Consider the following 144,179-nt stretch of genomic DNA (forward strand, 5'->3'; position numbering starts at 1 on the left):
TTGTTTATTAAGGACAGGAACATGACAAATATACTCAAGAAACACAGGAATATAGGTTTCATAAAACATGCAGCTAAGATTTCAAGAGTGAGATTATGTTTCAAATGACTATAACTAAAATAGAAAAATGTTCCTATCCCAATGTGGACATGCTGACTGATGAGGAGAAAAGTGATCATTAATCAGAAGAGCAAATCAAGATCCTGAGAGAATAAATGTGAAAGTCGATGGTAGAATGCTACAGCATATCTGTGATACGCCCCCTTCAGAATCATTTATACCATTATAGTACAGGTATTTGTCATGTTCTTCAATTTGTCCTGTAATTTAGGAAGTACACAGTTGTGATGACAGTGCATGTGAAGGTATCATTCATTCTCATCAGAGACAGTGTTCTGAAATGATCAGCTTGGATAGACACTTGTGGCACACTAGTTAATATTATGAAAATATTCATGTTTCCCCATACCCATGTGGACTACTGGTACGCCCCTACATTTCTTCTATTTTCCAGTGTAGCCCTCTTTTTTTAGATGAAGAAATAATTTCTTAATATAGTAAGAGTCCGTGCAAATAATTAAGAAAAGGAATAACTATACAAATTCAATATACATGAGAAGCTGTTTAATTTCTCACTAATTAAAGAAATAAAATATAAAACAAGAATATATGAGTTTTCACTGAACAAAGATGAAATACCAAAATAGATGGGTAGAGTTGTAATATATTTCCTTGGCTGGCAGTTAGGCAATGCCTATTACTTGCCACAGTAATTTCAGCTCTAGACATTTCTATTGCTACGCTTCTTCTGTCCTAGAAACCATAAATTCTACAGTGGCTTAGTGATGATTCTATAATTAAATGGATTCAATGCTTACTATCAGTTTCTTTTTTAATTTCTGGTATAGCCATCTTAAAGTTTCTTGATCCACTCATGCAAGAAGGTATATGAAGCACAGCTAAAAATAGTGCATAAGCTTTGAATACTGAAATATTTATCCAAAAGGAACAATTGAATTGCCACAGAATTATTAGATATTATTAATAACAACCTTCTTATTTCTAAACTGGTACAATATTTATTGAAACTAACAATTTCAGTATTCAAAGAATAAACTCCACAAATTTTTTTTCTAAAATTATTTTGGTATGGTATATTATGTTAGTCTCCACAGAGGATTTTTAAGAAACAGCTATTTTATTAAAAAATTAGCTTTCTTTAAAAAAAAAAAAAAAACCCCAATGCTTCTATACTCAAATTACTCTCATTTGATTAACTAATACAAATGCAACTTGTATCTTAAATGCCTGAGCGTTATGGAGAGAAGACAGGAGGCGCTGTAGCGTACCTCAACTCTAGCGCTCCTCCCCACTTCCAGTCATCCTGGGAGCAGCAATCATCTCATCTTCTGTGTGAGTGCAAATACACGGGAGCCATCGGAAGTGAGTTCTCTCAAGTGCCCTTGTCGTTAACTCCAGAGTTGCCCAGCTGACTTCTTTCTTTCCTCCCTCGTGCCCAGCACAATCCTTTTTCCTTTGCAACAGCAATCTCTGCATCTGCGCTCTTGATTCTCCCCTTCTACATTCTTTTGATGGATTAGTCCCATCACTTCTTCCTGCTGTATTTTGCAGCAGTATCTTACATCTACAATTTCTCTTTCTTTCTCTTTGCTCTCCCCAGAAATTATGATCCTCTTATGTGTCTGGAACTCTTATCCAATGGCTCTTCTTCCAGATTTCTCTACAGGGAAGTCTATACCCTTGCTTCTCAGAGCATGTCTAAGGATGCAGCATTGGCATCACCTGAGAACTTACTAGAAATGCAGAATCTGAGAGCTGCTGAGCTTTTTTAACAAGGTCCCCAGGTAATTTATTAACGTTTGAGAAGCTCTGGTCTATACTGAGCGTGCTTCCGCATTTCTTTACCCGAACTTAGCCTCTTGGAATCTAGTCTCAAGTTCCTTCCTATCACATTCCCCAAACTGAATCTGCATTCTAAGTCATAAAGTTTCTAATGGACTTCTTATGACACTATAGCTTCCCCGATCTCTTCATAATTAACCCCACTCCCTTCTTCTTTCCAGTTCCCTCACTTTGGTCTATAGGAGACTCTCCTACGATGTCAAAACATTCTGCATGACATTAAATTATACACATGTATGCCTGACCGTACATGCTTATATTCCCGTGTGGCAGAGAAAACACAGACCTGCACAATCAGGTGCCTCAGTAATGCCTTCCCAACAGAGAGGGAGACAGGAAGAGTAGGGAAATTCTCTACGTCTCTGACATGTTTTGGTACTGGAAGTTCACTTTATACACTTCCCACTTTTCTAATACCCCACTCCTCTTTTTTCTAAAGAAGTATTTTATTTGACCACCCTCCATTATATACACCTGCTTCTTTTCCCTTTATGTACTTCCTGTACTCTGCCTTCCTCATTCTTCATTCCCTTTTACTCCTTTCCTCTTTCTTATTTCCTGACCTTCCTCAGGTCTTCGAGTATCTTGAAATGGAACTAATGATGCAGCTTCTTCAGTGGCTCTCTCAATATACTCTGCTGCTGACACTTGATAAGACAGACAACTTATCACCCTTTCACTTCTCTTTTTTCTTACTATGCATTATTTAATAGATGACTTTCTCTGGATATTAGAATATATCAGTGCTCATGTTTTTAAATATTCTATGAAATGACTTTTTTAAAAAATAAAATACAGTTCTCACCTTCTACCTCTTCATTTACTGTATTTTCTCCTTCTTGATCTGCATCCTCAACGAAAGGAACAACAGGTGTTGGTGGCAGATGCTCGGAGAGATTCTGTTCGATTTAATATCAATAATGAGTTTCAATTAGTAGTAATAATGAGTTGCATCAAGATTTCCTTATCACTTATTTAAAAATCTCCATTTCCTACCATAAAAACAATAAGACTTAAAAATAAGAGAAGCATGTATTGACAACCAAAACGTTACTGACAAACCTCGCATATGCTCTCTAGATCAAGCTTATCTTTCATCTGTAGATGGCTACTGATGTTGTAAACAGGCATGGAATGCCAAAGGACACATACTTAGACACAACATTAGCTACGGGCATATTTCAACAAAGATCTAACTTCAAAATACCTAACTCTACTTTGCATTCCTCACCAGAAATCAGAAGGCAATTATTAAAAAATACAATATACTTGCCATAATACAGCATTAACCATTTAAAAAATTTCTAACTGTAGACATGTTTTAGTGTAAAAGTAAGACACTGGATATGATAAGACACTTTGGAGTGTGTCATGTTTAGTGTTAACAGAACAGTGTAGCAGCTCTTTCATTTAGGTCAACATGGGCTTGAAATAAAGCTAAGTACTTTTTGATAAAATTTTTACTGACAGGAAAAATGGTTGAATAAAATGACAGGGTGGTAAGAAAAACTTCTCTTTATGTAATGTTTAAATAAAAGCAAGCAAATTCTAGATGTAGTGTGTAACTCTTTCCCAATTAAGAAATGACTTCAAAATAGTATAGCAAGCCTTAATAAAGAGGGAAGAATAAGAAAACTGATTTGTGTAGCATCAAAAATGTGCCAGGCACTTATTTGCACATTTTCTTCTCTACACAGTATAATAATAAAAATGATTATGATGATAATGATGCTGTTTACCTCACTTACTGCTTCCCGGTCATCCCAGGATGTTAAGAGTAAGGTGATGAACAAATATGATTCCTTGTTCTCTCTGTCCAGTATGTCATCCTCCTAGACTCTCGCATGGCTGACTCCTTCCCATCCTTCAGTATCGGCTTAAATGTCCCCCTCAGAAGGATTTCCTCTGACTGTAGAATTCCACTCCCCCTCCCCATCCTAACTACAAACTTCCTCAATAGTCTCTAACGGAACGTTGTCTGTTTTCTTTATATGTAGCACTTCGAGTGACTTATAGGTTGTTGTTTATTTCTTTTCTGCTCCTTCTACTACAGTGTAAGGCTTCATCTTGTATAATCAGTGTATAACTAACTGTCTAGCACCTAGTTGCTACTCAGTTACAGACATTTATTCAAGGTCAAAGATTTAAAATCTCATCAGGAAGGTCTCTAGTGCCAAATCACTATATCCCTATAGCCCATCTCCAGTATTAGTCTGCTGAAATTTAACGTACCGCAAATTAAAAATAAACTTACCCATTCTAACTTTCCCATTCTTTTCTGGACACTTCTGCCTTCATTTTACAAAAAGGACCCTCCACATTGATTAAGTCCCTGAATACAACTGTGATCATTTTGTCTTGCATTTGCATATTTACTTCCCAGTTGACAAAATGTTTCCACCTTTCTTACCACATTTTTTTTTATCATCACACATACCTAAGAGGTAGATATTAGCACTATTTTTATGAATGAGGCCACTGACATTTGAATGGGTTTAATAATTTCTTCCAAAATTTCACAGCTCTAGTAAATGATGGAACCAGGATAGCAACATGTCTTTTGATTTCCACTTGGTGCTCGTAACACTATGTAGCAGCTGCTTCTGTTGAAGAGATCAAGCCCTTCCCATCTCTTCCCACAGTTGTCCCCTCAGAATCTGTCCTCATTATGTTATACTTCTGTTACTATAAACATGGCTTATTGAATACCACAGAGGTACTCAATGTGTTCTATATTTGAAAATGATTTCTACTTATTATATTAAAACACCACTAAACCTAATTATTTTTAGGATAGTCCTGCACATTTCCTATTGCCCATGCTTTTCCTTCTCCTGAAATGTTCCTTGCAGATCTACACTGGACAATCCGAATACATTAATTCTTTCAAGTCCCAAGCATTAGTCTTTCAAGTTCTATGTTGTAAAACCTGTTTCTCTCTGAATCTCATTAGGACTTTTACACATCCATATAGACCACAGAATCATACATTTGGCCACAGGAAGAATTCTTTAGTTTTTAGACAAACTTAACTTCACAACCCAAACTGATTCCTTGTCACTTTTAAGTCTTAATCCTTTTGCACTGGCTTCTTAAATGAATCCCACAAATTGGCAGAATTTACTATGCAGTGGTAATACAGTTAGCCCATATTGACCTGATTAATGATTGGCTGAAAAATGTAAGAAAATAATTCCTTACAGGCATATGCAGAGCAGAGAAAGTACAGAACCCCCTTTTGTGCTTTAACATCACTCAATGCTTATATTTTAAAATAATAACAATGATAGATAGTACCTCAGGTTCCAACGGAAATTTTATATTTTCCTCTTCTTCTGATATATCTATAGAAGGTTATTCACAGACACATTTATGAGACATTTATTATTATGAATTTTAAACATATATACAAGTCTGTCTCCACTCATGAAGATTTTAATGAAATAAAGTTAATAGCAAAAAAGAATTTTCAGAGGGTTGAAGCAGTTTCAGGAAGAAGTCAGTAGTATATAGAAAGATAGTAAAAGAGAAATATTTAAAATAAATGGATATTATATTTAGTCTACACACATGAATTGATTTTTTTATAACAGCATTTAAGCATAGAAAGAAATATTTTCAGAGATAATCACTAACTTACCACCTCCATTAGTTTTTTACACGAAAATAAAACTGTCATTATTTATTTGCTCTCAAGGAGCACTTTCAATAATACCAATACCATATTACTTTTTTTCCAGGTGTTGGCTTTTTTCATCCTTCCTATAAAAAAAAAAAAAGAACCAACTTCAGAAAACATCTTATTTATTCACTCGCTCACCCACTAAACCAGTCACTAAGCAAACAAACATTGACTGCTTCTATCAAATCATAACCACTATCCTGGGAGAAGCTCAAAACAGTAACAGAAGACAGACTGTGCCCTATATTCAAGTGGGGGTAGAGATGTACGAAAACAAATAGGAATAGAAAAGGAAAATTCACTAGCTCTACGACTGAAGTGAACACAGGACAGTAAGGGCATGAAGGAGAGAACAGTCAATTCCACCTGGGAAGCTCAGGACATGCTGCAAAGACAGGGCCATACTGTGATAGATAAAGTATAGAGCAAGGGTGAGAAGGGTTTCTAGACAGGGCAGCATGAGCAAAACAATGAGGCATGAAACAACATGACAAGTGAGAGGCACCAAAGTAACGTGGTCAAACTGCAACATGGTTAGAGGGACTCGATAGAGAGAGAACGTGGAGAATCAGTCCAAACCACACAACACATGTGTCATCTACAACGTGAACTGTCCCCCTCGTGTAGTGGGATCCTTCAATAGGCAGATGACTTAGATCATCACAGATACATTTACCAAGAGTCACCCTAGCAGCAATGTAAAGATAGATGAACATGGGGGGTGGGGGGATGGAAAACAGTATTTCAAACTCATAGGTCAGAGAGTGAATTATGGTAACAAGATATGAAAAATGGTAAGGAGGCAGAAAATACAGAACTTGGCGAGTGATTGGATTGGTGATCTGAGGGAGGGCTGAAGTGAGTGCAGGATTTTTCAATGTTTCGGTGCTATTTATCATATGGTGCTATTTACTAGGATGGGGAAGCCAGATGACAGAGGAGATTACAGAGTCAGGAAAAGGTTTTCAGTTTAGGGCATATGAAATTTGAGGCACACAGGGGACTTAGAAGAGAGATCTGGATACATATATTTGGAGTACAAGTAGATGACCTAACTCAGGAAAAGCATATGGGGTTACGAAGATAAACATAGTAATCTGGTAGAATTAAATAGTGCAAACCTACACAAAACTCTGAAATTTTGAAAATGACAAGGAGAGGAAGGAAACAAAACCATGGGATTCAGTTTTTCAATTACGTGTTTCAACATTTGTTTTGAGGATATAAAATATGCTTTTATATGCAGGTATTTATTTCTAGAATATTATGGCAATGTGAATTTTTTAATTTAACGAAAAGATTTAATTTTAAAACACCAATTCAAGATGCTGCAAGAAGACTCCTTTTTAAAAATTCATCTTACAACCAGGCACAGTGGTTCATGCCTGTAATCCCCACGCTTGGGAGGCTGAGGAGGGAAGATTGGTTGAGGCCAGGATTTCAAGACTAGCCCAGCAACATAATGAGACCTGTCTCTACAAAAAAATTTTTAAAAACTAGGCATTGTGGTGCATTCCTGTGGCCCTAGCTACTCTGAAGGATTGCTGGAGCCCAGGAGTTCAAGGTTATAGTGACCTTTGATCCTGCCACTGTACTCCAGCCTGGGTGACAGAGCAAGAGCCTGTCTCTTAAAAAAATAAAAGTAAAAATAAAAATAAAAGTGAGGAAAAATTCATCTTAAAAGTTTTAAATGGGGCCGGGCGCGGTGGCTCACGCCTGTAATCCTAGCACTCTGGGAGGCCGAGGCGGGTGGATTGCTCAAGGTCAGGAGTTCGAGACCAGCCTGAGCGAGACCCCGTCTCTACTAAAAATAGAAAGACATTATATGGACAACTAAAAATCTATATAGAAAAAATTAGCCGGGCATGGTGGCGCATGCCTGTAGTCCCAGCTACTCGGGAGGCTGAGGCAGCAGGATCGCTTAAGCCCAGGAGTTTGAGGTTGCTGTGAGCTAGACTGACGCCACGGCACTCACTCTAGCCCGGGCAACAGAGTTAGACTCTGTCTCAACAAAAAAAAAAAAAAAAAAAAAAGTTTTAAATGGTAGAAGAGAAATGCTTATGTGGTTATAGAATTATGGGGCATTTTTAAGTACTATTATGATGTAGAAAGAAATGTAACCCCCTAGTTTAAAATTCATGTGGTTTTCTTATTACAACATCACACTAAAAGCTCTAATTTTCTATTTACACCAGTTTTTAACTGGAGAAAGGATCTCGTATAAAAAAATGCAGCTGGTTAGGCATGGTGGCTCATGCCTGTAGTCCTAGCACTCTGGGAGGCCGAGGCATCCAGGAGGGAGGATTGCTTGAGCTCAATATTTTGAGACCAGCCTGAGCAAGAGTGAGATCGTTGTCTCTACTAAAAGTAGAAAAATTAGCTGGGTGTGATGGGATACGCCTATAGTCCCAGCTACTGGGGAGGCTGAGGCAGGAGGATCGTTTAGTCCGGGAGTTTGAGGTTTTAGTGAGCTGTGATGATGCCACTGCATTCTGCCCAGGGCAACAGAGCCAGACGCCATCCATCTCACACACACACACACACACACACACACACACACAAAAGCTAATTGTCAAGTTGAAGATTTCAAAGTTTTCAAATACACCTATGATTGTCAGCAGGACTGAATATTCACATAAGGAGAGAAGTAAAGGACTAAAAACTCAAATCAACAGGATTCCTAAGTTTTAGAGATGAAAGAATTTATGTCAACGTTTAACACTATGAATACTAAAGTTAATAAAGATCTCTGAGAATACAAAATTTCCTCATTGCTGGAGGTGTTTATAAAAGTAAAAAATCATCTTCCCAAGATACTTTTGTGTACTCTGTTGGCAATCCTATGATTTGAAGACAACAGGTTGTTTATTTGAGAAAAATTCATAGATTTTGATTGCATTCCATAATGGCAAACCTAAGAATTGCTGACCATCACCAACTTTTTTCAATCTCAATCCCGCACATCTCTCTCTCTCTTGTGATCACACTTGTTTTCTATTATGATCTTGATGACGTCCATTTCTTTCCAGGATCCTTGTCATCATTGTGAGGATCATGGGGATGGTATGTGGGAAAAGCATGGGGGGAAAAGGTTTTGGAAAAAAACAACTTACCTTTGTAAGACCAGGGTTTGCTGAAGACTTGAGAGAAGGTTTCAGAAGAGGGTCAGGTGATGGAAAGGCAGGATGAAAAAAGCCCTGGACTTTGCCTGATGTTGTGGGAAGGCTTTCAACCACAGCTTCCTACTAACTCTCAGAATTCCTGTTCTCAAGGTTCTAATAGATAACACATCAATAGGCAATCTTCAAATAGCTTACAATTTTTCCCTTTCAGAAAAGCAATATATAGCTCCTTTAAGTTTTGTATTGAGTTAACCTGGAAAAAAAAATACAGCTTTAAGCATAACAAGTATCAAATTGGATAAAATAATTATAATATTTACCATTACTCTATGATCTAAAACAAAGAGCACAGGTTTTGGAGCCATTCAGATATAGATTCAAACCTCAACTCTGCCATTTACTAACCTACGTCTTGTCATGGGGTGAGGATTATGAGAACTGATACAGATTTCCTCAGAATGTTAACCCCTTCACTCCTACTTGGCTATCATACAAACACTATGATATCCATTAGATTATTTTCTCAACCAAAATAACCTAAAAGAAAAATGTAGCCCTAGATACTTTAGAGTATTATTGAAAAAACTAACATGAAGAAGTGTAAATTAATTATGTGTTAGATTTTGAAATGTGTTTGCTTGATTTCTATTTGCATGAATGATCTCTTGTGGGGGAACAGGTGAGAGTTTAGTTTTTAGCAGTATCTTATTGAAATGGCTTGGCATTACAAACAGAATAAGTTTCTTCTATTCTGTTTGTCAAAAATCTAAATATAAATAATTGTATAAAATCAGCTCCTTCCAAGAGAAAAGCAAGAATAAACCTTGTGGGGCAACGATTGATGAATGGAAGCCACACACAGCTGCTGAAGAGAAAGCCCTAACTAAATGTGCTGACAATGGAGACAGAGATGGACTGAAAAAACAGACAATGAAGAAATGTGTTCTGGAAAGAAAAAATGTAGGCTTGGGTAAATCATTTTTAAAAAGTGGGGAAGAAGGGAAAAACAAACAAAAAAGAGAGACATGATCAGTCTATCAAGTATGAAGGAAGAAAAGGAAAAATGTTCAGTGCAATAAGGTACATGGAAAAATACAGACATAGAACAGAGACTTTTGTACATAATAGATCCCTAATGACACTGATTACTCTTTATCCTACAATTAGTTTTTTGTAAATAATTCTGTAATAAAGAGTTTAATCTTATTACTGTAAAATAAGATGTTCAATTATTAATAGTTAAACGTGGTCATCTACCAGTACCCGAATGCTGTAACATTGTAACTACAGAGAGAGAAAAATGGAAAAAGAAATGTTTCATCACCTTTCTACTTGGAGAAAGAATTGGTAATCAGGACTAGAAAGAGTAATGTATGGCTTGAAAAGGTGTATCTAATAGAACATGGGGTTGGGGCTAAAAAATGTTTAAGAAATTTTAATCTAAAATCCTAATCTAAGCTTCCAGTTGGCAGATACCAGAAAATATTCTATAGCTCTCTTTCCTACTTACATATTTCTCATTTATTTACTTCTTATTTGGGATACATTTTCTCAACATAAGTCACCTGAACTTACACATATTAAGCATTCAAAGGGAATATAAATTTAAGCCACATTTTAGAACTGCATTAAACTATTAGATATATTATAAATACTACTTGTAACATTCCAGTATATACAAATCCATTTCTCTGTTCATTTATTCACATTAAAAAAGTATTAAAATGCTTCTTAGGTGCAAGACTTTATTCTAGGCACTCCAGGATTCTTAACCTCTAGTAGCTCATAGTAATGCAGGATCTTTAAAACGATTATTGAAATAACTAAATACAAAAATTTCTGGAATTTGAAATTTTAGAACGTAATACAAGGTCTTTGAGTGGCTATTTTTAAAAACTACAATGCAAAAACTTCTGAAATGAAAGTCTTCCCATAAGGTTGTTAAGAGTCTCTGCTTCTAGAACTGGTTATTATTTGGGGCAAAACATGTATTCTTCAATTAGATGAAGAGTTTTGAATATACTTCTAATGGAATGAATTAGAAAACACACTGGAATCCCTTGTAATACCGATTTTTCAAAAGAGAATTTAAATTTCTACATGACCCCAATTTTTTTGTTGTTGTTGCTTTTAAAAGAGATGGAGTCTTGCTGCATTGCCCAGCCTAGTCTTGAGGTCCTGGGCTCAAGAAATCCTCTTGCCTCAGCTTCCCAAGTAGCTGCGACTACAGGCATGCATCACCATGCCCAGCTAAATTTCCACAATTTCTAACATTATTTTAGACTAATTACAGAACCAAGAATAGAAATAAGAGAAAAATCTCTGCTAAAAACTATATGATACCAAGATAATAAGTGTCCAAGAGAAAAGAAATTATATGCTATGTGCTGTACATTTTTGGACCTAAAAGGTACCAGAGAGATTCCATAATTATTATAATAAGCAATTGCATCCAAAGATTTATTTATATATAAGTACTATAAAAGTCATGTCAGTAGGATTTAAAAATCACAGTAAAAATACTTTCCAAATAAACCTGTACCAAATTTCATATTTCCTCTATTGTGGGAAAACTTTTGCTAATATAATTTCTCTGTCAGTCTGTATTTTCCAGCCCATTCTTTTTGCAGCCCCCACTCCCTCAAAGGATTTATCAACCCTTGACCACTGTTAAATTTCATGAGGAAATACTATAAAAAACTAGGTTCAGAGCAGAAAAATTAATTTCACAAGAGAACACTTTACCTTGGGCTCAGGACCAAGGGGGTTTTCATCATCTGACGAGTGCCATGATTGAGGGACATCAACTCCCAGTTCACTGAAAATATTTCAGAACAAAAATATACAACAAAAATGAGTGCTTTCTTTCTTTCTTTCTTTTTTTTTTTTTAAAGTTCTGGTTCATATCCAGGTGCTCTCTCCAAACAACAAAAACAAAATCCAGGGAAAGGTCAGCTATCTGCATATTAAATGTTTCTTGGCAGAATTAAAATATGTCCTCTGTTTTGAAAAAATATTTTAGTTACCTATTTCTGCCTCCACCTCTCCCAACCTAAGATTCAAGGAAGATTCACCCTTAGTATCATAACAATTAGTGGCAACCAATATACTGGCAGAGCCTCAGAATAATTTGACTACTCAAATTGTCTGTCCTGAAGGCTGAACTGAAAATCCAATTCATGGCTGACATAACTCTTGTGACTTGAACTGAAACAACCTAATAACCTCATAAAAGGTAGAAAGATACACTGTCCCCTCTTTATTTTCTATCTCTAGTTCAAAAACTAATCTCTGTCACTGAAATATGGCAGTCCTGTTCCTTCAGCAGGGAAACCACTTAAGGCTCCACTGCTTCCCTTTACCCTAAAACAGTACAGGAAGTCCTTGGAAATGTTTGAAAGCTACTAAGTCAAAGAACAAAGGCACATGTGGTTACTCGGAATACTCTTCCCAGAAAGAGTGAAACATTAAAAATTATAAAATCCGATTATTTTCCCTACATAGGTCCTACTATTCAGGTCCACATAAACTGGGAAGCCAGCCATTAAAAACCTTCATAGGCACCCACATGACCGAGGAGAGAGAGACTGCTGGAGAAACAGAGTCCTGGTAGTTATACCTCTCTTTCCCTAAGTACTAAGTATCTTCCTTTCTGTGGGCTCCCACTTTCAGATCCCTCTTCCGCAGGCCTCAGTGACAATCTCCGACCTTTCAATCTTAAGCCTATGAAAGCACACATTCTTGAAAGCTTGGGCTCAAATGACCAAGAGTAAGAGATCTCTATATTCTCATTCCCAGAAAACAAGCTAAATGGTGTCTCCATCATCTACCTGCAGCACAGGCATGTTACCAACCACCCAGTGAAGCTCCATGACTGATTTGCCAGCCAATCCTACCCCGTCCTTACCCTACATGTACGTGGGAAGGGTATCAGCAAATTGGGAAAGAGGCAGAGGGGAGGGGACACTTGTCCTGGGCCACAGATCTGTGTAGTTCAGCAACCTCCAGCCCCCTACTACTCGAGGGGCTCTAAGTCACCCCTCTGTAAGTTGGGGTAGAAGTAGATGATGCCCCATTCCTATCTGCTGTAGAAACTCTTCCCAGTGGCTAAAATTCTTTCAACGTCTTTCAATAGAAGCCTTCAAGTTTGTCAGTTCCTCCCAGTAAACAAAATAACCAGCAGCCTGTTTAGGACTCCCTTGGACCCCTTATTTTAATGTGCCTTTCTAGATCACTCCCAACATCCTGTGTCCTTCATTCCCATGATATTTCTTTATCAAATTTGTCATGAACCCCAATATTCTGGTCTCTTTTCTAAAATCCTTATTCCTATCTAACACAGTGTTGTTTTTCTTCAAACTTGGCCTTCTCCTGCTCATTAGATTCTTCTCTACTGCCATTCGGTTCACCAGCAAATTCCACTCTCATCCTATTCCACTGGGTTCACTAGACCCACTATCCATTTCTATTACCAAAACACTCACCTACAGGATGATAAAGAAGGAAGAGTCCTGGGCTTTGAATTAAGGACCCTGAGTTCAAATCTCATTTCTGCCACTTACTATCTCCAAATGAGTCACTTTAATCTCTCTGAGTTCGGGCTCTCCATTTGAACAATCACTTGACCAGCATCTTAAGCACAGGTCAAAGTACTAGAGGGCACTTTGGTTAGTTACTAAGATCCCTTAAAATCCTGAAATTCTGTGTTCTTTTGATTCTATCTACAGAAAAATGGGAAATGCTTACCTGGCAGAAATGGAAAAAATTATATAACAAAAGAAACATTAAAAAAAGAGCACAGATATATATATATATATGTGTATATATATATATATATCTCAATACAAGATTTTAGAAAAGTGATAGAAGGGGGAAAAAAGGCTGTAGGAAAAAAACCAACAACAACATAGAACTAGGCAGGAGTACTAGTCTAAAGGGAAACTCAAACTGGAAAGTGAGTAAGTAGAGAAATCAATTAGAAATAGCCACTAAATAAATGCTAAACATACTTAATAAAATGATCTGTAGATAAATATCCTTCATTTATAGTAAAACAATTCCTCTCTAGGCCTTGCCTGGTCTCGCTTATGTAAAAGCTTATGGCCAGAGGTACGTGAGATCTGGCCTACAACCTTTGATGGCACACACAAGGTACTGGGTACCACTGACATTGTCAAATATATTAGGACAAACTCTTGGACTAGTCAGGCTTCTAAGAAAAACTCTCAATGAAAGATAACAGAACTAAATTTGTCTTTCTGAATTGCTCCGATTTGGACCTGTACCTTCTTCCCAATGCTACACAGGTCTCTGTGGATCTATGCTGAGGGGCAAGTGAAGGGATTTGGGAGCCAGGTAGGCTGATGGTAAAATCATCGGTCAGCTACTTCTTAACTGTGGGCTCACGTGCCAATTAATCAACCTCTCTGAACCACAGTTTCCTAATTAGTAAAAGTTGGTTATCATAGCACAGATCCTTGCAAAGCTGCTAGGATGACTATATGAGATGATGCACATAATATGGTCTCTAGCCCAGAGTAGAAAACTCAACAAATATTAGCTTTTTCTCTGTATTTGATTAGTAAACATTTAATTTTTTAAAATCTGTAAAATCTTACCTGCTAGAAGAGTCTTCAGATCTCTTATCATCATCCTCTGTTAAAGAAAAAATAAGGTACATTTTAAATCAACAATAGAAAAATGTAAACTATTAAAAACAGAAGAGGGCACAGTGGTATGTGCCTGTAATCCCAACTACTTCAGAGGCTGAGGAGGCAGGAGTACTTCAGGAGCCCAGGAGTTCAACACAGTAAGAGTCCATGTTTATAAAAAGAAAAAATGCATGCACAGTTTTGGGCATGCTTTAGACCTTATTAAAACAAAAGCATAAGACTCCAAAACTTTGTTACAAAGTATTCCTTTAGTACCATACCTGGAGACTATACTAGAATTAATATTAATTATACTATTGATAGGCAATTAATGCATTAAGAACTCTTACTTCCCCCCTTTGTATTTATCAAATGCAAGGAAGATTGGGAGTTATCAAAATTTGATACCCACAAGTGAACTGCTGTGAACAATAATCAGAACGATCATATTCCTCACTGAACCCTACAGACTGACAGAAAGGGTATCATCAGCAGAATCGGTATCATGAGCGAACAGTGTCAAACTTAAAGAGCGTGATTTCTGGACCAATGGACCCAGAGCAGTATACAGTAGTCCCCCCCAACCACTATATTTGTGGAAAAAAGCACACACAATGTGTTTTTCCTCTGCTATCACACCACAAGAACAATCAACACAGATGACTTCCATGACCAAATGTGTGGGGTTTTCCCTACCAATAAGCAAGCAATCAACTCTGCTGCAGACACCATCTGGGTTCCCTCTAATTCAATTCTGACACCATCTACCTGGAGATGGCATCAGAACCCACAGGCTGAGGGCTCAGTCCCCAAGGCTCCTCACCCACAGCAGTGGCAAATCTCGGCCTCCAGAACTTCTCACCGACTGGCTTTAAGTTGGGGTTCCCATGATCCCCTGTTTGGGTTCAATTAATTTGCAAGAACAGTTCACAGAACTCAGGGAAACATTTACTTACATTCACCAGCTTATTAGAAAGGATATAACAAAGGGTACAGATGAAGAGATGCAGAGGGTGAGGTACGGGGAAGCTGTGTGGATCTTCCATGCCCCTCCTGGGTCCGCCACCCTCCAGGAAGCTCCAAATGTTCAGTCATCTGCAAGCTCTCCGAACCCAGTCCTGCACTTTTATGAAACCTTCCCTACATAGGCATGACTGATTGTTTCACTGGCCTTTGGTGATCAATATCACCCTCAGCTCCTCTCCCCTCCCAGGAGTTTGGGGGTAGGCCTGGGAATCCCAACCCTCTAATCCAGCCTTGGTCTTTCTGGTGACCAGCCCCCAACCTAAAGCTACCTAGGGGCTGCCAGCCAGCAGTCCATCATTAGCATACAAAAAGACATCACTTGGGAGATTCTAAGGATTTTAGAAGTCATATGCCAGGAAACAGGGTTGAAGATCAAATATATGTATCACAATATCACATCCATGGTTTTGAGTTTTGCAATTTCAGTTACCCATCATCAACCATGGTCCAAAGTATTAATTAGAAAATCCAGAAATAAGCAATTCATGAGTTTTAAATTGTGTACCAGTCTGAGGAGTGTGATGCAATCTGGAGCCATCCCGCTCCGTTGTGCCCAGGACATGAATCATCTTTGTCCTGTGTGTCCACACTGGATATGCTATCCACCTGCAGCCATCGACACGGTCTGTTCCTTACATCCAATTGTCAACATCACCATGGCTCCATGATCCAGGATCACCTGAGGCAATGCTCTTCCTTCTGACATCCAGTCAGAAGGTCAACAGTAGCCTAACACTACATCACAACACCCATGACATTCACTTCATTTCTTCCCATCACATAGGCACTGTGTCACCTCATATCACCACAAGAAGGGTGAGCACAGTACAGGAAGATATTTTGAGGGACCACTTTCACATAACTTTTATTACAGTATATTATTATAATTGTTCTATTTCATTACTATTAATAGTTGTTAATCACACACTGTGCCTAATTTATAAATTAAACTTTATCATAGATATGTATGTATAGAAAAAACATTGTATAGATAGGGCTCAGTACTATCAGTAGTTCCAGGCATTCACCAGGGTGGGTCTTGGAATGTGTCCCCCACAGACAAGGAGGAACCACTGTACTTAGTTTGCTGTGACACAACACAGCTTCCCCAGCTCTGTTCAGTGTAGGATAAAACATGCTATTACAAGGAAGCTAAGCTTATGGGCACTGTGCTGTGTTTGCCTGGCAAGACACAGGAAACAGGCCAGGGACAAGGATCCTTGCAAAGACTTCCTGGCTGCCAGCAGAGAAGACCTCAGGAGACATCAATATACTTCCTCTTGCTATCCTCTTCTGGAGAAGATGGTGGTAAGCGTACTTAGTTCTAGTGATTTTCTCTGCCCTATGCATGGCGCAAACAAGGCTCAAATTCACCTGCCATTTTATTAATACCTCCACAGAACCACGGGAATGATCACTCCCTTAAGGGCTTATCCCTACCTCATATTCAGAGAAACTTAAGAAGAAATCCTGGGGAGGTATGGCGAGTTGCCAGGGAGTAGTAGCTGATATGAAAAAATATATATCAATAAAACTCTCAATTTACTCAAGTTCCAAGAATGTGCCAACAGTTTTTCCTCTCCCTAGTGGGAGGAAAAAAATTCTCTTCATTTTATGTAGAGGAAAACATGTGACCCTCGTGGCATTCCTTATGACAGACAGACAATCCAGTTGTAGGGGAGCCATGCTGCAATAACACAGACTGTTGTCAAACTCATCCCTCAGAGGAAGAGCATCAGTGAGGAACATAGTCATTCACCTGTAGTATTCACCATCTGGTCTTATTTCCAATGGCAAAGTAAGTATAAAACACTTTGTAATCCCAATTTGATGAAGTACAACATCTTGAGATTGTCCCCTTCCATTACTACGGTCCATCTGGACCCACCTCATACAGCAGATATGTGCTGTGTAGAACTGCATGACGTCATTTTTCTCCACCCTCCCCATTATATGGCAAATGTCTACAGAAATCATGCTTTTTCAGCATGTAGAGCGTATGTCAACAGATCCTACGCCGATGAACAAGAAAAAAAGGAAGACAAAAGCAAGGACAAAGAATACCTTAAATGGTTATATGGAATTACTTGGATCTTTAATTTTTTAAATATTCAAAAAGATACCGACTGTATTATTCCATCTATATGTAGCTATTCTGGAAAAAGTGGAAATACGGATACAGCAAAAACATCAGTGGTTGCCAGGGGTGAGTGGGGAGGCAGAGAGGCATGAAAAGGTAGGTACAGAGGATTTCTCAGGGCAATGAAACTCTTCTGTAGATGATACCACAACAGTAGATACATGTCATTATACATTTGTCCAACACCACAGAATGCACAACATCACGAGTGAACCCTACTGTAAACTATGGACTTTGGGTGACAATGATGTGTCGATGTAGGTTCATCAATAGTAACAAACGTACCACTCTGGTGGGAGATCTCATGACAGGAAAGGCTAAGCCTGTGTGGGAGGCATCATGTGTATGGGAAATCTCTGTACCTTACTCTCAATTTTACCATGAACTTAAAACTGCATTAGAAAATAACGTTATTAATTTTTTTAAAAAAGAGATTCACTGAGCTTGTTATTACCGTATGTTATAACAAGAGACAGTCAGCTTGAACATTGGAGATAATTAAAGATTAAAGTAACAGAGTATGGACATTATCTCTCAAATTGAAGTATATACAACACATAAAGCAAATAATTTTAATTGCACACTTAGGCAAGAAGGTAATAGGTAAAATGACTATGTTATCTTATTTTGCAATTACAAACAGGAAACAGGAATTTAACACAATATGAATCTAAACTGGACCATCCCAATAAATTAAAATAAGACATTTTGACTCTAATTTCAAATCACAAATCATTATGCTTATTTTATCCAACAATTTTACTGAAAGGTTTATCAAAAAGGACAGATTACAATTACCTAACATTGCCATAATATCTTATATACAAATACCTGTTAAATATTCACCAAAAGTCAAAAAAAGTAACCAGCATTGCAACTTATTATGGATAATGCAACTGAAACCAGTCCCATGTTATATCATTATATTTATTATTTGCTATTAATATAAAACTTTAAGGCAACACCAAAATGGAAGTCAGGGCTACAACTGCTGTGCAGAAAAGACTTCATTGAGCAGGCAGGAGAATGCCATCCTTAGGAAGACCCGCTTGCAAGGCTGACCCTTGGCTGGCATTAGGGCACTTCCCTAAGTGGTAAGAGTGGCTCAGGGTGCCTAAACTGTTTGTACAACCAACGTGGTATACTCTGAATAGCTGCTTTCCTTTTGGGAGTCTGGAGTTTTGGTGCATGCAGGGGAGAGGATGTCTACGTGACTAGCCTCCACAGAAGACGTGGCCACTGAGTCTCTAATGAGACTCTGGTACTGGTAGACAACACTGCACATGTGTTGTCAAAATTTGATGCCAGGTGTATTGGGCACATCCTGGTAACTCTATAGGGAGAGTAACTTCTTAAATAATTCTGAATTCTAAACCAAAGAAGTTAATTTAAAGAAAGAAATTGTAATAAAAATATGCAATTTACACATTGTTTTTTTAAACTGCATTTTTGGGATCAAAACTTCCTTAATCTTATTTTTTTACCTAGGGTAGGACCATCGAGACAAAGTCACTATCAGAATTCTTACCTGGGTTGCTCTTTTGAGAAGGATGCTTAGAAGAATTTTGGCTGCTCTCACTGCCACTTCCTGCTTCCTCTATTATAACCTGTTTGTGAAGGCTATGTATACAAAACAGAATAAATAAAATTACTATGCGAATACTGATAAGAAAAACGGTTACCAAAAACATTAAATTCTTAGCATATTTCAGACAATATCAGAGCTAAGATCAGAACTTTAATTATGCCATACACTTCAAATTTGTACGCTCTACAAACTTATTAAGCTTCTAACTAAAGAAGGAAAAAAGTAAGTTGAAGTAGTGATGAATTCAGACCAGTATAGCTCAGTAAATTAAATAGAGTTAGCTTGATATAATGCAAAGTGTCCTAGCTCTGTAAGCAATAGCTATTTGTTCTTGGACAAGCTGCTTTTCTTAGGCTCACTGTCTTCTTCTAAAAAAATAAGGATTATACTGCCTTAATTCATTAGGTTGTTTTGAACATTTAACAAGATAACTTTTTTTTTTTTTTTGGACAGAGTCTCGCTTTGTTGCCCGGGCCAGAGTGAGTGCCGTGGCGTCAGCCTAGCTCACAGCAACCTCAAACTCCTGGGCTTAAGCGATCCTACTGCCTCAGCCTCCCGAGTAGCTGGGACTACAGGCATGCACTACCATGCCCAGCTAATTTTTTCTATATATATTTTAGTTGGCCAGATAATTTCTTTCTATTTTTAGTAGAGACAGGGTCTCGCTCTTGCTCAGGCTGGTCTTGAACTCCTGACCTTGAGCGATCCACCCGCCTCGGCCTCCCAGAGTGCTAGGATTACAGGCGTGAGCCACCACGCCCGGCCAAGATAACATTTTTAAAGTGCTCAGAGAAAGCAATGGAATAATTTGCTTTTGAACTTAATTGCTGACACTATTTTGGAATCCCAAATAAAACCCAATGTGCATTTCTTCATAGGTTCTAATAGTCACATGCTGCAGTTTTCAGAAAATGTTATTAAGTCCTCATTGTAGATGGTAGTTGTTCTATTCTTTGTGGCTTGTAATTGAGAGTATCTCAGCTATTATATAATTTGCAACAAAATTTATTTAAGAATAGATTTATCATTAAATTAGATAACATAATTTTGTTGTTGTTGTCACTGTTGTTGTTGAGATGGGGTCTCACTCTGTCACCCACTGTGGAATGCAATGGCATGGTCAGAGTTCACTGCAGCCTCAGACTCCTGGGCTCAAGCAATCCTCCCTCCTCAGCCTCAGGAGTAGCTGAGATTACAGGTGGGAGGCACCAACCTGGCGAGTTAGATAACATAACTGTCCCCTCTTACTAAGCTGATCAATTGCACCAAGGGCAGAAACAAATAAATGTCAAGATTTGGCTTGGACTACTACTATTCCTTCTCTACCTAACCAAACTCTGAACCACCAGATCTTTGTTAGAATGATGCTTCAACTGCATGTTTATCTCCAACTGACATGGAAGACAAAACCCTAGTTTTCTTTTTTGCCATGTTCCATGAAGGAGATGCCAATTGACATTTTTCTCATTTCCGAGATACATACTGACAAAATATTTGCACGCAACATCTCACAGGTTACTCATCTCTGTTCTCATCTCATAGGTATCGTACGTGGATATTTTCATAGTGAAAATCCTCATTTCAATATTGAAGGCCACCCACTTTGCTTTGACTCACACAGTATCCTTGGAGCTAGTCAGCAAGTAGTCAAATGACCTTCCACAAAATATGGGATACTTCACAGATTGGAGTGTCATCCTTGGGCAGGGGCCATGCTCATCTTCTCGGTACTCTCCTAATTTTGATATATGTGTTGCCCACACAAGCCCTACTCTTCTACACGGATGCTGATGAGTCATAGATAGGGCTTAGCCATGTTTGTTCCAACTCACCTCCTTTAGATTCAGACAGTTCTGCTGAAGGGCTTCCTTGTCAGGTAGAATTTAAAAATATTTTAAAACTTGAGGTAGAGATACACATAGCTTGGGAGATTTTCATGATTATGGAAACCAATCACTTGAGGGGCCAACCACAAGCTGGTGCCCACTACTCTGGGGAAGGAGGATATGGGACTTTCCACTACCTAAGAAAAGGTGCCACACAAGATAGAAAGGGGCCTTGGGGTACAAATCTGGTAACAAAGAAGAAAGGAAGTTTCGATCTCTTCCTGCAACATTACCTGAACAGAACAATCACGTATGCTATTTGCTAAGGAAAACCCATAAAAGAACCTCAAAGAATCACTTACAGAAGGACTAGGCTAACACGGGGACTCCAAATAAGGTTTTGAATGTGGGGGGAAGGGTCAATTTGCTCACTATGTGTGTGGCTAAAGCTGGGAGGCCCAGCTACCAGAGCACGATGCTGGTGCTTTGGGAGCAATGCCTGAGCATACAAGAATATGTATGTGAACTAAAATATGTTGTAATTTTGAAGCCTAAGGATGCATTGCCATGAAGACTGAGGGATGTGAATCAGTCAGGGCATCCTGGTAGCAAAGGTCAATCACATCAGATTGGCCGGGCGTGGTGGCTCACGCCTGTAATCCTAGTACTCTGGGAAGCTGAGGCGGGAGGATAGTTTGAGCTCAGGAGTTCGAGATCAACCTGAGCAAGAGCGAGACCCCCATCTCTAATAAAAAGAGAAAGGAATTATATGGACAACTAAAAATATATATAGAAACATTAGCTGGGCATGATGGCACATGCCTGTAGTCCCAGCTACTTGGGAGGCTGAGGCAGGAGGATTTGTTTGAGCCCAGGAGTTTGAGGTTGCTGTGAGTTAGGCTGACACCATGGCACTCTAGCCTGGGCAACAGAGGGACATTCTGTCTCAAAAAAAAAAAAAAAAAAAAAAAAATCACATCACATTGTAGGACCAGTTTCAATGGCAACAATACAGCAACAGAATCAACGGAATCAAGAGAATGATTAGAATGTCTTTATTCCTCCTCCTTCTTACTTGCAAAAGAAGATTATCTTCCTTGGACTTAGAGAACACCTTAGGTTCTTGAAAAATTCAAGGAGTGGGTAGACAGGAGATAGTCCCCAGGGGACAGTACAAAGATTTTCTGCTAAACTGGACATTCCGAGACCCAACTAATTAGAAAAACCAAAGATGTGACACTATTTTTATCCCACACAGAGGGGTTATACTTGGAATGAGATGTACAACGCTGGGATCCCTAAGGGTAAATGTCTTAAAAGTCCTGAGATAAAGAACCCTATGCCCCTTACTACTTCTAACTAGTCTAGTCTTTGGCTTGACTTCTAGCTGATGAAGTGGATCAACTCACTACCATTCCAAAACTACCTGAACAAAACTATGAAATCTCACCTGATGTGTAAGATGCTATAGTTATAATAATTATTTTAAACCTCAGTATGGTGTTAAACTTGCCTTTTAAAGTAAACACTTACATTTTTAAATCATTGGCAGCAGCAAGATCTTCTGCAGTCCATCCACTCACATCTTTAAGAGAGACATCAATGCCGCCGTGAAGCAGAAGAAGACTGGCTATATCTAATGATTTCCCACGTAAGGCAAGCATGAAGGCGGTTCTAAAATAACAGACAGATGATTTCACCCTGAGGAACTTTGATGAAGTTATTTAAACAGCTCATTTTATAAACTTTATCAATGTTGTATCTTGCCTGTCAGTGTAGATTTCACCATTTATATGTACTAATAGACATAAGCATCTTGGGTGTTTAAGTGTTCGTCTTTGTAAATTACCACCAAGGCTAAAAGGAAGGAACAGAAAGGAAGCCTCTTGCCCCACTGGGGTATTACATAGTAAAGTGGCTAACTTAAACTCCTTTCATGAGCAAGAAACTATGCTGATGTCAATTATGGACAGTAGGCAAAGATTTCAGGGAAGATTTCACCATGACTTCCCTAGTCTGATGTCATAGATTATAATTCAGTCAGCTAGGGCTCAGACAAATAAGAGGTCTCTGTAGGCTTAAAACACTATTAATACTAATGGTATTAGCAGTAGTCCTAGTAATTTCAGTTCAGGATGCTTACAAGCATGTGCTAGGCACTGAATTAAATGTTCTCTCTATATAATCTGATTTGTACACAACTACTCTTGAAGGATATATCATCATCTTCCTTTTCATATCAGAAAAATATGTTCGGTGTTAAGTAGTATTCCCAGGGTCACACACCTAACAAGTGGCAAAACTAGGAATTAAACCTCGTCCCGTGAACGTCAAGCCTATCTCTTTTCTCTTTATCACCCACCCATGGCTTGTCTTCATTAAAGAAAAAGTTTATCCAATTTAAGCTATCTTTTTTTTTCCCTTGGCCCATATTAATTAAAAAGAAAAACATCAAAATACACTAGAAATGAAAAAGGAAAGAAACTGATGAACTTACAGGCCCTGGTAATAGCAATTAAGAGTAACTTAGGGATCACCTAACATCAATATTCGAAGGAAGCAACTTACAGAAAAGAGTCATTGAAAAGACTAAATGACCTATAACTCCTACGGAGGTTTGACGTAGCATTTTTAAAAGAAAAGTATATAAGGGGAGGTTAGAAAAACACTAGAAGAGAATTAAGAAGTTCAATGTTGAGGCATAAAGTAAACTGAAAGTTAAAGTCCACATGTCATTAAAAACAAAATGAATACAAAACCCCCTTAGCTAATAATATAAGATCATAGGACCAAAAACATCAGATTACAGATAACACGCATCAGTCAATACAATAAGAGAAGATGAATCCCACTATATACTGTCCTTTATCTTGCCCAGTCCAAATATAATTGCTTTTCTACCTCATGATCTGTGTTGATATTTTGTACTATATCCCAATGATTACAAGTTAATCTTATTAATTTAATATCTCTGATGTGTGATTACCACTCCAGAACACCACTCAGGTTAAAAAAAAAAAAAGAACTACTGTACCTTTTCCACTTATCAACTGCATTTACATTTGCATTTTTCTTTAGTAAAAACTCCACCATCGCCGGGCTTTTCTTATTCACAGCAAGTAAAAGTGGCGTCATGTCAGTCTGTGAAACAGCAAAAAAATTGATAATTCACAAAATTATTTCTCAACTGAACTCAAAACCTTATAGAAGACCCTATCAACCTACACATATAGTGTAGAAAGTAAATAAAAAGTAGTCCCTTCCCGCTCACCCCTCTGTGCTTTCCCATACGCTGCTCCTTCCCTTGCCAACTCCCATCCTCTGTCTCACCACATTAACTCCTGGCATCTCCACAACTCACTTCAAACAGTTACCAGTTCCAACAATCTTTGCCTCTCTCACTCCATTTAGCATGGTGTATTGCAATTAGTTTATTCTTTCTGATTTAAACCAAGAGCTTCTTGAGGGCAGGGACTGTATCTTTTCTCTATATTCCCAAACCCTAGGACACAGTTGTAAATCCTTTAAGTATTTTTATTAAATTGATAATCTAAATTATTATCTCTAGAGAAGTGTTTCTTAAACTATTAATATATTCCAAAGAATATTTACTAGACCTTCCAACAGAAATATTCCATGATCTGTTTGAGAAATATTATAAAACTGTGCATTCTATGTCCATTAGCCAAGAAATCTCTTCGACTTTGCCTAATCCCTATTTGACAAAACTTTTTGTGGCAGATATTAACATTTGAGTTATGAGAATTTCAGGGATACAGTTATGAGAGCTTTCCAATAAAAGTGGAGGTCTCCTCCAAGTGACAGAAACTCGCTTGATTCTTTTCTATCAATGGTGTCAGCATCCCAGATGCCAATGTCAGGCACTCCTGCTCCGGGTCACTAAGGAAATGGACTCTGAGTTAAAAGACATAGGCTACAAGTTAACCTTTGTTGCTTATTATGAAATCGTCCATGGGGTTTCTCCTATTACAAGTGACCGATTTTTATCTTAGCTGTTAGAAAGCTCTGCATCAAATTTAACTCTCAATAATAATGATAATCCCAGGACCCTAGTGCATACCGACTTTTTAAAAAATCCATCGTTCTGGTTTCCACTTTAATTGCTACCTAAAATTATTTTTTATTTTAGGCAAAATAGAAATCAGAAATATAAATACAATGGCTTATCTATAAAAGTTCTAACACTGATCTAGAAGGAGTATTTTTACCATGATGAATTCTACTAAAGGTATGAAACTATCAGAATTCTAGAAGGAAATGTTGGAAAAACTCTTACAGACATTGGCCTAGGCATAGAATTTATGAAGACCCCGAAAGGAATCAGAGCAACAACAAAAGTAAATAAATGGGACCCGATCAAATTGAAAAGCTTCTGCTCATCCAAAGAAACAATCATTACAGTTGGTTCCTAAATACAAAGCCTACAGAATGGGAGAAAATATTTGCATGCTATACATTTGATAAAGGGCTGATAACTAAAATCTCAAGTAAATCAGCGAAAAATATCTAACAACCTCATCAAAAAGAGAACAAAAGACAGGAACATAAATTTTTCCAAAGATAGACTGATGGCCAACAAACATATGAAAAAATGCTCAACATCTCTAGTCACCAGTGAGAAGGGCTTTTATCACAAAGTCCCAAAACAACAGCTGTTGACATGGATATGGAGAGACAGGAACACTCATACACTGTTGGTGGGACTGCAAACTAGTACGACCTCTATGGATAGGACTATGGAGATAGCTCAAAGAACTAAAGGTAGAACTACCATTTGATCCAGCAATCCCACTACTGGGTATTCACCCAAAGGAATAAAAAGACAATCTATAAAAAACACACCTGAACTCAAATATTTATAGCAGCACAATTCATAATTGAAAAGATGTGGAAACAACCCAAGTGCCCATCAATACATGAGTGGATTAGCAAAATGTGGTATATGTATACCATGGAGTATTACTCAGCCATAAAAAAGTAGTGAACTAATACCTCTTGTATTAACCTGGATGGAACTGGAGACCATTCTTCTAAGTGAAGTATCACAAGAATAGAAAAACAAACACCACGTGTACTCACTATTAAATTGAAGCTAATTGAACACCACTTGTGTGCACATCTGGAAATAACACTCATTGGAAATCAAGCGGGAGGGAGTGGGGAGGACGGGACGAGTAAATTCACACCTAACGGGTCCAATGCACACTATCTAGGGGATGGGCACACTCCTAACTTTGACTCAGAGGGTACAAAAGTAATTTATGTAACCAAAACGTTTGTGCCCTGTAATAATCTGAAGTAAAATAAAATAAAAATAAACATAAATAAAATCAGTTGCATTTTTAAAGGGACAGTGCTGAGGAGACAGATACAGTGTTATCTGTAATATGCATATCCTATCCAACTATAACCGGGATTAGCCTAAAAAGATATATAGGCATTCTAATGGGAGAATCATTGTTTATGGTATATAAAAAGAAAAAGAATTTTTCAAAAAAACAGAACCTCTAAATTCTAAAATTCAACCCCATTACTGAGGGATTAATACAAAATATAGACTATATACTGGGAACAAGAATAAACTATCTTGAAAACCTTGAAAGCTTTATCAAAATAGGGAGGCAAAGTAGGTGACCTAAGCATGTAAAGTACCCAGGCGGGCAGGGGAGCAAACTGGAGAACATACACCTCGTGTAAAGGGGCAGCACGGGAACTGCATACCAAACGGTAAGATGGGCTCAAGGCACACCAGATTTGATTCTTTAAGAGAAGCCTGAAATCCATATTTCTCTGCATGTCTCCCAAATTTTACATGTTGACTCCATTTATGGAGCCAAACCAAACATACCTATGGCCCACATTTAGGCAATGGCCCTTGTGTTTTTATATTTGCTACAGATGTGTTTCCACATGGTTGTATATAAAACAAGTATTTGCATGTAAAATTTTTCCTTTATTTAGTATCATGTGTTTTACTAAAAAAATCAAGCCCTGCCACGTAATACAAATTGCTATTAAGATTCATAGTACCCATGTCAAGAATTTTTACAACATTTATTCATTTACAATCTATTTGTATTTAATTTTCCCAAATTGTTGACCAAATGGATAATGAGCTCATAGGACTGCTGAAACTAAATTATTAAAAGAATTCTTATGTATTCCTACTAACTACATGGTTTTCAGTGTTTAAAAATGCCATCCTGATTATGCCAAAGCTATACGAACTTAACAGACATACTGAGATAGTCCATCATACAGCTTCAACTGAAAAATGGGTCAGGGTTTGCTCCTATCCTAATTGAGAAAATCCCACTTGCAATAAACATTTATTGATCTAATCACCCAAATCACAACAGACATGAAATCCTGAAAGTGCTTGCCCCTACTTATTTTTTTTTTTTTTTATTTTTATTTCATCTTACTGTTACGGGGGATACAGAATTGCAGGTTACATACGTTGTCCATGTACCGCCTTTCCTCCCAAGTCAGACCTCCAGGCGTGTCTGATCCCCAGATAGTGCGCGTTGCACCCATCATGTAGGTATATATCCCTCCCTTCCCCACCCCCCCCTTCCCGAGTCAGCACTTTCAAGCGTTACCATTCCCCAAACGGTGCGCAATGCACTCATTGTGTAGGCATACACCCATCCCCTCCCCAACCCCCCACCTCAGTCTGATATCCGATTGGTGTCGTTCCCAGATGTGTATTTAGGTGATGATCAGGGAGACCAATTTTCTGGTGAGTACATGTGATGCTTGTTTTTCCATTCTTGGGATACTTCACTTAATATAATGGGTTCCACCTCTCTCCAGGAGAACCACAGAGATGTCGTATCTTCATTATTTCTTATAACTGAGTAATACATGGTATACATATACCACAGCTTACTAATCCAATCATGTATTGATGGGCATTTGGGTTGTTTCCACATCTTTGCTATTGTGAATTGTGCTGCTATAAACATTTGGGTACATGTGTCTTTGTTACAGAATGACCTTTTTTCCTTTGGGTATATGCCCAATAATGGGATTGCTGGATCAAATGGCAGGTCTACTTGAATCTGTTTAAGATATCTCCATAATGCTTTCCACAGGGGTTGCACTAGTTTGCAGTCCCACCAGCAGTGTATGAGTGTTCCTGTCTCTCCACATCCACGCCAACATGTGTTGTTTTGGGTTTTTTGATAAAGGCCATTCTCACTGGGGTTAAGTGATACCTCATTGTGGTTTTGATTTGCATTTCTCTGATGATTAGGAATGTTGAGCATTTTTTCATATGTTTGTTAGCCATTCTTATATCTTCTTTTGAGAAGTTTGTATTCATGTCATTTGCCCACTTTTTGATAGGGTTGTTTGATTTTTTCTTGCTGATTTTCCTGAGTTCTAAATAGATTCTTGTTATCAGTCCTTTATCTGATGTGTAGTATGCAAATATTTTTTCCCATTCTGTAGGTGGTCTGTTTATTCTCATGACTGTTTCTTTGGCTGTGCAAAAGCTTTTTAATTTAATCATGTCCCATTCATTAATTTTTGTTGCTGCTGTGATTGCCTTGGGGGTCTTCTTCATAAATTCTTTACCTAGGCCAATGTCTATAAGAGTCTTTCCTACATTTTCTTCTAGAATTCTGATTGTATCACGCCTAAGGTTTAAGTCTGTTATCCACCGTGATTTGATTTTTTGTGAGAGGTGAAAGCTGGGGGTCCTGTTTCAGTCTTCTACAAGTGGCTAACCAATTCTCCCAGCACCATTTATTGAATAGGGATTCTTGTCCCCAGAGTATATTCTTCCCTGCTTTGTCAAAAATTAGGTGACTATATGAGGATGGTTCTATATTTGGATTTTCTGTTGTGTTCCACTGGTCTGTGTCCCTGTACTTGTGCCAGTACCAGGCTGTTTTAAGAACCATGGCCTTGTAGTATAGTTTGAGGTCTGGCAAATTAATACCTCCCATTTTGTTTTTGTTGCTTAAAATTGCTTTTGCTATACGGGGTCTTCTTTGATTCCATACAAAGTGTATAATTATTTTCTCTACGTCTGTAAAGAATGATGTTGGTAATTTAATAGGGATTGCATTGAATCTGTAGATCACTTTGGGTAGTATAGACATTTTAACAATGTTGATTCTTCCGATTCACGAGCATGGTATATTTTTACATCTATTTGCAAGTTCTGCTATTTCTTTTCTCAGTGTTTCATAGTTTTCCTTATAGAGGTCCTTTACCTCTTTAGTTAGGTATATACCTAGATATTTTATTTTCTTTGTTGCTATTTTGAAGGGTATTGAGTCTTTAATTTGGTTTTCCGATTGACTGTTATCGGCATATATAAATGCCTCTGATTTGTGTATATTAATTTTGTAGCCAGAGACTTTGCTATATTCGTTAATCAATTTCAGGCGTCTCATGGTTGAATCCTGGGGGTTTTCCAGATATAGCATCATATCATCAGCAAAAAGTGAGAGTTTGATCTCTTCCTTCCCTATTTGGACTCCCTTGATTTTGCTCTCTTGCCTGATAGCTCTCGCAAGGACTTCCAATACTATGTTGAAAAGTAATGGGGACAGTGGGCAGCCCTGTCTGGTTCCAGTTCTAAGTGGGAGTGCTTTCAATTTTTCCCCATTCAGAATGATGTTGGCTGTGGGTTTGTCATATATGGCTGCCGCTACTTATTGAAAAACTACCCATAACGAAATTCCTAAAGACCCTCTGAATGGCAGTGAACGATGGTTGGAAGGAAAAAGGTGTTATTCTGTAAGCTGATCAATGCTGCCAATAATACTCCTTTTAACTGTCCAACCCAAGATAGAGAAAGATCAAACTCAGGCTAATATTATGTGATCAGAAAGGAGAGGTTTGAAGGAAGTAGTACCTATCAAACTCCAACTTGTCTAGAGATTTCTGAGGTTTTTGAGACGTGTGAATATATATATATGACATTTATGCAGTGGTTCTTAACCAGAAGTGTATCAGAATCTCAAGGATATTTTTCGTTTTTTGTTAGAGACAGAGTTCTCACTATGTTGCCCAGGAGAAACTCCTGGGTGCAAGCGATCCTCTTGCCACAAGCCTCCTGAGTAGCTGGGACTACAGGCACATACCACCACGCCTGGCTTCAAGGAATTATTTTTATATATACATTTCTAGGTTTTATTAGACTTCCTAAGTCAAAATCTTCAGGGGAGAGTCCAGACTTGCAGATTTTTAAAAAATTTCCCCAGCTCACTGTGATGCACAACTCTAGGTGAGGACTAGTGCAGTAGACAATCAACTCAGCCTCATCTGTCGCCCACAAGGCCAATCCTTTTATCATTTGGGGATTTGGCAAGAAGAGGAAAGAGTGAGAGAAAGAGTCATTTACTAAAAACTCCTTGATTCTCCTGGGTCGAACAGGGACTAGTAAACTCAAAATGCAATTTGACTTTGCTATTTATAAGCTCCTTCTCCCCCACCTTCCCATCAAGACATTCTAGATCTGAGAGCAGAGTTTAGACTCTTATCTAAGTGGCCATTTCTACCAGAGTAGGACAATCAGTTAATTATTTTGTTCTTCCCTCTGCTGAAGTGTTTCTCACTTCATCACCACCTGTTTCAGACGAATCTGGTTTCCTCAGAGTCCTCCTAAAACTGATCTCTAGTCAAGTTTACAACTCATTACCTCTCTCTTCCAAACTGAAAATTGTTATCCCCCAAACTGAAGAACACCTTGTCTAAACAAAAAAAAAAAAAAACACCAAAAAACAAAACCTAGAAAAGCCAACCGAACAAACAAAAAAGGCCAAAAAAAAAAAAAATCAAAAAACATTTTTTTGATATTTTCCCTCAGTTACGTAATTTCCAAATTGGCCTGCAGGTTTCTGATGCTCTCTTTTTCCCTTTCCACTTATCCCTTTTCAGCCTTGCCACTGAGAGATATCTCTCTTTCACATACATTAATTTCTAAGGAACTTGTTAATAGCAGCAAGATTTCCATTTATAGTAAAATGCATTGGTTTTGCTGGAGGTGTAAGATAAAATCTATTTTGTGGGCAAATTTTACTTTCCTGTGTTGTTTACACTGATCAGAAAAAAAATTGGGGTGGGAAAAAATACTTGGGAAAAAAGTTTTACCTTTAAGAAATTCAGTGCATTCACAAATATTTACCACAAATGCATAAAAGAAAGCTGCACACTCTAATGCCTCTTTAAAAATATCAATAATTAAAGAAAAATCTTAGACAATTAAGTCATTCCAAAATATTTTCATTCAGGGAATGTTTGAGCTTCCAAATATGGACAGCTAAACTTTGCATATGTCAATGTTAAAACAAATACATTCCAAATAGTTTGAAAATAAAGCTGGTTGATCTATACCTTGTTTTTGGCTTCAATATCTGCATGGTGTGAAAGTAGTTCTTCCGTTAGTAACTCATTCTCATTGTACACGGCATAGTGGAGAGCAGTGTTGCCGTAGACATCCTGAAGATTTGGATCAGCACCTTGTTCCAACAGAAAAACCGCACATTCCACTTCCTGGCACTGGACGGCCTATCAGTATTAGACCAAGAAATAGATCGTAAATTCCAGGAATTTCAAAATAAACATTCCACAGGTTTTGCCAACTAGTTATATTTAAATGAGATAAACTCATTTTGATTCTATGTATTTACATCAAATGCATCTCATGCTGAGTTGGCTACCACATACCTTCATCAGAGCTGTCCTCTCTTTGTCGTCACGGATGTTAAGCTCACACTGTTTCTGCACCAGAAAAGTTACCACTTTTGACCGGCCAGAGGAACAGGCCAGATGTAGCGCGGTCCTACATAAGGAAGAGGATTTTTAGGAAATTGTAGTGCACTATCTCAAAACATACAACGATTCATGCAATTGTAAACATTAAATAGCATGTTATTCCCCTGCCTTCAAAACTAATATTTAACTTTCTTGGGAAGAAAATACAGAATTTATTAGCTCTTATGGCTTACTACATTATGTGAAAGAGCAGCCTGTTTGAAAAGAAGAGCTTGGCCTCTGGTCAAGTTCAAATTGGCCTTGAATCCTACCTGAAGCACTGTCACTTACCAGCTATGGCTTAGGCTTTCTGTGCCTCAGCTTCCTTATCAATAAAAAGGGGATGACGATAGTAGCCATCTCACAGGACAATACTATCATGCTTAAATGACAATCTATGCAAAGTATTTAGACCAGTTCCTACCACATATAACAGCTCAATGATTGTTAGACACTGTAAGAATTACCATTACTACTACTTACCAAAGAGAACATTTTAAGTAAGTAAAATGTTACAATTGTATCTACTTGCAGTAGGTTTTAAACATTCAAGATAATACTGTATTTCAATGATTCTCAGATGCTCATTTTCTCACACTGTAACATCTATGACATTGGACTGCCACTTATTCAGGATATCCTACAACTATAATTGGCAACATTTTAAAAATTCTCTGACTGATACAGAAAATAATGGGGCATCCCACAATCCATGGTGCCTTACATTGGTGTCGTACATATAACAGGTCTTTGGAAGTTCTATATGACTGGAATTTAAATAAATTGTAGTCTTTAAAAGGACTATTGGGTCAGAGAGTTGAAACAACAAATTTTTTCAAAAACTAATTCTTAACTTTAGTTTTCAGCACACTTTAAGCCAAAGCAAACTCAGGATTCAAATGACTGGGTATGGCTTACTTTATCTAATAGTTAGATGTACAAACTGTATGTCCAATCAGATATTTCCTATGATTAATATTAGTATTTCAGACTCTTACACATTTTCAAAAGGGCAGGTTATCTTTTATAGTTTTCTACCTTCAGAAATGCTTTTCTCTGAGAGAGGAAAAGGCTTCAATTGAGATTGAGTCCTACTACTCCAATTTTGACTCTCTCAACTTGCTAAGGCTGGGCAAGTAAACATGAAATGTTGAAGGGTCCTGAGAGATAGCAGAATATGTCTGCTAAATAATAGGTATGCAGGTTATGTTTGATGAATAAATAGACTGAAAGAATAGATAAATAAAGTTGGGAGTTCAATATTTTTAAAGAAACCTCTTGGAAAGTTTCCTAGAAAGCTCCTAGAAAAGGTTCCCTTTACTCGTGAGGAAGCTAAAAGTTCACAGAAGATACCAATCCAAGAAAAAAATTTTAAAAAAAGAATTATTTTTTCTGTGCAAGATCATATTCCTGTTCTCCCCAAGGATTATCTCATTAATAATAAACTTTTACCAGACATTTTATACATGCTTATTGCAGAAATCACAGGTAAGGAAAAGAAAAAAATTCACTTATGATACAAAGGACCAGAAATAACAAAATTTTATCTCATTTTGTACATATTTTCAGCTAACACCAGACCACAGTCTGTTTGTGTGTACATATAATCCAATGGATTTTTTTATTGATATACCAAAATACATCTTCACATGCCAATATCCTTCTGTATTCATAGACACCTTCAATGGTCACATGTTATTCCATCCTATGGATGCACTGAAATTTAGTTACAAAAGCCATTGTATGGGTTCTTAATGCACTGCTACCTTAAGCAGTGCTGTGAAAAACAAATTGCATGTATCTCTAGTTCCTAAAGAGATTTTAGTATAATGGAATGGATGGGTAAAAAGCTTATATATTCTTTAAAATGTGGTGCTCATCACCAAATTGTCTATGTGAAAAGGCATCAGCAACTTAAACTTGAATCGGTAGTCTTAGTATCACTGCTCTTCATCCTCACAAAATTTGTGGTTAGAAAACAGTATTTCATTCCACTTAACTTAAATTCCTCCTTACCAGAAACACTAATTTTTGTTTCTCTGTGCACAGGTCACCTGTAGATCAGCAAAAAAGTACTTTGCCATATTTTAGAGTTCTCTTGTTGATTTCAAAGAATCCACTGTTATATGAAGATATATTTTTTCATCTGATATATGTAAGCATATGTGCATATATAAATGTCAATGTTGCAAATATTTTGTAACTATGTTGTTAATTTTTCTCTATGCACAGGGTGTTTTAATTTTTCTCTTCCTAGATGAACCTTTGCAGGTTATGTGTGCTTGTGAGGTCATTCTTAGGAAGGTCTTTGTCAACATAAAAAGGTACCTAGATAAACAGGCATTTGTGTTTTCTTCCGGCACAGTGTCATTTTGTATGTTCAAAAGGATTGAGCTATATTCCATCGGGAACTTATTTTTGCGACACAAAAATCTAGCAGGTTTTCTCCAGTTAACAGGCATTTCATTTATAAATAATTCATCTTTTCCTACTAACATGAAATGTCATCATCAAGTTCTCAATTCTTACATGTATCTGGGTGTTTCTGGATTTTCTATTCTTTTCCATTCATTTATTTGCCCCTTGGTTTGTTAGTAAATGATTACTTTGTGGAAGTGAATAGCACATTTTGATGTCTAGAAGGGCATGTCTTTGTTCACTCCATGGCAAAAAACTATCTTATTGACCTCACAATACGAAAAGAGAGTGCAACTTAAAAATATTAAAACCTTGAAATCTTTCTTTGGTTTATGTAAAATTGATACACAGAGAGAAAAAAGTTCACATTTTGAGAAAAATGAGTCTTCCTACTCAAGAACATGAAACCATCTCCCCACTTCAGAGTTTCCTAAGGTCCCTCACTAAAGAGCTTATATACATAGATGCACGTCAATATAAAATGGATACTGAATTTTAGCCAAAGACGTTTTAGCCCTGAAGTTGATACAGAATGGGAATCATTTCTCTTCTTATGCTTCCTTCTATAACATATACAATACTGTGTTTGAAAATGTGTACATTAAAAATAAAACACTGCATATACTTAATTTAGTTAGTTAAATCACTTTGGAATTGCCAATACAGCGGTCTAAAAAGGGAATTATGAGTGGATCAGAAACCAGCTCAAGTTTGGTTTCTGTGTTGCTGCTCATGGAAATGGCCTGGACCCCTCCACGTCCACGAGGCTGCGAGGCCTGGGGAGGGAGGACAGCCCAGCCCCCTGGGGGACATGAGGGGTGGCCTGGGAAGGAGCTTCCCCCACACCCACAGCCCCACCTCCCACAGGCCCAGCCACCCAGTTCCTAGTACCTCTTCTTCTTGTCTCTGGCATTGACGCCACATTCCATGTTCCACACCACGTGCTCCAACAGGAGCAGGTCACCCGAGTAGGCAGCTTGGTGCAGAGCTCCCAGATGTTTACGGTGGACGTGGTAAAGCGCCCTGGAGAACCCGCAGTGACGGAAGGGGTCCGAGGCCGAGGGGCCCTTCTTCCTGGCTGAGCCAAAAAGCTTCTTAAAGGAAGAAGCCGTTGTCTTCGGAGTCACCTCGGCTCCTTCTTGTCTGGAGGCCGCCAGCGGGTGGGTCTGGCTGGCCCGGCCAAAAAGCTTCTTTGACGGAGAAGCCGTCGGTGTCTTCGGAGCCACCTCGGCTCCTTCTTCCTGTCCCAAGGCCGGCGGGTGGGTCTGGCTGGCCGAGCCAAGAGGCTTCTTTGAGGGAGAAGCCATCAGTTCCTTCGGAGCCACCTCGGCTCCTTCCACTTGTCCCGCGGCCGCCGGCGGGTGTGTCTGGCTGGCGCAGCAGAAACACTTCTTCCAGCAAGAAGCCATGTGTTTTGGAGCCGCCTGAGCTCCCACTGGCTTGTCACCTCCTTCCCTCCTCACCGTTCACCAACTCCGGAGTCCAGCAGTAGAAGACCAGCCTGGTCTGTCCAGAAGCGCGGACCAAGAAACTTCTCCTCCTCCTCCCTCGGACCAGGTAAGGCCAACAAACCCGTTGGGCTCGAGGTGCCCACGCGCACCGGAGCCGGCGTCCCTACCCGGGCGCCGACAGGCCGAGGACACCCGCCGTTTGAAAGTGTTGCCGCGCGTGCACGTGGCAGCGGCAGCTCGGGTGCCCGCGCAGGCTGAGTGGTTCTCCCCGGGGGTCCTCGGGCCTTCTGAGGGCGCCGCCCGCCCGGCCTGAGAACTGGTTGACCGCGCCGGCTGGCACTGGCTTCTCTGTGGCGCTCCGAGCGCAGCGGCTGCCGGTGCAGAGCCCTCACTGCACAGCGGGGACCCGGGTGACTCACTGACCGGCTCGCGCCCGGTGGCCGCCCTGGCGTCCGGCCGCGGGTGGGCGCTGCTGGGGGCGGGGGCGCGGGGCGCGGGGCGCGGGGCGCGGGGCTGGCAGGGCTCGACCCCGGCTGCCTCCAGGTCCCCCGCGCGCCGCCCCGTGGCCCAGCGCCCCCCTGACAGCACTGGCGCGGAGCGGGAAGGGGGCCGCCCGCGCCGGTCACTCAGCGGCCACGGACACGGGGCTGAGCGGCCGGTTCCCGCCCCTGCGCTGCTGCCCACGACGGCCTTGGCCCATCAGTGTCATTATGCCCGGTGCTCACTCTGTCGGCCTGAGTACTCTCCCCTCACATGGTTCCAGGACACTGAACTGTCTTGATTTCCCTCCTACTGCAGGGGTCTCTGCTTTGTTTCCCTCTTCCTCTTCCCCCAGACGGTTTAGGATTGGAGTCAGTCTGTGGTCCTCTTGTCGTCTACTCTCACTCCCTTGCACCTGCACCCCAATCATGTGACTTTAAAAACATCAACTGTGTGTCTGGACTACCTTTGTTCCTCCAGGCCAGAGGGGCAGAGTGGATGTGAGAGAGCTGCGGGAGATGTGCTTGGGGAGGGGGTAGATGTAGGGGGCGCCTAACAAGCCATTTTCTCAATTTGGCTTTTACTCTGAATCAGATGGGAAAACACTGAGGCATTCTGAGCAGAGGAGAGACAGGAAATTCCAACTGGGTGTCGGACAGAGGTGGGGGTGGGGGGAGGGGATGGGTGCATATCTATATGATGAGTGCGATGTGCACTGCCTGGGGAATGGACACGCTTGAAGTTCTGACTGGGGGGAATGGGGGTGGGGGGAGGGGATGGGTGCATATCTACATGATGAATGCGATGTGCACTGTCTAGGGAATGGACACGCTTGAAGCTCAGACTCGGGGGGATGGGGAGCCATGGGCAATATATATAACCTGAACTTTTGTACCCCCATAATAAACTGAAATAAAAACAAACAAACAAACAACAAACAAACCCCAAAAACCCCCTCCAAAAAAGTCACCTTGGCAGTATTAGAGTTCTTCAGAGAAACGGAACCAGAACCAGTAGGACGTGTGTGTGTACAGTCAGCTCCCTGTACCTGCAGGCTCTGCATCTGAGGATTCGACCAACCACAGATCGGAAATAATGAGAAAAAAAGAATAATAAAAATAACAGAACAGCAATAAAAATAATACAAGTTTTTAAAAAATACATCGTGACAACTTTTTACTTAGCATTTATTAATACTTTGTATTAGGTATTCTAAGTAATCTAGAGATGATTTAAAGTATAGGGGAGGATGGGTGTAGATTTTATGCAAATATTACACCATTTGTTATAATATAACTATTATAATATAATAATATAATATAAATGACATGCACATCTATGGATTTTGGTATCTATGGGGGTCCTGGAACCAAGCCCCTGGAGCCAATACACACACACACACACACACACACACAACACAGATTTTTAAAGTACAACTTGCTGTATTTATTATTAAACATTTCATAATAACCACATGGATAAAGGAAACACACCATTAACAGGAACTCAAAGTAATCCATATATCTCTGCCCAGTCTTACTCCTCTTTCAACCTATTCTGACTTCTGTGTAATCAGAGAGACTTATTTTAAGGAATCGGTTCATGTGATATGGAGGCTGGCAAGTCCAAACTCTGCAGAGTGAGCCAGCAGGCTGGGGACCCAGTGAAGAGCCACCATTGCAGTTAAAGTTCAAAGGCTGCTGGCAGAATTCTCTCTTGCTCTAGCAAGGTCATTTTGTTCTCTTCAGACCTTCAACTGATTGAATGAGCCTACCTACATTGGAGAAAGCAACATGCTTTACTCAAAGTCCATCTATTTAAATGTAAATCTCATCCAAAAACACACTCACAGAAGCATCAGAAAAATGTCTGACCAAATATCTGGGCACCGTGGCCCATTAAAGTTGACACACAAAACTAATCCTAACAACTTCTACACTGAGAAGAAACTGTGGTGGGGGAAAGGACAGAAGGGAGACCAGACAGGAGGAAACTGCAATGATTCTGGTGAGAGATGGGGGTAGCGTGGGTCAAAGCATTGGTAACAGAGGAGGTGAGAGTTGGTCAAATTTTGAATAGTTTGAAGATTGAGCTGACAGAATTGCAGATGGGTTGCATGTAGGAAGTGAGAGAAAGAGGAATCAAGATGACTCCAAAGTTTCTGGCCTGACCAACTGGAAGAATGATGTTACCATTTGCTGATAGGGAGGAATGGAGACAACTGAGCTTAGGGCATGAGCCTCGATGACCAAGTGGATAGAGGAGAGATGGTCTGGTGGCACAGTAGGCAGCAGGCAGGACACGGCCAGCCACTGCTCTTGGCCTTGGAGACTGTGGGATATAAAGAAATGAGCTGGGAGTTCCAGAGGGCGCAAGGAGAGGACTGGGTGGTAGAGCAGGAGAGGGAGATTTCATCCCGGTGCAGTAACTCAGGGAGAGAAATGACTGGAAGATCTTACTGGAATGATGACTAAGGAATCGTTTTATCATTGTGGTAGATTTAGTCTCAGGAGCACTGGGCCTCACAGAATTCGTCTGTGGTCTGGAAGTCAAGCCAAGTGTTTAGTTAATAAACATTTGTTGAGCACCTATTCAATGCTAAACACTGTTCTCAGTTCTGGGGAGAGAGAAATATTACTGGTCCCCTTAACCTAACACCTTAAGTGGCTTCCAATCACCTTTAGCATCAAGGCCAATATCTTTTCCAGGCCTTTGACATCATCTCTATCCACATCTTGTGCCTTTTTCCTCCCACTTTTTACACTTACTCTATGTTCACATTCCTTTAACTTCCCGCCCACCCCCTTCTCTCTTTCCCTGTTGCTTTCATACATACACATGGTTAAGGTCTTTTGTGACGCACTCCTCTGGCTCCCTGAATTTCTCTTTTATAGTAAATGATATTCACATTTGCCAATTCTTGTTCTAGGTCTGTTTTCCCCATGAGATCACAAGCTCTATAAGGGCAGATACCACACTTATCTCATTCAGTACTATATCCTCAGTGTATGGCAAAGTACTTGACATACAGTAGGCACTTACTATACATTTGTTGAATGTTTTAATGGATGGATGGCAGGCTTTCTGGCTAGTGAATGAATGAATGAATGAATGACTAAGACTCCAAGAACCAAACCTCTTAATCATTAATATTCATGCCCTCTACTCAAGGCGATGCCCTCACTCATGGCCTACTGATCCTTAACTTGATGCATATTCCCAACCACCTCACTTACTTAGCTTTCAAGTAGCTCTCCTCCCAATAAAAGACAGGAGAAAAGGAGAAAAAGGGTTACCAATGGTTCGTCTGGTGAGCCCAGTGAAAAGAAACGTCTTACAGCCTGAATGTAAGAAGGAAGACAAAAATAAACGAAAGTGTTTAGAACCACAGCAGTACAAAGCAGTTGAGGGTAAGCAGTGCAATACCCACTCTGATAGGCCTTGCAGGCATCATAAGGCAATAATTGTTTACAATGACAGAAAGGGCTAAAAAAGGGCATTCCAGAGTGCTAAGTCTTCCCTGTATATTACATTAGCTTCTTGTTCGTAGTTTATACCATGGATTGAATTTGATTGTGGTGGTTGTTACATGACTGTATGTATTTGTCAAAATTCATAAAACTGTGAGTGAATTTTACTGCATGTAAATTATACCTCAATGAACCTAACATTAAAAAAAAAAAAAAAACAGGGTTGGGTGCGGTGGCTCACACCTGTAATCCAAGAACTTTGGGAGTCTGAGGTGGAAGGATTACTTGAAACCAGGGGTTCAAGAAGACTAGCCTCAGTAACACAGTGAGAACCTGTTTCTACAAAAAAAACTTTTTCAAAAAATCGGCCTAGTATGGTATTGCATGCCTGTAGTCCTAGCTACACTCAGGAAGCTGAGGGAGGAGGATTGCTACAGCCCTAGAGTTCAAGGTTGCAATGAGCTATGATGGCACCACTGTACTCCAGCCTGCCTGGGTGACAGAGTGAGACCCTGCCTCAATCAATCAATCAATCAATTAGGAGACTTGAAAAATTTGAGTGTACATTTTTGCTGAAGGGAAATACGAAAGATAATAGAGGACTGTTAAACACAAAATATATTAGGATACAATTTTTGTGGGATGGTAGAATGGAAATATGAGTTAAAGGAGAAAAAGGAATGACATAAAATTTCAACTTATTAAAGAAAATTTTGTTCATGTATGTTTTTAAATGGATGATAGTATCACATTGCTATGACAGTTGGAGTCCATTAGATATATTTAAAGTTTAGTAACAGTTTTGTTTTAAAAGGCTTATAGTTACAATGCTAGATATTACATCCTTTGCACCTGATGAAACCTATAATGAAAAATTTTAGATGTCAACTTTAAAATATTTGAGGAGGTAATTCCTTTAGGGAGACATGACCGAAAAATTTAAAGACCACTGGGTTTTGTTGTGTGAAAGATTTATGTGAAGTTTCACAGTTAAGTCATATTTTTTTAAGATGATATATATACAGTCAGCCCTCCATATCTGTGGGTTCTGCATCCTTGTATTCAATCAATTGTGGATAAAAAAATACTAAAAAAAAAAAAATAACAATACAACAATAAAAATAATGCAAATAAAAATACAGTATAACAACTATCTATTAATACTATTTGCAATGTATTAGATACTGTAAGTAATCTAGAGATGATTTAAAGTATGTGAGAGGATGTGCATAGGTTATATGCAAATACTATGCCATTTTATATAAAGGACTTGAGCCTCTGCGGATTTTGGTATTCATGGGGTCCTGGAACCAATCCCCTATAGATATTAGGGACAACTGTATAAGGCAAATGATTGGGCTATCAGATCATGCATGACAAGAGTAAGGATTTTACATCTAAAAAATCTGAAGATATGTCTCAATGATCACATGTCGTTCCTTTGACAAATATTATGGAGAGTCAACTCAATGCTTGACACCACATTAGGCTCTGAAGTTACAGCCCAGAACCCAACACACACTTCTCATATCTTCATAGCACTTAAAGCATAGCAATGAAAACAGGCATGAAACAGTCAAACATGTAAATAATTCATTATGGTTATAATAAGTATCATGAGAATATTCAACATTTAAGGGTGGGAAAGCGTGAGAGAGTAATTTTCAATGGGGATGAAGGGGCAGGAGGGAGAGAACCTGTAGGTGTGGAGTGTAGACTTTGTGCTAAGAGTACCAGGAAACCACTTAGGTAGGGGAAGATGTGATCAGATTTGTGTTTCAAGGTGGCCATTCCAGCTTCTGGGAGGAGAAGAAGGCAAGATAAGGAAAAGAAATGTTTGGTAAGACTAGTCTAGGAATCTAATTTCAATTCTTAGCTCCTTGTTCAAAAACTATGACCAAGTCAGTTAACCTCCATCATCAAAAGTGGCTGTGACTTAATACCTATCTCTAATGTCAATTATTACATTATTTTAGCTTTTTAAGGTTTAAAAATGAAAACTTTTGTGGTGAGATTAGAAGCAACATAAAAAATTACCAAGAAAAATATTCAATTATTAAATCCTTCCTGATAATCGATACATACATATTTTATACTTAATCAGTGTTCTGATTATTTATTGCTGTATAACAAGCCAACCTAAAACTTAGTGACTTAAAACAAAAAGAAAATCATTTCTTTTGCCCACAGACGTTAATTGCTACAATTTGGGCAGGGCTCAGTGGGAAGGTTCATCTCCGCTGCATCTCATACAGAATCAGATGGGACAGCCTGACTGAAGGCTGGAGGATCTGCTTCCAAACTGGCTGATTCAGCATAGCTGAGGGCCAGGGGCCTTGGGCTCTCTCCACATGGTGAGAACTACAGAACTCTCAGCACATAAAGACTCCTTTCAAACCTCTGCACTAAGAGAGGACCAAACTCTAGCAAGGCTTCTGGCAGCTTAAGGCCAAGTCCCTAGAATGACCGCAGCGCACCCCCCCCCCCGAAAAAAAATGTCTGCCTTGCTGAATAGTCTCACGATGGGGAGGTATGTACTTAAAATGCGGAGAAGGCCCTTTATTTCAACCAAAGTGAAACTACTACATCTCACTTTTTTTTTTTTCCGCAAACATGACTTTTGGCCCCCGTGGGCCGCCGGCGTGGACTACGTTTCCCAGCAGGCTGTGCTCAGAACTACGGGTGCCTGCATGAGGCCCGGGGCATTGGCGGCGGCGCAGTCGCGGTGCTGGCGGCCGACGGGCGGGCCCTTCGCGGTTTGAATGGCTGCGGGCCCGGGCCCACACTTCATCTGAGGACCGGCTGCCCGGTGCGCGCTATGCCGTCCGGAGGTGACCAGTCGCCGCCGCCCCCGCCTCCTCCTCCGGCGGCGGCAGCTTCGGATGAGGAGGAGGAGGACGACGGCCAGGCGGAGGACGCCGCGCAGCCTGCTGAGTCGCCGACGCCTCAGATCCAGCAGCGGTTCGACGAGCTGTGCAGCCGCCTCAACATGGACGAGGCGGCGCGGGCCGAGGCCTGGGGCAGCTACCGGAGCATAAGCGAGAGCTACACGCTGGAGGTGCGCTAGAGGGAGGAGAGGGGGGCTTTCCGGGCCTAGTCGGCGTGCCGGCCGCGGGAATGGGGCGCCTTCCCGCCCGGGGTGGGGCGCCCTCAGGGACCCTCCAGCTGGCTCCGGGGTCCCAGCCTGGAGAGGGTGGAAATCCTCTCTGCGCTGCGCAGTCCTGGAAACCAGGCGTTTAAAAGGCTCTTAGCAGCGCGGAGGGTGAACCCGGTCTCGCTGCTCTCCCCTCTCGGGTTCAGAGTGGGGGACACCTCTTGCCCTAAAGTAGCGCAGCGAGGCTTGAGATTATGCTGGGGTCACGGTTAGAAAACGGGTCTTTGCGACTCATTTGATTCCCCACCCACCTGGTTAGTAGAATGCACAGGTGTAGTTGGTCAAGATCGTAGGTAGAAGGGGCGGGAACTTGCCCATTTTTGCACAGCGATTAACCGGATTTTAGCGCCTGGGTCTCCAGGCTTCTCTCTTCTTTGCCTACTGTACCAAATTGCCTGTGCCCAGGTATTGTGTCGGTTTGAACAAACGCGCTGTTAAGTTTCGGGCTGTGTCTACGTGTGTGTAAACAAATTAAGACTAATCTTCCCAGGCAGATGAAATGCGCTTTCTGCCTACCCGGATATAGACCCCCTAGGAATCAGGACTGTAACTGCCTTGAGGACCTTTTGGTCACCCTAGACGTTGCCAGGACTCCTGTTGTTGCCGTGATCCCAGAATGTTATGTCCCTTTTTTCTGACGGGATTTGCAAATGAAAAAAAATGGCCATTCTAGCCAGTGACTGTCAACTCTGTAGGCACCTCCCCTCCGTGGGCCAATGGGAAGTGACACGGAAGTCCGGATTGTTTACCAGCTGTTTGCCTGTGTGTGTGGCATTTAAACTTGAGGCCATTTGATTTTCTAAAATAGTTTTATATAAATATTAACTTTGTAGAATAGGCTCAGGACGTGAAGGCCTAACCAAGGTATTATTTAAATATAATGTGGTGGTTTTTCCTGTGTGTCATCCTGCTAAGGTTTTTTTTGAATTTATAGCTGCTTTCATAGAATTTTAATTCAAATACTAGTTCTCTCTCCCAGTTGTTATATATGCAGAGAAATATAGTGTATGGTGGCTTTAGAACCTGACAGACCTGGGTGACTTTAAACAATTAAGCCAGTGGAAAACTCAGTTTTGTGATATGTAAACTGGAGATATTTGTACCTACCTCACAGAGCTATTCTGAAGGTTGAATAAGATGATATGTTGTTCTGGGCACATAAAGTGCTCAAATGGACAGTGCTTTCAAGTTTTCTAAGCTCTTTCATATGCTTACGTGATCCAGCTGAATAGTCCGTGTTCCTATTCATCTCTCAGTGCTTTTCTGTAGTCAGGCAAAGAGAAGGACTCTTTTTCAGTGAAGGGCATAAGTGCCTCCAAACAAGCTCTTATTTTACTCTCAGGATAATTTTGTAAATAAGACAGAACAAACATTATCACCATTCAGTTGAGGTATTTCAACTCATAGAGGTTAAGTCATATGAAGTCTAGTGTTAATGTAAGGAAGTGACACAGAAAGATGGCGAGTAAGTTATTTTTGAAAATATGTTTGATTATTCCATTTTTTTTGATTACTGACTTTAGTCTCAGCTTCTTAGCCCAGTTTACCCAATAAATTAATGATAAATACTCATCTATCAAATATTTCTTAAGCACCTATTTGCCAGACACTGTTCTAGGTGCTGGGGGTAGAGCAGTGAACAAAGCCTAAAAATCCCTGCCCTTGTGAAGCTTAAATCGGGGATCCTGTAAGATAATGTGTGATGTCAGGCTCATGAAAGCATACAGTGGAAAATAAAGCTCATGTGGTATTTAATACAGAATACTGGTTATAGAATTTATCTTTTATTTTTTGTATTTTCTGTGATTTGTACTTGTAACTCATTTAATTCTCACAGTCCTCAGCTGAGAAAAATGGAGGCTCTGAGACTGTTAAGTGATTTGCCCACTATGTTATAGCTAATATATGGCAGAGTCAGAATTTGAAACCAGATCTACTTGACCCTATAAGTATATGGCCATGAGTTGTTAATTTTGATGATGACTACTTTTCAGTATTATGGACTTTTTCAACAAACATTTTATAGGACCAGAGGTAAACCAGGCACGGAGTCTGCTCTTCTATTGTCTGTGGCCTACTGGGCATAGGTTACTTTACAAAGAGCTGCCCCATCCATTTTGTCATTTTAAGCACTATAAAATTCTCATATGTAAGACTAATTCTTTTCTTGTTTTTAAGAATGATGTAGTTGTGAATTCTTTAGGACCGAAATAGACCATTACAGATTATCTTCTTTAAACCCTTTATTAAAACACACGATAATGCTGTGACTGACTTAATTTTATACTAATACTCTCTAAGAGATCTTGATATGGTAGAGAAACTTGGTGGTTATAAAACTAAATTTACTTTGAGACTTTGTAGATCAAGAATTTAATGAAACCATTTTTCAGAGATGTGTTTAATACACAAATCTTTGTTGTGTTTTTGAAAGTAGAACATCTGTGCTACAATAACTATAATTGGGTTTTTAAGCTAGTTTATGTATTAATGTGAAAAATGGATAATTTTCAGTTTCTCTCATTTCCATTTCGATTAGCATTGTATACAATGAAACTAAAGGACATCTTCTAGTTCAGCCCTTATAGGGAGATAAAAGTTGTATCACTTCTTGGGGAAAAAAAAGAATTATGAAGATGATCTTTTAGAAATAATGCCTTAAAAATTATTTGTTTTGAATTATACCTGGTAATGCTGTGGTCCCCAACTCCTGGGCCACATAGCAGGAGGTTAGCAGAGGGCAGGCAAGCAAGCAAGCCAAGTTTCATCTGTGTTTACAGCTGCTCCCCATCACTCACATCACTGCATAAAAGCTCCACCTGCTGTCAAATCAGCAGCGGCATTAGATTATCATAGGAGTGCGAACCCTACTGTAAACTGGGCATATGAGGGATCTAGGTTTTGGCTCCTTTTGAGAATCTAATGCTGAATGATCTGAGGTGGAGCTGAGGCAGTAATGCTATCGCTGGGGAGCAGCTGCAAATACAGATTATCATTAGCAGAGAGGTTTGACTGCACAGAGACCATAATAAATCAGTTGCTTGCAGACTCATATCAAAACCCTATCAGTGAGTGGCAAGTGACAATTAAGCTGCATCTGGTGGCAGGGTTTATAGTGGCAAGTGAGTTGATGTACTTCAATTGTACAGGTGCATCTGGTGGCAGGCTTTAAGTCAGAATCTGACACTTTAGTCCGTGCGTGGCCCACCACTTATTTTATTTCTACTTCCGTCTGTGCCTCTTTCCCCGCTCTGTGCACTTGTCTCAGTTACGATTTTGGTAAGCCCACAAACTAACCCTAGCAAAAATGAGTAAAAAAATAAAAATTAAAAATGAACAAAAATGAGTAAAAAAGACCCGATGATGAGAGAGCAGAAGACTCTAAGATTGCCAAGAAAATGAGAGGTATGTTTAAAAGAAAATACCAAGAGTCCTACTTAAATTACGGGTCAATTGCAACAGGTGATTCACATTCTCCAAGCTCGCTTTGTGTAATATGTGGTGACTGGCAATCCAACGAAGCCATGAAACTTTTAAAACTGCTTTGCCACATGGAGACCAAGCACCCTGCATTAAAAGAAAAGCATTGGGAGTTTTGCAAAAGGAAAAAACATGAACACAGAGAACAGAAGGAATTATTGAAGGCCACCACTTCATCAGCGTCATCAAGTGTGTCTGCACTGAGAGCATGATTCTCAGTGGCTAACCGCATTGCTAAAGCTAGGAAGCCCTTTGCTACTGGTGAAGAGTTGATCCTGCCTACTGCTAATGACATTGGCCATGAGCTTTTAGGAAAGAGTGCAGTTTAAAAGGTGGCACCATAACTAGATGAATTGATGAAATAGTAGAGGATACTGAGGTGCAATTGTTAGAGAGGATTAATGAGTCACCATGGTACACAATCTAGGTTGATGAGTTCTACCACTGTTGACAAAGCAACAAAGCTTGTTTTGTGCAATATATTTTTCAGGAGGATGTGCCTGAGAATATGTGCACTTTTGTTGCCAATCAGCATCACAGCCGCAGAACTATTCAAGTTTGAATGATTACATATCAGGAAAACTGAATGGGTCATTTTGTGTCAATATATGCATGGATGGAGTAGCTGCCATGACTGGACGGCTTTCTGGTTTCACTACTTGGGTCAAGGAGGTCGCTTCTGAATGTGAGTCTACACACTGTGTCATCCATAGAGAAATGCTGGCCAACCGAAAAATGTCACCTGAACTAAACATTTTGCAGGATGTGATTCAAATTATCAACTATGTTAAAGTACATGCCCTTAACTTATGTCTGTTCATGTAGCTCTGTGAGGAGATGGACACAGAGCACACACATCTACTCTTACACACAGAAGTGAGATGGCTTTCTAAAGATAGCTCACTAGCCAGGGTTTTTGAGTTATGAGAGCCACTCTAGAGATTTTTTTTTTTTTAGTAAAACAGTCACCACTGGCAGCACATTTTGGTGACACAGAATGGGTCACAAAACTTGTTTACTTGTGTGACATATTCAACCTGCTCAGCAAACTCAATCTGTCACTTCAGGGGAGAATGATAACTGTGTTCAAGTCGGCAGATAAAGTGGCTGCATTCAAAGTCAGACTGGAATTATGGGGGTGACGAGTGAACACTGGGATTTTTGACATGTTTCAAACATTATCGGAGGTTTTGAAAGAGGCTGAGCCAGGGCCTTCTTTCTCCCAGCTGGTGCATGATCACCTATCTCAGCTTTCAAAAGAGTTTGAGCATTAATTCTCAACCACAAAGACCCCCGAACTGGGAAGGAATGGATCCATGACCCGTTTGTGAATAAGCCAGGTGAATAGACTTTGTCCGTGCTAGAAGAGGATCAACTGCTTGAGATCACAAATCCTGGTGGCCTTAAAAATATGAGACAACTTCAAATCTCCATACGTTCTGGATTAAAGTCAGGGTGGAATATCCTGAGATTGCCACAAAAGCACTGAAAAGCCTGTTTCCATTTCCAACGTCCTGTCTTTGTGAAGCAGGGTTTTCTGCAGTGACAGCAACCAAACAAGGTTACAGAGTACACTGGACATAAGCCACTGTCTCCCATCACCCCCAGATGAGACTGTCTAGGTGCAGGAAAACAAGCTCAGGGCTCCCACTGATTCTGTGTTATGGTGAGTTGTATAATTATTTCATTATATATTACAATGCAGTAATAATAAAGTGCACAATAAATGTAATACACTTCAGTCATCCCCAAACCATCCCCCATACCCCCTCTCCCATCGGTAGAAAAATTGTGTTCGATGAAACCAGTCCATGGTGCCAAAAAGGTTGGGGACCTCTGTGATAATGGATCCACAATGGTCCATAAGGTTACAGAAATAATTTTCATTTATTCATGTATATGTTTTGATTATGTATAAAATTAGCAGGAACAATTTAGATTGCTTGCAGACTTTGTGGGTCTGGAATTCTGACAGGGCATAGTCTGGATGTCATGTTTCTATTTCAGAGTGACTGGTGCTTCACCTGAAGACTTGAGCAGCTAGGGACTGACACAGCTGGGGCTCCATGGGCATTTCTCTCTCTATGTGACTAACCTCCACGAGGTCTCTCCAGTATGGTATTTCAGGGTATCTGGACTTTTTGCATATTGGTTCAGGACTTCCAAGACACATGTCCTGGGAGAGAGTGCCAGGTGGAATCTGTATTGCCTTTTATTATCTTTGACATTACATAGCATCACGTCCACCTGTGCTATTGGTTGAGCCAGTTGATCAACGTGAGGGAACACAGATCCTTGCCCAGGTTCAAGGTAAGGGGACACAAATCCCTATTTCTCAGTGGATGAATGTCACATTATAAGAAGAACACATGGGATAGGGCCATCATTGGAAAATAGTTACCTACAAACATAGAAACCACACGTTGAATTTAAACTTAAGAATTTTTTGTATCGACATATATGTAGCTCATTAACTAAAAATCAATTTTCTTTTCTTTTACAGGGAAATGATCTTCATTGGTTAGCATGTGCCTTATATGTGGCTTGCAGAAAATCTGTTCCAACTGTGAGCAAAGGGACAGTTGAAGGAAACTTTGTATCTTTAACTAGAATCCTGCGGTGTTCAGAGCAGAGGTAACTATGTTAAAGTTTGAAAAGTACAGTATGACTAATATAACTGCTCATAAATCAGTGATAGTAAGAATTCTCTTTGTTCATCATTTTTTGAGCATTTGTACCTGGGGAATGCTGAATTTAGAAGCTGGGTCATGGCTTTCCTTTACTACATCAATTTTTGTATCCATTTTATTTTACTTCTTTGGTGAAAATATTTAAATTTTAATGTATTAGGCACTTGAATGGAAGAGTATACTTCTAAAGGTTATGACTCAGTGTAATAATGAGAGAAATTTAAATACGTCTATTGAGAAACTTTAGGAGACACTCTAGGTTGAAAGGGTAAATAAAATATTATGTATTATAGTATTATACTTAGAACTACATGCACAGGACTCATGTCATATATAGAATGTGTAAATATTTCTTAGTGTCTTGTTTGCGGGTAAGCAACACCCTAATAATCAATCAGAAAGGGTCAAATAATGTTTAAGAGGCAGAAATTGCTTTATCTGTTGTATGCTGGAATTGATTATACTTATTTCTATCTTCTGGATGAATTTTCTTTTATGACTTATTAGAGATTAATGGGAAAAGGATGCTTGGCATTTTGGGGGGGAATTAACACTTTCAAAATTTAGGGACCTAATGGTTAAAAAATCACTTGCTATTAAAATTATAGGAAATGTAATATTTTAACTATAGTCTATTTGTTAACCTTAACTCCATCCTGAGTTGTATTTAGGCCTAAGAACAAAAGGCATTGCATAGAGAGTTGAACGCCTGGACTGTGAACATGCAGAAATAGACTTAATAAATAGGATGCAAAAATGCAATTATTACGAAGAAGAAAAGTAGAGGCAGAGTAACCTAGTAAAGTGTCAAAGAACTTTAGAAGTAAAGATCAAATTATGGAATCCTCATAATAAACTACAGTAAACTAAACTTACCCAGCATTTTAATGAAAGCGATACAATCCAGCGTTTTCATTTTATTTCCTTTTCAAAAAACTCATTTTTTTATATTTAGATTTTTATTTGTGGGTTCAGATTATTTACTTTTTCGGCCATAATGGACTAAGTGGATTATGGGAGCAGATTGGGAGAAGATACTTACAATGCATAAAATTGACCAAGGATCAATATCCAGAATTATATAAAGAACTACCAAATGGTTAATCAACAAAAATGAGTAAACAATATGACTTCACAGGCCCAGTGCGGTAGCTCACGCCTGTAATCCTAGTACTCTGGGAGGCCGAGGCGGGTGGATCGTTTGAGCTCAGGAGTTCGAGACCAGCCTGAGCAAGAGCGAGACCCCGTCTCTACTAAAAAATAGAAAGAAATGATCTGGACAGCTAAAAATATATATATATTAAAAAAAAAATTAGCCGGGCATGGTGGCGCATGCCTGTAGTCCCAGCTACTCGGGAGGCTGAGGCAGTAGGATTGCTTAAGCCCAGGAGTTGGAGGTTGCTGTGAGCTAGGCTGACACCACTGCACTCTAGCCCAGGCAACAGAGCGAGACTCTGTCTCAAAAAAAAAAACCCAAAAAACACCACACCACAATGTGACTTCACAAAGACCAAAACTCACATAGGTAATAGATAAAGGAAAGATGTTCAGTCTTACCAGTACTCAAAGAAATTCAAAGTAAAAACAAGACAACGTTTCATTCTCATCAGATTGGGGAAATTTGGAATCTGATAGTACCAAGTTAGGTCTTTATGCAGGGAAACAGGAACCCTATATTGCTGGCATACATTTGTGAGAATATAAATTGGCATAACTACTTTAGTGGGAAATTTGGCAGTACCTTGTAAAATTGAAGGTGTACTTTCTCTGCCTCCTCCTTGGGGTAGTTCCTAAAGAAACTCCTGCAACATGTACTAGAATATGTTCATTATAGCTTTTTTTGTTACTGTGAAAAATTGGAACTAGCCTAAATTTTCATTGGTTGGGGAGTGAATGCAAAAGGTCATGGTATATTCATATTTAGGAATGTTTTAGCAGTTGAAAATGAATTAATTAGATCTTATGTATCAACATTAATGAATCTCAAAAACATCATTGAGTGAAAAAAGCAAGTTGCAGAATGTTACTTACAGTATGGTACCATTTATGTAAAATGTAAAAACATATGCAAAAGATACTACTTACTGCTTATGGATACATATATATGTATATGTGTGTAGTATGTATGAAAACATGGGCAGGATTAAAACTAGCTTTGGAATGGTGCTTGTCTGGGAAAGAAGGGTGGGGAATGGGATTAGGGAAGAGTACAAATGGGGATTTTGGCTGTTTCTGTAGTGTTTTTAGTTTTTAAAGAAATCTGAAGCAAATATGAAATTTATTCAATATGTTAATGTTTGTTAAATCTGGTAGTTGGACATATGAATGTCGATTATGTTATTCTTGCTAATTTTGCTTGTATTTTAAAATATTTCATGATTTTTAAAAAAACCTTAGGTAATCTAAAAAAAAAAAAGTAGAATCAGAAGAATAAACCAACCTGTAAGAGATTAATCTATTCAGAGACATTGTGGTTTTATTTCACTGTCTAAAAGTAATTTAATTTAGTGACATAATTCTGATTTACTTTTAGTTATTTATATTTATATACTTTACCTTTATGTTACTTAAGAAAATATCTCATTTTTTATTTTTAATATTAGCTTAATTGAATTTTTTAATAAGATGAAGAAGTGGGAAGACATGGCAAATCTACCCCCACATTTCAGAGAACGTACTGAGAGATTAGAAAGAAACTTCACTGTTTCTGCTGTAATTTTTAAGAAATATGAACCCATTTTTCAGGATATCTTTAAATATCCTCAAGAGGAGCAACCTCGTCAACAAAGAGGAAGAAAACAGCGGTATGTGTTTATTTGTTACTTGGGAATACACATTTGTCTGTCTGTGCTGTGCTACAGTTTTGATCCCTAGGTTTATTTTGCTAGTCTTAAAAAAGAAGTGTGATCTCATAAATAATCTTTTTCACCAATAGTTTTCTTTTAATGATTTTTTTTGTTTGTTTTTTTTTGCTTTTCATTGTGTTAGCTGTGAAGAGGTTGGCTTTCATATTGCAAAATGTATGGGGCCTTTGTTTACATAAACTTTCCCTTTTCATTTAAGCAACTTAAAATGTGAATACACAAGTCAGACGTTAGGGACTTTCACCAGTTAGGTACCCTGGGTATAGACCACTAAACATGGGAAATATCTGACTGTGTCTAGGAGTCTTAAAGCACATAGCCTTGCTAATGTCATCAAAAGAACTATTGTTATTCTTTTTATTTTCCACCTCACCTATCTTGACCTCAAAAAACTTTAAAAGTTCTTCCAAATTTTCTTTTTTTCTGAGATAAGCTATTTCCCTGGCTCCCAGCTATTTCCTACCAATATTTGGTTGGGGCAGAACTTCTTGCACATTTTCCATGTGAAGCTGAATCTATTATAGTATCACTCCCTGGAACTGTGGGTTTTCACACCTAATTTACAGTCACTTGGGATGTCTTTTTTTTTTAATTCTTCTGTTGTCTCATGACTTTTTTTCTCTCTCTCAAAGGCGACAGCCCTGTACTGTGTCAGAAATTTTCCATTTTTGTTGGGTGCTTTTTATATATGCAAAAGGTAAGAAAACAATATTTAGATATTATTTAAATTTTCAGGTATTAATTTTGTCAACCTATAATATGTACCAGGAAAAGTTTCTGACTGAAAATTTTCTGAAGTGTTTTAATCCCAGAATCTTTAAGTATCACCTTTCCTAAGAGGGTATTTTGAATTTCTTTATAACAGTCAATTCTTCTCTTTTTAAATGGAAAATCCATCAGTTTTGTTCTTATACAACATCTTTTCCACCCAAAGCTATTCTTCTGAATTAGGAACTGAGAACACCTTATTCTGTATATGCTTGTATTTTGAGCTATATTTTTCATGAGCCACGTTTATTAAATTGAGTGGGAATGATCAACCTCAGAGTAGTTCAGATTTTTTTTTTTGCATCTTTTTCAGACAAATATACTTAAACATATGTCTTTAGATACTATTTATTTTCTCTCCCTTCTTATCTTATTTAATCTAACCAAGGTCTGCATTGAGTGAAATATATCCCTGTTATTTTTTGTCCTTTTTATATTTCTATGTAGAAATATTTCTTAAGAATCTAAGGAAAAGAAAATATAGCTTTTTTGTATAGGCTATGTGGCATGCCTTTGCCACTAAGATAGCCTAATAAAATGCAGAGTTAAAAACAAAGAATCATAGAGCTGGAAGGAATTTCATAAATATAAGAGATTCTCATTATTAGATCAACTAGCTCAGCTTACTCACTTTAAAAATTAGGCAGCTGAAGCCCAGAAACTAGCTGCTAGGAACAGAGGTGGGATTTGAACCCAGATCTCTTGGTTCCTGGTTTCATGCTAGATGTGAAGGCCTCTGGCAAGGATGTGTCATGCCGTAGGTCTCCAGGTTTGTTTGGTCTAATAGTCCTTTCTAGCTAATAAGGTAAGAGTCATCCTTCCTTCCCTGAGCTGCATGCTTGATTCAAGAGAAGAGTCTTGTCTTTTGTCACACGGGCATGTCTCTTTAGTGAAGATAAAGGTGACATGATCAGTGATACAAAATGCTTAGTGTAGATAAATTGTTTTTATGGTGGCCGCAACAAGTTTTAGACTATGTGGCTGATATTATATATGATAGTAATCTTTTCATATGATTGTATTGGGCAGGTATGTCTGACTCGTAGGATTTTTATCTGTGGTGTTGCTCTTTTATGGTATATGTGTGCTTAGGAGTAAATATATTTAGTACTATATAAACTATAAAAAAAGAATTTTATTGTCCTTATTTTGCTCTCACTTGACCAATTGGGGTGGCATAGTTTTTGTCTCTGCAATTAACTTAGTGTTTGAATTTAATCTTATTAATTCAGTCTATAATAATTTCATCTGAAGAAACTTTGTCCCCTCACAATCAACTTCTATGATCTTTTATGATGCACTAGGATCCATCCTTCCTTCCTTTCCTTCCTTCTTTCCTTTTTTTTCTTTCCCTCCGTCCCTCCCTCTCTTCCTTCCTTACTCTTTCTCTTTTTCTTTCTCTCTTTTTCTCCTTTTTTCCTCTTTCTCTCCTTTCTTTCTTTCTCCCCTTCCTCCCTCATTCCTTCCTTCCTTCTATTTTTTTGAAACAGGGTTTAACTCTGTTACCCAAGCTGGAGTGCAGTGGCAGATCATAGCTCCCTATAACCTTGAACTCCTGGGTTCAAGGAATCCCCCTGCTTTAGCCTCCCAAGTAGCTAGGACTACAGGTGTGCACCACCACACCCGGCTAATTCATCTGTTTATTTTTTTTTGAGACAGAGTCTTACTCTGTCACCCCAGGTAGAGTACAAAGGTGTCATCATAGTTCACTGCAACCTCAAACTCTTGGGCTCAAGCGATCCTCCTGCCTCAGCCTTCTGAGTAGCAGGACTATAGGCACGTGCCAGGACGCCCAGCTAATTTTTATATTTCCAGTAGAGACGGGTCTTGCTCTTGCTCAGTCTGGTCTTGAAATCCTGAACTCAAGCAATCCTCCCGCCTCAGCCTCCCACAGTACTGGGATTATAGGTGTGAGCCACTGCACCTGGCCCCTGGCTTATTTTTTTTTTTTTTTTTTTTTTTTTTTTTTTTAGAGACAGGGTCTTGTTATTTTGCCCAGGCTGGTTTGGAATTTCTGGCTTTAAGCAGTCCTCCCACCTCAGCTTCCCAAAATGCTGGAATTACAGGCATGAGCCACTGTGTCTGGCCAAGAATCTTTTCTAATATAGCATAGTTTAATTGGTTTTTAGTCAGTTCTCCATTTATTTATTTTGGGGAAGGTGTACTCTTCTATAGCCACCTTTCTTGTGACATTCTCTGTAGCATATGGGCACCCCAGATTATCTCCTTCCTGATACATAAGCCAACTCTTTGCCTGCTATCTTTATTGATGTCTCATGGCAAGTACACACCAGTGACAAGTTTGGGCTTGTCACATGAAAGGCTTTGTGGCCAGAAGACCAATAGGTACCAGTTCTTGTTTTATATGAAATCCTAAATCTTCTAAGTCCTGATAAATATGCCAACTCTGGAGATTAAACAGATTTCCATTTACTTGTTGTCTTTGTTGATTAAAAAATAAAATATCTCACAAAGTCAGATTTATTTTTAAGGTCAGGATTTGAAATGGAAAGTATGTCATGGTGGGACAGTCCTGGGATTTAAATTAGATTCTGATCTTTAGGGACATTTCAGCTTTTTGTTGGAAGTTACAGTGCTTCTGTTTTTTTGCCTTCTGTGACAAGTACATGCCAGTGACAAGTTAGGTTTGTCAGTGTGTTGGTCTTTGTAGCTTGAAACCAGTAGGTGCTACTTCTTGTTTTACATATGAAGAACTGAGTATATTTTAATATTAAACCTCTGTGGTAGAACCAGCCATGTTAGTTTGGTTATATCAACGCAGAATTTACTCCATTATCGTTTGCCTTTCTGGCAACAGAAAAATATTTTTTCCTCTTTAATTCATTTAAGTTGATTTGTTGAATGTTTCCATCTATATAAAAATAACTCCTTATCCTGATACGCCAAGGTAAGTGGTAACTTTCTTTGGAGGAAAGGAGAGAAAAAAAAACCTGAAACAAAGGGGGGTGTGTGTGTGTGTGTGTGTGTGTGTGTATGTGTATACACACATAGAAATTTAGGTAAGCCTTAAGTGTGAAAATGCTAAGGTTTAGAAATAGAAATAATTTTCCTATTTCTAAAGGTGTATGTTAGATATATAAATTGAATTTATCTGATATTTCAAGGATGTAAAATTCAACATGAAGCATATATGTGCAGTTTTTGTTTTGTTTTGTTTTAGATACAGTGTCTTGCTCTTTTGCCCAGGCTAGAGTGCAGTGGTACCACCAAGGCTCACTGCAGCCTCAAACTCCTGGGCTCAAGTGATCCTCCTACCTCAGCCTCCCAAGTAGCTAGGACTACAGGCATGTGCCACCACAGTCAGCTAATTTTTTTTTTAAATTATTTTTTGTAGAGATGGGGTCTTACTATGTTTCCCAGGCTGGTCTTGAACTCCTGGGCTCAAGCAATTCTCCCACCTTGGCCTAAAGTGTTGGGCTTATAGGCATGAGCCACTGTGCTCAGCCTTGCACAGTGTTTAACAACAAAAGGAATAGGCTTGAATTTATAAAAAAGAAACTAGAAATAATTCTTAATTTGTAAGAAATTAATAATGAAACTGTTTAACTGCATTGTAAACAAGCTTCAGTGTTAGACTTCAGCCAGCACTGCAGAAAGGACACATTTCCGTAGGTTCACGTTTTTGTTTATTTCTTTGTTACCAAGCATCAGCAGTTGTTCTTGCGATAGTAGCTCTAGCATTTAAATATCTTTAGTGGTGTTCCTGTTGCATTAATTTGTCTGAGCTTATAATACAGAAAAGTATTGGAAATGTTACTGTTAGGAGTCTGATTAAAGGTTCTGGTTTTGTTAAAGTACATACATTAGGTTAATAATTATATGTATCATTTTTTCAGCTGTCCTCTTCTAAGTATTTCTAGTAGTTTTCATGACAGAAAAATGTTTTCATACAAAACAATTTCTTAAAGTTTGAGATAATTTATGAAGTTTTTGTGTTGAGAATTTTCAAAGAAGAGCACAATGATGATAGTTTTAATCAGCTACTAGGTATTTAATAAATAATGAATATTGAACAAATAAATGGCATTCTTAGTAAAGTTTTTGTTTTTATTAAACTCTTAGAAACTTATTAATGAGTAATATCTCAAAATGTAAATTTACCAAAACACTTAATGTAACTCGAGTCAACTTTGTACAGTGTTGTGTAATGTCATTCTAATTAAAGGAAGAAATTATTTTAAAATACTGTAAAGTTGACGCTAATTTAACTCTATAATTGTTTGTAATCCTATAGGTAATTTCCCCATGATTAGTGATGATTTGGTCAATTCTTACCATCTTCTGCTATGTGCTTTGGACTTAGTTTATGGAAATGCCCTCCAATGTTCCAATCGTAAAGAACTTGTGAACCCTAATTTTAAAGGTAAGTTTGTAAATCAAAGATATTTGGACAAGCCACATTTCTATATTATGTTTACTGTTGGGAGTTGTATACATCGTACATAGAACATAAGTATTTTGAAAGCTTCAATCATTATAATTATCCACAGTTCTTATAACTAGGAGTCAAGCTATATATAAAAATATTTTTGGAAAAAACAATTGCAGATTCACAAAGTTTAAAGTCTTAGATGACAGCTTTACAAGTTTCTGAAATATATACTCAAAAAGGAAACGGCATTTAGAAATTCAAAGTAGCAAAGATGACATTCAAGCCAATAGTAGTTTTCTACATTGGCAAGCTTTGTGCCTGACATGCTGCAGGAGGTCTAAAAGAATTTACTGAAAGAATCTTCGTTCCAAAATTTTTGGTACAAAAGAGTAGTTATGGTCTAAAGTAAGTAAAATGAACTTTCATCTTTTAAACTAACATATATGTGGAAATGATAATTATTTTGGCATTACATTTAGTAGGACTTCAGGTATCTAATTTCTATGAATGATATACAATTAAGAGCCCAAATTATGATTTATAAACCAAATAGTAAAAAGTATTTACAGAGCTAATATATAATACTGCTGCTATTTGAATAATACCATAATAGGATTCTGGGTAATTGTCAATTGGGTTGGTGGTTCCAATTAGAATTTCAGTTTATTTGACTATCAAGGTAATTTTTTTTCTTCTTTTTTATTTTTAATTATTATGGGTACATAATAGTTGTATATCTTTATAGGGTACATGTGATGTTTTGATACAGGCATACAGTGTGAATTAATCAAATCAGGGTAATTGGGTTATACATCACATCAGGTATTTATCATTACTTTATGTTAGGAACATTCCATTTCTACTCTTTTAGTTATTTTGAAGTAGACTCTAACTTATTGTTGATTATAGTCACTGTGTTGTGCTTTCAAATATTGTTCATTCTATCTAACTATATTTTTGCAGCTATTAAAACGTAGATTTTTAAAGTTAGTGGAGTTAGTTACTTCAGTTTGCTCATAGTTTGGTGAAGTTAATGTTCCTCATATCATTTTCTGTGCTTTTTCCCATTTCCTTCCTAACTCCCTTTTATATTTCCATATAGCTGCTTCCGTTCATGTGTACCCTCTTTTATTTTTCTTTGATTTCTTTTTCTCATGCTGAGCCTAGGGCTATAATAAACTGTAAATTAATATGATAAATATATCTACTATAATTAAATCAAAGTCTATAATCTTTCAACAGAATTTTTTAAAAGTGGTGTTTTTGTTTGAATGTAAGGCTTATTAGCAAAGTTATTTTTTGTTATTTTTGTGATTTTTAGATCTTAGAGCAATATACTAAAATTTAATTTTTTAGTTTCCTCTTTAACCATCTCCAGAAAGAACACTGCATAACTAAAATCTTTTGAGTAATGATACACTTTACCTCTATTTGCCATTTTTTGAAGTATATTTAAATAGAGTCAAATTAGGCCAATATACACTATTTCCTATATATTCATATGCTAACTTATACTGATTACAATATATTACTTATATTTTCGTCTATTGTAATTTAGTAATATACAATTTGGTTTATTGAGTGCTGACTGATATCTCCATTTTGTGATTCCATATGTCATAGGCCTATCTGAAGATTTTCATGCTAAGGAGTCCAAACCTTCCTCTGACCCACCCTGTGTCATTGAGAAACTTTGTTCCTTACATGATGGCCTAGTTTTGGAAGCAAAGGGAATAAAGGAACATTTCTGGAAACCCTATATTAGGAAACTTTGTGAAAAAAAGGTTTGTAAGTAGCAAAGAAATAATGTGAAAATGTTTTCTGGAGAAAGAAAAACTTGATTTAATGTGATGACTTAAGGATCTCTTCTTTCATCATAGCTCCTTAAGGGAAAAGAAGAAAATCTTACTGGGTTTCTAGAACCTGGGAACTTTGGAGAGAGTTTGTGAGTACTTCCATTATGAAACTGTTTTAATATTTTAAATTGTATACTTAGGAAACCTCAGAGTTACTGCTTTTATTGTTTGTACTCTGGAAATTTAGTGTGTTTTATGGGAGAATATAGAGAAGCAATAAAAAATTTTGTCGACTACTATAAGCATATGTTTTTGAATTTGTTGAAAATGTATGACTGTTTAAAGTTTTATTAATTAAGCTTCTGGATCATAAATTTTGAAATAAATTCTTTTGGAACTATACAGGTGAAAAATGGTCATGTGTAGGAGGTGTTCAGAGGTGTCTGGAGCAGCCAGGACAGATAGTTAAGCTTCTCACCAGAAGCTGCACCCCCCAGGCAGGAGAAACACTGTCAGTAAAATATACGCACAGGGTAATGGATGAGCATAGTGTAGCAAGCTTATGTTTTATACTCTTCAGGTTTTATAATTAATAGTGATCCCACTAAAATTAAACTTGCAAAAAATTATTAGAACTTTTAACAAATAACAAAATGAAATAATTAAGTGGCCTGAAACATTAATTGAAATGGCAGTTCTGTGAGAGAGTACATTTTGTCTGTATTTTTTTTTCCTATAGTAAAGCCATCAATAAGGCCTATGAGGAGTATGTTTTATCTGTTGGGAATTTAGATGAACGGATATTTCTTGGAGAGGATGCTGAGGAGGAAATTGGGACTCTCTCAAGGTGTCTGAACACGGGTTCAGGAACAGAGACTGCCGAAAGGGTGCAGATGAAAAACATCTTACAGCAGCATTTTGACAAGGTGAGTCGAGCCATGCCGGAATTGTAGAAATACAGGAGCAGGTAAGCTAGGGGTTCTGTTTTATTTTGGTAATTCTGTGTGCAGGTTTTACTTGCTTCAATATGAAAAAGAAAATTCCATCATTCTTTTAATTGGAAGAGTTATCTCTATTTATTGATTCACTTTTTGTTAATAATTTCGAAGGTTTTAGTTAGGTCTGAGAAAAAGAGAAATTAATATAAATTTAAACAAATGTATCATGCTAATAATTGTTGGTCTTGAAAACATCAGCCAGTAATATACAGCCTTATATATAACGAACAGAGTAGGCATTTAGAAAATGTTAATTGACCTGAACTGGGGCCTTCATTTAAGAAACTGGAGAAACTGAAAATCTACATTCTTTAAGAAAATTCTGTTAAACCGAGTTTCAGAACCACGTGATGGTATATCAGGCAAACACTTAGGATCATGGAGACTACGAGTTTCCCTTCTGTTACGTGGTATTCAAAGAAAACACAAAGCCTTTGACAAGTGTCTCCAGAGGCAAGTGTGGATAATCCAAGGGGCAACTCACCTGTAAGTGAGCTGCCTCAGGCTTGAGACTGGTCTGCTTACTCATTCAACAAATATTCTAAAGTATTTTATGTGCCAGATTGTGTCCTGGACACTGGGGATACAGCCGTGAACAAATAGCCATGAATACCTTGTTCTAAAGAAGCTTATATTCTTGTGTGGGGGGATGGACAATAGATAACCAGAGAAGTACATATATATTATGTGGACGATGACAGATGAAGAAAAATAAACTAGAGTAGTAATAAAAAATATTGGGGAGGGAGAGAATGGGTAGGCTTCGGATTCTTGTAGATAAGGTGGCTGGGAAGTATCTTGAGGTGACATTAACTGAGAAGTTAATCCTGAAGTAAGTGGGGGAGCAAGCCATGTGAATAGCAGCAGAAGTGTGTTTGAAGCCAAGACCACAGCAAGTGCAAAGCCATGAATTAGGAACATGATTAACTTTTTGGAGGAACAGTGAGAACACTAGTGTGGTGGGAATAGAATTGGCGAGGGGAAGAGTGGTAAGAATTGAGGGGAGGAGGGAGCAAGAGAGCCGGGCAGACCGGCAGGCTTTAGAAGACGTTATGTAAGGACTTTGCTGGTGGGTTGATGGAGATGAAAGCTATGAAAGAGGATATTATTGAGAAGAGTGACTCCCATATGATCTGATTTACATTTTTAAAGGTCTTGTGGGGTATAGGGGGTAAAGGGTAAGGGGCAAGGATGGAAGTAAGGAGTTAAAAGGCTGTTGCAGCGATTCTGCTGATGGAGAAATGGTTATATTGGGGCTGTATTTTGGAGATGGCACTCAGCTTACTTTCCTCACCCATTCTGCTTATGCCACATTGACCTCCTCAAATGTCACCTTGCTGTTTTCTCTGCCTAGAACATGTTTCTTCAGGATATTCATGTGGCCTACTTCCATACTTCCTCACTTCATTCTGGTCCCTGATAATCTTATTTATTTATTTATTTTTTTATTGAGACAGAGTCTCACTGTGTTGCCCGGGCTAGAGTGCCATGGCGTCAGCCTAGCTCACAGCAACCTCAAACTCCTGGGCTCAAGCAATCCTCCTGCCCCAGCCTCCCAAGTAGCTGGGACTACAGACATGCGCCACCATGCCCGGCTAATTTTTTTTTTTTTCTATATATATTTTTAGTTGTCTATATAATGTCTTTCTATTTTTTTTTTTTTTAGTAGAGACGGGGTCTTGCTCTTGCTCAGGCTGGTCTCGAACTCCAGAACTCAAACGATCCACCCACCTTGGCCTCCCAGAGCGCTAGGATTACAGGCGTGAGCCACTATGCCCAGCCAGTTCCTGATAATCTGATTACTATATAAAATAATACCACCAATATTTTCCCCAACCCTTAGGATTTCCTTTCCCCCTTACTCTGCGGCAGTGTTCCTCTTAATATTTATCACTGTGTGATAGGAGGTAGGTAGGTAAGTAAAAAGAATTGTTTATTATCTTTCTCCCTGCATTAGAAGATGAGCTTCATGAAGGCTGTGACCAGTGTTGTATGCAGTGCTCAGCACATAGTAAGCATTCCAAGAATATTTACTATTGAAATTTATTGAGAGGGAAGAGCAAGTCTATGGAAAAATCAACTGTTAGGGTTATCAGCATGTTAAATTTGAGATGTCTTTTAGGCATGCTAGTAGCGAAGCTGAGTTGGCCGTGTAGGGATTCAAGACTGGAGATCTCAGCAGAGGGTAGGATTGTGTACATGTGTTCTGGGGTCATCAGGATACAGATGGAATGAAGCGAGATTACCAGCAGTATGAATTGACAGAGAATTAAGAGAGTTCTAAGGACAGAGCTCTGAGACACTACAGATTTCATAGTCTTTGCTTGGAAAAGGAACATCTTAAATTTTAAAAATACCAGCTTAACATTTATACCTGAGTTAAAGACAGACTCCTCTTGATCAGAATGCACAGGAAGCTTTACGCTAAGCGCTTGAACAGGGCTACCAAGCAGCACCATGCTGACTTTGAGGACTCTGGGCAGGAAGCTGTTTGTGGTTGTCACATCTAGTTTCTTCTGAAACCACTGCTACCTGTGGGCGATGTGGTGACATGCTGCTGGCTGCTGTTGATTCTCCTGTACGTGCACAAGATGTCTTTCCCTCTCAATGTAGGTGCCGCTTCATATACAGCGAAGAAGTTGGCTGCAAGGAACCTTCTAAGTCAGGGAGCACCTTTTGAATGCAGTTAATCTACCCAGATCATTTTATTGACTTAAAAAAATTATAGAGTGGATTTCTATGAAACAAAATAAAGGTCTGAGCTCTATTGCTGTTTTGGAACGTGAAGAAAGCATATAGATTTATTTTTGTATATAATGAATTTCTGTGCTTTTCTGTATCTTATGAAACTTGAATAGTTTGTTCTGTTGCCAGGTGAATATTTTGCTAGGTGTTTTTAAAACTATCTGTAGAATAAGTACCTTTAATACACAGGGAAATTTGGTTTATCTTGAATATTAAAACATTAAGCTATTTTAACCTTTCAGAGTTTATTTGAAAACGGAGAAAAGACGTTTTACTAGTATATGTACCTCATGCTTAAATTCTTTGACACTAAGTCATATCTTTTTTATATTTATATTCAAGAATGTTAACTTATTTCTTATATCTGTCCACTTTAGGGGGAAAAAACTGATAGATTCTAGTAACTAAAGGGTGATGAAGGCTGTTCAGGTTGTCTTTTTCGGGACTGTTTGTCTTATTGTCTCTCTCTGAAGCAAATTTGAGGATGTAGATGGGCTTCTGTTAAATCATAGATTTTATTTGGGCCAGATGTAATTCACAGTTTTCTTGTGTCAATCTTTGAGTGTTTGCCAAAATAGCAGTAGATGCGAGCTGTGAAATTCCAGTTCTCAGAGATGAGAATGATATTCTTAATGTTTTCAAGTGAGTATAATGCTTATCTTTGCCTTCAAGCTTAAGTTTTAAAGGGGGAATGATAAGGAGCTATGCCTTATCTTAAAGGTTTAACTTTTAGGAGACAAACTTTTAGTGAGCTAAATACAATTGTCCTTTCATACATCTTCACATGGATAGTGGTGGCTCTTATGTTTAAATTTTAGGAATGGTGACATTTGTGTCACTAAAGTTTATTGACATTGTAATGGTAAAGTTTGATAGGCTTAAATTCCTATTTGTGAAGTGATTTAAAGTCTTTCTCACCTAAAATAATGTTTTTCTTTTTTAAATTCTACTTAATTTTTTTCTTTAGTCTAAAGCACTTAGAATCTCCACACCACTTACTGGTATGAAGTACATTAAGGAGAACAGCCCTTGTGTGACCCCAGTTTCTACAGCTACACATAGCTTGAGTCGTCTTCACTCCATGCTGACGGGCCTCAGGAATGCACCAAGTGAGAAACTGGAACAGATTCTCAGGTTAGTTTGAGCGCTGTCTGCCTACCAATATTTGGTTGTTGATTGTTTTCCAATTTCCTATTTTAACTTTTCACTATTAGTGCCTTAATTCACCCATTAATAATTTTATATCAGTTGCATGTTTAGTCCAATCGTTAGTCCATAGAGGACCTAGCAATATAAAATGTATAAATAGAAGACCACGTTTCCTCAGATTTCTTTAATGTAATACAGAAGATATTAACTAACAACAGTAGATACTATAGAACTACGGTCTCCAAATCCTGGGCCATGCCCAGTACCGGTCCATGGGCCTGTTAGGAACTGGGCTGTGCATCACGGCCTGAGCTCCCCGCCCCCACCCCCAGTCCATGGAAAAATTGTCTTCCATGAAACTTAGGAAGTGGGGGGCCACAGAGCAGGAGAGTGGTGGGTGAGGCAGCAAAGCTTCATCTGTATTTACAGTGTCTCCGCTCCCCATCGCTCACTTCACCACCTGAGCTCCGTCCCTCCCCACCTCCCTTGTCTGTGGAAAAATTGTCTTCGGTGAAACCAGTCCCTGGTGCCAAAAATGTTGGGGACTGCTGCTATAGAATAAAGCAGCAAGCTGTCTTATTGCCAACTATTCTATGTTAAGATTTTAGCATGGGCAGGGGGCAGTCGGTGAAGATGGTAGTTGTCAAAGGTCTTTGTGAAAAGGATTGAACCTAAAGTTCTGAAGGGTGGGTCAGATTTGAAAAGATTGGCAGCATTCCACATGTTCATAAAGGAAGACAAAACCACTGTGACTTTTGTAAGCTCTATGAGACCCTTAGCCTGAAAAGAAGTTAACTGCCTTTAGTTTCTTTGATCTGCCTGAGACTGGTAGTAATATCAGTCAGTTTTAGTGAAAAGCACAATAGAATGAATCTCATCTCGTGCATAACCTTTGTGGTGAGCTGATTTGAAAAATTACCTCCAAGGTCCCTCCTAGTTCTAAAACTGTATAATTTGATAACATAGACCCTATGGGATCCCATTTAATTTCTGGTGGTTTGGCATCAAGAAGACCCTATATACACACATAAGTAATTTTCCACTCGTAGTTGGGCTTAATAAATGCCAAGGCTGACAACTTTTCCTTTAAATTTTCATGAAGTCTCCTTTATTCACAAACTTGATTGTGATTTACTCTCCAACAAGCTAAGTCTACATGTCCTCTTCCTAACTCATGTTTTTCAGGTGGACTTTGTTTGCTTTGAATTTAGATGATTTTATAAATACATTTTAGAAGCCTGTCTTAATCTCTATTATCTTGCAGATCTCTTTACAATTTCTAACCAGGCATAACAGCTTCTCTAATCTTAAGTACCATTAGTGAGGTAAAATATTACCAGTAGATACTAGGTAAAAGCAAAGGTGTATAAAAAGGTGTGTGTGTTCATACATAAGATTCTGCCTACATATGATATTCAGTAGTTATCTCTAACAGAGTTATAACTGATTTTTCTTTTCTTTATAATTTTCTAAAGTTGCTTCATTTTTACAAGGAATATATGTATCTGTGATCAAGATAAAAGCATAATTGTAACAAGAAAGGCCATATGGTAATAATTTGTATAATGCTTCTGCATTGAACATATATTGCTTTCTAATAAAGACAATGAATGAAATAAACCTTGTTTTGGGGGGAAAATGTAGAATGTCAGTAACAGTCCATAGTGTAGGTTATATACCCCTTCATTCTGTTTTCTTCCAGAAGTTTTTAATGGGAATTGTACTGCCATCTAGGGAAATAGGTGAGGGCAAGTTTGGTTATCATCAGTAATTGGGAATCTGTAGGGTGAGTGGAGGCCAGTCACAGACATCAAATGGGCCCAGACCAAGGTTGCTAAACTTACTGCAGTAAAAGGTACAGTCCCACACAAATTTTTTTTTTTTAACTCAAACTAGTAAATATCACCACCTTTGATAAGGAAGTATGGGACCTCTTGGATTAATTTGGGAAGTGTATAGTTTCTGTTCAAGGTTTTTTTATTTTTAGATAGGGTCTTGCTCTGTTGCTTCGGCTAGAGTGCAGTGGTGTCATCATAGCTCACTGCCACCTCGTACTGCTTGGCTCAAGCGATCCTCCTGCTTCAGCCTCCTAAGTAGCTGGGGCTACAGGCACACACAACTGCGCCTGGCTAATTTTTCTATTTTTTTTTTTTTTTGTAGAGACGGGGTCTCACTCTGGCTCAGACTAGCCTCAAACGCCTGACCTCAAGTGATCCTCCTGCCCCAGCCTCCCAGAGTGCTATGTTTATAGGCACAAGCCAGCATGCCCGGCATCGGCAAGATCTTTAAATTAGATAATTTCTTTTTATTTTTATTTAGGACATGTTCCAGAGATCCAACTCAGGCTATTGCTAACAGATTGAAAGAAATGTATGAAATATATTCTCAGCATTACCAGCCAGATGAGGATTTTAGTAATTGTGCTAAAGGTAAAGTTTAATATTGTCTATACTGCTCTCATCTTTGAAGTTTAACTATATGGATTCCTGTCTTGTTAACTGAGTCAGAAATATGAGGAAAGGATTTATGCCTTTAGACTGAAGGTTAGAATATAGCTGCCTGGTTTTTCTGCCCACCAAGTGATTTCTGAGCCCTTCTCAGTAAGAGAGAAATTTTAGGATGATATCTTTATCATGTTGGACTTCTGATGCGTGTTTATTTGCAGATCTTTAGTTTTCATTTGAAAACTGGAAATTAAATAGAAGTATAGTGATGCTTCAACATATTAAAAACAGGAATAGAAGATATAGCTATTATATGCCTAGACCTGGCCTAGGAGTTGTTTGATCTCATGAACTGGAACTCAGTGGGTGTGGAGTAGTAAACCGATTACATACTTCTTAGCAAAGTAGCTGTTTTGTTCAAATATATAGGGGAAAGAAAAGGGGGTGTGAATCGTAATGACTGGTATTACAGTTCTTTATATGCAAATTTCATTTCACAGTTTTAGAAAAATTTGAATGTTGTCATGAAGAAAATTAAGGTATCTTAGGGATAATTAAAACACCAATTATAAGAAATGTATATATGTTTGAAGTATGGGTTGGTTTTTAAATTTTATTTTGTGGGTGGAGAGGGAGGGATGGGCCTTCATTTTCCACAGTGTTTATTTTATTTTTTGTGTCCTTTTTGTGTTTTTTAATCATTACTACAGAAGTTACCAGCAGACATTTTCGTTTTGCAGAGATGCTTTACTATAAAGTATTAGAATCTGTTATTGAGCAGGAACAAAAAAGACTTGGAGACATGGATTTATCTGTGAGTAAAATATCCAGTATATTGATCAGTACAAAAAACATAGTTTCCTTCCTGCCCCACCCACCAAAACAAAAAAGGCTTTATTGAAGAAATAATATATGGCTTTCAGGGAATAAGATTGGCACGAAGGAAACTTGTGTTCTGAGCCCTCTCACCTTCAGTCGCCCACTTCAGCAGGCCATGGTTGATCACATGTAACTTTTGAGGGTGGGAAGACTCTATAGTCAAGGATACAAAGATTCAGCCTTAACCTTATATTGCTAAATAACATAGAGTTTTTATTCAAGCCCTGTGTAGCTAGAATAAAGTGAGTATTGACTGGTTAGGACATTATTTTTTTATTTTTAAGAGACAGGGTTTCACTCTGTTGCCCAGGCTGGAGTGTAGTGGCGTGATCATAGCTCCAATTCCTCCCACCTCAGCCTCGCAAACAGCTAGGACTACGGGTTGTGCCACCATGCCTGGCTAGTTTTAAAAAATTTTATTAGAGATGGGTCTTGATAATGTTGCCCAAACTGGTCTCAAATTCCTGGTCTCAAGTGATCCTCCCACCTCAGCCTCCCAAAGTGCTGGAATATAGGCATGAGCCACTGTGCTTAGCCTGGATAGGATTTTAACATAAATATTCAACCATTCTCTTTGGCTTAGAAAATTATTTTTCTTAGATTTTACTGCTTGAGAAATGTGAATTAATTTTTCTATAAATCATATGTTTAATAACATCAATAGTAATTTTTTAAAAAGCTAATTTTTAAAATAACATTTCAAAGAAAATTATAAAACTGACCAATATTCTCATTCCTTGTAACTGTTTACATTTTTTTTATATATATCAAAAAATGGCTATATATGGCTGTATGAACTTAAAGAGCTGTTTTATGACTTAATTTTTTTTGTGTGTGAAACATACAGAAAGGTATAAAAAATATAGTTTTGGGGCCAATATTAAGTGGATAGTTGTATACTCATCTAAGTAACTTAATTTAAAACCCTTTTTTTAATTGTGGTAAAATATTCATAACAGTTACCCTTTAGTCACTTTTAAGTTTGTAATTTAGTGGCATTAATGAAGTACAGTCACAGTGTTGTGTAATCACAACTATTAATATATCCATCTCCAGAGCTTTTTCACCATCCCAAACTGGAAGTGTATACTCATTAGACACTAACTCCCCATTCGCCCCTCTCTGTAGCCCCTGATACCCTCTATTCTGCTTTGTCTCTGTGAATTTACCTGCTGTAGGTAGCTCATATGGTAGAATCATACAATATTTGTCCTGTTGTGTCTGGCTTACTTCATTTAGCATAATGTTTTCAGGGTTCATCCATGTTGCAGCATGTATGAGAATTTCATTCCTTTTTAAGGCTGAATAATATTCCATCCTATACATTACTACATTTTGTTTATTCATTCATCTGTCGATGGACATTTGGGTTATTTCTGCCATTTGGCTACTGTGGATAATGCTGCTATGAACATTGGTGTACAAGTATCTGAGTCTCTGCTTTTAGTTCTTTCGAGTTCTTCATACCTAGAAGTAGAATTGCTAGAACATATGGCAGTTTTATGTTTAACTTTTTGAGGAACTGCCATACCATTTTACATTACCACCAGCAATGCACAAGGGTTTCAATTTCTCCACACCCTCAAAACATTTATTATTTTCCATTCTTTTGATAATGTCCATCCTAATGGATATGAAGTTGGTATCTCCAGATGCTTTTGATTTGCATTTTCCTAATGACTATGATGTTGAATATCTTTTCTTGTGCTTGTTGGCCCTTTGTATATCTTCTTTAAAGAAATGTCTATTCAGGTCTTTTTTTATTTGGGCTATTTGCTTTTTTGTTGACAAGTTATAGGAGGTCTTTATGCATTTGGATACTAATCTTTTATCAGATATACGATTTGTCAATGTTTTCTCCCATTCTGTGGGTTATCATGTTACTCTGTTCAGTCTCCTTTCGTGCACAAAATTTCTAAATTTTGATGAAATCCAATTTATCTTTCTTTTCTTTTGAGCCTATGCTTTTGGTACCTGAGTAACTTTTTAATTAAAGAATAATAAATGTTTATATATAACTTTGGAAAATTATAAGCAGAAAGAAGAAAATAAAAATGATCTGTGATTATGTCACCCTGTGATAAACATGTTGACTTTGGGTACATGGTCATCTAGTCAGCCACCTGCCTGCCTCCCTTTAATCTATCTTTTTACTACAGTGGCCTCTTACTGTAAATACTGTTTTGAAACATCTTTCCACATCATTATTCTTTAAGTATCAGGGTAGTGTGTTTGTTTTGGTTAGGGATGTAATCTCTTTTATTAGATATATTTCATAATATGTAAGGTTTTTAAGTCTTATACTTTTTAAAAATATTTTTTCTTTACTAGAAAATGGGCTTATTTATACTGTAAGAGAAGTTTTTTTTAAGAAAATAAGCACATTTCACTCAGAAAATAAGACTTTCTGGCCGGGCACGGTGGCTCACGCCTGTAATCCTAGCACTCTGGGAGGCCGAGGTGGGCGGATCGTTTGAGCTCAGGAGTTCGAGACCAGCCTGAGCAAGAGCGAGACCCCATCTCTACTAAAAATAGAAAGAAATTATATGGACAGCTAAAAAATATATATAGAAAAAATTAGCCGGGCATGGTGGTGCATGCCTGTAGTCCCAGCTACTCGGGAGGCTGAGACAGGAGGATCGCTTGAGCTCAGGAGTTTGAGGTTGCTGTGAGCTAGGCTGACGCCAGGGCACTCACTCTAGCCTGGGCAACAGAGTGAGACTCTGTCTCAAAAAAAAAAAAAAAAAAAAAAAGACTTTCTTTGGTATTTTCATTTAACTTGACTGGATATGAAATGTTTTTTAAGAATAGGCTAATGTTTCTGAATGCTAATAACTTTATTTTACAGGGTATTCTGGAACAAGATGCATTCCACAGATCACTCTTGGCCTGCTGCCTTGAGGTCGTCTCTTTTTCTTATAAGCCTCCTGGGAATTTTCCATTTATTACTGAAATATTTGATGTGCCACTTTATCATTTTTATAAGGTATTTTTAAAAATATAATCATGAGGAAGCTATAGATGAGACCAACTTCCTGTTGTTAGTCATTTAGTTCAGTATCTAAGTACATTTATTGTTTTTAATTACATATTTAATAATCTCTATTTGGGGAACAGAGAAGAAATAGAATATTAAGACAAATTATTTTCATATTATATGAAAGATTTATTTAGGATAAAAGTTTCATTTGATTCCTCCCTTTATCTAATAAAGGCTTTTAAAATACTGTGATTTTATGAGCTAAGAAGGCTTAAAAAAAAAAGTAGCACATATCACTAGCTAATCTTGTATAGCAACCTTCTTTTTTTAGTTTATAAAAATTAAATAACATTGAAAGAGTCTTCCAGAAAAACATAAAAGTTCTATTTCACATATTATAGAGAGGCACATAAAGTACTGATTTGGTAGCTGTTTCCTTCTTGATATTGACTTAGCTTATGAGTTTATCTTAACTTTCATAAGATAGTCAAAACTAATTTTTATAGTGGCACAGGTTGAATGTTTACAGATTTTTTATTTGAAATTTTAAGAATGATGTTTTTTAACCAATAAAAAAGGCATGTTTTTTTCATTTAAAAATTTTTAAAATACATCACTATACAAAAGATTTTTTATAAAATTCATACATGTAGTTTAAACAGTAATTACTTACAAAGACAATGAAGGAAGAGTGGCTGTTTCAAAATAATATTTCAGCTTGTAATTTTTGATAATTATTTATCTAAATATTTATAAATATTTACTAATTATTATTAAATGAACCAGGGCATTTTTCTTTATTTCAGGTGATAGAAGTATTTATTAGAGCAGAAGATGGTCTTTGTAGAGAGGTAGTAAAACACCTTAATCAGATTGAAGAACAGATCTTAGATCATTTGGCATGGAAACCAGAGTCCCCGCTCTGGGAAAGAATTAGAGACAATGAAAACAGAGTTCCTACGTGTGAAGAGGTTTGTAAAAATATCTTAACGTCTTTTTATAAGAAAAGTACATCAGTATCTAGTTTATTTGTAATATTCTTTCACAGAGAGCAAGTAAATGTAGTATCTTCCTGTTGGGAGGTGGGAGAGTTGCAGTTGGATTTAATGGGGTACAATGACCCCATATCAAAGAAGAAATAAGAATCAGAAATAATTTGTAATTGCCCCAGGGTTTCAGTGACAGAGTAAAATTTCAGTGTTCTTTCTTGATTTCCTGATCAAATTTCTGTCCCTTAGAGTGGTTGATATTCTAACTGTCCAAATCAGTAATGAAGATTGATCCATGTTTAGTATCCAATTACCAGGTTTTGAATTTTTAAAGACTGCCAAATTTTTTTTTAACTTTAGTATGAAAATGGAAAAGACAGCTGATTTTATTTAGTGGAATAATGGATGAGTCAAGATCGTTTTTTCTTTTGCCTTAGATGATTATTCTATTTTTAATCAAAATGCTTTTTTGGATATTACCGCTCTGTAAACAATTCTTTGTAGGTCATGCCACCTCAGAACCTGGAAAGAGCAGATGAAATTTGTATTGGTGGCTCCCCGTTGACTCCCAGAAGGGTGAATGAAGTTCGTGCTGATACTGGAGGACTTGGAAGGAGTAAGTTTAAAATAATAGGGGGAATATTTTGGGGCCTAATATCTGGAGATTTAAATTTCATCTAAACCTATAAGTGTAGTTAATAGGGTATATACAGAAGAAAATACACTATGCATTTTAGCACCACGTGGATCACCCAAAAGAAATGCTTTTAAAGAATATTTAAGAACACAGGAAAATACATGATGTAGCAAGTATCTTTTTAAAAAGCAGAGAATGCAGGCTGGGCACAGTGGTTCATGCCTGTAATCCTAGCACTCTGGGAAGCTGAGGTGGATCGCTTGAGGCCAGGAGTTCGAGACCAGCCTGAACAAGAGCCAGACCCTGTCTCTACAAAAAATAGAGAAATTAGCCAGGTGTGGTGGCGTGCCTGTAGTCCTAGCTACTTGGGAGGCTGAAGCGGGAGGATTGCTTGAGCCCAGGAGTTTAAGGTTGTGGTGAGTTATGGTGGCGCCACTGCACTCTAGCCCGGGAGATGGAGTGAGAGCCTGTCTCAAAGAAAAGGGTAGAATACTATAAATTTATTTTTAAAGTATATGTTTATCTATAAGCATACAAAAGGGTGGAAATGGAAAAACTAAACTATTAATGATTATTGTTGGGTGATAGAATTCCTGGCAATTTCTGTAAATTTTTTTAGGCAAGTATGTTATTGCTTTTAAAATCAGGAGAAGTAGAAAAGTCTTCTTAAAGATAGAGTTGCATGATCCAGTTAGGTACAGACAAGCCAGTGAGTTCGGAGGACTGAGCATGTTCAACTTTGACTCTCTCAGTTGAGATGTGCTACCCTCGCTAATGTGACACTGTTGCCAGCCAAAGAAGTATAGAAAAGCACAGTTTTACTGTGCATCTGGTTTGCATTTTAGGCAGCTCCTTCGATCTGCCAGGTGAAAGGTTTAAGTTTACATATGTGAGATACAACTATTTTTTAAAAGAGCAATTCTGTAAATCCAGAGAGTTCTAAATCTTTGGATGCCATTAGAATGTTCTTGTTTCTAGACCAGTTTTATAAGGTAATTGATAGGCACTGGTGATAGAAGATCAGTTTTAAAGTCAAGAATCACTTTCAGTCAGTGTATACTCAATAAATATGGATGATATAGATGAAAATGTCCTCATTTTTGAGAGTGGTATCATAATGGGTTAACTATTTTTCTGCTTATTATCCACTCAGACCCATCCACAAATCTATAGGCTGGTTTTTCTCAGTCTATTTCTGTGGAGATTTTCCCTTTCCTAATCTACAGATTAGGACTTTAATCTGTACTTACCACTTCTCCATTTTCCTAAGGTCTCTTGGTACTTTATAAGAAAATGATCTTAATGTATTTTTTCTGATTCTGCAGCTTTGTACAAAATACAAATTTAGTAAGTTTATTTTCTTTTGTATCATTAAGAAATGTTAAGCCAGAGTCTATTAGGATGTGCTCCTGTCAGTGCCTCTTATGACCTCCCTACATAGATTTTTAAATTTTAAAACACACAAATCCAGTTTTTATAGGTAGACACAGAAGAGAGAAATGAATGCTTCTCACAAATTCAGACATTGGTGTGAATACTGTAAAATAGACTAATTCATAATTGCTATAGAGTTTCTGTTTGGGGTGATGAAAAAATTTTAGAAATGGTGACTGTTGCCCAACATTGTGAATGTGTTTAATGCCACTGAATAGTATACTTTAAAATGGTTAAAATGGCAAATTTTGTTATATATTTTACCATAATTTAAAAAATTAATAATATGCCAAAACCATTGAATTCTACAGTTTAAATGGGTAAAATGTATGTGAACCATATCTAAATAGCACTATTTAAAAGAATAATAAAGTATGCTTAGTTAAGTCTAAACCATGTTATTATGTTCACCTTGCTGAAGAATATTACTGAGTTTTAATAATTTTCTGTATGTGGAAAAAGTCAGATGAAAATTTACAAAACTGGAGTAGGAGATGCTCTTAGATGACATAACATACAACCATCATATCCCCTTATCAAGCAGTGGCTTTATGGTGAAATCACATCTTACATAGTGTGTTAGGTAGAAATTAAATATGGTCTAAAATATTATTGAAAATTAGAATAAGCCCTTAAATTGCCCCTAAATCATGAAGGCCCTGTAACAGTGGAGGACAGAGTCTAGTTTGATTTAGGGGAAGGGGGAGTGGAAAAGGGAGCACTGTAAGACAGAAAATTCCTTTTTAAAATTTTGCTTTCAATAGTGGTAAATTTTCATTAGTGGAATGTAGGTATCATATCACTTCTGTAATTTTTGTTTGCTTTTTAAGTTATGAAATATTTCAATCGCTGTAGTTTTTTTTTTTTAACATAACAGCTTGGATAGAAGCCATATCTCAGTCTCCTTGTGTTAAATGATTTGTTTCATTTGTTTTGACCCTAGGCATAACCTCTCCAACCACATTGTATGACAGGTACAGCTCCCCAACAGCCAGCACTACCAGAAGGCGGCTATTTGTTGAGAATGATAGCCCTTCTGATGGAGGGACACCTGGGCGCATTCCTCCACAGCCCCTAGTCAATGCTGTCCCTGTGCAGAATGTATCTGGGGAAGCTGTTTCTGTCACACCAGTTCCTGGACAGACTTTGGTCACCATGGCAACCGCCACTGTCACAGCCAACAATGGACAAACAGTAACCATTCCTGTACAAGGTAAGGAAAGCAGAGATGGATATTGAGTTCTTTGTCAGCGGCATTTACTGGAAAGTTACCTGAGATTTGGCTCAAGTGACACAATATGGGACAGAAGAGTGATGGGGCGAGGAGGATTGGGAGGGGAGAAATTGGAAACCTCTGCCTGGAGAACCTTGTACTAGCAACATTTTCTTCGTGCTTTTTCCTCTATAACAAACTGTAGGTATTGCCAATGAAAATGGAGGGATTACATTCTTCCCGGTCCAAGTCAATGTTGGGGGACAAGCACAAGCTGTGACTGGCTCCATCCAGCCCCTCAGTGCTCAGGCCCTGGCTGGAAGTCTGAGCTCTCAACAGGTGACAGGAACAACTTTGCAAGTCCCTGGTCAAGTGGCCATTCAACAGATTTCCCCAGGTGGCCAACAGCAGAAACAAGGCCAGCCTTTATCCAGCAGCAATATTAGACCCAGGAAGACCAGCTCTTTGTCGCTTTTCTTTAGAAAGGTAATTTTCCATGTATTCTTACCCAGAGCATGAGCTTGGAGAATAAAAGTGTTAAACAAAGTTTGAAATGGTTTTGTTTATCTACTAGGTTTACCACTTAGCAGGTGTCCGCCTTCGGGATCTTTGTGCTAAATTAGATATTTCAGATGAACTGCGGAAAAAAATCTGGACCTGCTTTGAATTCTCCATAATTCAGTGTCCTGAACTTATGATGGACAGACATCTGGACCAGTTATTAATGTGTGCCATTTATGTGATGGCAAAGGTGAGTGCTGTTTGGAACTGAAAAAGCAAAGATACTGCTTCAATTACTCAGAACATTTTTAACAGCTTTATTGAGATAATTTATATACCATATATCATTCACCCATTTAAAATGTACAACTTAATGGGTCTTAGTATAATCACAGATATGTGCAAACATCATCACAATTTTAGAACATACTATTCCATTGTATAGATATTCAACAGTTGATGGATTCCATTTATCAGTTGATGGACATCTGGGTTGTTTCTACTTTTTGGCTATGATGCATAACACTGCTGGTAGCCTTTGTGCACAAATTTTTGTGTCGGCATGTTTTCATTTCTCTAGGTTGTATACTTAGGAATATATTGCATATACTAACTCTATGTGTTAACCATTTGAGGAACTGCCAGACTGTTATCCAAAGTACTGTACCATTTACATTCCCATCAGCAATATACAAAAGTTTTAATTTCAGCACCTTTTATTAAATTACTTTGTGTAAATAACTTATTGAGGTGAAAAAGTACAAAATTAACCATTTTAAAGTGAACAATTCAGTGGCATTTAGTACATTCACAGTGTTGCATACTCACCACCTCTATCTAGTTTCAGAAGGTTTCCAGCCCTGCAAAGTAAAATTCCTTACCCGTTAAGTAGTTTCTTCCCATTCTCCTTCCCACAGCACCTGGCAATCAGCAATTTGCATTCTGGCTCTATGGATTTATCTGTTCTTGATAGTTTATGTAAATGGAATGATACAATATGTGACCTTTGGTGTGTGGCTTCTTGGGATAATGTTTTTGAAGTTTATCCATGTTGTAGCATGTATATATACTTCATTCTTTTCTATGGCTGAATGATATTCTGTCATATGGATGTACCACAATTTGTTTATCCATTCATCCATGATGGATATTTGGGCTATTTCTACCCTTTGGCTACAGGCGACAGTGCTGTTGTGAATGTGTATACACATGTACTTGTTTGAGTGCCTGTTTTCAATTCTTTTAGGTTTATACCTAGGAGTGGAATTGCAGGGTCATTTGAGGAACCTTCATACTGTTTTCCAGAGTAGCTGCACCATTTTACATTCTACCCATAGTACGCAAGAGTTGCAATTTCTCTACATCCTTGCCAAGTTTGTTATTTTAAGTTTTTAAAATTATAGCCATCCCAGTGGTTATTGAATGGTATCTCATTGTGGTTTTTTTTTTTTTTTTTTTGAGACAGAGTCTCACTTTGTTGCCCAGGCTAGAGTGAGTGCCGTGGCGTCAGCCTAGCTCACAGCAACCTCAAACTCCTGGGCTCAAGCGATCCTCCTGTCTCAGCCTCCCGAGTAGCTGGGACTACAGGCATGCACCACCATGCCCGGCTAATTTTTTCTATATATATTTTTAGCTGTCCATATAATTTCTTTCTATTTTTAGTAGAGATGGGGTCTCGCTCTTGCTCAGGCTGGTCTCGAACTCCTGAGCTCAAACGATCCGCCCACCTCGGCCTCCCAGAGTGCTAGGATTACAGGCGTGAGCCACCGCGCCCGGCCGTCCATATATTGTTGAATTGTCAAGTTTTCACTTCTTTTAGTTTTGCTTCATATATTTTGGACATGCATGTTTATAACCGTGACAGCTTCTTGAGGAATTGACTCTTGAATCATTAAGAAACGTTCCTCTTTAATAACTTTTTTGGTTCTAAAATCTATTTTATAGTGTGATATTTATATAATCACCCAGCTTTCTTGTGGTTGCTGTCTACGTATTTACAATGTATTTCTACATCTACAGTGTATTTCTTTCCATACTTTTACTTTAAAAAGTATTTTTAGTTTTCAATCTAAAGTGTCTCCAGGCCGGGCGCGGTGGCTCACGCCTGTAATCCTAGCACTCTGGGAGGCCGAGGTGGGCGGATCGTTTGAGCTCAGGAGTTCGAGACCAGCCTGAGCAAGAGCGAGACCCCACCTCTACTAAAAATAGAAAGAAATTATATGGACAGCTAAAAATATATATAGAAAAAATTAGCCGGGCATGGTGGTGCATGCCTGTAGTCCCAGCTACTCGGGAGGCTGAGACAGGAGGATCGCTTGAGCTCAGGAGTTTGAGGTTGCTGTGAGCTAGGCTGACGCCAGGGCATTCACTCTAGCCTGGGCAACAGAGTGAGACTCTGTCTCAAAAAAAAAAAAAAAAAAAAAAGTGTCTCCTGTAGGTACAATAGAGTTGAATTTTTTTTTTTTTTTAATTCTTATTTCAGCATATTGTGGGGGTACAAAAGTTTAGGTTACGTATATTGTCCTTGCCCCCCTCCCCGCCCCCCCAGTCAGAGCTTCAAACGTGTTCATCTCCTAGACAGTGCGCATCGCACTCATTATGTATGTATACACCCATCCCCTCCCCCACCCATATCTGCCCGACACCCGATCAATGTTATTCCTAAATGTGCTCTTAGGTGATGATCAGTGAAACCAGTTTGATGGTGAGTACACGTGGTGCTTATTTTTCCATTCCTGGGATACTTCATTTAGTAGAAGGGGTTCCAACTCTTTCCAGGAAAATACAAGAGGTGCTATATCATCATTGTTTCTTATGGCTGAGTAATACTCCATGGTATACATATACCACATTTTATTAATCCACTCGTGTATTGATGGGCACTTGGGTTGTTTCCGAAACATCTTCGCAATTGTGAATTGTGCTGCTGTAAACATTCGGGTGCAGATATCTTTGTTATAGAACGTCTTTTGTCCTTTTGGGTAGATGCCCAATAATGGGATTGTTGGATCAAATGGTAGGTCTACTTGTATCTGTTTAAGGTATCTCCATATTGCTTTCCACAGAGGTTGCACTAGTTTGCAGTCCCACCAGCAGTGTATGAGTGTTCCTGTCTCTCTGTATCCACGCCAACATTTATTATTGAACCTCTTTTTTAATCTAGTCTGACAATCCTGCCTTATGGTTGTGTTATATAATGCATTCACATTTAATGTTATTGATATAATTGTATTTACATCTACCATTTTACTTTTTTTCTGTGTATCTAGTGTCTTTTTGTTCCTTTGTTTTGCCTTTACTGCTTTCCTTTTGTATTAGGTGAATATTTTCTAATGTAGCATTTTAATTTCAGTGATGATTTTTTTCACTGTGATTGTATATATAATGGTTGTTCTAGGGCTTACATATATATCTTAATTCATCAAAAATCAGCTTCAGATTCATACTAAATTCCAGTGAGATATAGAAGTGTACTTTGTTTTCTCTCTCCTGTTTTTCTTTTCATTGTTTTCGTGTTATTATACATGTTACATCCATAAATGTTACAAATCCAACAGTCCATTGCTATAATTATTACTTGATACAATTTTATGACTTTCAGAGAAGCTGAGAGAAGAAAGGAGTATAAGTATTTATTTAAAGGTTTTGTTATATTAATGTTATTTATCATTTCTGGTTCTGTTATTCGTTCCTGTGTATTTGAGCTACCATCTGAGTCATTTCCTTTGCCCACTACAGCTTTGCTCCTGCTCACCTCCTGTGTACTATTTTTAGCAAATACATTACATTTCTATATGTTATTGGTCCAACAATACATTGTATACCTATTGTTTTATACACTTGCTTTTTAATCAGTTAAGAAAAGAGAAGAAAGATGTGCATTTATACTGTATTTACAATTACACAATTATCTTTACCAGTGCTCTTGGCTTTTTTCGTGTATATTTAAATTGTGTAAGGGCATTTGTAGCTTGAAGAAATTTCTATAGAATTCTTGTAAGTGATCTGCTAGCAGCAAATTCTGTTTTTGTTTATCTGAGAATGTATTTCACCTTCATTTTTGAAAGATAACTCAATTTTGAAAATTGATATTTTACAGATAAAATCCCATGTAACTTTTTTGTGCATATTGACCACTTTGTGTATGTTATCTCACTGCCTCTTGGCCTCTGTAGTTTCTGATTGAGAAGTCAGCTGTTATTTTATTGGGGTTTCCCTGTAAATGAAAAATTATTTTTTTCTTGATGCTTTCAGTATTTTCTCTCTTTATTTGGCTTTCAGCGTTTTTACTATGATATGTCTGGGTATGGATCTCTTTAAGTTTATCCTACTTGGAGTTGATTGAGCTTCCTGTATGTATAATGTTTTTGAATAAATTCAGGAAGCTTTTAGTCTTTTTCTTTGAACATTTTTTTCTGCATCTCTCACCTCTCCTGGTTCTCCCATTTACACATATGTGTGATTAACAGTGTGCTGCATTTCTCTGAGGCTCTGTTTATTTTTCTTCATTCTTTTTTCTCGCTGTTCCTCAAATGACACAATGTCCGTCTTCATGTTTGCTAATTCTTTTTTTCTTTGCTAGTTATCAAATCTGTTTTCCTAGCTTCTAGTAAAGTCTTCATTTCGGTTATAGTAAGTTTTCTACTCCAGGTCTTGGTTCACGTACTAGACTCCCATTATTCTTACTTAATTTTAGTAGATTTTCTTGATTAGATGTCTCTTCATTTGCTATATGTCCTTAGGACAACTTCCAGAGACTTTAATGACTATTTTTATATAATTTTCACCACTTTTCACTGGGGAGTGGGTTCATGGAACGCCTTACACTATCATGCCAGAAGTTGATCTCTCTCTCAGAACACTCTTATTCTTTGCCAGGTCACAAAAGAAGACAAGTCCTTCCAGAATATTATGCGTTGTTATAGGACTCAGCCACAGGCCCGGAGCCAGGTAACTACGTTTTCTTTCAGGGCTGAAAATAAAGCTTAAAGTCTGTGATAAATACAAAAAATTGACCATAGTTGATTCTGTGGCCTTTTTTCCAGGATAAACAACTAAGACTCTAAGAGAAGTCTCTGCTTTAATCTTCTTTGTCATTGACAGACAACCTCACATGTTGATTAAGTCCTCTTTTCCTCAGAAAGCAACAATATGAAATATTTGATTGCTTTCTTAAGAGTAATAAAAAGATATTAATAGATGTGAATTTAAGAAGTTATTTGGTTTCTATGTCACCTTTCAATCTAGATTAGCAGAGTTAAAACTCACTTTACCTTTAATACCATTCGTTTGTCTCTGAGAGGCAAGTATGTCAGATCTTGGTATTTGACTTAGAATGACTTGGTTTTATGGTTGGGTACTATTATTGCTGTGTAGTCCAGTAGGCAATACTTGGAATTTGAAGACAGACAGGCTCCGATATAAATCCTGGATCTGTTATTAATAAGTATACGACCTTGGCTGTATTTCTTAACCTCTTTTGAGGAAGATAACTTAACTTCATTGGGGTTGCTGTGAGAAGCAAGGAACATATGGCAAGGTCCTATCGTCTAAGGTATACTCAATAAATACTGGTTTTATGTCCCCTTTTCACTCTCTCTCTAAAGGTGTATAGAAGTGTTTTGATAAAAGGGAAAAGAAAAAGAAGAAATTCTGGCAGCAGTGATAGCAGAAGCCATCAGAATTCTCCAACAGAACTAAACAAAGATAGAAGTAAGTTGGATCTATCCTTATGAACTCTTACAAAACAAAATTAGGAGCTTTTCTTATCTTTTAGGCCTAGCAGACTAAGGATTACCAAATGAAATAACTACTATAAAAACTATCCAAGTGCTTTACTGGCAAAGGGTTTGTTGGAACAATATACTAATTCTAAATTTGGTGGCAAAGTTATCAGTGCATAATGTTTCAGGCAGGAATCTGCTCACCTGAGTTCCGTTGAAAATTGGAGCCATGCTAAGGAAATGCCATCCCTAATTGTTGGTTTGTGCTGCTTACTGCAGGGCTCAGGTCCTAGAAAACTTGGTGTAACTAATTAATGGAAACTACTCAGTAAGCTATGGTTATGGTTATGGGTATGGAATGGAGGTAAGGTTGTTAATATCCTATCTGAGCTTTGTTCCTTAGCATATAAATAATAGAGTTCCCATTTACTGTCATTAACAAGTAGTACAGGTAGCTGTTCATTTTTCCTACTGGATTTTCTTTTTTAAAACAAGCTATACTAGCAGGCTTTGTGGTTAACAGCCTTTGCTCTACCTTCTGCAGCAAGTAGAGACTCCAGTCCTGTCATGAGGTCAAGCAGCACCTTGCCAGTGCCACAGCCTAGCAGTGCTCCTCCTACACCTACTCGTCTCACAGGTGCCAACAGTGACATGGAGGAAGAGGAGAGGGGAGACCTTATTCAGTTCTACAACAACATCTACATAAAACAAATTAAAACATTTGCCTTGAAGTACTCACAGGCAAACATAGTAAGTTTGACAGGGATTACGTCATTCTTTTTTCACTTGTGAGGGATGGGGAATCGTTTGTGTTACTTGTTCCATATATAAACTAGTTTCACAAATAATCCCTTTAAGTAAAACTGAGAAATTCTGTAACAGAAGTAATTTGCCTAACCAACATAATTTCTATGTTGTTGAGCATTAAACAAGGGAAAGATGGTATTTAGATTCCCTGCAAAGTATAGTATAAGGGACAGGCTACATAGGTTCCAACTGTCCGATATTTAACAGTGGTGGTGACCTTGCAAGTCATTTGACTTTCTGTCTCTTGTTTCCTCATATGTAAAATGGGAATGGAAGTAGTTCTCAGCTTATAGGATTTTTGTGAGGATGAAATGACAGTCATGTATAAAAAATACTGTAACAGTGACTGGCACAAACTAAGCACTTAAAAATGTTTCCTACTAGAATGATTTTCGTTAGGTTTAATTGTTGCTAGTACATCACTGTTCATCATTCATAAAACTACAGTTTATTATATTATACCTCTTCACTCAAAAATACCTATTTAGAAATTTTTTTTTCTTAGAAGTACTAATTTTTTTGTTTTTTAAACAGATGGATGCTCCTCCACTCTCTCCCTACCCATTTGTAAGAACAGGCTCCCCTCGCCGAATACAGTTGTCTCAAAATCATCCTGTCTACATTTCCCCACATAAAAATGAAACAATGCTTTCTCCTCGAGAAAAGATTTTCTACTACTTCAGCAACAGTCCTTCAAAGGTAAGCCTAACATAAATCTTGGCCTTTACTAGACTAAATACTGAGAATATTAGAAACAGGGTTAGTGCCAAGCTTAGGCATTCACTAGAGTGATGGGAACTGCTGGGGAACAGTGACTAGTTAAGTCCTAATGGAGCAAAACCCAAGGTTTGTTTTGGTTTTTGCTTTTTTTTTTTACTTTTTTTTTTGAGAATATTAAGATTGGACATAGGCAAGGGACTTGGATTTATTTTTATTCCTTCTTTCCTTGTCGTGCATTTTCTTCATTCTGCCGTAAGTGTGGAAGTTTGTGTTTATTCCTATTTGTAAAGTTTTAATTTCTGAAATCTGTTAGAGAAAGAAACTGTGGATCCCTAAACTAATTATTACCAAGGGCCTGTTTCTTGGGGGTTCATACCCTTTGTCCAATCTTTTAAAATTTTTTGTAGAGATGGGGGTCTCACGATGTTGCTCAGGCTGGTCTCGAACTCCTGGCCAAGGGCCTATTTCTGTAACAGGTGGTCTCTCTGTCCTCTTTGACCAAGGGGAGAAATGGACATTTTGGACAGTGCAGTGTGACAGTCATACTAGCACAGGTTTTTGTGGTAGCATCTGCCTCAGTCTGAGAAGGAGAGGGAAGCTTGAGTCAATCGTTAATGGTGAAGCATTAGAAAGCTGCTGAGAGGTGTGGAAGGGCTTTCAGGAAGAAGCAGATAAGGGGAAGGAAACAATGTTCTTGAGGCAGATGCAGTGACCCACAGCTGGATCACTGGGCATCATGCTGTTAGAGAGGGGGACTAGATCTGGAAGGCCTTTATATAATGAAGTTCGTATTTATAAAGATTGCTTAGAAATAAACACATATACATGACAAATGGCCTGGAATCTTTTAAAAACAAAAGTCAGTATCATGAAAAAAATGGTAGAGGGTGAGGAGAGTATTACTAAAGGCAACTAAAGAGAAATGACATCCAAATGCAATGTATGACTTTTGATTGGATCCTGCATCGAAAAACACTGTTGTAAAGGACAATTAGGAAAATGTGAATGTGGCCTTCAATGTATTATTTATTTTTATATTTCTTTGGTATTGATGATGCTACCTCACGTAGGAGACTATGCATAAAGTATATTCAGAGGTGAAACGTCCCAATGCTAGCAACTTACTTTCAAATGGGTCTACTACGATGGATAGATATGATAGAGCAACTATGGCAAAATGTTAATGACCGATGAATGGGTAAAGTTGAATGTCCTGTTCTTTCAATGCTTCTGTAGGCTTGACATCTTTTAAAAAGTTGAGGAAAACAAAAAAGAGCAGCAAAAATCTATTAGAAAATGTAATGTAAAATAATGTAAAAGTTCCTATCATAGTAAAAAAAGATACCATATGCCTTGGAATAAATCTACAACTTGTTTGAAAAATTACTGGAATTAGAAATTTTTAAAAACTGGAATAAACGAAGATATACCAATCTTTCTGAATAGGAAGATCAAATCTTAAAAAGATATAATTTCCTCTGACTGTTACACAGTTTAAGTTTAGCCTAATTTCAATGATAGTTCTAGTAGGATTGTTTATGAAACCTAGAAACAAGTTGGCAAAGGTAGCCCCAAAAAGCAATTGGAGCTGGAGGAAATGACTCTGACAGGTCCTCTAAAATTAGACTCTCATCCTATAACCAAATAAATTCTAAATGGATTAGAGAGAGTTAAATGGAAAAAAGGAATCATAAAACTATTAGGTAAATATACATTGTAGTTTGTCTGATCATAGAGTTAAGAAAAGACTTTCTAAATAGAATATAGATGATAGTCATAGAAGATGAATTGGAATCATAATGCTCAGTTCAAAAGAAGGCTAAAAAAGGAGGAAAAAAGGAAGAACATATGGGAAAATAGTAAACAAACAGCAATTAAATTTAAATGGTCTAAATATGCCAATTAAAAAGCAGAAATTGTGCAACTGGACAAAAAAGACCAAGCTATATGCAGCCTATAAGTAACCTACTTTAAATAAGTTTAGAGTAAAAGGATGACAACGTCCTGTCCATTAACTGATAAATACATAAATGTGTATCCATAAATGGAAACTTACTTGGCAATAAAAAGGATTGAAGTACTGACAGATGCTACAATATGGATAGACCTTGAAAACGTTAGGTGAAAGAACCCAGTCATAAGACTATAAATTATATGATTCCATTTATATGAAATGTCCAGAATGTGCAAATTATAGAGGCAGTAGATTAATGGTTGCCTAGGGTTTGGGGGAATATAGAGTTTCTGCTAATGGGCAAGAAGTGTCTTTCCTGGGTGATGAAATATTTCTAAAATTGAATGTGGTGTGGTGATGGTTGCCCAACTCATGGAGTTGTATACTTTAAATGGGTGAATTATGTGTGAATTTTATCTCAATAAAGCCGAAAGGATGGAAAAAGTTATACCATGCTATCACTAATCAAAAGAAAGCTGAAGTGACATTAATATCAGAGAAAGTAGATTTCAGAGTAGAAAATATTATCAGTAATAAAGAGGGTCACTGCCTAATGATAGAGAAGACATATAATCCTAAATAGGAAAAAAAAAAAAATTAGAGTCAGATTTCAACATAATTGATAGAACCTGGAGAGAAAACCAGGACACAGAAGATGTAAACATTATCAACCAAACTAATTGATATTTAGAAAACACACCAACAGTAATCAAGTGCAGACAGAGTATTTACCAAGATAGACTACATTCTGGGCCATAAAACAAGTCTCAATAAGTTTTAAAGGGTTCAAAAAATGTATTTTCACTGATGCTCATGGCATTAAATAAGAAATCAATAACAGAAAAGATCTAGAAAATCCCCCAATTTTTGGAAATGAAATCACAAGAGAAATTGGAAAGTATTTTGAATAAAAATGAAAACCAAAATATTAAAATATGTGGGATGCAGTAAAAACAGTGCTAAGAGGGAATTTTATAGCACTAAACATCTATATTAGAAAAGAAGAAAGGTCTCAAATTAGTGACCTAAGATGTTAGCTTAAGAAACTAGAAAAAGAATAGGACTCATTGAAACAGAGAACTGAAAAACAGAGAAAAATCAAGGCAATCAAAAGGTTAGTTTTTTGAAGATTAAAAAGAAAATTGATACACCTCTGTGCAGACTAATCAGGAAAAAGAAGAAATGACACATTACCAATATACCTTAAAAGTATAATGACGGATAAAGAACTTAATGCCAATACATGAGACAATGCAGATAAAATGGACAAATTCCTTGAAAGACATTAACTAATAAAACTCAAGAAGTAGTAATGTCAATAGCCCTATATCTATTAAAGAAATTGAATTTGCAGTTCAAAAACCTCCCGGTAAGGAAAACTGTAGGCCCAGATGACTTCTCTGGTAAATTCTACCAAATATTTAAGGAAGAAATAATGAAAATTCTACACAAACTCTCCCAAAAAATGAAGAGGATAAATCATGTGAGTTAGTTGAAGGAAAACATTTGACAAAATCCAACATTCACTCAGGTAGAAACTCAGGGAACTTAACTTGCTAGTAAACATTTACCAAAAAATCTACAGGTAACGTCATACTAAATGGTGAAAAACTGAATGCATTCCCCAAGATCGGGAACAAGACAAGGAAGTCCACTCTCCTCCTATTCAACATTGTAACTGGAGGTCCTAGCGTATGCTGTATGTCAAGAAAAAGAAGGTATACAGATTTGATAGTCTACACAGAAAATCACAAATAATCTACAAAAAGTTACTGAAATCAATATAAGGAAGGTTATGTGCTCAATGTATAAAAATCAAATGCATTTCTATATTCTAGCAATGAACGAGAAGTAAAACATTTTAAAAACACCATAAAGAGCATTAAAAAATTAAATACATAGGGATATGTAACGGATGTGCAAGGCCAGATGTAGTGGTTTACACCTGTAATCCCAGGGTTTTGGGAGGTTGAAGGGGGAGGATCACTTGAGGCCAGGAGTTTGAGACCAGCCTAGGCAACATAGTGAGACTCCATTTCTACAAAAAAGAAAAAAAATTAGCCGTGGTGGAATGTGCCTATAGTCCCAGCTACTTAGGAGGCTGAGGCGGGAGGATTGCTTGAGCCCAGAATTTCAAGGCTGCAGTGAGCTATGATTGTGCCATGGCACTCCAGCCTGGGCAACAGAACGAGACTCTGTCTCTAAAAAACAAAAAAAGAGAAACTAACGCCTAAGAAAACAAAGAAATATCATATTCATGAATTGGAAAACAAGATATCAGTTTTCTCCCAACTGATTTACAAATTCACCCCAATTGCAATCAAAATCCAAGCAGAATTATTTATATAAATGAACAAACTGGGCCAGGCACAGTGGCTCCCACCTGTAATCCTAGCACTTTGGAGCCGAGACGGGAGCATCACTTGAAGCCAGAAGTTCAAGACCAGCCTGGGCAACAGAGCAAGACCCTGTCTCTACAAAAAATAAAAAAATTAGCTGGCCATGGGTGTGCCTGTAGTCCTACCTACTTAGGAGGCCAAGGCAAGAGGATCGCTTGAGCCCAGGAGTTTGAGGTTGCACTGAGCTATGATGATGTCACTGCCACTGCCATTGTACTCTAACCCAGGCAATAGAGTCAGACCTTGTCTCAAGAAGAAAAAAAAAAAAAAAAACCTGATTCTAAAATTTCTATTCAAAGGCAAAGGAACTAAATAGCTAAAACAATTCTGAAAAAGTTGGGGACTTACATTATCTTTCAGGTAAACTGCTTAACTCATTTGAGTTTTTTTTTGACTTAATATTGAGCTATGTGCATTAGCATTTTAAAGTTTTTGTATTAATACCTATTTTTTTCCCCCACCATAGAGATTGAGAGAAATTAACAGTATGATACGGACAGGAGAAACTCCAACTAAAAAGAGAGGGATTCTTTTGGAAGATGGAAGTGAATCACCTGCAAAAAGAATTTGCCCGGAAAATCATTCTGCCTTATTACGCCGTCTCCAAGACGTAGCTAATGACCGAGGTTCCCACTGAGGTTAGTCTCTTGTATTGAAACTGTCTTTCCACAAACTGTTTAATAGCATCACTTAATGCATCTAGATTATGGAGCTCTTTTCCTTAATCCAGCCAGTCAGTTACAGCCTGTTAGTAACATGAAGGGACATTTTTGTGAGAAATTGGATTGACTGCTCCTAGTATCCATAGGATATTTTCATTCATCCCAACTGCCTTTTTCCCTGCCAATTCAGTGCTTACCATCCAAGGCTGCTTAGAATGCAAACTTGGATTTTTATCTCTTTGGCAAAGCTTTTTATAAGTACCACAGAGGACAAAGTGTTCTCTCATATGAGTGTAAGAGGTCTCTGTTGACATGCTCCAACAGAGGGACTATATTTCAAATTTATCCCTACCTGTTTTCTGGTCAGCTCTAGTCCTCATGAAAAGCAAAACAAAAATTAGGTATTTTGTCCTAAAACACTTGGTAGCAGTGTGAGATTTCTGCATTCCTAAAACAGAACAAAGAGCACACCCAGATTTGGAGGTCCCAGGCCATTAGCCCAGGTCTCCTGTTCCCTTTGTGCACTTCTTCCCTTTCCCCATTAGGTGTGATGCAGTGCTTGATTGTTCGGTTGTGCAATGTCTGAATGAACCTGTATAAGTGGTGGCACTTTAGGGCTGTAAAACGCATGATTTTGTAACCCAGATTTTGTTGTATATTTGTGATAGCACTTTCTACAATGTGAATTTTATTAAGTACAAAACTTCCAGGCTAAACATCCAATATTTTCTTTAATGCTTTTGTACTTTTTTTAAAACTGTTAAAGTCCCCATAGCCACTTTCTGGGCATGTGTTTTAAATTCTCCAGTTTTTTGTTATGTAGGAATCAGCTGGCTAAGTAAAGATTTCAATCAAGTTGAATTGAGGGGATTAATATGAAAAATTATGACCTCTTCCTTTAGGGGAGGTAGTTATCTAAAAGACGTGTCTGTTAAGGTGATATATTTTAAAATATTCTTGGGTGTATTCCTGGCAGTTTAAAAAAATAGGTTGGAGAATTTAGGTTTTTATTAGTACATAGTAGCATTTATACAAATTAGAAAATATTATTTAACAGCCATTGAAATATCTGTATACTTTTATTAATCACTATTGTTCCAGCAGTTTTAAAGTTGAATTAATAATCTTATTAGGGAGAAAATTCAATTATAAATTGAATCAGTATAAACAAAGTTACTGGGTAACTTCATAGTGCTCTGAAAGAAATATGGAACTTAGACTGTTCAATTGGAATAGTGTTCTGCAAAAATATTTATAAAACCTCTCAAAATACTTACTGCTACTGTAATTTTATATGAAGATAAGTGTATTTTTCAATAAAGCATTTATAAAGTCTTTGTTTAGTTATATCGAGAAAAGGGTATTTAATTTCCTGTATAAATGACAAAGAACAATCATTTATTGGTTTATTTTGTCTCTACTAAATACATTAGTCATTCATCATTTAAATATCTGACTTCATTAGAAACCGTTTTAACAGTTTTTCTCCCTCCTGCCATAAAAATACAGTAAGTAATTTGCTTAAAAAAAAACAAACTATGAACAAGCGTTCTGGTTTCTTCTCACTTGACTAATATCTTTCTCGGTGATAACAGTTTATAAATCAGTAAGACAGCAGGCTGAAGACTGAGATTCAAACATCTTCCACTTAAAGGTGCTGAGTTATGGAACCTGCTCTCTCTATACCTCTCTTCTCTACTTCCTAACATATATACAACTGAAACCACTGATTTAAAAACTATTAAATAGTGTTGAATTCTGTCTGCTCTATTAGTTTAAATGAATGAACTTACCTTTAGCATTATATTCAGAAAAATACTTAAGCCTCAAGGTCCCCAATAATTTGGAGTACTGAACTAGATAACCACTCTAAGACACTTCTGACAGAAGTAATGTATTACTTAGAGAGAGGTTTCCAAAACCTGCTGTTAGAACCTACGCATACATGGAAAACACTGATCGTCAGTCATTATTCCCAGTTTTACTCCTCTGGCAGTCCTTTGCCGTTGGTCAGCTGTAACCAGGCCAGAGTCCGGCAGGAAAGTGCATGGTGCACCAGATTCACCATCTCTTAAGTTGCTGCTGTTTTCTCTTCTTTACTGAAAGGTTGTACTGAGCCAGGCTTTACCCATGACAGGCCAGCAACATGAACACTTTTATTGTGCTGTTCTTCAGGCTTCTTCTAGGCACAATCAAAAACAGACATTAAAAAAAATGACTGATGAGGATATTTCAGCACTGTATAAACTTGTTTCCCAAAAGGTTATTCTTTGGGAATAACTTAATATTGTAATGAGCATTTTTACAATGAAGACATTATAGAAAAGAAACAGTGAGTTAACCATTTCAAAATGGTTACCTACTTACTTTCTGAGTCAGCATCTTCTCTCTGGCTTCGTCATGTACAGAAGGATTCCATGGAGAAAAGCTTAAGGGAGAGGAAAAATATTAAAAAACTGTTTTGGCTTACTAAATGTATATAACATCTGTTTTTCAATAATTAAGCCAATCTCCCTGACTTAACAAGGAATGGTACTTTTAAGGAGTAATCTTTAATCAGTTGTCAACATTTATGTCTTAGACATATAATTGATTTTCTCACATAACTATCCCAATATATGGATTATCTCATTTAAGCCTCACCCCTAAAGCACTATGATTTAAAAATTAAGAAATCAAGGCACAGTACAACTAACAAGTAAAAAGTCAACCAGTCCATCTGCTGAGTCCAGGTGCTTAACAACTATACTCCTCTGCCTCCCCAAGCAGTACCAATGTTGCCAAAGGACAAAAATCACCAATTCTTCAGTTGTCAATATTCCTCCAGACACTGGTCCCCACGATCGGATACCACAGTGCTACAATAGCCAACCACTTTCACACCAGTTTCCCTCCTTTCACCAAATCTGAATGCTGATGGGGATGTGGCAGTTTAAGAGGGGCTCCAGCTAAAACTGCCAACTAAAAGTCCTGACATGTCAATAAATGAGCATATTACAAAGATCCTTAGGGAAACCAAAGTCACAACAACTTGCTGTTGGCATAGCATGCCAGATGAGGAGCCTAAGAGGTATCAGACATTGAGCTGACACCAAGCTATAAAGGATATAAGCTAACAGCTTATGCACATGCCTTTTAATCCCCATTCTAAGACCACCTAGAAAATGGAAGGAGAGTACCGGAAAGGACAGTTCATGTAGATGATGTACCACTTACCTAATTGCATAGGGGTCTTCTATTTTAGGTTGGTCAAACAAACGAGCAGTGCATGCCTTAACACTGTCAACCACTTTACTTTTAAAAAGCTGAATATCTTTTTCATACCTGTGTTAAAAGTTTAAATCAAAAAGTTACCAACTTAATCTACTTAGCCGCATCTTGAAATTTATCTTAAAAAACAAAGCACAAGTAACATACAGTACTGCAGCCTCTGGGTTTAGGGGGCTTGCTGTATCAATCTTGTAGAAAACTCTCCTTGCATACATTAATACTTGCCAAATATGATTATGGTTCCGCCTAAAGGGAAATGGTATAATTAGTGGGGCTTCCTCCTGCTGTATTATGTCACTAGAAGAAACAGTTATTTACTTACCTCCACTTTGCAAATGCTCTCTTCACATCCAGTTCACCTGAGGTGGGATCAACTAGCGGGTGAAAAACAGGAACATCAAACACCAAGCGCTATATTTAAAGAGAGACATAACCTTTAATCGAAGCAGTGGAGATTAGACCCATAGAGACAGTAGTAAAAAGAGCTTTCAGACAACAAGGCAATCACGTTTAAAGGCAAAAATCTGCCTCAAGAGGGATATTTAACTACTTTTACCATTTTCCTGTAAAACTAAATTTTGCAATGAAGGGGAAAAAGTCATTCTCCACCATAGCACAATGATCACCATTCACATAGTACGTGCTGCAGTCCAGCCTCGGGCCGCACTCGCACACCCTGAGCAGAGAAACCAAGCCAAAGCAAGGGATGGCGTCCCCGAGCTGCAACAGAGCACAGCAATGCCCTTGGAAGACTATTGGCTAGACAAACATTTTGGGAAACTGAAATTATGAAAGTATTAGGAAAAAACTAAGAAAGCTTTTAGCCCCTAACTGTCCCCTGCTGACCCACAAACGAAGCCAGACTCTGTCTCCAACTTACTGGACAGTCACCATCTGGATAGTTATCAGGGATGTAAACTGTAAACTTAAACACACCGTCTTGATAAAGTCCATGCCGAATAAATATCACTCCAAACCACACTGTAGGAAAAAATAAAAACGGTTAAGGCCTAAGTTTGTGAGAGAGGAACCAAATGTGCCATAAATTAAGAGTGAATCCTTGGCTTACTTAATGCAGAGCGGTAAGAGGGCTGCACATAGACGCCTGGTAATTTCTGCTTCACAACCAAGGTACTGAAACAAAAGCAGAATAATTGTATGGATATAAATGACACATACAGATCAAATCACCTTACGTTCATTTGTGAGACAACGAATGGTCCCTCAAGGTGCAGCTGATGCTGATGCTCAAACCATACAAGCCGAGTTATCACAATCTCTCGCCTGACACAGCTCTGAGCAGCGGCCTCGACTGCGGCCTGCTTACTGGCTTCATGACAGAAGCCCACCGAGAAATGTGCAAGCCAACAAAAAGCCCTATATTAAGAAACTAAAACCAAAAAGGGATATATAGATAATCAAGTTTTCCTCCCAAACGTCAGCTCTTCCAAAACATCATCTTGGAAACCAGCCCGTAGGTAATTCTGAACAATGCAACCTGAGGTGAGCTCTGGACATTCAATTTGAGGTCAACGAGAGTATTTATGAAATTAATTCCTTTTGTGACCAGAGATGATAGATCTTACACACACATTCAAAAACTGCTTTTCAGTACAATTTTAGGTAATTAGGAATAAATCAAGATTCCATGGAATTGCTGTCACTTAGTATCATTTTAAGTGTGACTCACCAATACTCTGGTTTCTCCCCAGACTGTGTAAATCTTTCGCCATTTTAAGTTTGAATCACCAGATCCCGCAGCAGAGGGCAGTGTTCACTGTTGCGTGGCGAACGCAGCATCAAAGTGAGGCGCTCGCACACTCTGCTCTCAAAGTGACCCCCCCTCCCTCGCCTCGTGCAGACACCTGAACTCTGCGGGGCTTGCTAGGGACTGGGAAACTGAGTCCTAAAAACAAGGGAAGGCAAGTCTACTGATACAAAGGCCTCACTGGTTTTTCTGGGACCTAGTTACTCACCAATAGCCATTCTGCCCTGTTCCTTGCAACTGCAGCTATGAGCCTAAAAAGACAGGCTGTGACCAGACCTTGAAACAAAACGTTTACCTCGGGCCTGAAAACACACGAACCCGCCAATCCTGAATTTTATCAAGAACTAGTTTATTGGGCCTTAGTTTATCACTTTTATTACCTATTTGCCATCACACTTAATCATTTTCTAATTTATCTATTCCATTTTTAAGTCACTGAAATTCAGCATGTCAACAGCAACATGGCTGCCAGATGTATCTACTATAGTGAGTTTTGTCAGAAAAGGCAATTTTGTGTTCTAATATAGACAGCAGATTTAATCACTACAACAGAAGCCGGTCCAACGCACTGCCCATCTACAAACACAAGCCCTCCATTATAAAGCAAAAGGGACCACTGCTACCAAATCACACCCAGCCAATTACACTGAGGCCTCAGAGCCTCTGACCATTACAACATTAGTATGCTGAGGGGAGGGGTCAAGGATGCTTTTAAAATAACTTCATATACAAAGGAATTTTAAAATGATAGAAATTTGGAGAATTCTCCAAACTTTCTGTCCTTTTAATAAATTATCATCTCAAATGCCATCTGACTGTGTGTGCTATTTGAGCCCAGCTCCTACATGTGTGCCAGAAGCCGTGTCATCACTACCATCTCTGCTCAAGTGCTCAGCTCCTTGCATTCCATAGATAGGTGCAATCTCAGTCTAACTGCAGACTTCTGTGATTAGGCAGGTTCTTACTCACATGGAACCCGAATCTCTGTAACTTCCCTATAATTGCCAAGTCCTGCCTTTGGGGTCATACAGAATAAGTCAACTCCCTTCTAATGACAGCCCTTCAAATATATAAAGACAGCTCTAATAAGTACTTAAGATTTCTCTTCTCCAAGATGGCATTCCAATTCCTTTGATTATTGATCTCTTGACCTCTCCCTACTGGGATTCTCTTCCCACAGGGTGATAACCAAAATGGAGCACGATCATCCAGATGTGTTTGCAGATGGGCAGTGAGTTGTCTGACCCCCAAAACAACAGACTGCCACCCTCCCACCGGCCCACCCTCTAAAACCTGTTTAGGAGGTGAATGCCTCACTTCATATAAAGGAAGACCAAATTTTAAGTTAGTAAGTTCCTGGTCTACTGCAAGTTCTTAACAAATCTTAGTTTCTTCATCTTCTTACTCTCCAAAACAGACATGGAAATTAAAGCACACATCTGCCTTTAAACCTTATTCCAAATAAGAATTATTATATTTAAGAGAGGGTATTTATATAACATTACCTACATCTTGGTTAAGATTTTTTTTTTTTTTTTGGAGACAGAGTCTTTCTCTGACGCCCAGGCTAGACTGCAGTGGCATCATCACAGATAGCTCACTGTAACCGCAAACTCCTAGGCTCAAGCAATCCTGCCTCAGCCTCCCGAGTAGCTAGTACTACAGGCACATGCCACAATGCCTGGTTAATTTTTCTGTAGAGATGGGATCTCACTCTTGCTCAGGCTGGTCTCAAACTCCTGGCCTCCAGCAGTCTTCCCACCTCGGCCTCCCAAAGTGCTAGGATTACAGGTGTGAGCCACCGCGCCCAGCCAAGAAAGATTTTCTCACGAGAAATAGCCTCCATAATCCTGTATTTGTTAAGGCTGATATTGGAGGGAGATGGTTTTGACTTTTAAGATTAAATGACTGAGTCCATCAGAATAAATTTGATTCTTCACCTTCAAGGATTGTTCATAATTTAACCAAATAGTTTAAGAACTTACAATTCCGCAAGAAGAGAGTATTCCAGGTAGAAGGGTCCGTAGGAAGCATGCGTGCCATTTGTTGACTGTGCTGCTGGGGCAGGAGACGTAGGCTTAGTTATGGGCAAAGCATTTTTGGGAATAGAAGGCAGCTGTTTCTTTGGCGCAGTTCGTGGAGGACTGGTTTTCACGTCCCCTGTCAATGTCTTCTCTTCACCATCAGATCGCTATTCAAGATGGGGTTGTGAGAGTATTTGTTATGATGATTCTTAAATCACAAGAGTACAGTATTAGCTCCGTGATGTAAAAGCTAGAGTTACTCTTTTACAAGGACATCCCAACACCATGATCAAGATGACCTGAAAGTCCTACTGAACAGGCTGGTCATATAAAGAGCAGACAAAACTGAGGCAAGACTAAAGCATGAGGGAATCCCTTTAATTAGGTGCACCCTATAAGGACAATACAGTCACTATTCATAGGATTAATTGAAACAGAGAAAGCAATGGTTTCTCCTAGTGGCTCCCAAAAGAGGACAAGGGGTTACTAAGCAATTAGACAACTATATAAAACTAGAAAAATCCCCTTGCACTTAGATGCTATAGAAGGTCAGGTGCTAAGAAGCTCAAAAAAAAAATTTATATATATATACACACATATATATATGACAAATTAGCCACTACCTGATGTTAGCACTTGGGTTAGAAACAGAGAACGAAGCTATTCTCTCGCATCTGATTTTGATCTTGTCCCTACCTAATGGATATGTTTCCACATTTGAAATACCACCAGCATAAACTGTCATCCTTAGTCAAACACAAAGGTTGACATGAGTCAGACTAAACTACCATCTCATAGGTACTTCCTTGGCTTAAGTACAGCTAAAGGCTGTTTAATTAGTTATAGTAAAAAAAAAAAAAGTATATTTAAAAAATGCATAGAAAAAAACCAACAGTGATGTTTTCTTAGATATGGGATTATGGGTTATTTTTATTTTCTTATTGTTAATTTTAAGCTTTCCTAAAATGAAAATACATTATTTTTTTAAAAACCATTTATTTAGAAAAATTAAATTAGTACCCCTCAAGTCTGACTTGATCATACTAGACTGGCTTTTCCCAAAGCTGTTTTAACCATAGAATCTTGAAGTTTAATAGAAAAACTACTATAATGCTATGTCACAAATTTCATCATGTATAAATGTAAAGAACTGTGATTATCAGAACAATTTCTAGCTGAGATGCAATCTCAGTCTCAGAAACTGACTTTAACCAACGAAATATTTCTCTAAAGTAAAACCTAAACTAGAAAAACAGGTAATTTTGGTACAGGTATGGATTATTTTGGCCTGTATTCTGACCCTCTTTTCTGACAGAGAAGCAAATGGGTTTCCTTACTAAGTTTATTGACTATACCTACTTTGCGTACAGAGCTTGTAGACATGCTCCAGAAAGGGTTCATAACTTGTACTCCAGACAAAGAAAGTCAGCGGTCTGTGTCATCAAAACTCTTCTGTCCTCAGCATTCACTTTACCTTCGAACAAGATGGGAAAACATACCAACACCAACAGTTTAATAAGACTTCTGACGTTGTTAAGAACTAAATCTGATACCCTAGAGATACAATATAATATTACATATAGGTATAAAAACCTAGGAAAAATGTCTTCAGGCATCTTCAGAAATGGTTTCTTTCCATATCCCCTTCTGGCTGCAGTTTCTTTCACACCTTTAGCTAGTTTACAAGAATCTGTGCACCAGGTCCCTCGCCGGGATTCAGAATATTCAATGACACAGATCAGCTTTGGTGCCAGAAATTCAGAAGATACAGACAACAGTTGCCACTACCGTATCTAGGCATTTAAATTAATGGGAAAGCCAGATTCAGAATGCACTGTACCCACAGGCACAGACGTTGTATCACTGCTCCCAGGGTCATGGGAACAAATGATAAAGATCCACGGTGGCTGATTCAAGAGTTGTCTCCACTCATGTAGGTACAAAATGATTCCTCCAGCAAAGCTATTAACCAAAGAAGAATAAACAGAGAAGGTAGAGGATACGCACATCAGTAAGAAAAGGGACGGGGGGTTATGTGAGTCCTGTCAGTACCATCCCAAGAAACTGCCTTTTTCAACTGCTAAGATTACAGAAGCTCTACAGAAATTAGGCATTCAAGGAACTGCCAACCAATAGAAATGCCACGGAGGAGCGCAAAAGAGACATTTCACAAACACAGATCTTTCACCCGGAGCTCCAAGTAGTGGGTAAGAAAGCATGTCGTAAAGGTCACAAAGTCAGTGGGTCATTTACTAAAAATACAAAGAAGCAAAGGAAAACCAGCCAAGCTCGACTTAAGAACAGCAACTTCTCTGCTCTGTTCCCCCAGGCTCTGTTACCTTTAAAGCAGAGCTCCTTCTCTGAATGCCTACCTGAACCAATCAAAAGGCTGAAGGTGAAAAGGGTCAAAACTTAGTAACATTTTCCTAAATTCTTAAGAAGCAAATCATTAGCAGACCACGTACCAAATGTCCCTCATCAGTAATAATTTGTTTTCTCTTGGGAGCCTACGACATCCATGGGTGGGTACCAGGACTTCCATACCTTGCTAGTGCCTATTACTGCTGTTTTGCTTTCCGAGAGAGAATGCCACCCAGTAATTAAATCACAGGAATGAGGATCCTGGTTCTTCCACTAACATTGTTGATTTACAACCAGTAAGTAGCAACAGCCAGCTCTGCACAAATCTGCCTTTAAAGGTGACTATGACACATCGAAAATAGGACATCAAAAATTGTGGGGGGCACATTCCTGTTTGGCCCAAATGAACACACTGATTTTCAGATCTAGCAAGCAATATACAGCACCCCACTGTCCTCTAGGGCAGACCTGATATAACAGGGACCTCAACCCCTTGGGACACAGTGGTGCTCACCACCACAGAAATTTACTGGGGTGGAGCAAACCTGTAAACTCCCTTCAAGTCTATAACACCTTATGATCCTATGTCTTCGCCTTTAAGAATCCAAAAACACTTGCCCCCAGTTGTGCTATATTTAAGCAGGAGGTATCATCTGTTGCTGCCTCACTTTGCGATGGATCTTTTAATCCAGTGTTTCCAGCAGCAACATAATCACAAGAAACCATAGCACACTTTTCAGGAATTAACTACACTATTTATTACATCCAGTCTACGGCAGGCACAGCATGACACGTTCCAATAAGAATGACACACATGGAAGGAAGGCACAAGCTACATCCTTGTAACTGAGAAACAATTTTAGAGTTTCTGCCGGTTTGGCCCCAAGAACAAAACATAATTGCATTCCTCTATATATCATGCAGCTGGGAAGTCTGATCTTTGGCCTGTGCAAAGGATCCATGCATGGCAGAGCTAAAACTAGACGTGGATGCTGCTGTTCCTCCTATGTGCCACGGTGCCTCTCCTTAATACATCACCCCGAAAACAGGCTTAAGAAATTCCACGTTAAGAGGAGACAGGGCAGGGCCTGGAGAAAAGATGAAAACGGTCCCCGGCCAGCTGGCTGGGGACAGCCAGGACCAGCAGCCGGCCTCGGACGGGCACCCTCGCGCGGGGCGGAAACCCGTCTCCGAACACGCAAGTAATCTGGACAAACCTGTCTCGAGGTGATGTAAAGAGTGAGGACATGGCTTGGCCTCGGAGGTAGCTCAAGATTGCCCCGGGGCCCGCGAGCCCTTTCAGTGGGGGGGCTGAGAGCCTCAGGGGCTCGACGACGCCCCCCTCAGCCAGTGCGCGAAGCGGGGGACCAGAGCCGGGGAGGGCGGGCCCCAGACGGGGCGAGTCAGCCGGGCCCGCCTCCCTGCCTCAAGCCGGCCTGGCCCAGCAAGCGCCGCAGCCTCCACTGCCGGCTCCGAGGCGGCCGGCGCAGCAGGTGCCAGCAAACGCGCACAGGTGCCCGGCCCAGCCCGGCCATGTCCCAGCGCGGCCGCCGTCGCACAGAGTCGAGAGCGCCTGGCAGGGCAAACAAATGCCGAGCACGAAGAAGCTGGCGGCCCTGATTTATAGACTCCTCAGACCTCGACTACCTACCAGCCTCCCGGGCAGTGCGCCTCACCCCGGTGCCTTCAACGCAGAGCTCCCGGCTGCCGAGAGCTGCCGCAGCCGGACAGCATCTCCTGCCGCTGCGCCAGCCCGGCCCCTGACCGCTCCCCGCCCCGCCCTGCCCTGCCCTCGGCGTCAGGCTCCGCCCCCTGCCCCACGCCCCTGATCCCGGACGCTTCCGCTCAGCCTCCCAGCGCCAACTGGCTCCTACACCTGCCCGTCAAAGACGTTCTTCCGGGGGCGATGGGACGACCACACTCCGTCCTGCCAATCAAATCAGCTTCATTAGGGTGGGGCCGCACTCGACCCGCCCCTTACGTAACATCGCCCGGGACGAACTGTCAGTCACAGAAGTATCGGCCCGGAGGGAGGCATGGGCGGAAACAAACAAGCGCCGGGGCATAATTGGCCATTGCGTCCGTCTGTCACCATAGAGACCCGCCCAGAGATTTAAGGGGGCAGGCCGCCGCGGCCGCCATTCAGGGAGGCGGGCAGTGGGGGCGTCCTCTTGGACCAGTTCGCTGGGCTGGTGTCTCCGAGAGGAGACTCGCGTGGGGGATGAGGCTGGTCGGCTGCATGACCGCCCGAGGCCCGTCCTCGTGCGGTCCCACGGCTCTGGCGGCCCAAGACCGCCACGTCGGGCCCACTCGGGTCCCCGGCGACCGGAGAAGGAGGGGCTGCAGTAGCTGGCAGGTGGGAAGATCGCTTTGCTAACATTGAGAAACGCCCATTTTCTACATAGGAGAGTGGAGCAGCTAAAGGCCAGAGCGGAAGGGCGCTAAACTCCAAGTCATGCCTCTTGGCACTAGCGCAGCCAGAGGAGCTTTTTAAAAATGCACGTCGGCCCCAATCTGTAGAATGCGAGGGGGGAGGGGGTGACCAGGAATCTACATTTATCACAAGTTCCCCTGGTGATTCTGGTGCACACTGAAGTTTGAGAACCTCTCCCATGGCAACGTAGCTCGTGGTCCTCTTTTTTTTTTTTTTTTTTAATCCACAAACCCTCACTTTCTCCCATCTCCTTTTCCCTTGGAGGTCTGTCTCCAGCCTAATTTTGTGAACGCTACCATTGGGTTTCCAAACCCTTTTCTTACAATGGTGCCTCCCCATGGGATGTGCTTCTAATCTTGACACCACAATTCTAAACACCCATGATAACACTTCCTCACCAAGTTTCTACCCCTTCTCTAGACACCAGTGGCACCGACTCGTGTCTGTGACACCACATAACTTGATATCTTACACTGGGAAGACAAATAGTCTGACCAGGTTGTTTGGTTGCTTCTGAGATTCTGGTAAATGACTTACAATAAATGACAGGAAGAAAAATTCTCCTGATGTTAATCCCAAGGGTTGGTTCTGAAATCCCACTTCCTCCCTCAGCCGAAAACACTCCTAAACCACTTCCTTTTGTCCATTTAGGATATACTTAGTAATGTTATGATGCCCTTAATGTGAGTCTTAATACAAAAAGGAAGGCAAACCACAGGCGGTCTCACTCTGCACCTCTCTGGTCCAGTTTCCCCCAGTCTTCTTCCAAGCTCATCATCCTCTCCCAAGCTTTTTTCCTGATGGCATCCTTCCCCCAGGCTTCAGTTTTCACCAAGACTCACATACGTAATTCTCCAGCTCAAGTCTCTCCACTGAGCTTCAGATGTACGGATCCAACTACCCACCTGGCACTGAATGCCCCAGATACATACCAACGTCAGAGTGCGTTTAGCTGCAGATGCTGGAAAACCCAACGCAAACGGACTTATGTATCAAGGGGCTCTCTGTCCTGTGGTAGGGCATGCTTTACTCACAGCCTCTGGAATTGCACTTTCAAGATGGTAGCAAGATGGCTACTCCCATCCAGGCACATTCAGTGTCTTAACAAAACGAAAAGTATCCCTTTCTTCCAATGATCTCTTTTCAAGTGCAAGAATACCTTTCCCAAAACTCCCAAGAAGAAACACATGTTTTATGAATCACTGAGTCTCTGCCCACAACAAAACCAATCAAAGGACTGGATATGCCTGCTTGCGCCTGTAATCCTAACACTTTTGGAGGCCAAGGCAGGAGGATCACTTGAGACGAGGAGTTTGAGACCAACCTGAGCAACATAGCCTGATACCCCATCTCTACAAAAAAATACAAAAATTAGCCTGGTGTGGTGGCACATGCCTGTACTCCCAGCTACTTCAGAGGCTGAGGCAGGAGGATTGCTCGAGTCCAGGAATTTGAGGTTCCAATGAGTTATGATGATGCCACTGCACTCCAGCCTGGGCAACATAGCAAGACCCTATCCTCCCCCCCAAAAACCAAAACAACAACATAAAAGCCAATCAAAGGCAAGTGAAACTAGTCTGTCATAATTGGCTGGGGCTGAGATTGTCCTTGGATGCCTGGACTTTAGGCAGTGGAGAGACAGGATCAGATTTGTATTTGGAAAACATCACTTTATGTGGAGAACAGATTGAAGGGGCACAAGAGTCAGAGAGCAGTTGGGAAACTACGGCAGTATTTCAGGCAAGAGATGATTGAATGAATTTGATGGTGGAGATGGAGAACTGAATGAGTTCCAGAGATATTTAAGAGGTGGTACGGGCTGGGCGAGGTGGCTCACGCCTGTAATCCTAGCACTTTGGGAGGCAGAGGTAGGAGGATTGCTTGAGCTCAAGAGTTTGAGACCAGCCTGAAGAGAGACTCCATCTCTACTAAAAGTAGAAAAAAAATTAGGCAGGCATCGTAGCTCACACCTATAGTCCCAGCTACTTGGGAGGCTGAGGGAGGATTGCTTGAGCCCAGGAGTTTGAGGTTACAGTGAGCTATGATGACACCACAGCAGTCTAGCCTGGGTGTCAGAGGAAGACTCTGTCTCAAAAAAAAAAAAAAAAAAGAGGTGGTACAGACAGAACTTGGCCATGGAGTAGATGGGTGGGGGGTATAGAAGGAGGTATCACAGCTAACAGCTGGATGGTGAGGCCATTCACTGCAGTGAGAAACAGTGAACCATAAGCAGGTTTGGGTGGGAGGTGGAAAATGGGAAAATATGAGTTGTTTGGGGTGTTTCTGTAAGCACTGTTGCTCGTGTTACCTGATACCCATTTCCCCCTTTTTCTTTGCTGACAGATCCTCAGTTTTGTTCAGTCCCTTCAGTGGTTCCCCACTGGGCAAAGAGCAAACTCCTTACTCCAGCCCCAGGTTCCAGCCACTCTGGCCTTATTCCAATTCCTGGGGGGTGATGCTTGCCCAGCCTGCCCTACCACAAGAGGGGCCCTTTGCACTCGACACCCCCTTTCCCTGGCTCACCTCCTGCTTCCCCCCCCCCCCCCCACAGATCTCAGCTCCAACACCACCTCCTTAGGGCACTTTGCTGTGTACTTGGGAGATGACTTGATTAGCGTCTGTCTCCCACGCTGTACTCCATGAGGCACGAACCGTGTCTGGTTTGTTCCCCATTGTCTCTCCCCACCCACCCCCTCCTGGATATACTAGGTATGCAATGAGTATTTGGCAAATGAAGGGCAGAAGCAACGAAAGCACACTTGAAAAAAAAAAAAAAAGAACCTGCACTCCCACAGCTCTGCACCAAGACAGTAGCTCCTCGTGAAAATCAGGATGATTTGCTCGAAGGGAAATGAGAAGGTAGGTTCAAATACCATTTGTTTAAGACGAAAATATAAAGTGCTGGGGAAAACCCCAACTTACCCTAAACCTCACCTATAAAACATTTTCAATTACTTCATATTACAGTGGCTATTCTAAATTGGGGGAGCATATTTGATATTATATTTGTGTCAAAAGGTTCTTTTTGCATCAGGACTTAATGGATATGTGATCCCTAGGAATATTCAGGGCTCCTGATCATGTTCTAATCAGCGAAATAGTCACTGAACCTATTCTTCTTTTGGTCTCTGAAAAATTAATTGTACAAAACAGTTTAGATCACTGACTTACTACCAAAGACCTAAACAGAAAGAAGGGGCAAGATGATGAAGGTGAGTTGAAATGTGTATTTTTAACTCAATCCATTTGCCCCTGAATTGTCTTCTGAAAGGTACATTCCTATACACATATCACTGATGACACATACTGTTTAAGACACGAAATGATTAGCTATGTGTATTAATGTCTTAGAAAAAATATAATTAACACATTAAAACCATGACTTTATAGACAGTAATGTTTAGGATGAGACCAAAGTAGGCATTAAAGTTTTTTTTTTCCTTCAAGTAAATGGATTTAAGGTAGGACATTAAGGAATAGTCCTATAGTTAATAATCATCGTCAGATGTGGCAGAAATCACACACTTTGGGGAATTATCGAAGGCTGAGAAACACTGCTGCAGAGGAAAGATGCAGTTGCTGTGCTTTCCACATCCGCTGAGCAGTGCAATTCTTGCTTGGAACATCAAGTGTGCTGCCGGTGTTTGGTGGCACCACGTTTTCCTCCCTGCCCTTGAGTGAGTAGGCGGATAGATGGAGGGATGGATGAAGGAATGAATTTTACAGACAGACAACAACATTTCCAAATGAAATCAGAGTAGCTGATGGACCCCTGTGAATATTTATGCCTTAAGGAAAAGCAACCAATATACAATGTTGCTGCTCAAACAGGGCTGAAGAAAATTGATTTCCTTTTGTAATCAAACAGCATCTTGAACACGGCACGACACTACAAATAACCACCCACTCCCTTAGCATGCTGATGACTATACCACCAGCCGCAAGAGCAATCTTTCTTTGATTGACATTATCTGTGGAAAACCACCTTACTCTGTGGTTTCAAAGCATTTGGAAAGATGATAAAGGCTTAGAGTCAGCTTTAGCTAGAGTGGCACATTCGGAAAAAGAAAACCAAAGAGTGGGAGAAAGCAATATTCATTCAGTGATAAATAATTCTTGGTCTGCTGTGGGAAGGGCACTATTCCAGGCATAGACACCTTTCTTTCTTGCAATAGGTAACTGGTGATTTGCTGAAAGATAGGGAGGTCTCAGTGATTTTGAGAGTCACCTAACCAAAGCAAATGACATTGTCACCATCATTTATTCCAACATCTTATTATGAAAACTGTCAGTCATACTGAGTAGGGTGCAATGAACCCCCTTATACTCACCACCTAGTTTCAACAATGGTTAACATTTTGATGTATTTCCTTTTTCCTATGACTTTTCTTCCTGAGTCATTTAAAAATAAGTTGGAATCATCGGAATCTCCTGAGAGCAAGGACATGCCCCTACAGAACGACAGTGCCACAGGCACACCTAAGAAACTTCCCTCTAAATTCCTAGTTTTGTTGCATGCCAGACCTACTTAAATTGACCTAGTTGTCACACACCAAGAAAAAAGCTTTTATAATTATTATGGACTGAATGTGTGCCCCCCCCCAAATTCATAGGTTGAAAACTTAATAATGTAATGGCATTAGGAGGTGGAGCCTTTGGGTGGTGATTAGCCACAAGGGTGGAGCCCCTGTGAATGGGATTAGTGTCCTTACAAAAGGGGCCCCAGAGAGCTGCCTTCTGTCTTCCACAATGTGGGGACACAGTGGGACTGTGCTGATTGTGAGGAAGCCAGCCCTCACCAGACACCTAAACCGCTGGCACCTTGATCTTAGACTTCTCAGCCTCCAAAACTGTGAGAAGTTTTTATTTTTTATAAGCTACCTAGTTTATGGTATTTTGCTATAGCAGGATGAACAAACTAAGACAGTTATCATTTTTCTAAACCGGATCCAGTCAAGATTCTGTCATTTGGATGTTATGTCTCTTTAGTCCCTTTGTTCTAGAACAGTCCTCCCACCTTCCCTCCACCCCCATAACATGGACGATTTGAACAGACCAGGATATCTGCATTTGGGATTTGGCTGGGTGTTTTCTTGTGATGCTTAACTTGATCCTCTGTCGCTGTGCTTGTTGTAAACTGGAAGGTCTGAAGGTAGTTAGATTCGGCATTTTGGGCAGTAGTACTTCACGGGTGAGAAGCCTATTATGACTCTTTGAGCTGCTGACTGAGTAGAATGGCACCCCAATAGTTAGACGTTAATAATGAAAAACAGAAATATGCTCTGTGCTAATGAAGGTTGCTTGAGTATCTGGAACCGTACAGATCAGTACACTCTGAAGCTTTCGGTTGGGTATCGTGGCCATTCCTACATCTCACTTGTTAGGCTGACTTACTGCCAGTAACTTTGTTATCACACACATCAATGAGTCCATACTGAGACTTGTCCCCACGGCCACTTGTGGATAACTTTGTGCTGCTCCAGTTGAAGGCAGTTGAGAAAGAGGCCGAATGGGATTCAGGAGACACTAGGTGGCGAGCTGCGGTCGCCGTGCGGTGACCGTGGGCGAGGGAAGCAGCCGGACCCCACGGACGTTGCTGGTTCCGCACTCGAGCACTTGCCACTTCCTACCTGCGGTCACGTCGAGCCCTGGGGACCCTGGTAACAGTTACACCATGAACTCTTTCAGAATGTCCTCGTTTTTTTTTTTTTCTCTCTGATGTGACAAGAGCAGGAAATAAAGACTGAAGGGATATTAAAACCAGGAACGCAGTTGCTTCCTCTGCGGATGGGAATCTACTCAAAGGCGACAGCACAGAGACGTAGTTGTACATCCTAATGGGGTCATATGAATAAAGTCGGTATTTTCCCCAGTACCAGGCAGCAGCTTCTCGACACTGTTTATGTGGCCTTCCCCTTTCAGCTGACACCGAACAGGGCAGCCCCTCCTGCTCCAACTCAGCTCGCAGCCGGGAAGGTGCCGGGTGTGTCGGGGACCCGAGGGGAGCTCCTGGCCGCCTCCGGGTGGGTGGCCGAGTGCCCTCTGGTGGGCAGTGGGGAGAATGCAAGCAGCAAAGCCGAAATTCATTTCCCTAAGTATGTTTTAAACAAACCTGTGCTCTTAAAAAGAAATCCTTAGTCTACATGACATTTCTAAAAAATTCATGCTTAAAAGAGTTTTCTATTTTCTTTAAACAAAGTGCCTAATAGTCTAAGCAGGGTGGCACCCCCACCAGAAGTCCAAGTACAGAGAGCTGAGGTAGATCCGAGGAGAAAAACATTTTTACTGAGCCCTTCACCTAAGATGCCTTAAATGCTCTATAAGTGTCACATCAGAAGCCATTCCTCAGGGCTGCCCCACCTGAGAAAAGTCATGCCTTTAACCCTTTAACCCCCAGGATCTTCCCATCTACAACTACACTCTTCCCACCCCCATCAAAACCAACCTTGGAGTCTTCCTTCCCTAAAATATAAGTGACTAACGAGTTAACCCTTCCACAGACATCTAAGTAAAAGAGATGATGCGCTCAGAGTTTTCAGTACTGGCCCAGAGCATAGTGAGGAATTCTGTCCTCCGGACCAGGTGGGCTGGGCTGGGCTGGGCTGGGAGGGGACAGGGAGAGGTCGAGGGCGGGGACAGAGGAGGTGTCGCTGCACACTTACCTATGCAGGAACCTGTCAACACCGCCTGTGTGACTAAGGATGAGGTTTATAAACTGGGGCATGGTGTCTCTGACCAAGGTTGTGTTTAGGTGGAAATGCAACGTGGAGGTGTCGCCAGGGAGGTGCGACACTCGACACTCGACACTCGTGGTGATACAAGTCATTTAAGAGTCAGGCTGGCACCCAAGGCTCACGTGACCCAGCTTCTCAAGGTAAACACTTCCTCTCTGGTCAAGTAGAGCTGCTCTGGGTGCACTGGTTTGAAGGTGCCAGCAGACTCAGGCAGGGAAACATGTTAACCCAGGTGACAATGCCAGCAGGAGCAATCCCAACTGCCAGGGGGGCTGGGGAGAAACCCCTCAGTCCCAGCCCACCATTCGTCCACCTCTTTACAATGGGCACTGCTGTTTCCTGGGGCCTTTTTACCTTAAGTCACAGGGTGCCGGGTGTGGCAGGAGGCCCTGTTTGGCCTCAGCTCATCTTCCCTTCTGGATCAAACACAGTCCCTTAACCTTGATCTGCCCATGCAGACACAGCCCTTCTGGAAATGTGAGCTGATTAGAGAGTGTGCCGATATTGCAAATAAAATGAAAGGTCACTCACAAATTGGGGGACAGGCAAGGGATCACCCTGCAAAACAGCTAATCCGAAAATCACTCCTACGCCTCCACTGCTCCTACCCTGGTTCAAGCCACCACACCCTCTGCCCTCTGGCCTGGGAGAGGGGCCACTCTGCTCCTGGGCTCCGCCTCTTCCACCTCCTCTCAGTCCGTCCTCAGCCAGGTCATGTCACTGTCTGCTCAGACCTGTGCTGTGACTCCCCATTCCACACAGACTAAAAGGCCTGGAGGTCCCAGGTAGTCCAGCCATGGCACCTGGTCGCCTGGCCCCAGCTCCCTGTCTGACCTCATCACCTGCCACACTTCCCCGTCTCACTCCTCTCCAGCCTCCATGGGCTCTGCCATGCCTGGAACTTTCCAGGCATGCTCATGCCTCAGGGCCTTTGCACTTGCTGTTCCCCCAGGCTGGATGCGTGGACTGCGCTTCTACCTAGATAGCGGTGTACTACTCTCTCCACCCCTTCCGTTTTCTGCTTGAATGCCCCCTTCTCAGGGAGGTCTTCCCTGGTCACCTTATCTAGAAAAGCAACTCCTTCCCCACCCTCCAGCTCCTGCTCTGTTTCACTCCATAGTGTTTATCACTGTTCAACTAAACATTCATGTGTCTGTTCATGGTCTACCCTCTCCCATCCATCCCTACCACTGACCCACACAGACCCAGAGAAGGCAGAGATTTATGTTTTTATCTGCTTTGATCACTTCTTTAGCCCCTAACACCTTAAAAAAGAAAAAAAAAAAGGTGTGACACATCACAGGTACATGTTATGGGTTAACTGTGTTTCCCCCTATGAATGTATATGTTGAAGCCCTAACCCCTGGTACTCCTGAATGTGACTGTGTTTGGAAATGGGGCCTTTAAAGAGATCATTAAGGTTAAATGGGGGCCAGGCATGATGGCTCACACCTGTAATCCTAGCACTCTGGGAGTCAGAGGCGGGAGGATCGCTCGAGTTCAGGAGTTCGAGACCAGCCTGAGCAAGAGCGAGACACCCCCTCTCTACTAAAAATAGAAAGAAATTAGCTGGACAACTAAAAATATATAGAAAGAATTAGCTGAGCATGGTGGCACATGCCTGTAGTCCTAGCTACTCAGGAGTCTGAGGCAGGAGGATTGCTTAAGCCCAGGAGTTTGAGGTTGCTGTGAGCTAGGCTGATGCCATGGCACTCACTCTAGCCCGGGCAACAGAGTGAGACTCTGTCTCCAAAAAAAAAAAAAAAAAAAAAAAAAGGTTAAATGGGGTCCTGTGGATGGATCCTAATCCAATTTGACTGGTATCCTTGTAAGAGGAGGAAATTTAGACACACAAGAAGACATCAGGGATGTGCATGTCGAGGATGGCTGGGTGAAGAGGCTGCAACAATGGCCTTCTGCAAGCCAAAGAGAGAGGACTGAGAGGAAAACAACCCTGCCAGCACCTTGGTCTTGGACTTCCAGCCTCCACAGAACCATAAGAAAATAAGTTGTGTGAGCCACCCAGTCTGTGGTATTTGTTTTTGTTTACTTATTTAAGAGATGGGGCTGTGATGCCCAGGCTGGACTTGACCTCCAGAGATCCTCCTACCTCAGCCTCCCGAGTAGCTGGGACTGCAAGCACATGCCACCACGCCCCACCAGCCTGTAAATATTTGTTGACTGACTAAATGGCCTCGGAAGGCTGGCAATGGCTGCTTCCTCGAAGCTGTGGCAGGCCTCACTGTTTTTCTCCTTCCCGTGTTAAGATGGGCATCCACCATGCAGTCCTCACTCTTGGAGGAATCTGTTGACCCCAGGAAAAGCCGGCCCATGATTAACAAGGTTTCCCCACACTCTGTATCGCAATGTGGAAGGGCCGTGTGGAAGGCTCTCAGGGGACGGCTACACCAACGTGCTTCTAAAGGCAGCTTCACCAGTGACCTGCGGCACAGCCAGCGGAGTTGGCCACTGCCTATGACACCTCTGACTACACCGAGTCAGAAAACCCATAACGAGAAGGACCCGTAAAGGTCACTGTCACAGTGGCGGCAGCAGTGGTAATGACAATTATCGGAGCTAACATTTATTGCGCGCTTACTCTGGTCCAGCGTGGGACGCACTTTACAAATCTTAGCTCACAGAATCCCCACAATAACCCAGCGAGACAGGAGCACTCACTGTCCCCACCACACAGATGAGGAAACTGAGGCTCAGAGGCGGCGGCTACAAGCTACAGGAGCAGAACTGGAATTTGTTTTTATTTTCCCTCCTCAACAAACTCTGTTCCTCCTCCTCCAGGTAACAGCACCCTCATTGCCTAGTTTCTTGGGGAACCACCCTCCCCAACTGGCTCTCTGTTCGAGCTGCTCAGATGGGACTGATCCGCCCCCAGCCGCAGTTCCACGTGCACCAGGACCGACCAGTAAGAGAAGTCCACTCCTCCCCTCCACACCCCTTCCCCACGGGCTCAGGGACCGTCATGGGACACAAATGAGTCCAAAGAGCCTCAATCCTGGAGGTATGGCCTCTGGCACAAGTCTTGGGAACAAGAAACTCCTGTTACTAAGCAGAGAGGGTCAGCCCTGGGCGCTACCTTCAGCGAGACTCAGTTCTTCCTGTCGTTCAATCGGCCAGTCTCAGCCCCGAGCAGGGGAACCTTCTGGTCTGGCACAGGCCAGGCCTCCACGCCACATCACTGTCTATGGCTGTGCGGGGGACAGGTGGAGGGGGCAGGACAAGACACACCACTTAGCATCAATCACGGATGCTGCAAAAACGAGAAATGAGATAACAGAACGAAGGTCAAAGCTCGACGGTCACAATCTCTCCAGGCTGGAAAATGGGCCCCACCATCTCCATTGATTCTGTGAGCCGTCTTTGCCAATGATGGGTTAACAGAATTCTCTAGGCAGTGGGCTCAGGCACAGGTCTGTGGGGGCCCGGCGGGGAATGTGAACGTCTGAATGAAGCCAGGTATGAGCCAGTAGAGCTGAAACTACTGGCGCTGTGGCCAGGCCGGATACCCGCCGAGTTATGTTGCTTCTGAAACAATACGGGCCAAAAAAAACAAACAACCAAAATTAGTCCCAGGCTGCCAGCTTTCAACTCCTGTGTCTTAGTCCATTTGCATTGCTATAAAAGAATACCCAAGGCTGGGTAATTTATAAAGAAAGGGGTTTATTTGGCTCATGGCTCTGCAGGCTGCACAAGCAGCATGGCGCCAGCATGTGCATCTGGTGAGACAGGCGGCTTCCACTTCTGGTGGCAAGCTAAGGGGCATCCGCGCGTGCCGAGATCACACGGCGAGAGAGGAAGCAAGCGGTGGGGAGGTGCCAGGCTCTGTCCACAACCGGCTCTCACGGTTATTAAGAGAGCACGAACCCAGCCATTACTGCCAGGAGGGCACCTGGCCATTCATGAGGGACCTACACTCAGGCCCAAACCCCTCCCACCAGGCTCCACCTCCAAAATTGTGAATCAATTTCAACATGAGATTCGGAGGCACCAAATATCCAAACCACAGCACCCTGCAAAGCAACTAAATATCGCCTGTCTGGGCTGGATGTGTTATTCTTAGGAGAGATTCTGGGCAATTTATCAGCCAGCAATCCAATCCCTATGTATTTGGGCAGCAGCACCAAGGAAACAAAGACCCAGAAAACATGTCCTTTTTATGAGGGGCATAAATAAACGAAGAGTGGATATAGCATTTGACTTCAGAAAGCTCGCCGTCTAGCCAAAGAGAAGTGGCAAGTGCAACAGAAAGTGGTTAACGCATCAGTCCCTTCCTCGGTGGGCCTAGGCGGGGCTCCCTCGAGGGTACTAGAGGTGCCACAGTCAGGTGGCCACAACAGCCACTTTAATAACTTGACCGTGAACCTCGCACTGGTGAGAAACCCACGACAGGAAAGAGGGGTGTCTCTCCAGTTATGATGAACACTGTCCCCCACAGTCCTCTTGGTCTGGCTGAGTGGCTCCCAAAGGCACCTATGAACTTTCGTTTATTTAGGAGAAGGATCACATTTGATTATTATTTAGCACTCTGCAAACTCGAGGGAAAAGTGCCATTGTCAGCATTTAAACACAACTTGTAACAATGAGCCAACAGCCCACTGGGGAATAAGAGGCTCTGTGGATGAGCTGTGACCTCTGTGTGTTTAGTGTCACTTTGCTACAGTTCTGCCACCGGACCTGATCCGAGGGAGCGTCTCAGTTAATGAGTCCCGCAGAGCCAGTGTCGCGGGGCGTTAATGGCAGAACGGTGGTGCCTCGGCGAAAGCTCTGCGGAGCCTCCGCCGGCCCGGGCGTCTCTGCGTGCGGAGGTCGGCTCTCCTCTCCGCTTTACGTGGCGCGTCTGACCGCACGTTGTGCAAAGAGGCTCCAAACACGATGGATTTCAGCTCACAGCAGGCTGCGAAACAGTAAGCCCCTTGGGTGACACCGGGTTCAGCGTGGCAGCTATGGGGACAACGTGAAGAGCCTCCAGTGACTGCAAATACTTCTGCTTGTCCCCTCCCGTCTGCAAAGTCCACACCCAGGAAGCCCACCCGCCAGTGGAGGAAAAGGCAGAGACACACGGTAAGGGAGCAGCCCCGTCTGAAATGAGACCGTGAGGGGACACACAGCTGGGCTCCGGAGAACCGCGGGCAGCAGGGCGCGCAGCCATTTCTGCATAATTCAGACCAGGCCAACAAGTCACTGGCCGTGCAGCTTGGACCTAGAGAAGCCTGGGGACTTAGGAACAGAGGCGTTTGCCTCCGAGACGCAGACCTGGGTTAACCTCACGCTGCGGCTCCATCACGCTTGTTTTCTCAGTGCCCGATGCGGTTCCCGGCACACCCACACTTCTAGAAGCCGGGAAGAGCTCGAGTCCTGCTTCAGATTTCTATGGCAATGCCCTTCGTGAGTGCGCACACAACCGCCTACATCCTCCTTGTATTATTTATATTATTTTCTAAGCCATTCTGCTCTTGGGAAAAATCTTTCTGCTCTTGGGAAAAATAGAGAAAAATAAGCCCGGGCAGTAGGGAAGAGGGGGTGGGCATAGTCACGAAACTCGGTCACAGTCACCACCCTGCCTCGATTGCTGCTATTAGCTGGGACTTGGGTCCAGTCACTTGTAGGAAGAGCTTCCTCTTCCCAGTCTGGGACAGTTGAGGACCCAGCCTCATTCCCATCCCTTCCAGCTCTGAATGCTGATTCTAAAGATCTCCAGTTAGAAAGGACTTTAAAGACAAAATAGTGCAATTCTCCACTTTCGAAGAGGAAATGGGGAGGCCTAGGAAGATGAAGCGAGGTTTTGAGGCTCTCACGGATAATCGGCCGCACTTTGGGGGTGCACGGGGCCCGGGTATGCCGTGTGCGTGCACGGGCAGCTGGGAGGTGGGGAGAAAGGCAGACAGAACGTCCTTCTCTCTGCAGATCACCCCAGAGATTTTCTTGACTTTACAGGTGGAACTGAAGATAAATGGATTAGCCAGGTGAATAAACCTGTATTAAAAAATTTCTGAAAAATCAATTTGAGAGAGGAGATTTGGGAAAATAAAATACGATCGTCTGTGTCAGATAGCTTGAATAAATCGATGCCTGCAGGTCTGGTAAACAGTTTCTGATCTACGGCTCCCGCCGCCTCCTCGCTGGCGATGGTTACCTCGGTAATTGGACCGTGGGATGAGGCCAGGCCAGAATGAAAGGCATTAAAAATGATGTGTCTTCACGTGAAAATTAATTTATTTGCTGACCAACAAAGACCAAAGTCATTGCAGAATTTTAAGGATGGCGAGACACCATTAAAGTGTTTACGTTTTTCACCCCCTCCTTAAATTAGACGTGGAAATGAGAAAAGAAACAGTCCCCTGTCCCCATGCGTGGCATCGCAAGCACAGAAGTCGACTAACGAGAGAAGCACAGTTTCCCCAGACGTCTGACGACTTCAGGGGCAAAACTTCGGGGCTCCAGGGCAGGTCCCCTTCCGTGGGCAGTATCCACGCCAGTGGCAGGAGAGAATCGAAACGACCTGGGAAGTCCGAAGGGGTTTCCTTCTGTGCTGTGGGCTTTCTCTGTGCGATCGCAGGAGAAGGTAAAGAGAAGTAGCTTTTGGCACTGGAATCCACCAGCCTCAAAAAAAGATCAAGTCCATTGCTGAAATCAGATGAAGACCCCAGGCTTAGCAGAAAAGACGGGCAGGATATGGGGAGGAAAGGAAGAAAAAGATAGCGTTGGTCCCAGGGTGAAGGGGACATAGGCACCTTTTGACCTGAAGGACTCAAAAAGGTCCACACAGCAGCCAGATGATCTTTTTCATGTGAATCAAAGCACATCCCTCTCCAGGTTAAACCAGGGGTACGCCAGAGCCGCCGCTTCCCAGCCTGTAACGTTCTGTTTTATAAAATGCCCTTTTCACCCGCTGATGTCTGTCTACGCACATCTCTTTCTAACTCCGAGAGCAGAGAACTCACTTGAGTAGTGTGAAATCGGTCACAATGGGAGTATTTACACCACGGAAATTGGCAAACGCTGCCAATCAGAGAGTCCATGCCCCGTCCCCCTGCTGGCGAACATCCACCAGCACCATTGCATAAAACCTTCCCCGAGCTTCCAACTGCAAAGATACCCCGATTCTTCACGGTGGGCTTCAGCTGTCAATCCTCATGGTCAGTTGGAATTTCCCCCTTCACCGGCTCTGCACCGACCCACTAACTAGCCTCACTTTTGCTCCTTGGACTCCACCTTGGGCACCGTGTTCCCTCCGCCTGAAACGTTCCTTCCCCAGATCTTTGCGTGACTATCCTTCCCTTGTGTCCAGGCCTCAGCTGAAATGTCACCTCCCCAGAGAGGCCTTCTGTGACCCCGTCTCCTCCACTCACTGCTACATCATCTAATCGTATTTTCTTCACAACGCTGATCCCTCCCTGAAATCCTCATTTGTTTGCTTCATGGCTGCCGAGCCCCCTGCTAGAACATAATAGAACATTTCTCATCTCCTCAAGCCCAGCCAGATGCCTGGTACGTGCCGGGCTCTCAGTCACTAGTGGCTGAATCGAATGAATAGTCCAGAGCTTCAAATGCTACCGTGGATGAATCATCCTTTTTAGATGAGTAATGCTCATCCATTTCAGTTCTTAAATAATTTCAGAAACTATCCCATTTTTAGTGACCAAACTCCCCAAGGGAATAAGTTTCTCTATTTATCTCCTCCTGGGCAAAAGGGGCCAGAAGAGAGTGAGGTATTGGAGGTGTCTCGGTGAAGAAAAGGCTGTGCAAATGCAAACTTTGCTCCTTATCCCTCCTGCTTGGTCACACTCCCGGGTACCGTGTCAAAAACTACAGGCAACTTCACCTATTACAAGAGAAGTGCAAACTAAAACTCCATTTTTTAAAATTCTCAGATGGAAAAGACAAAAAACTTGGTAACAGACTAGGTTGGACAATGTGTCAAAACAGGCACTCTCGTCCCCAGCTCGTGGGGGCTTCAGCCGCACCACGTTTGGCAGTAGCTTCCAAAAACACACACACACACACACACTCCCTTTGACCTAACAATTCCACTGCTAGGAATTTATCCAACAGATTTATACTCACACAGGTACCAAAATGACAGGTAATTAGTTGCAGTAAAAGATTGGAAACAACGTAGAAGTCTCTCAGCTGGGGGCCAGTTAAGCAAACTACAGCACACCCAGAAAATGAAATATAGGGGAGAAAAGGAGGAGGAAGTTATTCACGCATCTATTAGCACGTGATCTTCGAGGGATGATCTGTTAAATGATCAGGTGTTTGCTAGCATTTATGTAAAAAATGGACAAGGGGAGAAATGTGTGTATGTACACACACACACACACACACACACACCCATGGTTATACACGCATGTTTCAGAGATACTGCAGGTTCAGGTCCAGACCCTTGCTATAAAGCAAGTTGCAGAAAGTTTTGGTTTCCAAGTGCATATAGAAGTTGTTTACTCCATACTGCAGTCTGTTAAGTGGGGAATAGCGTTATGTCTTAAAAAGCAACGTACACGGTATATACTGACACCACCTTTGGAAGAATGTGTAAGAAACTGGGACCTGGTTGACCCTGGGAAGAGTCAGGTGGCCGAGGGACAGGATGAGAAGACAACTGTTTACTGTGCCTTTTGAATTTAAACCATATGATGAATATATTAGTATCTCCTATATATAAAAAAAAAAAATCAACTTAAAAATTTTTATGCTGTAGATTTGGCACCAGCACACTCAGGAGACAGCAAATTCTGTCTTTTAGTCTAGTCATGTCAATGAGTCACCAGAACTTTTTTTTTTTTTTTTTTTTTTTTTTTTTACACACCCAACTTTTCTCCCCTATAAAAGATAAATTCGATGGGGAACAACTTCTAACCCCAGGTGACAACTGACTTGCTGCTCTCTTTGTTGCTGGTGCCTCCAGGGCTCAGCCTGGGACCTCGTCTCTTTCCTGTCTACCTCCCCTTGCTTGGTGACACGCGCTGGGCTCCAGCCGGGACACCTCTCTCCTGATCTCGACTCCTCGACCCCAGGCCCCCGTAACCACCTCCCCACCCACCACGTCTTCACTCAGACGAAGTCCTCTCAAAGCCAACACGCCCACCTGCAGGAGCACACTCGCCCCCCACAGGCGTCCCATAAAGGCACGGCTGCCCTTCCAGTGGCTCGGGCCTGTGCCCCCAGAGTCGTCCTCTCCTCTCACACCCCACATTTTCCCTGTCGGCAAACACGGGGCAGCCCTTCCTCCACTGTACCCAGAATCCAGTCACCACCTGGCCTGCCTCCGTCCAGGTCTGTGCCCCTCTCGTCGCTCACCTGGGCCATCGTTATTAACACATCCTCCTGCTTGGCCTCGGCACGGTCACCTTGCAAACAGCCAACGTGATCCTGTTAAAGCCCAACTCGGATCTTATCACTCTTCCGTCCAAACTCCCTGGAGTTTCCCAACTCACAGTAAAATCCAAAGTCCTCCTGGTGTCTTGTAGGGTCCCGCCTGACCTCCCTCTACCCTGTCCCCATATCCTGCCACCCCCTCCTCCCTCACATGTTCCAGCCACAGTTCCCTGCTTGCTCTTCCTCGGGTCCACCAAGCACAGGGCTCTGCACATGCCACTCTCTCTGTCTGGAACGTTCTTCTTACGGACGCCTATATGGCTCCCTTACCCCAGGCCTTTCCTCAGATGTCCCTTCTCGGTGAGGTCTGCTTGGCCACAGCTGCAACCCCCTCCCCTCCACCTACCTCCACGCCAACACCGCCCTCCCCCTGCTCTCCTACAGCACGTCTCACGGCCCCGCAAACCAGTGGCTTTACTTGTTATTTTGTACATTATTCTTTTCCCAGTTGGAAAGTCCACTGCACGAGGGCAGGAACCCTGGTCTTTGTTGCTCACTGTCCCCAGCACCGGGAAGTGCACCTCGGGGACATTCGATAAGCATTTGAATGATTTGGGGGTCTTCTTTTTTTGGGAGACAGAGTCTCGCTCTGTTGCCCAGGCTAGAGTGAGTGCCGTGGCATCAGCCTAGCTCACAGCAACCTCAAACTCCTGGGCTCAAGCGATCCTCCTGCCCCAGCCTCCCAAGTAGCTGGGACTACAGGCATGCGCCACCATGGCCAGCTAATTTTTTCTATATATATTTTTAGTTGGCCAGATCATTTCTTTCTATTTTTAGTAGAGATGGGATCTCACTCTTGCTCAGGCTGGTCTTGAACTCCTGACCTTGAGCGATCCTCCCGCCTCAGCCTTGCAGAGTGCTAGGATTACAGGCGTGAGCCACCACGCCCGGCCTTGGGGGTCTTTTTCATAAATACTTTGCCTAGGCAGATGTCTATAAGAGTTTTTGCATTTTCCTCTAGAATTCTTACAGTTTCACGCCTTAGGTTTAAGTCTGTTATCCATCGGGAGTTGATTTTTGTGAGAGGCGAGACGTGCGGGTCCTGTTTCCGTCTCCTGCGTGTGGCTGTCCAGTTTTCCCAGCACCGTCTATTGACGAGGGATTCTATTCCCCGTGTGTGTTTCTGTCTGCTTTGTCAAAGATCAGATGGCAACATGAGGAAAACACAAAAAACCATTTGAATGCGTGAGTCATCTGCTCGGCTGGCTCTGGGCAGTGGCCGTCAGCCTGCGGCTCACCCCCAGGTCCCCTTCAGCACCATCCGTGGCTACTGTCCCAGCTGAACTCAGCCGAGTCCTGCATGTCCCTGATGCCTGCTCCTTCTTTGCTGTCGCTCTGACGTTGCCCTGGACCATGGCCCAGAAGTCTGAATGCCCACGGAGGCCGGACAGGACATAGAAGTGAGGGGCGTGGACAAGGCCAGGAAAGGTCCAGGCATATTCTGAGTTTCGACCACTGCTCAGCTCTGGCCAGCAGGTGCCAGGCACAGGTGTGACTTGCTGTTGTCAGGTCTTTTGGTTTTTCAAGGGAAACCAGGAATCTAGATTTTTTTTTTTTTTTTTTTTTTTTTTTTTAAATAGGAGGCCTCCTAACTTTTAAAAGCAGAAAAAAAAAAAAAATCCTCAAACACGGAGGGTCACTAGTTTGTGACCTCTGTATAGACCTGGACCATGCAGAAAACAGAACCCCCTAACTGGGTAAAGAGGAGGCGTCCCTGGGCGAGGATCTACGTGCAGTTGTAACGTGGCAGGAAACATTGTATTTTCTCTCCCGTTGTTTCCTAGGGAGGCTGGATCCCAGGAACGGAAGAATCTCGTCCACAGAGCCCAGGATCACCCTCTTCGTTGTGTGGCCTTCTGCGGCCTTTTCTCTCGAGGAGAGTGTTTTCGAGCCCACGTGGGCAAGCGAGCTGGGAGGAGCCGGGACAGTTTTCATGCACGTGAAACAAGCAAAGCTGGGGGAGAAGAGTGGGAGGTGGGTGGGAAGAGAGACTGAGACAGAGGCAGGTCAAATGGGATTTTTATTCCCCAGGAACTGTGGGGTGCTCAGTGTCGATCCCCGACTTGGCCTTCCTACATCTTTAGTAAAACATGCAGCTGACTGGACGTTCACGCCCACGAAACTCATCTTTCCGGGGGGCTTGAAGCGGGAGGGAGGGTGACAACTGATGAGAGTCACTGCAGCAAAGATTAGTTTTAAATATTGACGCAAAGTTGGCAGCAATCCCACTCGTAGATATAGATCCAGATGCCGACAACAGGTGTTCAAACAACTTGTCCACAAATGTCCAAAGCAGCACTATTCACATCAGCCACAGGTGGGAACAGCCCGAATGCCCGTGAACGCATGAACGGATAGACAAAGCGTGTGACATGTTCTGGGATGAGATTCTGATACACGCCATGCGTGGATGAACCTTGAAAACATCATGCTAAATAAAAGAAGCCAGTCACAAAAGACCACATTACATGATTCTATTTCTCTGAAATGTCCAGAGCTGGCAAGTCTGTAGAAACAGCAAGTAAATTAGTGGTTGCTTATGGCAGGGAGGGGGCCTCAGGGGTGATAGCTACAGGTATGGGGTTTCTCGAGGTAATAAAAGTGTTCTGATACTGTCCGTGCTGATGGTTGCACAACGCTGAATATGTGAAAGTCCCCTGAACTGTACACTTTAAAATGGGAGAATTGTATGATATGCGAGTTACATCTCAATAAAACGATTTAAAAATTTAAAGTTGGTGGCCACACCCATGGCTGAGTCACAATACACCAGGTGCCATGGCTCACCCACCAAAAACCACAGCCTGAGACTTACCTGCCCAGGGCCCCGAATGTACCCCCACGCTGCCCCAATTCCAGGAATCTCCAGTCCCTGGACAGACTATGCCACAGCAAGGACGGGACAGAGGAACCGAGAAGTCTCCAGCAACTTGTACCTGCCAAACAGCCAGGACAACCCCATCTCAGCCTTCCGCAGCCTCGGCCCACGTGCCATATTTCATAAACTCAAGTCAGCACCCAGGACAAAGTTTGTGCATTGGGAATTAAGGCCCTTCTTATACTAGAGATTGGGGGGGGGCGTGTCATCCAAAAGGAGGAGGAAGAGGAGGAGGGACTTGAAACCCGAGGACCTGAGTCAGAGGGGCCACTGCAGCCATGGGTCCCTATGGGACAGTCCAGCTTAGTAGAGACCTCTGGGCACAGGGCTGTGGCACTCAGGGGTCCTGTGTGTCTATCTCTGAGCACCAAAACCTTTTAACAAAGAGCACAGAAAGCTTTTTGGAGCCACAGAGCTTGGCTACCAATCTTAAAATGCTACTGACTGGGGCGATGACACCCATTTTCCTTGGGAATGGCCTGTCACTGGCTTTCTTGAACTCCAGACCTTCTTGGAGGACAAAGAAAGCCTAGGTCTTTAGTGAAAACCTGGTGACATGACCGTGGGCCCAGAGCTGATGGTGGCAGCTGTCCGTTTCTCCTGGCCCTGGCTTGCTCTCGGGACCTCCTCCTAGCAAAGCCTCTTCCCTGCGTCCCCGTGCGACAGACCAGCTGCTTGCAGAGCCTTCATCATCTTAGCCTCCTCAGGGCTCAGGACCTCTAGTTGTCATCGGCGGGACAGGCCAGTCATCTCCACAGACATCGCATGAGCTGATTCACGTACGGCACTGGCCACGGGGCTTAGTAAGTGGCTGCCCTCGTGAGGCTGCCATAGGTGGGAAGTTTGTTCTCACCTAAACGTCACAGCAGAGGTGGGCATCGTACACTCACCAGGATCGTCACTGCCCACACGACCAAGCTCGGGCCAAGCTGGCAAGACAGCAGCTCGGGTGACCCTTCCTCCTTCCAAATGCTCGTTTGGGCTCCACGAAGAGCATTCCCCGCCGTGGGAATACTAAAGTATAACCATGAGCAACTTCAAGGTTAACCGTGGTTTCTCCCCAGCCACACCCCGGCGGAGCCCGGCCTCCTGAGCACATCCCAGAGCAGCCCTGGGCCCAGCAGCAAGTCATCCCAAGGCCTCGAGCCGGCTGGCCTCCTCCTGCAAGCCTGCCTCAGCTGGCCGCGTGGGTCCCCTCCCGCCCTGCGGCCGGATGACGGTGCCCGAGAAGCAGCACAGGCCGGAGCGCAGGTACCACGTGGGCTCCACGGCCACCCGCACGCCCCGCTCCCTCGCGGCGCCAGCCTGGGTGACCAGCTGCCATCAAGGTGGCTGTGAAGTACCAAGGCCACACGCTTCCCTTTCCACAGAAATAATCACCGGGAGCCCCTTTGATTTCCAGGGGAAACTGGGGCTCCTGACTGCACTTCCTGTCAGGCTGCTCCTTTGAACACACTCATTCCATAATTTAGAGTTTGAATCTCGTTTTAAATGGCAGTTAAAAATTGTATGTGGCAGTTCACAATGAAATTTAGCTTGACAGCTTGGACATAAAACTAAAAATAAATGACTTCACATCCAAATAATAAGTAATAACAATGTTAGCCTGCATAAGAATAGCAGGGCTGGATTCAAATACAATATTAATTTTAGGAATATGAGTGACTGGGGAGAGACAGAGGCAAAGGAACAAATCCTTCATATAGCAATCGGCTCCTCTCATCCCCCGGGCAATTGGCTGCCTTTCACCTCCGCCGCACGGCAATTATGCGGTGTAATGGAGGCAGCGCAAATAAGCAGAAAGATTTTATTAAACCAAATGAGCAAATCAGCTGCGTATTATTGCGATTTGATTGACACTGACAAGTGTCGAGCAGCCGCGGATGTGAATATGATAAAGCAGCTTGCAGAAAAGCTCTTGATAATGTTACTCTTGATAAAGTTGCCCGGCCACCCTCTCTAAGTAAATAAAGGGGAGAGGAATATGACGCATATTAATTCACCCCGTTTGCAGCCGACTGGAGGACGAGAGGGGGAAAAAAAAGTTGCAAACGGGTTCGGCGTGTGGCATTTTATATGAATACCAAAATTGCATTCATGATTCACACAGACTTTACGATAATATATTAATATTAAAACTAAAGGTCATTCCACATAACAGTTAAGCTGCCTGAGCTTCAACCTTTATACCAATAACAGACTCTGGGAAGTAAGTGAGAAATATTTGAATACTCGGAAAAGAATTTTTTTATTATTTTTATTGTTATTTGGGAGGATGGCTGGCTAACGTGAGCTCAGATGGCCCCGCACCCACCTGCCTTCTCCGGGGACAATTAAAGGGCTACCTCGAGGACGGCTGCATCTGAGACAGCAGGTGCTGCGACGGCAAAGGTGATTAATTGCCACAGGCCTTCGGGCCCTCGCACACCCCGAGTTGCACTAATGATTCCCTCGTGAGCAGGCGGAGCGCGTCGGAGTCAGCACAAAACTTTCCTTGCTGCTTGGGGCGCTCCGAGCACGAGGAAGGCTCTGCCTAGCTCAATGTAGGGGGAGACCTGCCTGGAGGCAGGGGGCTGGCCACGATGACCTCCCTTCAGGGGGTGGTTTGCTCCGATTCTGTCAGTCTGTCCTGGGTGGGTGGACACTGACAATTTTCCTAGAAGAGAAGCTTGAAGAAAACAGAGAGAAGGGCTGACTGCACGGAGTAGAGAGCCCTTTCCACGGAGTAAGTTAAACCCGTGTTGGGAGAAAGGAATTTTTACTGCTGGAAAGTTGATCTGACCCTCAGTCACATGGGCAGATTCCCACGTCTGGTCTCCTTAGACTGGGTGGACACAGAGCCTGGTGGCTAGAGGAAGCTCCCAAGGGCTCACCACAGGCCACCGTGGGTCACAGAGTTAAGATAACTCTGCATCCAGTGCCCTCACTGGAAGCATGAAATTGGCCACAGTGGGAGAATTTACACCACGGAAATTGGCAAGAGCTAGAAATCAGTACTCCCCACGCCAGCTGGCTTTTAGACATTTTACCAGCACTCCACAGCCCAACCCAGACAACGTATGGGGCAGATTTCACTCTTACCAAGTTGCTGGGTTGCTATGTGTACCGGCATAGCCTCATAAAGGCATAGAAACAGGGCTTCTTATTTTATCTACAACTGATCGCGTCTTCATGAACCCCAATTTGGTGCAAAACAAGAGGGGAGGAAAATGCTAGAATAAGTCCATCCGAATACAATAATTCTAACAACTTCTCCAGGTAACTTTCCACCTCTTGTTGGAGAATTCAGGTACCTCATTTCTCAGTCTTCTCCCCCCCCAGCCAACCCCTCTCCGAGGTAGAACCTGAGTAGATGGGGTGGGGTATGCAGGTGCTCCTCAAGTGCCTGGGCCTCCCTGAAGATGTTCCTCTTTGAGATGGAGCAGTGACCCCTCTTGGGGCCAGCCAGGCCCCCCAGCATGGAAATAAATGAAAAGCTTGAGTCCCTTCAGGGGAAGCTGCAGGCACCTGGCTGGCCTTGAAAAGTGAACGGCACCCTGATGACAACAATGGCCCTCCGAGCCAGCCAGAGTCCTGAGGTGATTTTGTGCCCTACGCACACTAAAAGATAACACCTTAACATGTGTTCTTGAGTTGTTTTTCAGAAACTCCCACCGATGGAAAATGCAGATAACACAGACCTGAGGAATTGAACTCTGAACCCCATTCTTTGTTCTAAATTTTCCCAAGGGCCCTGGAGAGAGCCACACCCATCTCACCAAGAATCCCTGAACCCACCTCTGACCACTGGGCCTCCGACTTCTGGATATTTCGCCTTTCTGGGCCAGGCCAATGTCTAATCTCCATGTATTGATTTACCATTTTGCCGGCCTGAAATGCACCCCCTGCCTTTAAAAACTCTGAGCCATTGGGGAGTTCAGGTCTTAAACTTTCGCTGCCCACAGTCCTTACGCGGCGTCATGCAGTAAAAACGCCTTTCCCGAGGCAACTCTCAGCTCTGGTCTTGCTGCGCCAGGCGAGCAGACCCCAGTTTGGTTTGGTGACACCTTACCTACCAGCTGCTGCTCACCTTGCTGGCATTCTAAACTGGTGAGTGACTTGGAACTCATGATCCGGCCCCGCTCTTGGCCTACTCGCTCTCCCTGACCGGCTCAGCCTCACCTTTGGCAGGTGGACCCCCTTCCAGCCTGGCGGCCTAGGTCAGCCTCCCTCATCCCCTTGCCCCGCCTGGAGGCGGAGGTGCGGGTTGCAGCCACGCCTCCGGGGAAGGCAGCTCGGGAAAGCGGCGCCGGTCTCTGCCCACCGCAACCACCCACCTTCCTTCGCAGATCCAGGCTGATGAGGAGGGAGGGGGGCTTATTTCCAGGGTCTTTAGGAGAGTTGGGGTGGAAATACCTCTTCCTGTGGCCTCCCCCATTCCTTTTTGTCACACCTTTCCCTCTAAGACACGGAGCAAGGAGTTCAGACAGGCACCGCTGCCTTCCTCCCACGCCTCCTCTACCTCAGTGTTTCTCAAACTGCAAGTCATGACCTGTTCTTGGGAGAGTTCACACAGTCAGTGGGTTATGACCAGCATTAATAAACAAGAAAACAATTTTAAAAATGAGAAAATACCACGCACACCAAGGCTAAGAATTGTTTTCTAAAACTTGTTTCATGCATGTGTTTTGTTTTGTGTAATGTCTCACTGTGGACCGTGGAGAGACGTGCCCGAAAGCCACTCCCCTGCATCATATTCCATCACAGGGCAGCAGGCTGCGCATCCCAAGGGACACAGGGACAGCTTCTCCACTCTGGGGCGTCTCCAAGCACTGAGGCTTCCAAGCTTGGCTCTTGACATGCTAAGGAAATTTCTTTTTAAAAATTGAGGAAAAACCTCCAAGTCTGGCTTGCCACGCAAAATCCAATTTTGAATGTCAAAAACCGAGCGTATTTTTTTCTCTTGCATTCCTTCTGTTAACAACCGTGACCTCTCCCCACTTCCCCAAGGAAGATTGATACTTCCAGCCAACTAGAGAGAGCATCGCATTCAGAATGCCAAAGGAAAAAAGAAAAAACAAAACATTTTTTTCGAAGGATGTCTCCTGCTACACACTAACGATCCAAGAGGCTGCTTTGCTGGGCCCACCCTCACTCTGCCGGCCGTGCACGGGCACACTGAGTTGATCTGCTTCTGAGAAGCCTCCACTATCCGTCCCTTTGCCAGTGCCTACGTGAGCCACACTTGGCTTTGATGAGTGAATCTATGTGAATCGTGAAACAGTCAGATCAAAGAAAGGTCCCTTCCACCAGGACTAGGCTGCGGTTGTCCTTGCAATCACTTTTGCCACCTCCCCTCCCCTCCAGCCCATCCGCTTTAGGAGGGGGGAGCGTGTGTGTCCTTCACTCATGGTTCAACCCCAGTCCTAGCAGAGCGTCCAAGGCACTTGGCAGGCGCTCGAGAAAGTTGTGTGGAGTAAGTGAGTTTAAACTTACGTGGGAAAAATGCCAACCTCCCTATATTTCTTGAAAGTATCTCTGTAATGCATTCCAGCGAAGACTGTTAAATTTGGTAGCCCCACCATGCCATGTCGTTGTATTAAATAAGTCCAAAACACCTTTTGTGTGTCCTTTTACGAATTTGCTACCAGGCAGAAATCTGAGGGACAAAATAAGTGGCTTCTGGTTTGGCTGTTTGCTTGTTGTTGGTCCAGAAGAGTATTTTAAGGCCCATCACTTAAATGTATAGCTCACAGTGTGATGTGGCGGAGTATTGCGTGATCTTTGTGTCTTCACACAAATACTGTTACCTCTAGTACAAGTGACATACACACCCATCAATACATTTTATGCCCTTCTGTTCAAGAATACATACAACGAGAACATCATTCCCTACTTAATTTTGAATACTGGTCTGAGGGGAAAAAAAAAAAATCAAAAAGGCCATATACTTTTTGAATAAAATCTATGAAATTTCAAGGGGTAAAAATCAGTAAGATATATCTTAAATGTCAACTGCCATTTCCCCATGTTCTTAGAATTGAAAACTACAATTATAGGAAATTCAACGTCTATACAAGATATATGTATACTAATCCTTGCTTTATGGTCCACAGTAACCAAAACTTTGTTTTGGATGAACACACTCTTTTCCCATTGCCTACGCACAATGCAAACTTGGTAACCCAGCAATGAAGACTTATATAAGCTGAACCTAAGCTACTTCCCCAGTCTTACTGACTCACTCACTCTTTCATTCCATCGAAATAATACCTACCAAGGCCAGGCGTGGTGGCTCACACCTGTAATCCCAGCACTTTGGGAGGCCAAGGCAGGAGGATCACTTGAGCCCAAGAGTTCAAGACCAGCCTGAGCACCAACATAGCGAGAACTCATCTCTCCAAAAAATAAAACTTGGCCGGGTGTTGTGGTGCACACCTGTAGTCCCAGCTACTGGGATAGCTGAGGCAGAAGGATCGCTTGAGCCCAGGAGTTTGAGGTTGCTGTGAGCTATGATCACACCACTGCACTCCAGTCTGGGCGACAGAGCGAGAACCTGTCTCTAAGTAAATAAATAAATGAGAATACCTATTAAGTGTCGGAATACACGCTAAGACTTCAGCAAGACAGACAAGGCTTCTCCCTTCCTGGAATTTACGCCGCAGTAGAGGAGAGAAAGAATAAGCACGTAAATAATTCCCGATTGTGATCAGTGCTGTGAAGGGAACACGCAGGCAAGAGCTTAGAGAGCCCTTGGATGGGGGAGGGTGACCTCGGGTTGAGATGTCAGGGAGGCCCCCGGGCAGGGAGTGCTTGGCCTGTTACAGAGTGGGCAAGTGGAGGGTGTGGGCTGCCCACATCACACAAGTCCTCAAGAATCACAGTGAGAAACATCAATTTTATGTTAAGAGAAACTTGAAGCTAAAGGTTACTCTACATAGTGGCTTTATTCATAGTTACCAGAAGATAGAAAAAAGCTGGATGTGGTAGCTCACACCTGTAATCCCAGCACTTTGGGAGGCCGAGGCAGAAAGATCGCTTTTGGCCAGGAGTTTGAGACCAGCCTGGGCAACATAGTGAGACCCTATCTCTATAAATTTTTTTTTTTTTTTTTTAATTAGCCAGGCATGGTGGTGCATACCTGTAGTCCTAGCTACTGGGGAGGTCAAGGTGGGAGATTGCTTGACTCCAGGAGTTCAAGGTTACAGTGAGCTGTGATCCCACCACTGTGTTCCAGCCTAGACCACAGAGCAAGACTGTCTCTTTAAAAAAAGAATAGGGAAAAACTCCAGTGTTCCTTAGCTGGTGACTGGGTAAACAACCCCGGGTACATCCGTTGAAAGGCATACCACTCAGCAATAAAAAGGAACTACTGATGCATGCAACAACATGGGGGAATTTTAAATGCATTATGCCAAGTGACAAAAGCCAGACTTTGCATGAGTTATCTATTGCTGCCTAACAAAATTATCCCAAAACTTGGCAGGGGTGGAAAAGCACAATCATACCACATATCTGGAAGGAAAACTTGATTAGCAGCACAACAGCCAGGTGTAAGATTTGCAACTGTGTCACTGACTTCTGGAGAGAAAGAAAGTTCTGTGATTGTTCACAAACGAACCTCGTCCTTGGAGTTTTATCCTTGAAGTGACAGAGACAGAACCATGCCATTCTCAGTACTCATTATTCATGTTACTGGGAGCAAAATGTGCTATTTTATTAGGTTACCTGGGAAAAGAGAAATGCCCGATGACACAACACAAGCTGGGATACACAGAGACGGCATTGACTGGCGTCCATCTGGATAGATACACAGCCACGGAGCCCAGTTCTCCCACGGACCCCCATGTGACCCCAGGCTTCAACCCTGGGGCTGATGTGACCCTCAACACTTCTCAGCCTCAGTTTCTTTAACCTGTAAAAGTTGTGGCTAGGACCTCATCTCTAAGTTCCCTTCCATCTGTAAATTGTTAGTCATTATTCTGTGATTTAATGACATGCTGCTTGTGTGACAAGGTGGGGGTCCCTCTTGTCCCTGAAGCACATCCAGGTGTATCTCCCAGGGTCGTCTGGTTACTACCTGCATGACCTACGCCACATCTGCTGGCCACCTGCTCTACTGTTTACTTAATCTTTCCCTTCAAACGAACTCACTTCTTAAAAACTTAAATGTGTTGATTTTAAAATTAAACTTTATATCACAATGGTAGATGGAAAAAGGATCAACGAGACTAGCCAATTAAAAGCCAACTGAAAAATAAATGCAACGGAAGCAAAGCAAATGTTGCCAATTTCTGGTTCAATACCATTGCAGCTAGAGACTTGAGTCTATGTCTGCTCCTTAAGAAAAAAATTTTAAAGGAAGCATGATTGAAGAGAAGCGTTAGAGACTGATTAGCACCAAACAGAATTTCTGCTTGCTTATCTGAAGGCTTAAATGATAATTGAAAAGGGAGTAACTTTGTTGTTTGGTGGTTCAGTGTTAGTTAATGCCTGTCTATGAGCTAGATAATACCATTTTTCCTTATATACCAGTACACCGCCTAGACTCTGAGAAATGTTGAATTTGATATGCCTTAGATTTATTTAGGAGCTGGTTCCCTTGCTCCCTTTGAGCTCCCAGAGACCAGGTGGGTTCTGTTTTATCCATCTCCGTGTCCCTACTTCCCTCCTCTCAAAGGGCTATGCAGTGCCTGGGACAGGTCACGCCTTAAGGAGGTGTGACAAGGGCGAGCAAGGGAGCGAAACAAGGACAGCCACCAACACCAGCAAGGGCTGGTATTTTAGCCCCAGTCACCGTTGTCGCTAAATTAATGAGCTTTGCGTGAAGTTCTAAAGAGGGGGAAGGAGCACACCAGACAGGACTCGGGCCCAAGTTCAGCTACCGTTTTGAGATGATTTTCAGACACTTTTTGAATCTCCAAGTGGGTATAAGAACAGCAGTTACAGAACACTCAAAAGTCATACAAGTTTTGGAGAATATTTCTTTAAATGAAAAAAACGCAGCGTTTAGGGTTTCTAAGTATGTTTTTTTCCCATGAAAAATCAGCGCTGAGCCTCCCCTGTAATGGGACGAATGCTGGCCCCACCTGGACTGCTCACATCAGGGGCTCTGGGAGTGCGTCCGGCCTCCGTAGCTTTAAAAGCTCCCCAGGTGATTCGGACAGGCGGCCAAGGCTGAGAACACTGGATCAGAACGTTCAAAAATCAAGAGATTAAACTCAGCCCAGATGATACCTTTGCTCGTTATCACACGGGCCCCCTTTGTACCGGATCACTCCTTGTCCCCTCAAACACACACCTCTTCTCCATTTTGTAATCTTTGAAAATAAGTCAGCTACACGCTCAACATCACGAGTCATTAGAGAAATGCAAATCAAAACCGCCACGAGATTCCACTTTGCACCCGATAGAATGGCTATGATCAAAAGATGAAGAACAGCAAGCGTCCGCAAGGATGTGAAGAAACTGGAACCCCGTGCCTTGCTGGTGGGAATGCCAAATGGCGTGGCCAGGGTGGGAAACATGGCGGTTCCCCCAAAAGTGAAACACAGAATTAACCATTCGACCCGGCAGCTCCTCTCCTTCACATACATCCGAGCAACTGCAAACAGGGACTCAGCCAGCTCATGCACACACGCAATAGCCAAGCGGTGGAAGCAACTCAGGTGCCCATCAGTGAATGAATGGATGAGCAAAATGCGGTGTAGACGTACAGCTATTCAGCCAAAAAAAGAAATGGAGTATTATTCAGCCATAAAAGCAAATGCAGTTCTGATACATACTATGAAATGGGTGAACTTTGAAAACATTATGCTAAGTAAAATAAGCCAAACACAAAAGGGCAAACAGCATGCGGTTGCAGTGCCGTGAAATACTAGAATAAGCACATTCACAGAGCAAGAATAGGGCCCAAGGGCCGGGGCGAGGTGGGAATGGCAGGTAGTGGTTAATGGGTACAGAGGTTCAGGGTGGGGTGATGAACAAGTTCTGGAAATGGGTAGTGGGGATGGTTACATGAAATTGTAAATGTACTTAATGCCACTGGAGTGTACACTTAAAATGGCTGAAATGGTAAGTTTGGTTATATGTATTTTATTACAATTAAAAAAAAACCACAATGAATTAAGGGAAAAAAAAGAAAAATCAGCTACCACAGGCATCAGCTGCATCAGACTCGGTGGAGAGGAAGAGCATGTGCCACTTGGGGTCAAACCCCGGGGAGGGCGGGCTGCTCTCTCAATCTCTCCATACCGCCTTCCCTCAGTAAAGTGAGGATGGCAATACTGTCCACCTATCTGGTGCGTTGTAAGACTGAATGACACGTGTATTCATATTGCATGAACATGCACAAATATGCAAAGCACTCACACAGTGGCTGGTATACAGTAAGCACTCAATGATAGCTACTGGTCTCACCGTCATCATCCATGCCCACAGTGATGTGTCTACCTTGACTCTGATGTCTACGCGAAAGGCAGGGTGCATTTTGAGACTGATGGAAATGTTCTGGTATTAGATAGCGGTTGCATAACCTTCTGAATATACTAAAAACCACTTCATTATACAATTTAAACTGGTGAATTTTGCAGTGCATAAAAAAAGGCAGGGAATACAGTCACATAAGGTTTTCCACAATGTAGATACACAACTGAGGGTAGGATGCACATATTTGCTAAGCAGCAAAGTCACGGCCGCCACACTCAAGGCCTGTTTTCCACCACGGCAGGGAAAGGCCCAGTCACAAGCGCAGAGAATTTGCAGGAGCTGCCCGGGTGGCATCAGTGAGCAGCGGGGGCTGAGAGCCCGTGAGCCCCAGTCACCTCTGTTCCCCCAGGGAAATGAGGCGATGCAGCATGGACCCCTCATCTCGCAACACCTGTGCCGACCTCCCCCGAACCTCCAAGCCCAGCACGAAGGACATCACGCCTGTTCAGCCACCCACGGAGCCAATACCTGCCACAGGTGCGGTTGGCTGGGAGGGCGGCCAGCCCGAGTCTGAGGTCTTTCCTGAACCAGGCAGCAACATTAGCAGCCACAGAGGTGTCAACCGTGAAGGACAGATGACTTGTTTCCAAAGACCTGGGACCAGCCACCTCCTGCCTGGGCCTCTCTCCACTGCAGCCCTCGGGCCAGCCGGGCCCGGCTGTTCAGTTACACAGGGAGAGGGAAGAGCCAGTCTGGACCTTCTGGTGGCAAAAGCCAGTACAAACCCCCTGGGGCGTGGGGGAGCCTGCTGAACTAGACACAGGGTCACCAGCACCCCGAAGTCCATAATCTCCCCACTCCCTGCCCTCCTTCGCACGTACCGCCTCCGGCTTCTGTGTTGCCCTCTCCCAGGAAGCCCTCTTCACCCTGGGTTTTCCGGATGAACCTGCAGGGCAGAGGAACGGAGGAGGACTGGCCGCTAGCCAGCTCTCCCAGCCTCGGTGTCCTCATGTGTAGCCAGGGGATAACGCTGGCGTCAGCAGACAGTTCGGACGTGGTGCAGGGATAATGCAGATCACCTTGGAAAGGGCGCGGCGGACTTTAAATAAATGCTCAGAAGTGGCACCTGCTGTGTGACGCTAACAAGAATGGACAGCACCTGCTTCGGCAGCACCATGGGGGCAGCACCTGCTGGGCACGGACCGGGAAGTGTCTCCCACTTGGGTGACTCACAGGCACTCGAGCCTCGGATCCGAGCTGAGGGCAGGACAGGCCCTTATCGGGCAAGCTAGGCGGGGAGGTGGGTGCGGGACAGAGTACTGGGAGCTGTGAGCAGAGGGTGGATCCTACGTTTTCCTGTAACTCAGAGGCTCTGGAATTCTATTAATGAGTTTGAACAATTTCCTTCTGGGGAAGGAGAGACAATTCTTGCCCGTAATGATTGTGTTATAAGGAGGACATCTGGCAACACCCACCTGAATCCATCAAGAAAAGAGTTGATGAAAATGTGTGGGCTCTCAATAAAGGGGAAGAGAAGAGAACAACCAACATTTAAGTCTGGAGGCTAATCTCCGTGACCCAAGGATAGGTATTCAGGGAAAAATTGCCCAAAACACGAAAGTTTCAATGCTATTAGGATTATTTAGGAAAGATGTTATGCTTTAAGCATTCAGTTTATTGTATGCCAATCATACCTCCATAAAGCACTTGAAGTTTCAAAAGTAAGATATTATTAGAGACGGGATTGGTGGCTCATGCCTGTAATCCTAACACTTTGGGAGGCCGAGGTAGGAGGATTACTTGAGGCCAGGAGTTCAAGATCAGCCTGAGTAACATAGCAAGAGCCATCTCTACCAAAAAATGGAAACCCTAACTGGGTGCGGTGGCACGTTCCTGTAGTCCCAGCTACTCGGGAGGCTGAGGCTGGAGGATTGCTTGAGCCTAGGAGTTTGAGGTATAGTGAGCTATGAGGATGCCACAGCACTTTAGCCCAGGTGACAGAGCAAGACCTTGTGTCAAGAAAAAAAAAAGATATTATTAGAGACCTGCTGCTTGTAATTTCCATGTGTGTTCTCATTTACTCCTAGGAAACAGGGAGGAAGGGCAGGTGTAACCCACCGCCGGTAGGGCCGAGGCTCCTGGTGTTCAGGTGATTTGTTGGAGGCCTAACAAGCAGAGTGTGGAGTTGGGCCTCTGACTCCAGCCCCTGTGAAGTTTCTGCAAATATTGATGAGCCTTTTGTGGGCTGGATGGTGGGGGAAGTATTAAGGGGAAACTATGGGGAATTTACGAGAGGGTGTCCGTTGGGATTTGCCCCCAACTCACTGTGTAACTCTGACCACCTGACTTTTCTCTGGGCCTCAATCTCTTCATCTGTAACATGGGACCAAGAAAGAGGGTCTCCAAGAGCCCTTTCCGCTCTGGGAATCCGATGATGATTTGTGAATAGTTTTTCTAATTTCAAAAGCCTCTCTTTCCCACCTGAATATTGGACAGACAGACCCACCCGCTTTCCCAAGTTAAGTGGCACTTTTTCCTTTCTGATTATAACTTTGATTCTGGTCTGAAATTAGCTTGCTTCTTCTCTGAGGATCCTAAAGTTATGAGTTTTCTAATTTCCAATGTCTTGGCCGTTGAAGTGCTAGCGAATTATGTTTATACGAGTCAAAACATACTTTTGGCTTTAAGACGAAAAGGTCTGACTGTCTGTTTTATTGTGTGTATGTGTGTGTTTTTAAGAAAAATGACGAATATCAGGCCTTAGAAAAATCAGCTCACTTCAAGACCTCCGTGGCATTATTGCCTCCTTTAATATTGCTGACAGTCTCTTGCAAATGTATCACAAGTTGGCATTTATTAGTGCAAGGCACAAGTAAGGGGCATGTTATTTGATTTGAATAACAGCTCGGAGCTACAGTTTGAGTCCAGAAATATATTAGTCAGAAACAATCTCATTTAATAACACAGAAACTAATAAAAGAAAAGTATTCCAACTGATTCAGAATTGAATTTATGAATATTGCTTTAGCAGGATTAATGATCAAAACCCCAACCTGTTTGTCACGTTGTAACTGACTTTTCCATTTAAATGCAAAACCAGAAGTCAATGAGTCCAAAAGATTGTATATTGCTTTGAAGAAAACCAGTTCATTTTACATGTAAGCTTCCAAATTGGCAATAAACTTTAATTACAGGGTCAGATAATCAAATTATAATCAGAGAGCCTCACATAAAAATCTATGTTTGAAATTAATGAGACCCAAGCCTGCCACTCGGTATCACCGCACCTCTGTAACGTGCTAACAGACATTTCATTTTCATTTAAAAGTCACCTTAAGGACTTTCTCCTCAATTTTCACCGTGTAGCTTAATTCGATTTAGAAAACATTTCATTCTGAGATCATCCAGTCCTTCGGATTTTCATCTTCAGCTCTGCATGTTCCGCCGCCTCTCACCTTGGGGAGGTCTGCCTTAGAGTCCACGATGGCATTTCCAAATTGCCACTGCTGTAAACCCTTCCAACCAGAGGCGAGTATACGTCTCTCCGTGTTTGGAAGAACCCTCCACCTGGGGTCAGGTGGTATCTGACAGAGGCAGCGTCCACACCATAAGACCAAGTAGCCTGGAAAATTTTGCCAGAGGAAAAAATGTGGATAACTTAGAAATAATTAAATTATTTTGAAATCAACAAATACATTGACAAGTGAATGGCATTCACACTTACATTTGCCTCATGGTCTCATTCGATGTGAACGAGCAGAACACCAAGTTCTAATTTAAAACCTGAGTTTTATCTTTAAAAGTGGTTTCATTGTCTTCTTCAGTGACAGCAGCTGTTTTCGTTAGAACGACCAAGAGCCAGCTACTGGGCTTCCTCTTCCTGGCAAGCAGGTGGGCAGCGACCAAGTGAGAAGAGCGAGGAGCTTTGAAGCTCGTAGAGAGGAATTTAAAATAGGCCGGAGGTGGTGGCTCACGCCTGTGATCCCAACACTTTGGGAGGCTGAGGCAGGATGATTGTTTGAGGCCAGGATTTTGAGATCAGCCTGGGCAGTATAGTGAGACCCCATCTCCACAAAAAATACAAAAATTAGCTGGGCGTGCTGTCCAGTGCCTGTGGTCCCAGCTACTCAGGAGGCTGAGGCAGGAAGATCATTTGAGCCCAGGAGTTCGAGGTTGCTGTGAGCTATGATGACGCCACTACACTCTAATCGAGGAGACAGAGCAAGACCTTGTCCCCCCCAAAATAAAATGGACCCTCTTCTGTCATTGGCACGCTTCCCTTTTCTAAAGATTAGACTTTTCTTTAGTTATTCCATAATATAATATAAATGGGCTGCAGAGTATCTGATAGGGTTGCCAGATAAAAATAATTTTTTAGTATAAGTATATTCCAAATATTGCATGGGATATACTTATACTAAAATCCTTCTTTGTTTATCAGAAATTCAAATTTAAGTGGACATCCTATATTTTTATTTGCTAAACTGGCAACCCTGGTCTGCAATAATGATGATAATAAATGCTCCTTTGAGTGTTGAGAGCTTGATGTCTTTTGAAACATTAAAGGATTTCGTGGTAATTAACTCAATGTTTCCAAACTTGCCAGATCACCCAATTATAAGAATAGGCTGGGCTGAGTGTGGTGGTTCAAGCCTGTAATCCCAGCACTTTGGGGAAGTCAACGTAGGATGATTGTTTGAGGCCAGGAGTTTGAGACCAGCCTGGGAAACAGAGAGAGACCTTGTCTCTACAAAAAAAATTTAAAAATTAGCCAGGTAGGGCCGGGCACGGTGGCTCACGCCTGTAATCCTAGCACTCTGGGAGGCCGAGGCGGGTGGATCATTTGAGCTCAGGAGTTTGAGACCAGCCCAAGCAAGAGTGAAACCCCATCTCTACTAAAAATAGAAAGAAATTATATGGACAATTAAAAGTATATATAGAAAAAATTACCTGGGAATGGTGGCACATGCCTGTAGTCCCAGCTACTCGGGAGGCTAAGGCAGGAGGATTGCTTGAGCCCAGGAGTTTGAGGTTGCTGTGAGCTAGGCTGACACCATTGCACTCTAACCCGGGCAACAGAGTGAGACTCTGTCTCAAAAAAAAAAAAAATAAATTAATTAATTAATTAAAAATTAGCCAGGCAGGCCAGGTGTGGTAGCTCACACCTGTAATCCTAGCACTTTGGAAGGCTGAGGTGGGAGGATCAATTGAGGTCAGGAGTTTGAGACCAGCCTGAACAAGAGTGAGACCCTATCTCAACCAAAAATAGAAAAAAATCAGCCAGGGGTGGCGGCATGCATCTGTAGTCCTCAGCTACTTGGGAGGCTGAGGCCGGAGGATTGCTTCAGCCCAGGAATTTGAGATCGCAGTGAGCTATGATGACACCACTGCACCCTATCTCAGGCAACACAGAAAGACCCTGTCTCCATTTAAAAAAAAAAAAAAATCAGCCAGGTGTGATGGTGTGTACCTGTAGGTCTTGGAAGGCAAAGGCGGGAAGGATCACTTGAGCACAGGAATTTGAATTTACGGTGAGCTATGATCATGCCACTGTGCTCCAGCCAGGGTGACAGAGCAAGAACTTGTCTCCAAAATAATAATAATAATTAAAAATAAATAAATAAAAGGAATCATCTTGGAACTTTTAAAAACTACCGATGCCCAGGCCCCTCCCACAACGGCTGATTGAGGGAGCTCAGGATTTTGCCTGGGAGTTTGTATTTTGGCAAGTTTCCTAGGTGGTTCTTGGCATTGGAAGAGTTTGGAAAACACTTCAAATATCTCTCGTCTTGTCACTACCTTGCTGAGAAGCAGGTGGTGATGGAGTATGGGAGGTAAGGCAACATCATTAACCTTCATTTTCATTTGGGGAAATCATGGCTTAGAAAAGTGCTCAGGAGTATGCAGAACCTTGCACCCACTGAAATTTCAGCCTCAACTTGCTGCGGAAAGTAAAAGATCATACGGCTTAGAGACGGACAGGTGGAAGGTAACTGGCCATGTGAGTTTCTATCAGCGTAATTATGATCTTTGCTGTTTTGTCTGGCACACTCAAGGGTCCCGCTGTGAGCTATTAAAGAATGGGGTATTGACCATCCCTGCCTTGGGCTTTTCGTCTGCAACAAGGAGAACCTCCCTGCCTCAAGTTTTCTCCATATTTTTCACCCCTGGGAACAAAAACAAGGAGTGAAATGGACCAAAAGCCTAGGAGAAGTTCCATGTGTCGGGGGCAAGTGGGAGGGGCCACTCTATGAAGGTGGGCAACCCTGTCTCCCAGCTGCCACGTTAGGCCTTGTCCCTCCACATCCCTGCAGGCCCCAGAGACCCATGGAAGATGGGGGACAGGTAGGAAAACACGGAACCCCAAAGATAGTCATTTGCACTCTTAGCACACCACATGCGCATTAAAGGGAAACTGCCAGGATGTCAGTGTGATGAGAACATTCCATAAAAACAGAGAGGCCCTTGGGTGACGCCCATCCTCTCCTGCTCTGTGCGGTTACTGCCGGGGCAGGAACTGTGAGTTTCAAGCCGACCATTGCCCAGGCGCGGTGACTCACGCCTGTAATGCTAGCGCTGTGGGAGGCCGAGGCGGGAGGATTGTTTGAGGTCAAGAGTTTGAGACCAGCCTGAGCAAGAACGAGACCCCATCTCTACCAAAAATAGAACAAATTATCTGGGCTTGGTGGCGTGCACCTATTTATAGTCCTTGCTACTCAGGAGGCTGAGGCCGGAGGATCCCTCGAGCCCAGGAGTTTGAGGTTGCTGTGAGTTATGATGACACCACTGCACTCTCTACCCGGGGCCACAGAGCAAGACTCTATTTCAAAAAATAAACTAAATTAAATTAAAAAGTCAACCAATCATCTCCTTCTCCCAGGAAGTGTTTACCTGCAGAAGTTGGAATCAGAGAAAAGAATGAGGTTTTGCTTCACCCTCCACATTTTGTGTCGCTCTGGTCAAGCGCGCAGGGAAAAACATGGCAGGGAATTGTCGCTTCATGAGAAACTGCAGCCTCTAGGAGAGACCTGCTGCGGATCCCTCTTGTCCACCCCTTTTGGGTGTCTGCTTGCGTTCCCGCGACGCAGGCAGTCACGTCTTCCTTCCCTAGTTCAGTTGCCCTCTCTTGGAATGATCGCTGGACTGTCAGTTTTCACCCCATCTCCCCGCATCTGCCACCGTGACCACGGCCTTGGGCAGCCCTTGTCTCTGCCTCAGCTTCCACTCAGGTGGGTTCCATTTGGTGCTGACGTTCCGGGACTCTCTGCTATGGTCTTCCCGTGTGTAGTTGGGGAGGGACGGACGAGAGAGAGTCAAACAGGCACACATGGAACACGGAGAAACAAGCTTCAACTTATCCTTTTCACCTGAAGCCACTTCCCCCACTTCTCTTTCCAAAAGTAACCCAAAAGTGACTTTCCTTTTTTTTTTTTTTTTTTTTGAGACAGAGTCTCACTCTGTTGCCCAAGCTAGAGTGCCATGGCATCAGCCTAGCTCACAGCAACCTCAAACTCCTGGGCTCAAGCAATCCTCCTGCCTCAGCCTCCCAAGTAGCTGGGACTACAGGCATGCGCCACCATGCCCAGCTAATTTTTTCTATATATTTTTAGTTGGCAAGATAATTTCTTTCTATTCTTAGTAGAGACGGGGGGTCTCGCTCCTACTCAGGTTGGTCTCGAACTCCTGAGCTCAAACAATCCACCGGCCTCGGCCTCCCAAGTGCTAGGATTACAGGCGTGAGTCACCGTGCCTGGCCCCAAAAGTGACTTTGGCTGTGCAATCCTACTCTTGTAAGATCTGCTTTTCGCTCTCCCTTGAGCTGTTCCCACAACTCTATGTGAACCTAATGACCAAAGGGATACAAGGAAAGTGTTTCCGTTCCAAAGAAAAGAGATGTCCTCAAGCCTTCCCCTACGCCCGTGTACTGAGTCCTTAGATCACACTTCATATCTGAGAGGGGCCGGGATTTTCTCAAAGCCCTGCTGAGTGTAGTCGCCCCCGACACTGCTCTGAGGAACCCAGCTCAACCCTGTAAGACATAAAGACAAGGCCAAGTATCTGTGGGAAGAAACTGTGGACAGGGCGTGGGCGGAGGAAAAACAAACCAGGAGTGGTATTAATCACGGCCAGCGGTGGGTTGGGGTGATGAAGATGGATTCACGTTATCCTGTCTTTCCTAATCTCCCGAGCCCTCAGGAATGCTCTATCGATTAAATACTTACCATGTTTTGCTGCCTGTTTTCCTGGCGGCGTCCCAATCTAAATCACCTACAAGGGGCTCTGCGAAGCTCTCCTTATCGCCAAGGAGCGCCTGGCTCCTTCTGGAACGGTGACTACTCAGGGCTCCTGAAGTTAGTTTTGGTTTTCAGATGGGAGGTGAAATTCTAAGGTTGACTCTTCGATGGCAACTTGATACACGTTCTCACAGGCCTTGAAGGTGCACGCCCTCTTTGATCCAGAACTGTCATGGCTGGGGGTTAACCTTAAGAAATGTCATCTGCACAAAGCTTGGCACTGTGAAAAATCAGTAATCGTATGTGGCATAAATACATTACGGTACGTCCATACAAAAGAATACTCTGCAGTCATTCAAAATTACATAGAAGAATACGCATTGACATGAAAGAATGTTCATCTCCTATGGGTTTGTGAAAATTATAGTACCAAGTTTATGAAAATTATAGTACCGTGTTTAGGAAGACAAAGTTACAGCAGGGTCACCTTAAACAGTCAACAGTGGTCCTCTTTGGTTGATAGGATTATGTCCCACTTACATTTTTGTTATTCCTTTTTGTCTTGTTTACCAAGTTTTCTGCAGAAAGCAAATAGTTACTATTTTTGTATTACTCTTAAAATTAAGAACAAGCTAATTACACTTTTAAGAAAAAAAAATATAACAGGACAAAAATCTTACTGGCCTTAATGGAAATTCCATTTTGTCATGAGTCAAAGGATTCTGTGTTCACTGTGTTCCTAAGTTGTCCCAGACTCTGCATTCACTGGTCTTGCCTTGGTCTTTCTCTCTTTCCCTTTCTCTACCCACGTGGAAATATTCCAGCCGACAAGAGGAAGTAGCAAAAATACTCTCTAATGAGTAAATTATGGGATGTATTCAGACCTAACTTATTATGTTTAATGCAGACACACAGTAATACCAGACACATAGTAGGTGCTAATTAAATGTTTGTTGAATGAATGAAAGAAAATGCAATCTTGGCATTGTAAGGGCCTTTATTCGTTCCGTTGTTAAAATAGGGGAAAAAATGTGGTTCAATAAAACCCATTTAATTCAATTCATAACAAACAGTGGTTTAAAATAGAAACTCCAAACCAATTTTGGCTAAAAGGGATCTAGTATATTCTGAACAGCTGCTGTTGTGGACAGTCTGAAATAAATAACTTCCAGCGTAGTTCCAAGTCTGCATTGAATAAACAGCACGGATCGAGGAAAGGGCTTTATGAGCATTAATTGCAATGAGCCTGTGCAGCTCGAGGGCGGGACTGTTGCTCATGGAGAAATCTAGCAGTGATGGTCCTTCCTCAGGCTGTAGATGGAGCCATAACATTACTAAATATTATCCCAGCGTGCGCGTTGGGGGTTTTGTGCCGTAAAAGCCAGATGTTTGGAAGTTTTCCGGCTTTAGTTTCTGAGTGTGAACAACCAGAAAACTCAGACCTTTTTATTTTCTTCATGCCGACTGGGCCTGTAGAAGTCAAGAGACTCACCAGGGTGGCTCCAGCTTTCATCCTCCCAGCAATAATCACCTACTCTCACCTCCTTCTCTGACAAGTCTCTCTGCTTGAGGGCATCCTGAGGCTGCCAGTCCTGCCTCGGCTGGTGAATTCATTTAGAAAATCAGACCCGACTTCTTCTTTGCATTCGTTTTGGCCAAGGCCAGGAACCTGGGACTCACCTGACTTCCTGGGCCAGAGGGAAGTTCAGGGTGGTTTTCACGCCAGGGCTCGAACTTTGCTCCTCTCCCCTCATCTGTTCTTTCTCCCCCTTTCTGCTAGGTCCCCCCTTTCACTTCCCCGTCTCTCTTCTCTTCTTGCCTGTGTCCTTTCTACCCCCTTCTCTTCCTCCCTTCTCTCCCCACACACAGGTCCTCTTGGCCAGAGTCTTGAGACAAAAGCATTTCCGTAATCATCTCACCATGTCTTCCCACTGGTCTGTGTGTGATGTCTTATCCTGTCACTCTTTCCTCCAGAATATTCCATGACTTCCTCCCTGCTCTCATGGGGAGGTCCAGCTTCCTTGGGCTGACATTTGTCCCTTCCCCTGCCCGAATGCCCTAAGCACAGGCTACCCCAGCGCCTCGTGCCTTGAGTCACATTCCTTCTCCACTGGCTGAGATTTACTCATCCTTCGTGGCCAGGTCACACGCCTCCACCTCCGTCACCTCCTTTCCTTGCCTCCAGTGAGAATTTTTTTCTCCCTCCAATGGAAGGACTTCATGATGGTGTTACAGCCCAGCCAGGTTCACTGCTTACTGCTCAAGAGGAAGCCAGTACACTCAGACAGCAGGGGGCACAGCAGAGAAAGAATTTAATATTGCAGGCGCCATGTGAGGAGACGGGAGGAAGTTCTCAAATCCACCTCCCTGAGAATTTGGGAGAAAGGGTTTTTAAAGGTAGTTTGGCAGGCAAAAGGCTAGGCAGTTGGGCCTGCTGATTGGCTGGGTTCAGGGAGGAACCACAGGGGTGTTGAAATTGTCTTTGCGAGGTCTGTTCTTGGGTGGGGGGTCACAAGACCAGTTGAGTCAGTTCCTTGGTAGGGGCCACTGGTCTGGGTGGGTCAGCGGTTCCACAGGAATGCAGGGCCTGGAAGATATCTCAAAAACTAGCCTTAGGTTTCACAAGGGTCATGCTATCTAGGGGAGCAATGAAGAAAGGTAAGAACCTTTATGACCACCAGCTGTATTACTGCTGAGTAGGAAGCAATTGTAGGAAAGCAAGCTAGGGAACAATGGCTGGTCATATATATATATAATTTCCCCTATTGCAGTTCCCACTTTACGACTCTTAATTTTATAAAGAGTGGTTTCAATGGCACATTCCATATTTGCCTTGGATTCTGGCTTCTCGGGTGCATGTCTGTTATCAGATAACCATTTGAAGGGTTTCCATGTATTTTCTTGTACACTGAGGCCTTTCCCATTCACTCAGTACACCCTTCCCAGTACACTGTTGCAAGAGAACGGAGGGTTATATGTCAGGGACAAAGGGTTCTATTCTCTGGCATTGGAGCTGCCAAAGTGACTCCTCCTCATGTCCTTTGGGGAATGGGGAAGTTCCTGGCAAAAGCAAGAGCTGTAGGTGACAATGTGCTGTGAAAGAGGGTGTCTTCACATCCCTGAGGTGAGACGGCAGGTCCTCAGGCCGGGTGGGGAGAGGGCAGAGGGAAAGGTGAAGAAGAGGAGAGAGTACAGATGCTGGTGGGCCCTTGAGAAGGTGCTCTGTCCCTATGCCCCGTGGACCTAACCCTGGGGGCAGTGGGTTGGGAAACCACTGATCCTCAAACAACTTTGTTGGATCTGAAAGCAGAGAGCCCCTGAGATTTGCTTCCTGGGAAGAGCTTGGAAACGAGAACAGAGGCTAGAGGCAACCCAACTGCAGGATGGGTCTGGGTAGAAGAGGCCTTACACTGCCTTGCAGAATTTCCAGTGTCCCCTGGTGGCACGGAGGGACGCAGGGACACATGTGTCAGGCCTTGCAGCAGAGGCAGTAGCCCCCCTCCCCCATGGCCCTTGGGCTGTACCTTGTCCATGACCAGCTGCCGACACCCAGGTCTCTTTGCCAGAGGGATTTCTCTGGTTGCCAAAGCCAGTGCTGCCCATGCACGTGGCAGGCCAAAGTGTTGGGAAACTGACGCCCCAGCAGCCCTAACCTAGCAACTGGTGTCTACACACCCCAGCTCCCTTGCCCCTCACGTGGGATAACTCTGAAATGCACGCGTGTTCAACACTGTTTTCCAGACCTCCCCCGGGAGATGAAGCTCCAGCTGCCTACAGGTGACTTGCTTGATAACACACCGTTGGCTTCCCTTGTCTGTCTCCCGCCCCTCCTCCCTACTGGTATGGGGATCACTTCCAAACAAACTAGCTTGTGTTCTGATTGAAACCAATACAAATTCAAAGAAGCTCTTGGAAAGGAACAGCGCATGGCGTGGTAGGAACCCAGGGGACTGACGACAGTGTGGGAGCAGATCTCCCCACTGGTTTCCTCACAGACAGACAATGACTGGGACCAGCTACACCCCCTTTCCCAGAGCTTACATCTCATGAGCCCACCCTCCCCTCAAAAAATTCTTCAGAACCACCAGGGAGAAAGGGAATGGGGGTGTGTGTGGGGGGTGTGCTTTAATTTGTCGAAAGAGAAAGATTACACTTTTTTCATCTGATTTTGTGGGCATATTCTCCATCTATGTCCCTCTTCCCTCTCTCTTTTAGCTGCTCGAGGGCAGGGAATGGGCCTTGCCCAGTCTGTGGCCTCCACGCACTAGTATCTCCCAAGGGAGTGGCTTGTTAAGCCACATTCAGTCCAAGTGGCAATGTGACAAGGGATGAGATGGCCTTATGGAGCTGAGAGTGGCCCCAAGGAAATGAATTCTGCCGACGACCTGGATGAGCTTGTAAGTGGGTTCTTCCCAAAGTCTTCCGATAAGAACCCAGGCCAGCCAACACCTTGGTTCTGGCATGGGAGACCCTGACAGGGGAGCCAGGCAAGCCCACCCAAAACTGACCTACAGAATGGCGAGAAAATAAATGTGGGCTGTTTTAAGCCACTAAGTTTGGAGTAATTTGTTACAGCAGCAACAGGAAACTAATATGCAGATGGTAAGGGCCAGTGAGGCCCCTGTTTGTAGCAACTTTGATTAAAATGTTGGAAGGTAAGCTCTATAGAAATGCCCTTTCTGTTTCTGTCCACCTACAAGGCATGTCAATCAGTCTTGGAGAACTTCCTATCAGGATGACTTGCTAAGAACAGTGAATAAATGAAGAAAGCGGATTCCTTTTGTATCTTAAGGGGATATGTAGATGGCTACGTAGGCAGGGTGGCTTTGTAGGTTTGGCGTGATCTGGAGGTGAGGTGGGGATGAGGCGACCTCTGGGATGGCCTTTGCATCATCGAGTTGGGTGACCCTTTGCCCCCTTGGTTGATGCCCTGTGGCTTTTGGCAGTTGCAGACCCTGGGATCTGTCAGGAAGTCAGGTTGTGTGGCCGTACGCAACATCCCAAGACTGTGAACTGGGGAAGTAACCAAATGTTCCCCTTTCTGTTATAGACAATTTCAAACACATATAAGAGCAGAGAGCATGGGCCACGGGACTCCCGGTACCCATCACTCCGCTTCAGTAACCGTCAGCTCACAGCCAGTCTTGCTCGTCTGTATCTGCAGCTACTCCCCCACCTTCTGTTCTATCCTAAAGCAAATCCAAGACACCACATTGTTTCATCCACAAATATTCAGTAAACATGCATCACTCTTACATTAATAATTAGAAATAAAAAAAATTGCCTGACTTATTCTGAAACTCTTTACCCCATACTGTCTAGGAGAAGCACCAGAACAGGCTGGAAATAAAATGTCACTCTTATTCTTTGGGGGATTTGGAAGAAATGTGTTATCTACCCATGGTTGTTAACAATGTTTATTCCAAGGGAAATACTCCCTAACGGTGGGATTTCTGATATCCACGGATGGGCTATGTTGGGGGCAGGGGATTGGGGAGTAGGGTGAACCTCATATGCCACATCCCTAAGTACCGAGATTATTTTGAATTACCTCTCAGGAGTTCACCAACCTCTCTCGCCTCATCAAACAATGGGAAGGTTTAGAATTCCTGTGGGTACGCGAGCCATCACCCTCACTGAACTGTGCTTATTAAATGTCTGTTGCGCCCACAGCCCTACCTGTCGTCTACTGGGATCTCTCTCTGACTTCATCTCAGGCATGAATTTTTCTCCTGCCTTGTTCATTTGGATTAGAAACCCCATGATGTTCAACTCGGCTTACATGTTCCTCTCCTTTCTCAAAACAGTACAAATGTTTTGGAGGAATTCTGGACTGCATTAGATGATCGATTTCAATTTCCACGCAAGACACATGGAAAGGCTCACCTCCGCTTACAGCTGATTCCCTGAGATGGTCTGGCTCACGGCTGATCTCTGCAAAGTGGAAGAGACCTTCCTGGCAGTCAGCATCTAAGCACACTTCCTGCCCTTGTCCTGCGCTGAACTCAGCACAAGTCGAAACTCACAGGAGCGCGACCTTGATGAAGGATCCGGGCCATGGAAACTTTCAGGTCTGGGGTTTCCTCCTCCTCACGGAGGCTGGTGCTCACAAAATGCTACAAAATGAGATCAGGACTGAGCTTGGGAGGCGGCCAGGGAGGGCTCAGGTGCTTTCTTCTTGTTTTCTTTGGTGGAGGGAGAAAGACCACGATGAGGATGTGTTGTATTTGGCTGGGGCGCTTCCTTCTGCCTCCTGGGGTTAATGGAGAAAACTATTAAATACCGTCTCCCAGGTACACTCTGTTTTCCTTGCAAATACAAATGTAAATGACTCTCGCACAGACAGCTTTAATGGCTGAGTAAACGTTTGACCTCCCGTAAGATTCCAGAATTGAGGCGTTGGCATCAGTAGAAAACACGGGCTTGCACATGACAAGCTAAGAGGTGACAAGCGAAGACAGACAAGATCATTTGCAGAAGAGGGGAGTCACAGGGTGGGGAGCTGGAAAACTTGCTGTCTGCCTTTGAGGCTCGTGCCGGAGCCTTTTGACCCGGGCAGGAGGATTAGCTGCAGACGCAGCCTGCAGTGGAGAGGTCTGAAAGAAAGGAAAGGCTAGCTCGGGGGAAGCGGATCCTGCTCTCTGGCAAGGAGGGTTAAGAGGTTTCGAGAGTGAAGAGAGAGGAGAAAGAAGAGACTGAAGGCTGTTTGGGAGTGTGGAGACTGGGGCAGGAGGCTGAGGGCGAGACAGAGTTAGAGGAATGACTATTAACAGGTTTTGCTCTGGATGAGCCTGGAACCTCTTTGGGTGTTTTCCCAGAGACGACTCCTCAGTTGCTCTTGGTGGTTGTGCCGTGATACTCACTGACTGTGATTCTGATGGGAGCCCGACCCCTGGGCGGTCCAGACGTATGCGGGTCACAGACGCCCTGATGGCGCACCCTTCCCGGAGAAGAGAGGAGAAAGCAAAGTGCCTCCCTGGGAGACTGTGGAACGGTTTTCACCAAGGAATGACCTGTGGCCTTTGGCTGGAAGAGTAGACCCCTCTCTCCTTCTTGAGGAAGGATGGGGCGTAGGTCGGCTGCCTCTCGCCCACCTCCTGGCACGTGGATCCAGGACCCTCCAGCGTATTCCCGGCAGCATGGGAGAAAGGCCCTGCGCGGAACCCCTGCTGCTCTGGAGCTGGTTTGCCCAGCCCGCGTTAGGCGTTGCACGGATGGGGCCTGCTATGCTGCGACATGAGTGCTGAGCAGACAGGAAGGGGAGGTGCGGGAGTAGAGCAAACGAGGGACAAAGGCACATGTCAGCAAGTCCTCCATCCCTTCAGGCCTGGGGCCTTGGCGGGCCAGCTAGAGTTTCCTGGCATTTGGTTCTCAAGTAGGTAAGGCCAGCTGGCTCCAGAAAGTTTTGTGAAGCTTATGTTAGACTGTGTCTTGGGGTCCTGTTTGCTGCCTGGGAGGTGACAGTACTGGCTGGCTGAGCCCCAGCAGTACCCTTGGGGGCCCATGTGGAGGCGCTGGACCCTGATAGGAGGTTTCAAGCCAGTAAAGAACCGGAGGGAAGGGAGAGCTGGGATGGAAACAGAGTGGGTTTACCAGCCAGAGCTGGGATCCAGGGCGAACGCTAGTCGTCAGCCCTTGCAGGAATGAATTCTCACTGACCTGGAGGACAGATAGGGAGGGGTCCTTCTTTCCCTCCCACTGAGAAATACTCTGCATGAACCTT

The 144,179-nt window shown here is 41.8% G+C and overlaps 3 protein-coding genes and 1 pseudogene across 12 annotated transcripts; 1 reads left to right on the forward strand and 3 right to left on the reverse strand.

The window, feature by feature from the left end:
- Positions 1-2,439: 2,439 nt before the first annotated feature.
- Positions 2,440-35,813, reverse strand: LOC138373826 (putative ankyrin repeat domain-containing protein 19). The gene is made up of 13 exons (XM_069456424.1): positions 35,397-35,813; positions 35,062-35,297; positions 31,666-31,780; positions 31,333-31,506; positions 23,993-24,099; positions 22,492-22,632; positions 19,073-19,164; positions 14,346-14,382; positions 11,473-11,545; positions 8,923-8,980; positions 5,221-5,267; positions 2,729-2,822; positions 2,440-2,570 (listed from the first exon to the last, which is right to left on the reverse strand). Exons 1-13 carry the CDS (start codon positions 35,577-35,579, stop codon positions 2,440-2,442), a joined length of 1,488 nt encoding a protein of 495 aa, XP_069312525.1. The 5' UTR covers positions 35,580-35,813.
- LOC138374098 (U6 spliceosomal RNA) lies at positions 20,795-20,895 on the reverse strand (annotated as a pseudogene).
- A 6,505-nt stretch (positions 35,814-42,318) lies between the features above and the next one.
- Positions 42,319-93,354, forward strand: LOC138373977 (retinoblastoma-like protein 2). Of its 5 annotated transcripts, XM_069456692.1 has the most exons (23): positions 42,319-42,629; positions 48,709-48,839; positions 51,499-51,699; positions 52,392-52,456; positions 56,783-56,911; positions 58,544-58,704; positions 58,801-58,865; positions 59,456-59,642; positions 63,427-63,593; positions 65,928-66,037; positions 66,763-66,866; positions 69,780-69,917; positions 70,718-70,882; positions 71,405-71,516; positions 73,915-74,184; positions 74,390-74,670; positions 74,759-74,935; positions 79,564-79,635; positions 80,292-80,397; positions 80,953-81,158; positions 81,750-81,914; positions 86,755-86,926; positions 93,169-93,354. In XM_069456692.1, exons 1-22 carry the CDS (start codon positions 42,390-42,392, stop codon positions 86,923-86,925), a joined length of 3,423 nt encoding a protein of 1,140 aa, XP_069312793.1. In that variant the 5' UTR covers positions 42,319-42,389; the 3' UTR covers position 86,926; positions 93,169-93,354. The 5 variants fall into 5 exon arrangements, with proteins under 5 accessions (XP_069312793.1, XP_069312796.1, XP_069312794.1 ...); XM_069456695.1 differs by lacking the exon at positions 93,169-93,354 and having other exon boundaries at positions 74,390-74,523; positions 86,755-86,932; XM_069456693.1 differs by lacking the exons at positions 79,564-79,635; positions 93,169-93,354 and having other exon boundaries at positions 86,755-86,932.
- Positions 87,969-114,888, reverse strand: AKTIP (AKT interacting protein). 6 transcript variants are annotated; one of them, XM_069456703.1, is made up of 10 exons: positions 98,050-98,140; positions 95,372-95,486; positions 93,974-94,179; positions 91,290-91,354; positions 91,101-91,201; positions 90,543-90,631; positions 90,368-90,466; positions 90,167-90,274; positions 89,318-89,378; positions 87,969-89,129 (listed from the first exon to the last, which is right to left on the reverse strand). In XM_069456703.1, exons 2-10 carry the CDS (start codon positions 95,411-95,413, stop codon positions 89,022-89,024), a joined length of 879 nt encoding a protein of 292 aa, XP_069312804.1. In that variant the 5' UTR covers positions 95,414-95,486; positions 98,050-98,140; the 3' UTR covers positions 87,969-89,021. The 6 variants fall into 6 exon arrangements, with proteins under 6 accessions (XP_069312804.1, XP_069312799.1, XP_069312802.1 ...); XM_069456698.1 differs by having other exon boundaries at positions 87,969-89,132; XM_069456701.1 differs by having other exon boundaries at positions 98,021-98,140.
- Positions 114,889-144,179: the final 29,291 nt, after the last annotated feature.

Source organism: Eulemur rufifrons, chromosome 23 (assembly GCF_041146395.1).
Source record: "Eulemur rufifrons isolate Redbay chromosome 23, OSU_ERuf_1, whole genome shotgun sequence".
NCBI lineage: Eukaryota > Metazoa > Chordata > Mammalia > Primates > Lemuridae > Eulemur > Eulemur rufifrons.

Bases quoted from the DNA above. Each gene is read 5' to 3' on its own strand.
- LOC138373826 (XM_069456424.1), bottom strand. From the start codon at position 35,579: ATGGCTTCTTGCTGGAAGAAGTGTTTCTGCTGCGCCAGCCAGACACAC. The intron at 24,100-31,332 runs GTATAGATCAAC...GCTGTTTCACAG, and splicing joins ATATTGAAGCCAAAAACAAG to ACTGACATGACGCCACTTTT. The intron at 2,823-5,220 runs GTACTATCTATC...TAAATCGAACAG, and splicing joins AATTTCCGTTGGAACCTGAG to AATCTCTCCGAGCATCTGCC.
- AKTIP (XM_069456698.1), bottom strand. From the start codon at position 95,413: ATGAACCCTTTCTGGAGCATGTCTACAAGCTCTGTACGCAAA. The intron at 90,467-90,542 runs GTAAGTAAATAA...ATTTCCCTTTAG, and splicing joins AGAGCATTTGCAAAGTGGAG to GCGGAACCATAATCATATTT. The intron at 89,133-89,317 runs GTAAGTAGGTAA...GATTGTGCCTAG, and splicing joins AGAAGATGCTGACTCAGAAA to AAGAAGCCTGAAGAACAGCA.
- LOC138373977 (XM_069456692.1), top strand. From the start codon at position 42,390: ATGCCGTCCGGAGGTGACCAGTCGCCGCCGCCCCCGCCTCCTCCTCCG. The intron at 56,912-58,543 runs GTAAGTTTGTAA...CATATGTCATAG, and splicing joins TGTGAACCCTAATTTTAAAG to GCCTATCTGAAGATTTTCAT. The intron at 69,918-70,717 runs GTATTTTTAAAA...TCTTTATTTCAG, and splicing joins CACTTTATCATTTTTATAAG to GTGATAGAAGTATTTATTAG.